Source organism: Haliotis rubra, unplaced genomic scaffold (genome assembly GCF_003918875.1).
Source record: "Haliotis rubra isolate DU_JTF1 unplaced genomic scaffold, ASM391887v1 Scf23, whole genome shotgun sequence".
NCBI lineage: Eukaryota > Metazoa > Mollusca > Gastropoda > Lepetellida > Haliotidae > Haliotis > Haliotis rubra.
Genome location: NW_025766336.1, coordinates 15,050 through 136,945, shown reverse-complemented (window position 1 = coordinate 136,945; position 121,896 = coordinate 15,050). Strand labels below are relative to the sequence as shown.

The 121,896-nt window shown below is 40.8% G+C and overlaps 3 protein-coding genes and 1 long non-coding RNA gene across 4 annotated transcripts; 1 reads left to right on the top strand and 3 right to left on the bottom strand.

Annotated features, from left to right (window-relative positions):
- Nucleotides 1–721: 721 nt before the first annotated feature.
- LOC124277942 (UBA-like domain-containing protein 1) lies at nt 722–13,152 on the bottom strand. Its single transcript, XM_046713658.1, has 3 exons — nt 12,936–13,152; nt 12,695–12,778; nt 722–2,166 (listed from the first exon to the last, which is right to left on the bottom strand). The coding sequence occupies exons 1-3, from the start codon at nt 13,041–13,043 to the stop codon at nt 1,999–2,001; spliced, it is 360 nt and encodes a 119-aa protein (XP_046569614.1). The 5' UTR covers nt 13,044–13,152; the 3' UTR covers nt 722–1,998.
- Nucleotides 13,153–14,052: 900 nt separating this feature from the next.
- On the top strand, nt 14,053–81,348 carry LOC124277897 (E3 ubiquitin-protein ligase MGRN1-like). Its single transcript, XM_046713622.1, has 15 exons — nt 14,053–14,228; nt 23,017–23,135; nt 23,635–23,723; nt 34,577–34,720; nt 35,008–35,125; nt 35,937–36,000; nt 36,688–36,848; nt 38,051–38,275; nt 38,395–38,503; nt 39,275–39,356; nt 49,037–49,252; nt 52,048–52,202; nt 52,697–52,764; nt 57,027–57,270; nt 78,523–81,348. The coding sequence occupies exons 1-15, from the start codon at nt 14,138–14,140 to the stop codon at nt 78,747–78,749; spliced, it is 2,112 nt and encodes a 703-aa protein (XP_046569578.1). The 5' UTR covers nt 14,053–14,137; the 3' UTR covers nt 78,750–81,348.
- Nucleotides 81,349–91,990: 10,642 nt separating this feature from the next.
- On the bottom strand, nt 91,991–95,802 carry LOC124277896 (flocculation protein FLO11-like). The gene is made up of 2 exons (XM_046713621.1): nt 93,186–95,802; nt 91,991–92,164 (listed from the first exon to the last, which is right to left on the bottom strand). Exons 1-2 carry the CDS (start codon nt 95,800–95,802, stop codon nt 92,049–92,051), a joined length of 2,733 nt encoding a protein of 910 aa, XP_046569577.1. The 3' UTR covers nt 91,991–92,048.
- An 879-nt stretch (nt 95,803–96,681) lies between these two features.
- On the bottom strand, nt 96,682–100,997 carry LOC124277922. The gene is made up of 3 exons (XR_006898936.1): nt 100,894–100,997; nt 96,982–97,098; nt 96,682–96,772 (listed from the first exon to the last, which is right to left on the bottom strand). It is a non-coding gene; the product is annotated as an uncharacterized LOC124277922 (long non-coding RNA).
- Between the last annotated feature and the right edge of the window lie 20,899 nt (nt 100,998–121,896).

The window sequence follows — 121,896 nt, the reverse complement described above, 5'->3', positions numbered from 1 at the left end:
TAATGTCAATTCAACAAGCATGTGATCCTATGTTAACATAAAAAATGCTATTACAGTGGCGCATATGTCTGCAGTATGACAAAGGTTGGTTCTTACAGATGTACCTATACCACCACATTCATGACTGAGCCGGTCATGTTCGGCTATGATGGAATCCTTAAATGCTTTGCCTTGTCTCCACCATACTTATGCATGGCCACCTGTTAAGTCTAGACAGTGTCTCGATTCATCAGTGAAAAAGTACTGGAGCCCAATCTTGTTCTGTTCAATTGATGTGACCTTCATCACAATGCAAACTTGCCTGACTGCGATGCCAAGTAAGTGGGCTGCGTGACCGCAGAGCAGCCTCATGGAGACGACTACACACTCTCCGAGTAGAAATGTTAAAGCCACTTGTATTCCACAGAGAGCTTCTAAGTGTGGTGGCAGTCTTGCTACAATGAGAAGAAATTTGCCTTCCCACTGTAAGGTGGAACACTGATGACCACCTGCAAGCTGATCAAAATGTCTGGTGTCAAGTACATGCCCTTATGATCACTTTGGCTGACACCGAAACATTTGCAACTTAACGATGTAATAACGACCTAGTTTTAAGACTAAGTGACTGTACAACACTGTGTCAATATGGAAGTTTATCAATGAATCCACCGCTCCACTGTGGCTGTATAGACAATTCTGCCAAATCCTAATTAAGTGGAAATAAGAAAAAAGTTGAGCACAGTTAACATTTGGGATAGGTCATTTAATGGATAATGACAATATACAATGTAAATGAGTGAAGCTTCCACACAAAAAGTGAGACAATAGTGATATTCTGAGCTATGAAGACCAAATTGATGGAAACTGTAGTAGGAAGTAAACACAATATTAATGTCCATACATAATGTAAATTGTTCAAGTCAAATAAACCACAAACACTATGGGAACTATACAAAGTGTCACTGACAAAAAAGCATCTTTCAAAATGTCTTTACTGATGAAGTCACAATTACGCTGGCTACCATGATGGCTGGTGGGCATGCCAGTGCATCAGCATCACCTTGACTGCCCTGCAGACGGCACGTCATCTGACTTCTCTTCATGCTTATCCTGAAGACAACCTGTCATCTGGCTCGCATGCATGCCTGTCCTGAAGACATCATGTATTCTGGCTTGTCGGCGTGCTTGTCCACAGAACAGTCGAGTCCTCACTGTTTAGGACATCATCTGGCTTGTCCCGAAGATAGCTTTGTCCTCATACTTGTCCAAAGAAACTGTTAAGCATCATGTGCCATGTTGGTGCGGTGTGGAAAGAGTGAGGACAGTCCGAGAGCTTCGCCCCCCAACCAGTTTGGGGGCCAAGGCAGACGAAGCTCTACATGCTGACAGCTTTCGCACATAAACACACACACATTCTTGACTGCCCAGCTAGCCACACTCTATTGGGCAGCACTGTTCCAGGTAGGGCAGTATTCTGCTCGGGTTCAACTACTCTCAGTTGTACTGTTCCATCACACACTCATTACAAGTACTCAAACAAAACAATAACTCTTTCCATCATCAGTGTAGACAATAGTGCATGCATCCACTCATATGTGCACAGGGGAAACACAATGGAGCCAAATAACTCTTGTTCAGTCTGGTCTGACAAAGGTGATGTCATGAATTTTCATGATATGATACGTAAAAACAAGAACAAAGTGAGAAAAAGCAGAAAATTCAGACGCAAAAGTAATTGTCACTAGCACTATAAATGTCAGCATATAGAAACAAAGTTAAACAAATTTTCCACATGATCTTCGCCAAGAGTTTTTTTTCACATCCAAAAGTACAAAACAGAAACGGCAGTATTTATATCCCCAGTGTTCCTCTTGTCCTATCGCCACCTTGTAGGTGAGCGCACTACACAGCATGCATGTATGCAGCATCAACATGGGTGTATGTGTGGCATGTCAACCAAGCCCTCCATCAACACGTCATCCACAGCTGACTCTGCTGGCCAGCCCATTGACCAGAACCTTATCGCTGTGCTTCTACTTCCATGCTCTTGGGTGAGTGAGACAGCTGCTGAGGTGATGAGGCATATGGTGAGGACCCAAACTTGTCTGATGTGGATAGCTTGGACAGTGCATTGAGTGCATCTGGGAAGTTGGGCGGTGTGGCAGGAGTGTTGGCTGGAGTACACAACTGAAACAGAGGCAATATTTTAATACTGGCCATTATAAACAATGCACCATGACACAATTCCTGAAGATATAAAGGAAAAATATGGCAGCAACTAACACAAAAATTAGTCTGTAGATTCACAGTTTCTCTTGACTGTGAATGAGAAATGTGACTAATGTTGCACCTCTATCAAAGGAGGACTAGCATCATCAAATGAAATACATAACAAAACCGCTGACACCGATATATTTGATGCTATAGTTTGTTTCAAGTCTTTGTGGTGACACAAGAAAGAAAACACTAGTACATTAACTAACATGCATCTCACCTAATTTATCTTCGCGGAATGAAATCTTTCTATTTATACAACAGAAGAAGACACCTTTTGGAGATAACATAACTGTTAAAGAATGTCTTGATTACTAATACTATGTAAAGTAATGTCTTTAAAGCATAAACAATTAGAAAGTGTTAATCTGTATCTTGAATGGACAAGATGCCTTATACACATGAATGAGTCATGTAAGTAATCAGAAAGAATCTGATAAACTATGCATCGTTATTTGTTTGTATGCATTCCATTGCAGCAAAGAGGACTGATTAGCCAGAAATATTGTCTTCATGGTGCATGCTTTGGAATATTTGAAAGAACGAATCATCTGGCAGTTACAGAAAACCCAGGGGTGGAAATAACTTTAAAATTGATAGTGTACTCCGGTACAGTGGCACATGTAAAGTCACTTGCCCTGATAATTTTTCCACTATACCAACCGTTTTCTTGCTGATGTTTTAATAAACAACATAATTAACATTGGAAAGGCAACTGGACACCGGTAAAGTGTGATATACAAATTTGCTTGCCCGACAGAAAAAAACACTGGACTCGGACGTCAGGCAGTGGGTTATTTCCACCCCTGAAACCCAACAAGAGTGATCAGTCAGTGACCAGTGATGAGTCACATACAAGAGTATTTAATGAACTATCAAAACAATACCATTGAATTAAGATTTAGAACTTTGTCTCTGTGTGTCACTAGGTCCTTTTACCCAAATATCTTTAAGGTGGCATAGGGCGGTGGGGTAACCTCAGGGCTCAATTTAGTGCTTTGTTACTTGCACTGGTGCAACCCAAAATTACAAAGTGCAACCTAGTTATTAGTCTAGTAATTTTTTGAGAAATAAATCAACAATAAATCTAACATTATAAGCATAAGTATGTAAGCTCATTTTTCTTCTCAACTTTGAATAATTCAATAGCACATTTCTTTCATAACATATTGCAATAAAATGAGTACAACTGGAACTTGGCTGGAGCAACTAGGTTTTTATCTTTGGTTGCACCTGGTACAAGTTGGTTGCCATCTCTTAAATCGAGCCCTGAACCTTGTGGTTCAAGTGGTCTGCTCATCATGCTGAAGACCCGGGTTCAATTTCCCATATGGGTACAATGTGTGAAGCCCATTTCTGGTGTCCTCTGCTGTGATATTGCTGGAATATTGCTACAAGCGGCGTTAAACTATCCTCACTCACTCACTTAAGGTGGCAAAGGAAGGGGCATATCTCCCTAATGTTGTAAAAGTTACTAACAGATTGAAGTTGGTCAGCTTTTGGAACTAGGCACTTAATACAATGTATGTAGCATATATACTACTCACACTTTGATAAGGATCACAAAAATTCAAAACTTTACTTAAACGTAGATTTATAATTTGAAATCGTATTCATTTAAAACTGGATAAATAATAATATGGTAACACCTCTGTAGGCAAAGAGCCACTTTAATCTAACCTTATGGACTTGATACATGAGTAACCACAAAAATGGTTTTCATGGCACCAATCAACCATTTTGCAAATCACGGAATGAGTCATTGACAAGAACACAACACCTGTCAGTAGCAGGTATGGGATCCACAAGATGAAATGACATACTGAAACCTAGGATCCATGCTTACAATAAGCTTAGATATTTAAACCAAATTTGACCCCACATCATAGTTTTCTGTTGAATCCATGATTTGATCCTTAGCAAAGTGTAAATAGTATAGAATACCTTTCAAAAGGGTTCTTAATTTCCCTTTCAATCCTATACATGCACCACTGCTGCTAAAATGCTTTATCAATAACACCAGCTAAACCAATGACACCACAACAATCACTTAATATTATTCTCCGGCTGTAACAACATCCTTGTTATGACTCAAAAAGAACTGAGGGCCATATCTAGCATGTGACTGGCCCAGCCACATAACACTTGTCCACAGTACCATGTCCACCAACTCCACCTTCTGTTCACATTCTTCAGTACCACACAGCCCATAACAGCCTCCACAATACTCAAGTTTGCTCCATACATCTTCCCCAAACACCTAGACCAACACATAGTATCTGAATATACATAATTTTGATAGAAATAAATATTCATTAAAAATTGCAAAAGAGCCCCAGTGAGATTCAGAGGCAATCTAGATTTGCTTCATTTGGGTCTTTAGCATTGCAGAAAGGGCAGGGCAAAAGGGAAAATAATGCGGTTCAGGGACTGTGAGACCGATTACCGAACACCAGACTCTGAACCTAAACAACAAGCCAAACATTAACAAGCTGGCAACATGTCCTGTGGACTTGTGGCCTAAATATCCCGATGAACTGGTTCACTGAGGCGAGACCAGTAAACACCACACCTAGACAAACACTTTATCAACAAAGGCTGCTGACATGAGCTGCAGGTTACACACAAACACAGCAGGCCACACTGGATGACACACCCAGGCTGACACACATTCACACATCAAAGTACACACACCATGTATTCATGTATGCAACCAAATTGAGTGTTTGTGGAGATTATCGGAACAGATGTCAGCATCTCTTATGATACACTGACACAACAATGTATCAACAGAAGTCAGACATTTCATAACTATTATGATGATCAGGGTTTTATTTTGGTTCAATTTTGAATTCATACAGTTAAACATAACAACACATCTGTAATGTCAGATGACCATCAACACCTTCCCACAATGCATGGCTGTTCCCCAATGCGACCTCCACGCTACAACAATCCTATTTAAAATATGGAAGTTATGATTGCCTCAGCACGAAGTTGATTGTGTGGAACAGGGACCAGATGTCCTGGTTTTATTTGCTACAATGATTACAATGTCAAGATGAAACATCTAAATGTTTTGTAGGTGCCTTACTGGGTTGGTAGGGAATTTTCAGTTTTCATTTGTAAGTTATACCTGAAATGACAGGTGCATGATTCAACAGAATCCACATATTCAATGACAGGGCTTGGCATTCTGTAAACTGGCTGACAGTTGCCCAAGACCCATTATGACTCAGCCAGATATGTCCAATCTAGTCAAATTCCACAATATTTGTATCAAACATTACAATACATTTGTAATCACAATCCACAAATATCTGTTGAAGTTGTCGTCATCCTGGCAGCAATCACTCAGTCATGAAATATGCCACAATATACGCTCAAGTCAACAATCCAGAAACCAAAACTATTTCATTCATATAACAAAGTTTACTATTTTGCTTTCAGGAAAATCTTTCAATACACCATCTTGAACAAGGAAGTTGAAAATTAAACTGCGTACTGCCCACGGTATTTCACTCCAGACTTATTTGATAAACAAATAAACAAGTACTCTTAAAGACCAAGTGAACTGAACATCACAACATGTTTCATGAAAACTTCAAACATGGATAAAGCTTAAAAATGTTAGTAATTGATCCTGCATAGAATGTCCTTAGTCCACAACACAAGTACAGGATGAAACAATCACAAAATCCAGGCTTTAAGAAATAGAGTCCAACACAATGACAGTGATTAGAAATTGCCAATCTGCATGCTCTGTTTCGAGACGCTGTACCACTGTAAAACAATAGCCACATTCTACACAGACTAAAACGCTAATAATGTTTCGAGGGAAGAAACAGGGAGAATCCTAGATGGGCAGGTGTTTTTAGATGAGTCCAGATCCTCTCTGGGCTAACTGGACGTGCATGGATGATGTCCAGATCCACTCTGGGCTAACTGGACATGCATGGATATGTCCAGATACTCTCTGGGCTAATTGGACATGCATGCATGCATGGATGTCCAGATACACTCTGGGCTAACTGGACGTGCATGGATGATGTCCAGATACGCTCTGGGTTAACTGGACGTGCATGGATGATGTCCAGATACGCTCAGGGCTAACTGGACGTGCATGGATATGCTAAACATACTAAACAACACTGACATCTCCTGTCTGCATGTTGACCTGACCTGTACTAAATAACACTGACATCTCCTGTCTGCATGTTCACCTGACCTGTACTAAACAACACTGACATCTCCTGTCTGCATGTTGACCTGACCTGTACTAAATAACACTGACATCTCCTGTCTGCATGTTCACCTGACCTGTACTAAACAACACTGACATCTCCTGTCTGCATGTTCACCTGACCTGTACCAAACAACACTGTCATCTCCTGTCTGCATGTTCACCTGACCTGTACCAAACAACACTGTCATCTCCTGTCTGCATGTTCACCTGACCTGTACCAAACAACACTGACATCTCCTGTCTGCATGTTGACCTGACCTGTACTAAACAACACTGGCATGTAATGTCTGCTCTGGCTAACTCCTTTATGTACCATGCTGTATTCTAGGCAGCCTGTTTCATTTCCTGCCAAACTTCCTGAAGCAACTTCTCGTTGAGTGAGAGGGCTATGTGTGGCTCAAAATTTAAGTAGTGAACAAATAACCTTTAGTATGAAGGGTACGATTTGATCCTATTGTCAAAGCATCTTTCATGGACCATGGCATGATGCAACATCATCAATAGTACCTTGTAAACGACAAAATGCTCCTCCCAACATAGTGTCAACAGGTAATTAAAATGATAACCAGCTTTGAACCAAACTGTCCTGGAAAATGAAATGTTTTCAATTCTTGTGATGACCTATAGTGATGTTGATCCCACTGTTCATAATTCTGTTATGGTGATTGCTCATTCTTTAGTTATGAAAAACTGTGTGCATTGACCTCACTCACTCACCAAACGCCCCTATATCACACACACATACATACAGAGACAAAAGAATACATATATACACAGAATGGTTGGCATGACACTGATACACTACATCAGATGTGAACAATGAGACCACTGACTGTGGGACTGACTTGGCACACTTGGATATTGTTACCATAGCTACTCAATAATGCCGTAACCACATGAGAAGCAGGTGTGGCGGATATGTCACATGCCTCCTTGATTCACTACACATTTCTTTCAGTGGCTTACTTCAGGTTCTACAGAAAATCATGTATTACTTCCACTTGCTTACATTTGCCATGCTAATGTTCTGAATGGGAAAAACTTATCTGCAAATAGCTTTTGTTTTGCTAAATTTATTAAAGGTTTAACGATGGCTTCTCACAAGTGATTGGCTTATAAAGAGCCTGTTTGCTTTTTGCTGCCTGAGAATTATACTATGCTATACTGTTCTTTGAAGGTAATTGGTAACACTGAGTGATTGGTTGGAAAGGTCGGTTCACTGTAATCTTTTAGACAAACCCACCATTAGATGTAAATTCAATGTCTTCCTGTCTGAAAAATGTCCCTTATTCTATTTATAAAAGTGTAACAGGCTGATTGTCCAATCAAACCTATCTAATGTGCCAAAGACATTAACATTTGACCATTTACATTCAGGATAATCAGGTATTTTTTGTTTCAAGTTAGAGAACAAATGTTAGCATATGCCATCTTTGTGAGTAAGTGAGTTGGGTTTCATGCTGCTTTTAGCAATATTCCAGCAATATCATGTCAGGGGTCACCAGATGTGGGCTTCACACATTGTTCTCTCAGGCAACCTTCAGTATAGTTACATTATTCCAGCCTTAGAATTTTCATAAATACACACAATGCCATTTAGAAGGGTCAAAATGTAACACAACTTAGAATTTAATATTTTCAGAAAAGAACAGATCCTAGTACATGTACTTTTTTTAGGTGTGTGTGCATGAGTGCGTGCTTGCATGCATGTTTTCAGTTAGACTGGGATTCAATGATTGATTGGTTTATCTCCATGTTAAAAGCTTTCTTCAGTGAGGGGTTTGGTAGCAGTCTTTGGTCTATCTCAGCAATAATTATGTGTATCGTCAAGATAGCATCTTTCAGCGGTCAGTGGTTAGTTTATCTCTAAGTAAATAGGTTCTATCAATGTAGAAATTAATAGCTTACAACAGAGCATGGTTGGTTTATTATCAAATTAACAGGCTTCATAGATGCATAGTTATTCTGTTGCCAAGGTAATAGGCTCAATGATTGGTTGTTCATAGCCATGTTACAAGGTTTCGTCAGTCAGTGGGAACAAACAGCACCAAAATATATTAAACCATGATATTTCACTTCTGCTAATGATCTTGGGAAATGAACTTAATTTCAAACAGGAGATATTGCCATGGTTTCTTTGCTTATTGTATTGCATTGCTGAAATCCTTTCCAAGTGCCATGTCTGAAGATTTATTTTGAGAAGTAATGAACAAGTACATAGTACTTCTAGAGGACTAAATTACCAAGGAAAATGAACCATAATCATGATAATATTTCTTCTATGTGAATTGTAAGATACTTTTATTCTCATGTTGGTCATATTGACCTATAAAATGAATGATCAGCCTCTATTATCCAATTCCTGACACTAATATCACTATTACCAAAGCCACACAAAGCATAATGATGATGAAAACATGGCTGTTTACCAAACCGCTTTCGAAAAAATTCACAACCATCTCATAACTCAGATCTTGTCCAGTGTCAACATGTTGCAACTGGATTTCTTACATTGCCCTAACATTCTTACAAAGTCGGTTACATTTTGAAATTTGAAAGGTACATTACTCTTAGTTGACAGCTTCTCCTTAGGGTGCTGCATTCTTCAAGCAAAATTTGAAATGACCTAATGCTTGAAGAAGACAGAAGTTTGGTCATTACATATGTTTTCCTTGAATATTTTGGCAAATGTTCAATAAATTTGTTTTATAATGCTTAATCTATTTCAAAACTATACCTGAAAAAAACACCCAAAAAATTGTTCATTTAGGAATACTAACTTCAGTAATTTGTTTATGATTATTGGTTGAACAAAATTGATGTCAGACTTTTTGTAGAGTTAATAAGATGTAATTTGTGATGAATTTTTATGAATTAAAAACATCAAAATATAACTTGAACTGCATCTCTCCTATAGATATGGATGGTGATCTCAAAATTTGAAAACAATCCATTCAAAGATATTCAAGTTATTGGTTGAACAAAACAAATACCCTAGGGTTTCTTAAAGATCACATATACTCTAGGGGGGTACAAATGCATAAATCATTTAATGGCATTGTTAAAGGTCACATGCAACCAAACAATTGAACATAATTAAAACACAATTATCACTTATTCATGACATATAATCTACATTGCTGGTTATGAAAAAACATATAAACAAAATCATAAGCGTACAATCGCAAATTAAAAGTGCAATATTGTGTACTTGGGTTTACTTCCCAAGAAACGAAGCAGCCGGGATACCGAACCCAGTCAGAGCGGGTGGGTGTGCACTCAAGTGTAACGGCTGTTTCATTTGCAGATGCCGCCTTCACGGCTCATTGTGTGTGTATATATAGAGATGTTGGGTTTTGTAAATACATGCTCATTTTTTGTGTATAACATTTTGCAATCAACAGACATCATAACATGTCATGTGTTCAAGTATCATACCTGCCTGTCTGTGTAATTACATAATGTGACAGAGACCGAACTCGGGCCATAAATCGGGTTTTGTTTATGGTGTATAGCCTGATTGGTGTTAAGTTCAAATTGCATGTGGTCAGTGATCGCAGTTGTGTACTGAATATTGTCATAAGCAGACAGGCAGGCAGACACACAGGTGTCAATAAAACAAGACATTGAGTTTTGTCTGTGACAACGACATATCTATATCACAGTTAGAAATTCTGTCAACGCTAAATAATGACATTGCTTTTAAGTATCGAACTGAGAAAGTGACTCGGTAAGAAGAATGTGTGGTGAAATAGACAAATGAAATTATATAAACAGTTTATTTACTGTCATAACATATAAAAAAGCTCGCGCCTGTGAGATATCAACAAAACATTAGGAAAATAGCTCACACCAAAGCCTTCACCGAGTATTCACCGGACAGCCCGCTTCCAAGTTACGCGAACCTATTTCACTGCGCACGTGCTATGAGTGCAGCCCAGCTGTTGAAACCAGTTTTCCCCCGAAAAGTCGGGGGAAAATTAGTGAATCGTTTGAACTCCGATTTCGCGCGGTTTTTTTCATCGCATTATTTTTCAACTTTATAAGTTGGATTTGCATTTTAGATGATTTGTTTCGGTAAGTCCATACCGAAAGGTATCAGAATCTGCAAAGTTGTGTTTTACGTTGCATGTGACCTTTAAAGATAAAAACCCTGTCATTAAAACTACTCATTTCGACCCTTAATTAACTTAAATTGACCTTTTTGACAACACTGCACAATTTTTCTCCCGCGAACGAAATTTCAACGAATCAGAGGGGCGTGTATCCATGAAGCGAGGTGGCTGTCAATATAATATTACTTACAATATTATTGTCACTTCGACCACAACCTCGCTTCCCGAGGAAGAAATCGTTATATTACAAGTTGTGTCATAGAAAATCTTTTTGGTCATCAATCATATACATATTTTACTACAACTGGTAAGTAGTTTTGATTTTTTTACTCGATGAAAACGTCTAGAAATCCGCAAAATGACGAGCTTATTACACACTTTATATACCACTGACTGAAAATCCTTCCTCACATAACTTCACTTCTGGTTCGATGTAGTGCCCTGGCGACAGAGTTACATAATCTCTCTGTGGTTTCGTTGGCAGGTGAGAGTGAAGCAGACGGCTTTTTGGCAACTTTTAATCGCTCGGTATTAATTAACCATAAGTTTTTAAAGAATGAATTTGCTGTTCCGCTTAAGACTAACCACAAGTCTCATATGTAATGGTTAAAAGTGTACAAAAAAAACAAAGTTTATACGTTCTTTAAGTTCAAAATAAATTGTAAACATAACTCTTTAAAAATTAGAAAATCAGAACCAAACTTTGCATTGCACCTCTCCTTTATACAAAGAAAGTGGTTCCCAAATTTGAAAACAATCCAGCCAACAGTTTTCAAGTTATTGGTCGAATGAAAAAGTCTTCGGGTGGATATACGGATGGACATAATTCACTGGTATAACTTTTCAGGTTCTTCAGCAACCTTTACTTGTTATAAGAGGCAACTAATGGGTTCTAGTTGGCAATCTTTCTGGCTTGGATATCATCAATAACAAACAACAAAGTTGACATAGTCGCATGCAATTACTTGAATGTATTTGGAAATTATTAAGCAGAGTTAAAGTAAACACTGAGTGCATGAACTGGATAAAGTAAATAGTAATGAAATGTTGTGTTGTCCATAAATATAGGCTGAGCTGTTCATATTTATGTCTGAAATTGCATTCTGTATGACATATCATGCAAAATTAATATCTCTGTACTTGTTAGTGTTAACATCTACAAATTATGGCATACTGAAAATATGTAATATTCTGGTTGCTTTGTAAGTGATGCAAGACATTTCAGCCAGCCTTAGTCTTAGGAAGAAAACCAACATTAATCCAAATTTTCTTTGACAAGTACTTACACACATTTACCTAATCATGCCAATGGTGAAAACAATACTAAGTTAACATTTGGTGAATGCTCATTTTATCTATCAGAAACAACAGGTAAAAGACATCCCTTCACAAACCTATAAGTTATCACAATGCCTTCTGTGGGTCTTGAAACACTGTTTTGAAATCAATGTTCACTAAAATACGGCAAATGCATTTAATAATATCAAGTTAATGTTTTTTAACAATTATATACTGAACTGAGTGCATTGTTTATCAAAGAGTGACTGATTAATAGAAAATAGACAATGAAGACTGACTCATCATCAGATGTCATAATACCTTTTACACATTATTTGCAATGAACCATTATGTACATTCCCCAAATTACCAGAATGTGGCACTGAATAAATTATAATATTCATTCACCAGGAAAGTCAGCCAATGACCCAAATACATATATTTTGGCTACAAAAATGAAACTGAAACTAAAGATTTAAACAGAAACATCCATTATTCAAATGGCATCACCTTTATTTGAGTGAGATCCTTTGTTAAACAAAGCAAACCGAACTAGGTGCGGCATGCGCAATACATGTAAACACAACACGGCTGACGGCGAACTCAAATGAGAGAGGGGAACGAGTGATTTAAACCCTCGAATACCATAACTTCTATTTAATAGCGAACCTTACAAACGAAATGCACACTATTACACTTTTGAAATGAGATGTCACTGGAAGGATATATAACGCATGTCACATTTTCAACATTTGCCGGAATGATGTCATCAAATATGGACGTCTCTGGCCCAAATACTCACAGGGTAATTTCCGTTGGCGTGGTTTCCGTTACATGTCCGACAAATTGGCGATGAAGCATCTTGAAAAAACATACTAAGAGCCGCCTGCAAAGGAAAACGATAAAGAAATGAATAATCTTTCGATGTATCGATGGATTATAGCAAATGATTTAGTACCGATACCAGGAATCGGCACCGAATGTGACCTATTCCAATGATAAACATTCGCCATGTTTACATCCTAACTCGCCAGACTACCTACCTCAAACTGCCATTTCGCTGCTTGCAATAACTGTTTCGCCTGTTCTGCGTGACAACCAGCCGCCATGACAAACTGGTTTATCATAACCTGTTGTTTGAGGTTATCCATGGTTATATGTGTTGTGAAATGGCAAAAATTCCAAGTGTCGGATAGCACCAAAAAGTGTAAACACAAGTCGCAGTGCAAGTTGTTGTTGATCGAAGAATGAGTAGAAATAGCATATGGTGTACGACAAGTAACAATCAGTTTCATGTGGGCGGTTTTCTGTCGGAAACATCGGACAACTATCACACAGTTTTTTTATGCAGCTACATATTATCTTACCTATTGTGTTATACACTTCCATTTCCTTGACACAGTTTACTACCAGGGCGTGGGAGATCTTTGAATATCAATACTGGAGTCTAATTAATAACATAAACAGCAAGACATCTTTGCACGGACAATATAATACATAACCTGTGGAACAGCAAATGTCTTCATCTATGCAAGGATGGTTGAGGATGTTGATTGTTTCAACGATCTAATGGTCTTATCGAAAGTGGCCAGTATCGATTATGTATGCGACGGACCAATGCCACAGACATTCAACCACCGAAGTTCAGTTTATACATATATCTAGTATATTATTTGACACTGCGAACCATTACAAAAACATGTATTCTGTTGCTTAGTCTTTGGATCATTTATCAATTCAACTATGGTGCATTTGTTAGTATTGTTAAACAAAACATTCCGATCCACAAATAAAGTTTCAGAGAGTTTGGCAGTCATTATCAAATAAACACACAGACACAGACAGACACAGACGCACACACAAACATGGAGTATAAACACCCCAACGATTGTAATCAAATCACTATCCACTATATATATATATATATATATGATATAGCTGAAGAAACAATTTAGTGAATCAAATAATTTTAGATGTGTATTTTGACGTGAAAAGAAAATGTGCCCCGTGCTATAACCTGTATATTAACTTCGATCCCAATGCGACATCATCAAAATTAATCGACATTTCTACGTTATCTCAGCACAAGCGTGCAATGGAATTGCCCCACAAAAGTTAGTTGTATGGTTAATATTCGTGTTAAATTATAGACCAGCCAGTGCCCGTGACGTCATCAGTGGCCATGTTTTGAGACAGGGAAGAAGTAGTTCTCGTGATAATAATAATGACAGTCTAGATCGGGGAAATGGGAGCAACTTTATCTTCCAGAAGGAATACAGGGGTGGAATCTGTGGACATAGCGGCTAGCAATGCCTACAGATATCCACCTAAAACTGGTAAGAACGCGATTTTCTTTCAGAGAACATTTCACTTGGCTAAGGTTTAAAAGATTTCCTGTTGGATGTCAGTCACAGAAAATGAGAATTAAAACGAACAACCATATATTTCATCTTAATGATTCTGTGTCGATGACAATATGAATAAGAGCTAACTTAACCGCTAATACATGTCGTCATCCGAAACAGGCAACATTTTAAAACCCCGCAAAGGAAGGTTTAGGACTTGGATTCGTTGCATTTGACTGCCTCAACTTAAATTCGCTTCGGTATATCTATGATGATTTGTGGCGAGCACTGATCTTATGTATGCTTCTGCAGTAGTTTTTTTTAAACAGTGGTTTGCGTCAGAAGTCAGGAAGCTAAGATAATGGATCCAACAGGCTGTTGAATGGATGCTGTAATGGAAACAAAACTCTGAAACTGTCTATCATAACAAAATCGTTTACAATATTGAGGTACAGCCAAACTGACATATGTTTTTGTTCTTGATTAATGCAAACAAGACTTAAACTGCGAAACTTCTGGTGAATATCAGTTTGATGCATTATATAAAAAGGCTACAATGCACTTTACCGGGCGCAGCCCTCGCTGCTCCCTTTACGATCCTTAGGGTTCGGGTATGGCACCCTTTACGATCCTTAGGGTTAGGGTTTACAGGCCTACCAAAGAAAACATTCCCACTGTGCTGAAAAACGCAGAAAAGCCCACATTAATCGTGGAAATAGCAACATAAACACATTACCTCGCTACTGAAACAGTAAAAACGGCAACGAAAAACCATGAAACTGCAACATTATTATATCAGTGAACTTTGACCTCTACTGGGCATGCGCATTATGATCCGGGCGTCTTTCCAAATTCTGAGCAACCGTGAATCGCCTAGCGTAGAAAAAGTATTAAATATGTCGAAATAATTGCTGTCAATCGTTTCATACGAATGAAACGTAAACTAAACAAGTGTGCACACAAGTATCATGATGATAAATGCCAAATAACACAACAGAAATACTTAAAAAGGAATGTAACATTTGTCCAAGCTGGAAAATGTCAACATGCGGTCGAGACTTCCTCTTCCATGTGCGCATGCGCAAAATCGAAGTTGCGGGCTCCTCGTTTTATGATGCAGTGTTAGCGATTTAAAGTTGCCGTTTCTACTGTTTCAGAAGCGAGGTAACGTGTTTATTTTGCTATTTCCACGATTAATGTGGGCTTTTCTGAGTTTTTCTGCACAGTGGGAAAGTTTTCTTTGGTAGGCCTGGTTTAGGCACCCTTTACGATCCTTAGGGTTAGGAACCCTTTAAGATCCTTAGGGTTAGGGTTAGGGAACCCCAGCACCGCTAATTAATCGGGAAAAAGTGTGCCCGGTAAAGTGCAGTACTCCCTATAAAAATGTACATAGTATCCCTTCAGAGACGTCAGGTAAACAAATGGCTGAAAACAAGCCTGGTCAGTAAAATGTGAAATCTGAGATAGATTGTCTCAAGACATGATGATTTAGCATTTGAATTATATTTTTTTGTTCTGTTAGGCACAGTTATATATGCAGATATAAAGTTTACAGTGTGTATTTTCTTGTAAAGTAAGCCGGGGCGGTGGGGTAGCCTAGTGGTTAAAGCGTTGGCTCGTCATGCCTAAGACCCGAGTTCGATTAAGCCCATTTGTGGTGTACCCCGCCGTGATATTGCTGGAATATTGCTAAAAGCGGCGTAAAACTAAACTCACTCACACTCACTCACAAATCTATCTGGGATTCAGTTTTAAAAAACCCCAAAATTCTACTTGCTAGCGAACAGTTATTGCCACGTAACAGTTATTGCCAGTACATCAGTATAACACATGCACGGTTCTGGTCAATTACAATTCCGGTATTTTTTTCCCCACGGTATTTGACAACAATAAAGGACAGCAAAAGAACATTCTTCACGGTAAGTAACATTAAGAGAAAAATTAAAGATAAAGTAATGAACCCTATAACAAAATTTTAACTTAGTCGGGGTATGTCCCAAGACTTTTATAATAGCAAATTCAAGTTCACAAGTCATTAATTGTTTTATTCCCTATCAATCTACTGTAAAAGATACACAATAGTCACACAATCAGTTATTTGAGGTTAATGAATGATATAAATACCATGCTGTCATATGATTCCATGGTACTTACGTTTCCGGGGTATTTTCTAATGACATAATTTCTCACGAGCCAGTCGCCAAATCGCGCCACCTATTGATTGTTTACGTTCATCAGTTGATCGGCACGGGTCTGAACAAAAAATGTTCAGACTTTCATCAATTTGCGTACGAACAGTCATATACTATTAAAAACTAATTCAACTTTATGTCTAGCACATAATGCATTTTTTGTGCGATCTTTGCAAACATTTTCTATAAACTTACTCAGCTTCAAAGTTTTCCAAACATCGCTCGTCTGCTAGCTGATGTCGTCAATAAAAACAATCACGTGACCTAAGGGGGGAATCCCAGCTCAATTTTTTAAACTATAGAAGCCCGATAGGGTCATCTCTTAAGTTGTTTTTTCACTTTTCATTTCACGTAGCCCGTATCAACTCTACATATTTTATGAACTGGAAATTTATGCTGAAGAAATGTGACTATTGTGTTAATTCTACAAAATCGTTTACTGTATTACAATTTATCAACTTCGATATTACTGTAAACCTAAATTGACACTCCCTGATTGGCTGTTGACAACGTGTGAGATTGTGACATGTGCTGTGCGCCCGTAATTTGATCTGAAGGAAATACCACAGAAACATATGACGTCACCAGAGTTTGTGCACAATGGCCGCCTGTCATCCGATACGGACAACAATTAACTTCAGAATGACAAAAGTGTTTTATTGACATTAAATGATACAAAGGTATGTCGTCTAACACTATGTTATGTTTATATGACTTGGCAATATGAGCGATCATATTCATAGTCGTAAATTTCTTAATACCACGCAAACCCATGACGCGAGGGTATATATATTATTTCACGAATGGCATGAGAATTTCTAAATGGCAATAACTGTTACAGTTGTGAGAAAACATCTGTTTATACTGACATGATTCCCTTCCGCCGTGTTATTTAAAAATCATGATCGACGGCAGTGATTGGGCTGGACACATCGGTGAATAGCTAATTAAGTATCATGATTAATTTTGTTTCAATAATTTAACGAACAGCGGAGTAATTTTGTAAATACCGCTAAAATATGGCCATAACTGTTGCCTAGCCAGTAAAGATTTTTGTGGCAATGATGGCGTTAATTTATTAGAAATTATGTATTCCAATATCAAGTTATTTTAGTTGCAGCTTTTACTCAATATATTTAAAAACTTAATCATGTTAATAGCACTTTTAAAGAACCACTAAACTTTGTTTTTTGTTACTCTTTTAACCATTACATATGAAAGATTTGTGGTTAGTCTTATGCGGAACACCAAATTTATTCTTTAAAAACTTGTAGGTTAATTAATACCGAGCGATTAAAAGTGGCCAAAAAGTCGCCTGCTTCCCTCTCGCCCGCCAACGAAACCACAGACAGGTTACGTAACTCTGTCGCCAGAGCACTGCAGTGACGTCATATGAGGAACGATTTTCAGTTAGTTGTATAGAAAGTGTGTAGCACGCTCATCATTTTGATGATTTCTCGACCTGAGCGACGACATGCGAATCGTTGCTTTGTCGTCAATTGCTCCTAGGGGTCGGGTGATGGTGTCACCATGCACAGATTTCCACAGGACCCGCGCAGTTCGTGCTAAATGGGTTATGTTTGTGAGTCGCGGCTTGGCGTTGTGGAAGCCTGAAGCGATATCTTACTTGTGTTCAGATCGCTTCACGGAAGTTAAAGAATCAAAACTACTTACTAGGTATAGTAAAATATGTATATGATTGATGACCATAAAGATTTTCCATAACACAACTTGTAACATAGCGATTTCTTCCTCGGAAGTGAGGTTGTGGTCGAAGTAACAATAATATTGTAAGTAGTATTATATTGACACCCACCTGCGCTGCCAGGAGAGACATTGTTATGTTATCACGCTATGTCATGCAAAATCCTATTGGCCATCAATAAAATACATATTTTACTACCAAGTCGAAAGTAGTTTTGATTTTGTAAGTCGGTGAAAACAAACCTAAATAGCATTTATCCACAGACTGGCGGATGTTCCCGACGGTAAGCATCATTTTGAAAATCGTAAAGTCTGTTAGAATTAATGAGATTATAGTTTGTTTTCATCAAGGTTAGAAAATCAAAACTACTTTCTACTCAAAGTTAAATATGTATTGGAATCATAACCAAAAGGATTTTGCATGACACAACTTATAACATAACTATTTCTTCCGCGAGGCGAGGTGGGGGTCGAAGTCACAATACTAGCGATAAATTTCTTGCTACATTCACATGGTTAATGTCCACTCACCAGTATGTAGATACTAGTCAATGTATGCGTCTTTATATTTGGTCTTATAATCCTAATTAGTTTATTATCATACTTTTATGCATTTTGAAACTAAATAAAAGCTGACGATCTGCTGATACTTATAGTGAATTTATAACAGAACTGTAATATCTAGACATTTTATAGTTTGCCAATGTGAATCATAATTCGCACACACACCCTAGTGTATGTTGTCTGTCTCATTACACTTCACGCTAGCGAAAACAATGATTCTGTTGAATGCTCACGACAAATGAATAAAAAACAATGCAAATATTAAAATTAAAACAGATTAAAGTTATAGGAACAATATCAGGCCATTACCTTGTTTGAGGAATGTATCCATCAATATCCACAAAACTGTTCCAAATGATGTGTCTTTTAACAGTTTAATATCTGAAAAAGTGATAAATCTTTTCAGGTATTGGTGTATAGTCTCATTGGTCACCCAAGATAGCACACCTGGCAACTAATTGCATAATGTCCGCCTTTCATTAAAACAGTAATTTAGTTAGCCAATAATGGGCAATCAATCAATGTATTGCCGGTTAATCCTTTGAAAGAAGGGCGTTGTTTTACGCGAGACACCGACACGGCAGAGTGTATTCAGTATAGATTAGTAAATCTACATACATAAACACTACCTTTTGACAATTCCGCTGTGTAAGATAAAAGTAATTAATCAATCAGCGTGTTATCGGTTAATCCTTTGATCAATGTTTATAATGTTGAATATTTACTCCAGACACAAGAAATGCCAAATGGGAACCTTTGTCGGGTAATCTAAGTGTGTTACCACTAATTATACCTGTTATAAATTCATTAACTGACCATCAAGTGAATGATGACAAATAACATGTGTCGGTTTATACCACCTAACACGGGTTACAACAAGGGAGTATTAATTGCTGTATTGCATGTGAAAACTTATGGGCCGACACTGTTTTGAGAATACAAACAGATTTTTACATGACATGATTAAATATCGAGGTAAAAAAACACAGAAATGGGATCAATTTGGATCAGTCATTATACAAATAGGGCCTAACGACACCAATCAATTGTGACAGAAGCGTCTATGAACAAGTTGTAACTCGGAAACTAGGCAAAGCAGGAGACAAAATTAAATGACAGTAGATTGTGAGAACATATAGCTTTCATTTTCCACAACAATTGTCACGATTTCAGGTTTAGACAAGCCTGTAAACAAGATAATTTACCCCCTAAAATGTAGATGAATTCTGCATCGGCCCTCAAAGCTATTCCTCATATGACGTCACAGAGTCGCGCCGCTCTGATTGGTTGAAATTTCGTTCGCGGGTGAGAATTGTGCACTGTTGTCAAAAAGGTCGATTTAAGTCAATTAAAGGTCGAAATGAGTAGTTTTAATGACAGGGTTTCATTTATAACGATGCCAGTTAGTGATTTATGTATTTTTACCCCCTAGGGTTTATGTGACCTTTAACAATTTTTATGTATGGAATTGTTTGATCAGTAACCAATGAGGCATCACACCAAATGCGACAGCAAATGAATGAGAACAAAATGCAAATATCATATAAACAACCAAACGATTACAACTTTACTATAATATCAGGCTGTTAACTTGTTTGGGGAATATATCCGTCAATATCCACACATAGGAACAATATTCTATACATCTAAAGATGTACAAAGTATCTTGTTCGATGTACAACCAAACGATTACAACTTTACTATAATATCAGGCTGTTAACTTGTTTGGGGAATATATCCGTCAATATCCACACATAGGAACAATATTCTATACATCTAAAGATGTACAAAGTATCTTGTTCGATGTACGTGTCTTTGTACTAATATGATATTTCAGAAATATTCTGAAGCTCTTCGGGGTATTTTAACCCAGGTTCATCATTCAACTGAGTTTTTGGTTTCAGCTGTTTCACATCGATGCCATGTTTCCTTGGTCAGCTGAGATAGTTCATGATATCCATGGTTCTTTAAAAGAATCGGTTTAGTATTGACAGCAATGAACAATCAACGATAATGAGTGCTTTGTGATGAAACCCTCATTGTCATGGTCAATCAACCTTTTTTTCTTTGTAGTGGAGGCCAGTGGCCCATTCTATATTTGCAAATGACTATGAGAGAAGTGAATGTATGAGATTACAGATTAAATTTATGTCAAGTAGGATTGAAATAGAACTTTTAGTCAGGTACAAAGATCTTAAATTTTGGTATAACTTTCACACTAATAAAAACTGGTAAACATCTTCAAGATATCTTTGTTTGCTTACAATATATAATGTGACAGCCAATTTGAGAAACATCACAGCCCTGAATTTTGGAAACTTGATTTCTTTGATACACAGCTCAGAGCCAAAGGAAAATGTGAAAGAAACATAAAGATGAATATTTGGAGTTACTATTGAGGGTTGCCTGCCAATCTTGTTCAGAACATTCCTGAAGTCTGTATACAAACACCAACATACACTTGCTGACACTAGCTACACATTGCTCTTTCCAGAGATAGCTAAATCCATGCAGGTAGAGAATGTTTAATTTTAGTGCCCCAGATAGTTTATCATTTAATATCAATTCACACAATCTAGACCTAATAACTTGCATCATTTATTTTTAGAAACCCAGTATCAGACATCATGAATTTACCGTGAGTTCTGTTTTTGAGGGTCCCTGGGACACGTACTCTTAATTTTCAGGGGTACTGGACTACAAAATGAGGGTCCCAGACACTTAAATATTATTATTTATACTATGTTGTAATATTAGTGTAATTCAGTTACTGCTATTGTATTGTATCTCATGATCATCACATTGATACAGTAATTAAATTGCAAATGATACCATAACCCGCCTAGTAGCAGACTCAGTGATAACTTATTGTTACTTGAGGCCTAAAAAACAAAATGTTGTGGCTCGGATTACCCAACCGACCCTTGAATTCTGGTGTCGACCCTATTTTTTTTAAGCGGACTGAATAAAATAAGCTTTCAGATACCATTGTTTTTTCCCGGCACTGACAGATATTGGTCATTCTGATAGAGAAAGTCAACATGATGGCCGCAAGCTTGATTGAATAAACAATTACACATTGATACATGTGTTATTAGTTTGTACTTTCCTTCTAAAAAACTATGTAAAAAAAAAATTCCTACCTACCAACCCAAAAATTGAAGAGGTGTAATCGGAACCACAACATTTTTTTTATCAATTTAATCAATTTTGTCAATTGTCAATTTTTATGCATATAGGACGCATGTTGGACATTTTACACAACTTTTATAAGGAAAACTATACATTGGATAACATCCATATTCTTCCCTGATTACATGTTTTGGCTTGGAGGATTTAACACCAAGAAAACGTTTACTCCCAAACATTTGTGTAGTTTCAACTTCTTTATGTTTAGTTTACACCCCATATTTCTGAACCATAAGCATGATACGGGTGAGGGGTAGCCTAATGGTTAAAGCGTCCGCTCGTCATTCTGAAGACCCGGGTTTAACTCCCCACATTGGTACAATGTGTGAAGCCCATTTCTGGTGTTCCCAGCCGTGATATTGCTCGAATATTGCTAAAAGTGGTGCAAAACCATACTCACTCACTCACTCACTCACTCACTCACTCACTCTGAACCGTAGAGATAAATAGGTCTAATTTTAGTGTAAATTTTTTTTTAAAAAATCCTATGGCAGAGGATTAAGCATATGTAAAGATTTGAGTACACTATACAAAATGTTTTTCACTTGACAATCTGCACTGTTTGCATATTTGGCCTATGGCAGGGATTAAAAAAACCCAATCTAAATATTTGTAAGATGGTACAATTTCTAGATGATTCCCATTGAAAAACTTTTCTTTCTTTTTTTTTGATAACCTTCCACCATTTTAAATAACAACAGTTTTAGTTGTTGTTTTTATTAAATTTACAAATAACTGATGACTTTCACAAAAGCTTTCTGAAACATTATTACTTTTTAGTAGACCATGTACAGTATCACTCAGCAAATAACACTGTCAAATAGCACATAATTGATATTCTTAATAGGCATGACAGTGGTAACTATGAAATGAAAAAAGAAGCTGAATTATTTCCACTTAGTCAGACTTTATGATATGTTAATGGAATGTCTGTTAGTTCTGTATGAACACAATTAGGCTTGATGAACCTGCATTGTGCCACTTACTTGGGCAATTATCAGCTTCATGCACACCTGTTGTCATCATCCAAGCTTGTAATGGGAAAACCTCTTCCACTCGTTCTGGACCAGGCAATTTGTATGCATGTGATATTGTTTACTGATGTATTGATGCTACCTTTCTTCTGACAGGTCAGTATTTTGGGAGTCATTTTATTATGGGAGGAGAGCGGTTTGACTCACCCCAGCCTGGTGAATACCTCTTCGGTGAAAATGAAGATCTCAACTTCCTTGGCAACAAGCCTGTGCCAGTAAGTGTTCCTGATGTTCTTTTCTTCGGAATCACAGCTTGTAGTTGCTTTGTTCTGGTTGAACATGGTCATCAGATAATGACTGATGTTAGCAATGAGACTTTCAGTATTCCAACTTTATAATGGCAAATCTATCAAGCAAACCAATAAGTGATACTGTGAGCAAAGGTGGTAAACCAACAAGTCATGTTCTCGTCTAATTTAGCTGCCTCCAACAACATGGGATAAAATGGGACTTGTTCTGACCTTGGTCCCCATTACTGCTCTGGCTTGTGGTTTGCTTGATCCAGATAACCATATTTACAGGCCTCTTTGATGAAGGCATTGCATCGAAAAGTAGAAGTAAAAAAAGTTTCCATGAAAATTAATATCACCTTATAACCTATTTGATGTGATGGACACAGATGTCTGTATCATTTGATACTTGCAACAAGATTGTTGACCATTTGGAGGGGTCCTCTTTGTATTCATTATATTCATGATTGAATGACTGTTTCAGTTTCCCTACCCTGTACCCAGTGGAAATGAACCCACTAAAACCCTGAAGAGCCTGGTCTACATCCGGAAAGACACTCTTCGACTGATTAGGTTGGTTGTTCTTATGACAGAGGTGTTGAAGAAAGACTGGTGGAGCTAACTGTAGGGAGTCATAGGCTCATGCTTCACATCACACAACTTGATAGTTATAATTCCCATACTTTGTTTCTCAAATTCAATGGCAACAGTTGTAACAATGGCAGGCTGCCTTGTGGAGTAGAGCACACATGAACTGTTGCAGTATGCTTGGCGACAGTGGTTTGTGCACTAGTTCTTATACCAGTCTTGATGAAGCTACAACTGTATGGTACTTACCCGCATTCAGGCATTGTTCTGAATCATGTATATGAAGTGCAAGGATGTTATCACAAATGTAATAAAGGAATACCAGTTGTTAGGGAAACACTTATTAGCAGCAAATAACAGCACTCAAAATTCTTTGCCTCATTCTGCTTGCATATCTGGGAACAATATACTTTCAGTCTTGATATGAGTAGCAGTTTCTTTTGCAATGGCACAGTCTAATTGTATCGTAAATAGGGCTGTAACAATGCATCAACTTAGATGGTTTGCAATTGTTGAGTCTCCGATAGCAATTAGTTGATGGTAGAAATGAAAATCTATCGATGCATCTGTAGTATGTGTAACTATTGATAGTTTAGTAATTGACATCCGTTGATAAATGCGCAGCACAAAATACAGGAAGTACCAGATTCTCTCACTTTGATTTAGAGTTATCCGCCCCTTTTACCTCTTAAAACAAACTTGATCTGGGTTTCAAGTTTCTTGTTAGTTATTAAAAGAGACTGAAACCACTTCAACTTGTTTTTATTCCTTATAAACTATACATTTGGGAAATGAGACAACTCAAGGAGAGAAAAACTATTGCAATAGTTGGTTGCAATAGACTATCACTATCGCAATAGTATCCCAGGTAGCATGCCATCATCGGCCCGACATCGGCCCGACGTCGTGTGCAATATCGGCCCGACGTCGGCAAACTTCATCGGGCCGATGAAGTTTTGCTCATCGTATAGACGTAGGCCCAACGTTGGCAAACTTCAATGGCCCTGTATCGGCCCTGCATCGGCCCTACGTCGGCTCAACGTCAGCATACGTTATTGGCACTGCATCGACGCAACGTCGTCACTTTATAGGCACTGCAATATTAAACTAACGGGCAAAAGAAACGATACCAAGTCGAAAAAACTGACATTACAAAACGACAAACCACCATTGTGTAAAAGGAAAGTGAATTTTAATATCAGGTGTATGGGCAACATGCATGTGCATACACATGCCCATACATACACATGCCCATACACATGCCCATACACATGTACATACACATGTACATACACATGCCCATACATACACATGCCCATACATACACATGCCCATACATACACATGTACATACACACACATGCCCATACATACACATGCCCATACACCTGATATTAAAATTCACTTTCCTTTTACACAATGGTGGTTTGTCGTTTTGTAATATCAGTGATTTCGACTTATCATCGTTTTCTTTTTACCCGTTAGTTTAGTTGCTCACTTCACTTCTCAACCGTGAATACATATTTGATAGCACGTACCACAATTCATAAATGAATACTATCTTAAATGTGTATCAAAACATATATATAAATGTGAAGAAACATCCCCTAAACATATCATGTTTTTAAAACAATTTATTCATATGAATTTGTATGGTTCCAGAAACAGTGTGTTCTATGAGCGTTTGGTTATAAAATTCAGTAACCACCAAAAGGCTTCTGAAAACCTTTATCCATGAGAATGTTTATGGTTCAGGAAGCGTTGTAATAACATTTTCTGTCAAGATATGGATTTAACTTTTCAGTAAAACACTAACCGTTAACAATAAGGTTACATGTCTATAGAAAATAGACATTGTTACTCTTAACAAGGAACATAAAAACAGAATGGCAGACATGTAATCAACACTCTTTATTAATTTCTTTCAAACACGCATTACACTTTTCGAGATTATTTCAGAATCTTCTTCTTTGGTTTTCGACTTTATCCATTTTTTTCTGAAATATAGAAAACAAATGTATAGTATGTGTATTAAGTCAAATCAAGAGACAATAATCAGTTAATGAAGTCTTCCAGCACCTATGTATATGCAAGTGTTTGATGGACACCAGCACACAATGGAAAATAATGGAAATCCTTGAATATATATATATAATATTATCAAATCACACTGCATAGCAACCACTACCCCACCACTCTTGTTGGTCAGAGGCTGAGGGCAGGTACAAATCCATTTTTGCAATAAAAGCCAAAAGCGTCACCAACAAGTATATAGACAATGACATTTAACAGATGCACTTACGTTTACTGATTCACAGCTCCTGGATTATTTGATGTAATCCTCAATAAATCCATCACTTCTGTTTGCATCTGCGAATTCTTGTGTCTCATATTAGCCCTTGCTGCAACAAAAATAACAATGTTCCACATTATAACAAGTTACAACTTGAACTAGATTCCCCAAGCATATATAAATCTAGTTAGTCCGATGCTGAAATATATTGTGTAATAATTATAGCCTAAAGTTTTTGGGGGTCAACGTGTGTAGATTTAACACCAACGTGTATAAAGTTGGGTTGGAAATAACTCTGCCCCTTTACAACAGACATGGATTACTGGACAGCGCTTCTATACATTCTAACCTTGAATACAAACTTGAATTGATAACTTAAATAGCTATTGTAACTAGCTACATGATTCACGTCTTACATGTGGGACAGTTACTGCTGCAGTATGATTTCGTTGCGAGCATTGTAACCAGATTCGTTCAGTTTTCGATCACTATATTTTTTTTCTCATTGGCAAAATGTTTCGGTGAACCAAGTAAACCATAATAAATTTATTTGGTCTACATATCCTGAACAAAGACTAAGTAAATTTGAATAATTAATACTGTATCATGAAAAACCATGGTGATCGAAAACCGAATGAACATTGCCGAGGACGGTCATGCCATAGCGCCCGTTATAGCGGGAAACATATTTATTTCTGGCTCTCGTTTAGAAGAGAAATATAAAGTCCGAAAATGATAAACTGATTCGTTTGGGGAAAATTGAAGAATACACAATGTAAACACCTTACTTTGATAATGTAGACCTAGCATTTTACTGAAAATAACGTGGGAATGTTAGACAAGCAAAACCACAACAACCATGGGGATGATCAACATTTAGTTTAGTCAGTGTTACAGTAACTTACCAAGTATGCTTCGGTCATTTCTGACTGAACATTCATTTTAAATAACGGGATACTTAGACTATGACAGTAACTAATAGCCTACAGTCAGGTGGACCAGGAAGTATTTGATTCCCCATTTTCGTGTTATAAGTTTGATGCAACTTTTCCCACCGACTGAAGTGAGCAAACTGTTCATAGCTTAGAAATTTGATAGTAAGGTGTAATGTTAAATTAAAAAATATTTATTTCAGAAATAACATGGAACAAAATTAATGCCGATAATAAGTGTCACTGGCTTGTGAGCTGTGCATACGCTTACTAGATCGAAAACCGAACATAATTAATAGCAACAAATGTCCACCTGACATGAACTCTGGTTAAGAACATACTGCTTGCCATTGATAGCTGAATAAAATTTTGTATCCAACATAAAATTAATATGGTGCAAACTCTCTTAGGTCCCCTTCACAACAACATACATAATACTTTCTGTTGAAAGCCTAACAACACCGAATCTAACAGATCGTGTAATGCGGCTGCTCAAAACATCGCGATTTCTGAGTAGCACGATCAGTGAATATCAAAATGTACATAAACATAACAACAACCGTGTAGTGACTGTAAAGTTAACTTACATAAGCGAGGTCAGATCGATGATACTGTTCCATTTGTTGCTGCACAATGACATTGTTGTACCGTCCTCAACAAACTTCAACTAAGATGGCGGGTGCGAAAATATGGCGTGGCGGTGTGGCGTCATTCCGGCGTCCTTTCCCGCGGTAACATTTCTTTCTTCATGAACAACTTTTAATAATTAAATGAATAATTAATGCTTTTAAATAGTTGAGAGAATTGTTTTAAGATTGTGACTGTGTTTTGACGAAAATATTTTTGTTAAATCAGTTTGAAACTTTATGAACATATTTGGAAAATGTTATGTGTTATCTGGGTTACATTGGCCCGCTGTCGGCCCAGCGCTGTTCAACGATGCCGATTTTAGCCGACGGTGCCGACTATCAGCCGACGTCGGGCCGATGATGGCATGCTACCTGGGATTTTGCAACAGACTATCACTATCACGATAGTTGTTTCCCCCTCAATAGTCACCCCGAATCGTAAATGTCGTCGATTATGGCAGTCATGATGCCAATCATATATTTGTCTGAAGGAACAAAGTAAAAACATCACGTAAGTTAAATCTGAGGAATCGTGGCTTACTGATCACATTATTTTCAAATGTTTGCATATGGTCAAAACTTCCTACTAACGATGAATTAGGCTTTTTATTTAGAAAAACCATGAAGATTGTGACCACAGCAGGTTTGCATTGAATATCCCTTTGTGTAATAGTACAAAAGATTTTGTAAAAGGTGAATGATTAGACATGAAAATATATATGTGATCACAAAAGTTCTAATAAAAAGAAATGTTTTCCTTATCCTGACTCATGCTAAATGCTTGTTGCCTTCTTCTTGCGAATGATAGTGGAACACTTGAAATCCCTTGAAGTTCCCTTCTAAGAAGCGGACGTAAAATCATCACTCACCCATGAGTAGTCTCCCTTGCCTCCTTTGGCGCCCTTTTGGGTCACATGACCAGCTGTGTTTGTCACTCTCTTCTTCTTCTCCCTTGAGGACGGTTGTGAGAGCACCTGGGTCCCTATACGGCACATATCCTTTTCTATTTTGGACCTTTTACATCTAAATGGTAGCTGTATACGGTTTTTGGATTGTATATTATCAAATGTTTTGATATTATGTGTAAATTCTACGTTGTTTGCCATGTTTTTCATCTGGTTTACAATTGATGAAAACTTGTATTCATTGTAGGTACCGGCTGTCTGTGGCTGACCCGCATATATTATGTCCTGATTGCACTACTACATGTTCTTCCAGCTCTCGCTGTAAACATTGTCAGAAACTAACTACTTTTAAATTTAATAACTACCTTCTTTTTCTTCATAGATGTCCAAAGGACTGGGTAAGAAGGGATTCACAAGTCATGTCTGGTAAATCAAGTGATTGCGCTGATAACCGTTTGTTAACTACTGCTGCCGATGTTCATAATTCCAGTGAATTGCCGAGCGTTTTACGAGAGCAGGTCGCTGTTCCAGTGATGAACTCCGTCTCGATTAAGTAGAGATCGTTGTCAACGGAGCTGTCCTCATCGCAGACGAAGAAGACAAGATCTTCTTCAGCGCAGAAGAAGAAGTCTGCAGCTCCTAAGACTTCGTCGAAGGCTCTTCACAGCTCTACGCAGAAGAAGAGATCCTTCACTGCCGATATTGTACCTCCTGAAGAAGCAGACGTGTATGATGATTCCCCCATCCTCATACCTGAAGACACAGTCGTCAGCAAGAAGATGAAGCCTGCTTCAACAGCTACATCGGCAACTATATCAGCGCAGACATTGACAGAAGACCTTCTATCAACGCAGACATCGGGTACCAGAGATAGCAGCAGCGTCAACTCTTCAAGTGCAGCGTACCTTAGAAGAGGCCTCAACGTTCTCAGAAGCATCATCAATCCTGCAGCAGTCTCAACTTACGTCGCAGAACTTCAACCCAGGACTGTTTATGCAACAGTTTACAGATCAGATGATGTCGATGATGGAACTTCGCTTCACGCAGGAGGAAGCTGCTACGAAGACCACTACGACAACTACAAGCCTGCACAAAGGTTCAGCAGCCTCTCCAACGCACCTGGATAAAGAGGTAAGCCTGCGCAAAGGCCCACGCACCTAACGATCTTCAACGTCTGAAGCTAGAAGTCTGGACAACGCTACCAACGTCAGCTCAGCCTTAGACGTCCCCGAAGGAGCCTCTAAGATTCTCCACACAGAAACAGATTGAAACGTTCTCCAGAACCCTACAGACGCTGCAGATATGGATCGTCATCACCGTCGGACTAAGACTTACATCGGGAACCTGCACGCAGGCATTCCACATCTCACAGAGGGGAGATTACGTCAATCTGCCCCTTCGTGAAGGCCTAGAGAGATATCTCAAGGCTCCAGGAGGAATACATGGTCATACCGTGACCGTTCACCTGCACGCAGCTCTACATACAGATCTACATACAGAGACTCACGTCATTATGGATCTTCAGATAGGGAAATGTCCAACTTCACCATCTGAAGTTAGAAGTCTGGAGAACTCTGTTAACGTCAGCTCAGCATAGCAGACCCCTCTGATGACAGTCGCCCTGCGCGAAGGAATATTAGCTATGCAAGCTCTCTCAGATGAAGGCTTGCACGAACAGTTACATTCGCGAAGATCTTTACCGTCAGAAGTATCAGCAGTTAGAAGCCTGGAGGATTCAACGAATGCCAGCTTAGCGTTAGCAGTCCAAGATGGAGCCTCCACGCAGTTTCAGTGTCTCAGCATCAAGGATTCTAACACAGAAGTAGATCCAGTCGTTCTCCAGGATTCTACAGACTGCGCAGATACGGATCTTTGAACTTGGACCTTCATCAACCTGCACGCAGGCACTCACAGGGTGGATTATAATCAGAGTCAGCATGGCCCACCGTTCAATGATAGCAGATTTCCCCTTCATCATACGGAGCCCTTTATGATACATCAAGGTTTGAGATTACAAGATCATCAGTGAATCCCGTAATAGATCTTGAAGATGGAAGATAAGAAGATAACGCAACTGGACACTACAACTAGATGTTGGCTATGTTGGATCAACGCGTGGCTGAAGGAAGAGACGCACACCTGAACTAACACAGTCGCAGTTCCTCAGCGAGACATCGGTTACGATCAACTTTTTAGAACATCTGTATAAGATGACGACTGCAGTAAAGATTATATAGTTGAAGAATACAGTCACAACAGACAGGGAACAGTCTGCTTACATCGGTACTACGCAGCGAAGTTTTCGCGCTTCCACTCAGCCATCTAGACACGTGTTCACTCGTGTAACTCCGGCACAAGCCGAACAGAGAGGTTACGGACAGGGCCGAGTGTTGACTAAGAAATCAACGACTGCACAAGATTCTACGAGGATCATTTACCTGCAACACCGGTGACGTCACATCTGAAATCTGATTGGTCCATGAGAGACAGCGCCCTGCGCAGAACTCGGTCATAGTCACGTGCCAGGAAGTCGTCTACAGTTGTAAACAACTCTTTCAACGTGGGAAAGGCTCCATTTACAGTCCAGTTAGCAGGGTACAGCGTGGTTCAACTATCTTCACGGGTCATAGAGGACTTCCCCTGTCAGTAGATTTAATATTGGTTATCTGGGGACTTGCAGCGACAAGCGTTAGACGGTTTCTGCTCGCGGCAGACAGTCGACAATAAATAGACTTCACATCGATGGCACTTCCAGTACATCATAGATTTTGCTGATCTAGAGACGACGTATTATGCATCATCGCTGCTTATTGTTGGGATTCTGGTGACAACATCTTCATTACATATTACCAGAAAATGGATGAGACAAGCTTCAAGCCATGATTCCAGAATCGATCATCTCTCCACTTCCATGACGGACATGGCAAGGGTTCCTAGATCCATATGGCTCATCACACCACAGAATCACACGGTCGTCCCAGAGGATCGTTGGGTCAAGATACAACATATGATATCTAAAGCAATGCTCTCTCCGTTGACACTAAGTGCTTGGCAAAGCATGCTCGGTCTACTGACCTCAGTTCAAGAGATGACTCGCAGAGGGAGATTACAGCTGCGCCCACTACAAATATTTGTGAACGCCCATCTCAACAGTCTGGATCCGCTGATACTACCGGACAGCCTGAGACCATACCTCCTATGGTGGACTCAGAAGTCGAATGTTTGCGGAGGAACATTTTTGTCAGAGCCAGTTTGCAACACTCATCTCCACGTGGATGCATCACTACAAGGATGGGGTGCTCACCTCGACAACGAAGTGGCAGCAGGGAAGTGGTTGAGTCAGGATCAGAGTCTGCACATCAACCTGTTGGAGATGAAAGCAGTGATCAACGCTTTACAACACTGGTCCAGCATACTAAGGAACGCAAGGCTCACGGTCCACACGGATAACTTCACAGTAGCGTTCTACATCAACAAACAAGGATCAACAAGTCTGCTAAAACTCAGCTTTCTCCTGTTCAGCATCAGCGACGACCTGAACATCTACAGGAAGGCATGCCACATTCCAGGAGCAAAGACTGTCATAGCAGACGCAATATCTCGTCCACTACAACCGTCCCCGACGGAATGGAAGTTACATCCAGAAGTGTTCCGGTCATACAGACAATACGATCTCCACTGATAGACCTGTTTGCAACAAAGTTCAACAACAACTACCAACATTCGTCTCACCGTTTCCGGATCCTCAGGCATGGGCAACAGATGCTTTAAGCATCTCATGGGAAGGACTAAACGCTTACGCGTTCCCACCTCCAGCACTATTACCACAAGTAATACAAAAACTCAAGCAGACGACAACGTTGCAACTGATTTTGGTCGCGCCGTATTGGCCAGCGAGGGTATGGTTTCCCTGAAACTACCAGAGTGGTTGAACCTGCTCGTCCATCCACACACCAAGCAAGCTCAAGGGAATCCGGCATTGTTCCAGCTACACGCATGAAGCGTATCAAAGCTTGCCTGAAGACAAGAGGGTACTCCGCCAGAGCAGCGAAAGCAGTAACACTAGCTCTACGCAGATCAACTCGTACGGCGACAAGTGGCAGAGATTTGAACAGTATGCAACGAGGAAAGGCTTTACGGCGGTGAAAGCAACCCCTCCTCAACTGGCGGGATACTTTTGCGACAGACGAGACACCTGGCTGCTCTCAGCACAGTTATCACCATGAAGACGGGTGTCAACTTGACCAAAGTACAAGAGATACTGGCACTACTACGCTCGTTCAAGTTGGAAGACCAACAAAAGAAATTCAAGGCTCCTGCCTGGGATCTCAACGTAGTTCTACAACATCTCACCGTGATGCCTACGAGCCTCTGGAACGGACATCCTTTGAACTACTGACACAGAAAACGCTGTTTCTGATCACCCTAGCAACAGCAGCACGGATGTCAGAAATACATGCTCTGGACTTTGAACGAACACGATTTGAAGCAAGACATCATGACATAGTACATCTTGGACTGAGATGGGACTTTATTGCCAAAAATAATTGCCCGGCCAGCCTGACAGACAGTTCCACATCCCAGCACTTTCTACAGTCCTTGGGCCACAGGATACACAGGATTTATCCTTATGCCCTGTCAGAGCATTGAAAGTCTACCTACAAAGGACAAAAATAAGGAGACGAAAATTCAAGCGTCTATTCATCCCCTTATCCACTGAGACACCAACGGAAGTCTCACGGACAACTATATCAGTTTGGATGAGAGACGTCATATTAAGGGCCTACAAAGAAGCAGGACTTGAGCCTCCACGAGCCTTCAATCCCCACGAAGTCAGAGCCTTAGCGTCTACACTTGCTCTGCATGGAAACTGCTTGATTACAACAATAATGGAGGGCTGCTTTCGGAAATCGGACACAGTGTTTGCCAACCACTACCTCAGAGACATTGCCACCGAAGACGTCTCAGGCATTCGCCACTTGTTGTAGCACAACTAACGGTTCCACAAAGGTGCTGAGAAAAATCTCACGTGACTTGTGAAAACCAACGCTCTGGAGAGCAAATGGTTAAAGTCCATGCACACGTCTAGGACAGACTAGCATGTGTGATAGACACCCTGTACTTGTATAGGACTTACTCGTACATGAAGAAGGGTCGCATCTCCACTTGATGTATGCATCAAGATATGGAGTTGCAATAGATAACTCATGGAACATTAGTATATCTAAAATCCACACGAAAATGTCAGGAGAAGTTTCAGAAGAAATCTGACAAGTTGTGGGTCCCGTCCACCGTCACCCCCCGACTCATCAGATGGAAGTTGGAAGAACAGAATCGTCAGCAGTGCCGTCATAAGTTCCCATGGGGGGTTAATACAGGACGTAAAACAGCAGCCAGTGAATCCAGGAAGTGGACCCACCACCGATTTCGACGGATTCTGCAAGCATCTAGCACAAGTCATGATGAGGAAGAATATGTAATTTTCTGACTAAAATTGATATTTTATACTTATCCTGACTCATGTGGTCAGCCCTCCCTACCTCCCCTCTCAGAGCACTCTGAATTTCCCTGTAAATCCGGGTGTTGGGCGTACAAACGGAGAGAGTGACAAACACAGCTGGTCATGTGACCAAAAAGGGGCGCCAAAGGAGCTAAGGGAGACTACTCGTGGGTGAGTGATGATTTTACGTCCGCTTTTTAGAAGGGAACTTCAAGGGATTTCAAGTGTTCCACTATCATTCGCAAGAAGAAGGCGACAAGCATTTAGCATGAGTCAGGATAAGTATAAAATATCAATTTTAGTTAGAAAATTACATTTCTGTAATTGAAGGATGCAGTTTATCAAAATGTTACTGCTCTTATTTGTGCAATTGCTGTTTTCATTAATGCCTTTATATTTACACAAAATATTGTGATTATTTAAATTGTTGCTAGGTATTGTATTGAACATGCTGTAAGGAGGGAACCTCACTGCTCATGTTATGTATTTGTAGATATTGGCTAGGAGCTGTACCTCTTGTAGATAAGTGTCTTACCCCCTACTGGAGAACCTTGAGGACATACAGAATATGTACTTGCAGATCTCCTGTGTTTGAGAAGGTTCCCTTGGAGCAGGAGAAGGCCTCTACTCAGTATACCCTGGAATTCACGTTCGACTCCGACTGCCGGTGTGCCATCACCGTCTTCTACCTAGCAACAGAGGAGATCAGTGGGGGACACATTTCGTATGTGATACTTTGCATTCTTTTACAGTTCCAGACCAGTCCTATATTGATGTTTTTACCAAATGGACCATTCATGGCTCCATGTGAATGTTAGTTTTGGTAACTTCCTTAAAGCACAAGTCACCCCTGTCTGGACCTTGCATGTGTGATAAGTTCTGTCATGACATAGCGTATGAAAGGTACTCAGATATTAATATGATAGCAGAACCTCAAGGAGCCAGTTTCTTCTGTGTTGTATTAGGTTTTCTTTGTTACAACTGATGTTGATGTTAGCTGTTCTCTCACAGGTACCACCCCAAGGATCCAGCACTCAGCTCACAGACATACCACTACAAGAAGGGGGCAGGACAAATCTTCAGTCAGGCTGATCACATCATTGACCCCAGCAAGTTCAGTGATGAGGAGGTAAGGACCATATGCTAATGACAATACATATGTACTGTACAAAGCATCGTGTAATGGGATCTGTAATGTCCTCAGATCTATTTCTAGCAGTAGTGAGCACAATGATCTGAAGGTAATAAGATATTGACTAGAACCTGATGCAATATTATTTCCAGAACAGTGGAAGCTGTCCAAACTGGCACTCATTAGGACTGAAGAAATAATCCGGTTTAGACAGTGTGCCAGATTGTAGAGCTGACACGGTTACGTACGACTAGACCTGAGCTCATATTCACATTTATTCACTTAATAACATAAATATGATAAATCAACACATTTGAATAAAAATCAGACATTTTGGTTTGTTTCTTCTCAATTGACGATTCAAGAGTGATTTTCTCGGCGACACTTTTTTCTAAGTTCTCAATGTGGATCAGCAAGCGTGTCTCGCTAGACTAAGCGAAGTGCTTCATTTCCGTGCACATTTTGAGGAAGTCTCTCATTGTCATGGAGGGCTACTTCTCTGGAACTGAACTAAGATTAAACAGCTCATTTCATGCTGAGATCTGGAATTGACAGCTGCCGGATTGAAGAGCTTTCGAATGATGATAAATGTACTAGCCACGGACGGGACAGAGATTTTATGCCGGTGTTGACAACTTATCGGATTGGACAACTCCCCGTTTGACAGCTTCCACGGTTATTGTGTCTTGGACATGTGACATCTTTGCACAATGTGAATGTTTTCAATTAGCAGCAGTGCCATGGTTTTATTATAGTGTCCTGTTGTGTCAGTGTATCATTGTGATACCTGAGCTTTATGCTGTTTCAGTGGGTGTTTGGTGTGGACAAAGATGCCATCCCAGTTGTTATTCAGTGTACAGTAGAGGAGGAAGGTGAGTCTTGTGCAGTATTGGTGACAGGGGTAACAACCCACGGGCCAGATGTGCTGTGAGGAGGTGCATCACTTAGTTATTGACATTGTCTGGTATTGAGCCACAAATCTGATATATTAACTTTTGGGTCTTAAGACATTTTCAACTTTAGAGTGACACACTGAAGCAGAAATCGGATGCTGTTCACTGATACACTATGTTCTCTTGTTGACAAGCAATGACTACGCATCCAGCAGAACATGCTGTTTGTTGTTACATGTGTGTCCCTGTGTAATGGGACATGCTGTTTGTTGTTACATGTGTGTCCCTGTGTAATGGGACATGCTGTTTGTTGTTACATGTGTGTCCCTGTGTAATGGGACATGCTGTTTGTTGTTACATGTGTGTCCCTGTGTAATGGGACATGCTGTTTGTTGTTACATGTGTGTCCCTGTGTAATGGGACATGCTGTTTGTTGTTACATGTGTGTCCCTGTGTAATGGGACATGCTGTTTGTTGTTACATGTGTGTCCCTGTGTAATGGGACATGCTGTTTGTTGTTACATGTGTGTCCCTGTGTAATGGGACATGCTGTTTGTTGTTACATGTGTGTCCCTGTGTAATGGGACATGCTGTTTGTTGTTACATGTGCCGCCCCAATGTTACAAGGCATGCAGTTTGTTGAATGTGTGTACTTCTATGTTACAGAAAACATGGGACACTCCCACATTACTTACGCCATGCTGGAGAAGGGAGTAGAGGGCGGATACAACATCAAGCCTCTCAAACAGAAACAGTTTGTTGATGGACTTGCCTACTTACTTCAGGAAATTTACGGCATTGAGAACAAGAATATGGAGAGGTCAAAAGTAAGCGATTCTGTCAATTCTGGGTATTGGTCATTGTAAAATGGATATTTGTTTCTGGCGACACACAGAGATGTGCAATTCCAAATTTGTTTCCATCTGTGTCTATTAGTGCAATGCTAATGGAGGGATCTTTTGCAGATAGCATGTAGTCCAGTGCAGTTTGTTTGGTCTGTTGGTTGTTTAGTGATTCATGAAGGGAAATGGATCAATTCATTGTGTACTGCAAATTGTCGCGTATAAGGCGAGTTTTCTGTACCTAGAATTAGAGGGCTTTCAAGGCATGTGTGCATGTGCGTGCACAGCAACAAGTTTGATTTGGACTGAAATTGGCCTTGGTGCTCTTTTCCAGAACAGAACATTAAAACCGTTTATTTTATTAACTTAGCACAATAGGTCTGGTGGTGAACTGGTTTTTTGATAGTTTTGGATTTCTGGATAAAATATCTTTTTGCATTTCTGTGGCAACAAGTTTGACTTTGACTGAATTTGGTGGTAGTGACTGAATTCTGGGGAGATCCGCTCTGGGGGAGAACGTGAAACCTTTCAATACTCTCTTTCCACTTTATGGGTGTCCAAGAACCTAATAACATAAATCAACAGTACCACTCTATTTAGGGTATCAGCATTACTAAGGTACATCAAACCGTACATTTGTCATAGTCATAACTAGTTGACATATTCATGACGAGTATTTTACCATTGTGGGAGATATTGATGACTTTGTCTTCTTCTTGTATAAAAGCTTCCAACGTATCCGGATTACTTGTTCATACTATACATATTCCGCAAATAATGTTGAAATAAGCCTCACCTCAATTATGATTGCCCAGCTAGCCGACATGGTGAAAGAACTTAGTTTATGTCTCTGGAGAGCTCATCTCGTATTTTCTCATTCAATTTGGCATAAAAGTTAATTTTACATGTATATTTCATTTAAAACACCACTGCATTTCTATAAATATGTATCTAATTATACTGCTGTATTGACACTAACTACAAAGTAGCATTTTTGTAACTTGATATGTCCCCAATCAGTTGCCCATATGACCTTACTTGTGATATCTAACCAGTGAACCTGAAATCAATTCCCTTTGTGTTTTTCTCTATTAGCCAGTGGTGTGTGTCTTGGCTATCGAGTAAACACACCCATAGTACAAGGCTATATCTGTCTCTGAGTCTGTTTCACAAGGACATGGTTTCAGCTGGATCCTGAAGATGACTTGGAAGACAGCGGGGCGGAATGTGTCATCTGTATGTCTGACATGCGAGACACACTAATCCTGCCGTGTCGACATTTGTGTCTGTGCAGCGCCTGTGCCGACTCCCTGCGCTATCAGGCCAGTATGTGCCCCATCTGTCGAGTGAAGTTCCGGGCACTGCTGCAGGTACGGGCCATGAGGAAGAAGGCGCCAGTACTTCATCACCAGGTAAGGGCGTTATAGTACTCAACTCACCACATCAGTTATTTGGAATCAAAACGTGTCAGAGAAAACGTAAATGAAAGTCGACACCTCACAACACAGGTGAATTGTTGTTGATATTGCAGGGAGAGCCTGAAGAGAACCCAGTGAGTCAGGAAGGTGTTCCCCCAGGTTACGAGGCAGTCACCTTGATAGAAGCACTAAATGGCCAATGTGCTCCTTTACCAGGAGAAGGTGAGGTGGCTCTCAACATGCATCTCTATTTACTGCTGCTGCAGATTCTGCACATAGGCAAATTCTGTGAGGTCTTTTCAGAATGTTGAGAATAGACTTAATGATTTTGTTTTGCTGTTGTAACTTTAGCACTTTTCAAACTACTAAAGGAGAAAAACATTCTTTAATACTTTGTGAACAGGAATGGTGATCATTTGGTTTTACTAGTTGGATATAGCACTTGTTTACATGATGTGTTTAGGATTAGTCAGGCTGGCATGCATGCTAGTATTATGTTCAAAGAACACAGACTTCAAATTGAAAACAGAATGATTAGGAACCCTCTAGGAGTAGTGACTCTGATGACAACAACGACAGTGACTGATTGTAATAATGATGTCCTGAGTGACATGCAGCCTGTTTTTGTCTGGTGCAACAAGGTTATTACCTTAGTTTACACTGGGTACAAGTAGGTTTCATTTCCTTAAACCAAACTATGGTTCACCTTCATTTGCATCAAATCAAAAATATGATAGAATCCAGTTTAGTTTGCTCAGCACTTCAGTTCCGATGTGTAAAGATCTATTGAAAATTGAATCGGGCATAAAATCACAAAGTTTTTTCAGCATGATGTAAAAACAGACAGAACTTACGACATACTGGCCCTATAATAGGTACTCATAAGATGACAAGATGATATAAGAGGTATTTCTTTTGAAGGTTTCAGCATTCAAGAATGCAAGAATTCACTTTGTATCGTTTGTGAATAATGCTGTTGTTTCTGTTTGTCAGGAGGTCCTCCTCTCCACATGGTGCCACCTGTGAACACAGTTTATACCATGGACAGCTCCAAGAAGATACAGAAGGGGTCACAGTAAGTACATGGTGCTCCTCTACTCACCACTATATTGTTAGACCCCATGAAGATCCGGGTTAGATTTGGTCTTCAGTAAGTTCTTGTAAGAGGCAACTAACGGGATCAAGTGGTCAGGCTCACCGACTTGGTTGACACATGTCATTGTATCCCAATTGCATAGATCAATGCTGATGATATGTTAATCACTGGATTGTCTGGTCCAGACTGCTGCCATACAGGTGGAATATTGCTGAGTAACCAACCCTATTGTTAAAGCCATCCTTTGCATTGCAACAGATGCCCAGGTTTCTCAATTGTTTATGATGATATCTTGGTCACTAGGGTGGACTATGTTTCACTGATGTGTGCAAAAAAACTAGTTGTGCTATGACCAGTTCCTGGAAGCTGTCAGCAAAGTGTTTTAAGGAACACTTGTTGGTAAGATTCAGGTTTTTATTTTTGCAAAGCTCAAGCATATTTATCATAGAATAAAATGAGAGACTGACGAGTCACCAGCTTGGTCACATGCTTCCGGTGCGCATTCAAGGCTGGGGGTGTGTTCGGATGAGATGTCAAAAGTAGCCCTGGGCCATGGCTAACACAACACAAGGACTATGTTATAGTTATAGTAACACATGATGCTGGGATGTTGGTTGAAAATGTAAAACTTTAAATACAGTATTCTGTCAGTGATGTAATAGAGTTTCTTTTTTTTTAGAATTATTTACATTATTGGCCATTGTTGGATCATTTTTTCTATACTTTGAATTTTATGTTCAGTAACTGTTATTCTGGTTAGCAAATGTAATTGCAAATAATAATGACCAACTGTAACTTTTTCATTCTAGTTTAGTTTGTCTTTAGGCTGGATTGATGTTGTCAATAGGTTGCAGTTGTGTTTGCCAAGCTAGAATATTGTCTGCTAAAGCATGTGTTGCTTTTTATTACCCACCGCACGTTGAGCGCGATGCGGGGGATACAGTATTAGGCTCTGTCCATATCTACGAATTGGAATATCTTAAGAATTGGTGACTATATTCTTTTCATATTTGGTACCAAGTTTCTTCACAGTATGCATAAGGTCCAGTCAGGTTTGGTGACCTTGACCTTCATTTCAAGGTCACAAGGGGACTTCAATGTTTTACCCTTGTCAGCGAGATATCTCAAGAACTATTCACTTGATTTTCTTCATATTCGACACCGTGCTTCAACTAGGGGAAGGTGCAGGGCCCAGTCGATTTTGTTACCTTCACCTAATTTTCAAGGTTACATCGACACTTTGAAGATTTCAGCATTTTAACCCAGCATGTTAAGCTTGTCAGCAAGATACCTCAAGACCCATTCACTGGATTTTCTTCAGATGTAACACCAAGCTTCATTTAGGGAAGATGTAGGGCCCAGTCAATTTTCTTCATAGACTTTGAAGACTTCTCTTGAATGTTTTTTATAAGCAATTTCTTTATTACTATTTTTGCATATTTGCGCTTTGAGCATAATATCCAAGTATGGATAAAGCGCAATACAAATCCATTATTATTATTAATATTTTATTTCATACACCATGACATTCATGTCAAGGTCAAAGTGAGTCTTGAAAATATGTGTGTGTTTGAACAACAGAGCAAGATATCAAGAGGTTGACTGGTCATGTTTTTGTTGACATTTAACTTCATCTTAAACTACGACCTTCAGTTTCATTACTTTTTAAGTTTGATTTGATAATTTGCGGCAGGGAATTATGTAACCTTAGTGACAAGGCTTGTTCATCTTTAAAATAAGACTGGATTATGGATTGTCAAATGTTAGAGTATTATGTATCATTAATATGTCCGGATAACTGTTATTAAACATCTCAGTCATTGTCATACAGCTCTATCATTGCCATGGTCATGCAGCTGGTTCATTGTTGGTCATTCAACTGGATCATTGTTGGTCATAAAACTGGATCATTGTTGGTCATACAACTAGATCATTGTTGGTCATAAAATTGGATCATTGTTGGTCATACAACTAGATCATTGTTGGTCATACAACTGGGTCATTGTCATACAACTAGATCATTGTTGGTCATACAACTGGTTCATTGTTGGTCATACAACTGGATCATTGTTGGTCATACAACTGGATCATTGTTGGTCATACAACTGGATCATTCTTGGTCACACAACTGGATCATTCTTGGTCACACAACTGGATCATTCTTGGTCATACCACTGGATCATTCTTGGTCTTACAACTGGATCATTCTTGGTCATACAACTAGATCGTTGTTGGTCATAAAACTGAATCGTTCTTGGCCATACAACTGGATCATTCTTGGTCATACTTGATCATTGTTGGTCATACAACTGGATCATTGTTGGTCATACAACTGAATCGTTCTTGGCCATACAACTGGATCATTCTTGGTCACACAACTGGATCATTCTTGGTCACACAACTGGATCATTCTTGGTCACACAACTGGATAATTCTTGGTCACACAACTGGATCATTGTTGGTCATACAACTTGATCGTTCTTGATCATACAACTGGATCATTCTTGGTTATACAACTGGATCAATGTTGGTCATACAACTGGATCATTGTTGGTCATACAACTCGATCATTGTTGGTCACACAACTGGGTCATTGCTATACAACTTGATCATTGTTGGTGATACAACTGGGTCATTGTCATACAACTGGATCATTGTTGGTCATACAACTGAATCGTTCTTGGCCATACAACTGGATCATTGTTGGTCATACAACTTGATCATTGTTGGTCAAACAACTGGATCATTGTTGGTCATACAACTGAATCGTTCTTGGCCATACAACTTGATCATTGTTGGTGATACAACTTGGTCATTCTCATACAACTGGATCATTGTTGGTCTTACAACTGGATCATTGTTGGCAATACAACTGGATCATTCTTGGTCACGCAACTGGATCATTGTTGGCCATACAACTTGATCATTGTTGGTCACACAACTGGATCATTCTTGGTCATACAACTGGATCGTTCTTGGTCAGACAACTGGATCGTTCTTGGTCATACAACTGGATCATTGTTGGTCATACAACTGGATCATTGTTGGTCATACAACTCGATCATTGTTGGTCACACAACTGGGTCATTGCTATACAACTAGATCATTGTTGGTCACAACTGGGTCATTGCTATACAACTAGATCATTGTTGGTCATACAACTGGATCATTGTTGGTCATTCAACTGGATCATTGTTGGTCATACAACTGGATCATTGTTGGTCATTGTTTGTCATGCAACTGGATCATTGTTGGTCATGCAACTAGATCATTGTAATGCAACTGGATCATTGTTGGTCATACATCTGGTTCATTGTCATACAACTGAGTAATTGTTGGTCATACAACTAGATCATTGCTGGTCATTCAACCGGATCGTTGCTGGTCATTCAACTGTATGATTGTCATACAACTGGATCATTGTTGGTCATACAACTGGATCATTGTTTGTCATACAACTGGAGCATTGTTGGTCATACAACTGGTTCATTGTCATACAACTGGATCTTTGTTGGTGATACAACTGGATGATTGTTGGTCATACAACTGGATGATTGTAGGTCATTCAACTGGATCATTGTCATACAACTGGATCATTGTTGGTCATACAACTGGATCATTGTTGGCCATACAACTGGATCATTGTTGGTGATACATCTGGTTCATTGTCATACAACTGCATCATTGTTGGTGATGCAACTTGGTCATTGTCCTACAACTGGATCATTGTTGGTCCTTCAACTGGATCATTTTTGGTCACACAACTGGATCATTGTTGGTCATACAACTGGATCATTGTTGGTCATTCAACTGGAATATTGTTGCTCATACAACTGGAATATTGTTGGTCATACAACTGGGTCATTTTCATACAACTGGATCATTGTTGGTCATACAACTGGGTCTCTGTCATACAACTGGATCATTGTTGGTGATACAACTGGGTCATTGTAATACAACTGGATCATTGTTGGTCATACAACTGGATCATTGTTGGTCATACATCTGTTCATTGTCAAACAACTGGATCATTGTTGGTCATACAACTGGGTCATTGTCATACAACTGGATCATTGTTGGCCATACAACTAGATCATTGTTGGTCATACAACTGAGTCATTTTTATACTACTGGATCATTGTTGGTCATACAACTGGATCATTGTTGGTCATACAACTGGATCATTGTTATTCATTCAACTGTATCATTGTTTGTCATACAAGTGGATCATTGTTGGTGATACAACTGGGTCATTGTCATACAACTGGATCATTGTTGGTCATACAACTGGTTTATTGTCATACAACTGGATCATTGTTGGTGATACAACTGGGTCATTGTCATACAACTTGATCATTGTTGGTGATACAACTGGATCATTGTTGGTCATACAACTGGTTTATTGTCATACAACTGGATCATTGTTGGTGATACAACTGGGTCATTGTCATACAACTGGATCATTGTTGGTCTTACAACTGGATCATTGTTGGTGATACAACTGGATCATTGTTGGTCTTACAACTGGATCATTGTTGGTCTTACAAATTGGATCATTGTTGGTCATACAACTGGTTCATTGTCTTACATCTGTATCATTGTTGGTCTTACAACTGGATCATTGTTGGTGATACAACTGGATCATTGTTGGTGATACAACTGGATCATTGTTGGTGATACAACTGGATCATTGTTGGTGATACTACTGGATCATTGTTGGTCTTACAAATTGGATCATTGTTGGTCATACAACTGGATCATTGTTGGTGATACAACTGGATCATTGTTGGTCTTACAAATTGGATCATTGTTGGTCTTACAAATTGGATCATTGTTAGTCATACAACTGGATCATTGTTGGTCATACAACTGGATCATTGTTGGTCTTACAAATTGGATCATTGTTGGTCATACAACTGGTTCATTGTCTTACATCTGTATCATTGTTGGTCTTACAACTGGATCATTGTTGGTCTTACAAATTGGATCATTGTTGGTCATACAACTGGATCATTGTTGGTCATACAACTGGATCATTGTTGGTCTTACAAATTGGATCATTGTTGGTCATACAACTGGATCATTGTTGGTCATACAACTGGATCATTGTTGGTCTTACAAATTGGATCATTGTTGGTCATACAACTGGATCATTGTTGGTCTTACAAATTGGATCATTGTTGGTCATACAACTGGATCATTGTTGGTCATACAACTGGATCATTGCCATACAACTGGATTATTATTTGTCATAAAGCTATGACATTGTCATGCAACTGAATCATTGTCATATATCTCAATCATTTTTTGTCATGCAACTGGTATGGGGTTATACTGTATGCTCTAACCATGGTACGGTACATATTGCAGTACAAGGCCTTCGGCTCGGTCCATTTCGGTTACGTATATATATGAGATATAATCATAATGCAGAAAATTGACAAGAGCCAAACATTACATTGTTTAGTAACATGGAAAGAAATAACCATAATCTTTGTCATTTTGAATGAAGAAAACTATCATTTTATGACTAGAGAGAAGAACTAAAGTATCACTGGAACCTAGGAGCTCACAGCTCACAGTAGCCAAGTATGATGAAAAGTCACTTACATCACATCAACAGTTACTGTAGTGAAATCACCACTATGTTCCAGAAATGTTAACAAAACAATACACAAATCAGATCTTGTCGAATGTGACTCTGTTGATGACATATGACAGATAAATAAATTAAACAAATAAACACAACACAGTAGTCATGAGGCAGTTACAGTCTGTTTGATTGATCATTGTCATTGTTCTAAATCATTGTCTATCTCTCGTTTCAGTTGGTTGAACATTTAGAGACTTTCCACAGTCCTTGGGAAGTACTGATACACAATCTTGGCACTTTCAGGATTTTCTTTTATTAAGTTTTCAGATTCATTCAAAAGCTTTTCACATTCATTCAAGAGCTTTCAAAGTTCACTCTGAAATGTAATTCTCCTGTGTGAAACAAATACAATGTATGTTTTAGCTTGAGAAGGCCACTTTCTCTTTTTGGGGGTCGTTAAATGTTTATTGCTCTGATATAGCTTGTAATGAGATGAGCTCAAATCTTTGTGAAGTGGTAGGTACTTGTTATTCAACTAAGCCGGAAATAGCAATGAGCTGTGTACACATGTTTTGCTCAATTCTACTAGTGATTCAGTTGAAAACAATCCAATATTATAATACAAAAGAATTGTATTCCATAACCAGAATAATTTATTTCTCAAGCAGTTAAATTTAACAGAGATAGTATATATTGCTATTGTAGTAGTATTATGCATGTTTTCTACAAACATTTTTAACATGATAATTAACATAGGCTTAGCACTTTGGGTTACGTGCCTGGATATGAGACTGGCTGAGTCACCTTTAACTTCCTGCAGCACGTGCCACTTTGATTGAGTCAGTGAGTCAATAACGTGGGTCTAAGGGTCCATGGATGATGAGGCTTTAATCAGTTCATGGTTGCTGAGAATAATGTGAAATTGGTGCTATTGCGGTAGGCGTGAAAAGCTGACCCTCATGAACATAGTAAGCAGAAGTGGTACCCGTATGAATGAGGTGATGCCATTTCACACACATTTTCTCCATTGTTGCTGTAAACAGTTTTAATGAATGAAAGCTGGTCATTGCTTGTCATATAGCTGGGTCATTGCTTTTCATACAGCTGGGTCATTGCTTGTCTTACAGCTGGGTCATTGCTTGTCTTACAGCTGGTCATTGCTTGTCATATAGCTGGGTCATTGCTTTTCATACAGCTGGGTCATTGCTTGTCTTACAGCTGGGTCATTGCTTGTCTTACAGCTGGTCATTGCTTGTCTTACAGCTGGTCATTGCTTGTCTTACAGCTGGTCATTGCTTGTCATACAGCTGGTCATTGCTTGTCTTACAGCTGGTCATTGCTTTTCATACAGCTGGTCATTGCTTGTCTTACAGCTGGTCATTGCTTGTCATACAGCTGGTCATTGCTTGTCTTACAGCTGGTCATTGCTTGTCATACAGCTGGTCATTTCATTGCTTGTTACAGCTGGTCATTCTTTTCATACAGCTGGTCATTGCTTGTCTTACAGCTGGTCATTGCTTTTTCATACAGCTGGTCATTGCTTGTCATACAGCTGGTCATTGCTTGTCATACAGCTGGTCATTGCTTCATACAGCTGGTCTTGTCTTACAGCTGGTCATTGCTTTTCATACAGCTGGTCATTGCTTGTCTTACAGCTGGTCATTGCTTTTCATACAGCTGGTCATTGCTTGTCTTACAGCTGGTCATTGCTTGTCTTACAGCTGGGTCATTGCTTGTCTTACAGCTGGTCATTGCTTGTCATACAGCTGGTCATTGCTTGTCTTACAGCTGGTCATTGCTTTTCATACAGCTGGTCATTGCTTGTCTTACAGCTGGTCATTGCTTGTCTTACAGCTGGTCATTGCTTGTCATACAGCTGGTCATTGCTTTTCATACAGCTGGTCATTGCTTGTCTTACAGCTGGTCATTCAGGGTTTCAGATTGTCATCGGCCTTCGGTCATAGTCCGATAACATTTTCAAATGACCGACTACTTTCTTACTAATTAGGACACTCGGGCCAATCGATAATTTCGATGTTATTTTCACATATTGGACCTTATAAATTACGAACATTATCATTTACAAATTCATCAAAAACTAACCACGAAATCTTGATCATGTTTCCGCGGCGTGTATGTATTTACGCATCCATTTTTATCACACTAAGCTACCAAATGGATTGAGCGATTGGCTGCTATTTTAAGCATTGGACAATCAGAAACGGGGTTTCCCGACCCCACCCGCATGTAACAATGTTTCAAGGAAATCATTAAATAAATTGAATAAACTAATGAATAAAATCAACAATAGCATTCATAAGACGTACATATAAAATTACTATTTCCATCTTTTTGTGCGATCATGTAATGCAAGTCTCGGCTTTCGCCGCCTCAATCTTCACGCTTCGACACGATGTTTAATGCAAAAATATATGCATGAAGCATTTTTGTCACAGGTCATAACCTAGCACGATACGTCCAATAAGTTTCATAATTTACGTAGAGATAGCGATTTCGTGCTTAATATGTTCTGAATAGCATTATTTTACTAAAAACTTTTGTCTAAATATAAAAAATTTCGTTTACGAGGACGGTATCCATTGCCGTAATATGATTGGTTGCCTCATGTCACGTGTCTGATTTTGACCAATCACGACCCTTATAGCAGACTGTGGCGAAAAAGCGTCATTAGAAACCAATCTTTATCCAATAAAATCGCTTCTTACAACTGTGAAAATACTCTCAGCAAGGGTATAGTGATATTGTTGATGTTCAGAGCTTTCGAACGATACCCGCCATCAAACGATTCGCCTCGCATGTTATTCATGCAAAGCTTCGAAAACGGAGGTATTTTCCGTTGTTGTGTCATGTTACCGAGCGGAAAGCCACTGATATCGGGAAATAGGCGACCATACATATTATTTAAGAAATCTTTATATAATAATTTTCTGATTACGTAAAAATGAAAATATAAAAGAAAAAGGCACGGGGATGTTATGACATGTCACAAATGGAAAAAAATTGCCATAGTTTTTGCTTCTTTTGTGATATTTCTGGACATTATAAACGCTTGCATTTTCATTAAAAAATCAATTTATTTAAGTTGTAGTTGTATTATTTTAAAAATATTAGAAAAATAAATTTCATATTTATCAACAGTGGTATTAGATCTTTTAATTTTGCTGTATATCTAGAATCCAAGTTGCAACATTAAATGTCATTAACAATTTAGTTATATGATGGCATTGGGATTTAAAAAATGTCAAAAAGAGCTTTAGGTCAATGGCCTATCGCCAGACACCCACTCAGGACATTTGTCCTACTGATTTTTATAGGCTTCAAAATCACTGTCATTGCTTGTCATACAGCTGGTCATTGCTTGTCATACAGCTGGGTCATTGCTTGTCATACTTGTCATACAGCTGGTCATTCCTTGTCATACAGCTGGGTCATTCCTTGTCATACAGCTTGTCATTCCTTGTCATACAGCTTGTCATACTTGTCTTACAGCTGGTCATACTTGTCATACAGCTGGTCATTCCTTGTCATACAGCTGGGTCATTCCTTGTCATACAGCTGGTCATTGCTTGAACTACTTGTCATACAGCTTGTCATTGCTTGTCATACTTGTCTTACAGCTGGTCATTGCTTGTCATACTTGTCTTACAGCTGGTCATTGCTTGTCATACTTGTCTTACAGCTGGTCATACTTGCCATACAGCTGGTCATTGCTTGTCATACAGCTGGTCATTGCTTGTCATACAGCTGGTCATTGCTTGTCATACTTGTCATACAGCTTGTCATTGCTTGTCATAGCTTGTCATACTTGTCTTATAGCTGGTCATTGCTTGTCGTACAGCTGGTCATTGCTTGTCATACAGCTGGTCATTGCTTGTCATACAGCTGGGTCAATGTTTGTCATGAGACAGCAGCAGCATTGTTTGCCATAATGTTGCAGAAGACATTGTTGTATGGCTGTATCATTATGTGTTGTTAAGATCACTGCTTGTCATGAAGCTACAGCATTGTTCAGTACAAGATTGTGTTATTGTGTCATGTTCTACAGGATCACCGAAATGACCCCTATTGAATATCAGAAAGAGATGGATCCTGACAAGGAGGTAGGGGACATCAATGAGAAGCAGCCGCCAGCTAAAAAAGAGGAGGAGGAGGAAGATGGACAGAAGGGAAGGGTCACTCCAGAGGTTGTCATGTCAGACAACAAGCTCGAAACAGACAAGAAGAGAGGATCTCCCAAGAAACCCCCGCTACCTGATGTTAGGTATGCTCCATTGGATGTTTATCTGTTATAGTAATTAAAGTGTGTTTTCCTGAATCTTGTAATGTCATTCAGACATTTATGTGGGAGTCAGATACTGTATTTTCTTGAGTATAGTGTGCACTCAAGCACAATGTACAATCCCCATTGTTTGGGGGGAAAACATTTGACAAAAGCTGCATCATATGAAATTTCTGACAAAAGATAACAAGACATAATGGTTTACCATTTAAATCATAATTCCTCTTCTTCAAGGCATACTTTTGTATGCAGAAGGTACGATTGCCATGTGTATTGTATCGTAAACTAAGCTGGAATTTCAATCAGCTGTGCATGTTTCCTCTTAATCAACCTGTGATTCAGTTAAAACAAAGCAAATAAAATATACCAAACATTTGTGATGCAATCATCAGAAGAATCATATCTCAAACCAGTGAGGTAATGCACTGCTGATATTTTCATTCACTATTTTGCTGAATTTACTGTTAACAGTATTGAATGAAAGTTTGAATAAAATGAATGCATTTGATTAAAGGCCAGGGTTCAAACCTATACACACATGGGGGTTTGGCCACATTGCTTGGCCAAAGCTGTCTTTAGATGCTAAGCAAAGCAGTATTCAAGTACATTCCATGAAATATCACAATATTGACTTATCGGTTCATAATGATATTAAGTCATATATAATAGTATTAAAAAGTATGTTATGAAGGCTCACTGCGAAAAGTATGAATATAGACAGTCTACAAAATATACATTTTGATTTTTTAAATCCAGATTTGAATATCCCACTGTATTAGTCAGGTGGCCAGAGGAGGTGCTTTTCCACAGAAACAAGCCTGTCAGTGGGGGGAAAGTTTCATTCAGGGTTTCATATTTCAGGCAGGCTGTGAAAATGACCCCCTCCCCACTCCCCTGACCCCATGCTGAGTAGGGTTTGGGTTGTAGACTTATTTCATGCTGATTTCACCATGCTGAAGATTTTTTTGAGACAATGCATAAAATGTGAAATTTATTATGATTTGCTAATCAAATGAGTCTCTTTAGTTATCAAAACATGTAGTTAAAGGGTTTGTGGACATTTACTATAAGGCACATGTTTATTCTACTAGTAAATTCCAAGGTTAATCTTTGACATCGCCAGGCTCTTGCCAGACACCCATAGCCGTTACAGTCCTGTCACTTTTGGGTAAATACGATCTTCACTTCTGAGGAGTAGCCAATGGGAGACTAATTGGAAACCCATGGGAAGTTCTTAAATTTGTGCTGCGGCCTTTAAATACACCAGTCCAAATATACAGTAAACCCTTTCTATTATCAAACAGTGTAATTGAAGTATGACTGAAGTATGTATTGAATGTCGGACTCACTGACATGGTATTTCTGATGTGCATTGGAAGAAATAACAAATTTCATCATGGCATGTATAATGTTGTGTCTTTTGAAAAAAGAAATGTGCACTACACTAAAGAAACTACCACTTGTGCCGTCACACAAGGGTGGTCATGTTTCAGTAATAACATATTTTTAACTAATCCTGCACTATTTACTTCCTGCACTTATTGCTTACGACTCCAAACGTGGCTGTGCCAGACGATTGATGTCGAAAAGTGTAGACTGCGATCACTTCCTGGTCTTGGGTAAACATCCGTCTGCGTAACGCATCACCGGAAGGTGACGTCAGCCACCTCTGATTATTGCTTTTCGCACGCCTCGCAAGACGTGTGGTTTGCCAGCTCAACTGTTTTGTATCCTATGATCCTATGATAAACTGTCTTTTGGGTACTTTCCTTTGTTCTTCAGAGTGTGTAGGTATTACCTTTCTGTTTCGTTTTTCGTAGTGATGGTGTTTGTGATAAACACGGTAGTTTCATCACTATTATTGGTCTCTTCGACTTTCAGAACACATGGCTTCAATGTATTCGTAGTGGCTTGTTCTTGGCTCATGCTTATATGTTATACTATCATCGTATATTATTATTAAGCCTTAATTCTGGTCTCCAGTTTATGTCAGTATTTTGTGAGACGTTTTTCTCATTTATGCTGTTCTACCCCGTTACTGTAATATTATTTCACCGTGTGTTCCCCATTACTATTGTAATGTTTTTCACCGCATGTTTGCTGGGGTTTTCTGCTATGTTGCAGTTTCTATACGGCACACGCTGTATAGTTTGTAAGGCGGGGTTTCACACTGTGTGAATTGCACTTTTCCCCGTTTTTGTAATGTGCTAGTTGCGCTAACTTAATTAATATAACACCTTTTTTTGAAGCGCCAGGTCCAACACCGACGCCGCCTGTGACAAGCATCCAGATACTTGCCACAACACTGATGTCCTCCTAGTCTAGCTCTAGGGCGTCTGGCGCTCCGTCTCCTTTCTCCAGGTTGCTGTTTCCAGCGTGTCTTTGGCAGACGTCTTACTCCTAACGCCTCAGATGCATGCACCGCACGCTCAGCAGTCACTGGATGTTTCGACTCCCATTTGACTTGACCTAGTTAGCAGGGCAGTCTGGTACAACAGCGCCTTTGCTGTTCATCACTGCAGCGCCTATACGGTGCTTCTACCACATCGACTACGACCTCGGCGTTCTGCAGTCGGTGTTGGCGCCTCCGTCGCAACACCAAAACCTATTCCAACGTCGTTCCTGTGTACAGGGAATGTATGGTGCATCTACCTGATCCAGCGCCTGTACGGAGCTTGTAAAGCCATACTTACTCCCTCCAGCGCCTGTCCGGCGTTTCTACCAGATCCAGCGCTTGTATGACGCCTATAAACCATACCCCCTCCAGTGCCTCTCAGGTGTTTCTACCAGATCCAGCGCTTGTATGACGCCTATAAACCATACTCTCTCCAGCGCCTGTCCGGGCGTTTCTACCAGATCCAGCGCTTGTATGAGGCCTATAAACCATACTCCCTCCAGCGCCTGTCCGGCGTTTCTACCAGATCCAGCGCTTGTATGGCTCCTACAACTCCATACTCACTCACTCACTCCAGCGCCTGTCCGGCGTTTCTACCAGATCCAGCGCTTGTATGGCTCCTACAACTCCATACTCACTCACTCACTCCAGCGTCTGTCCGGCATTTCTACCAGATCCAGCACCTGTACGGCGCCTATAAAACCATCCTCACTCACTCCAACGGCTGTCCGGCGTTTCTACCAGATCCAGTGCTTGTATGGCACCTACAACTCCATACTCACTCACTCACTCCAGCGTCTGTCCGGTGTTTCTACCAGATCCAGCGCCTGTACGGCGCCTATCAAACCATCCTCACTCACTCCAACGGCTGTCCGGCGTTTCTACCAGATCCAGTGCTTGTATGGCACCTACAACTCCATACTCACTCACTCACTCCAGCGTCTGTCCGGTGTTTCTACCAGATCCAGCGCCTGTACGGCGCCTATCAAACCATCCTCACTCACTCAAACGCCTGTTCGTTTTTCTACCAGGTACAGCGTTCTACCAGATCCAGCGCCTGTACGGCGGCTCTACTGGATCTAGCGCCTATAACATCATAGTGAGTGGCCTATAAAATCATACTCACTCACTCCCTTACTCCAGCGCCTATACCAGATTGAGCATCTATATGAAGTAACATACTGCATCATCGCCTCCACATCTTCAAGAGTTCGGCAGTTGTTGGTTGCACCACTGTCTCCGCTGACCTCTACGTCGGCAGACAGACACATCGTGCCCTCGAACTAATATGGTACCTATACCCGGCGTGGCATTTACACACTCCCTTGTCTTGAATTCATCAATAGGGCAGGCCAGGTGGATGAGGAAATTAAGTGCGTGACAGTGTTTCTTCTTAAAAGGCACGAAACTCAAGGGATGACGGCCCTTGATTTGGAATCCACACGGATGCTCCTTCCTATCTCAACTTAGCTTCGGCTATTAACACTGTCTCTCAAGACCTGACAGAAATGAATCCGTACAGGATCGTCACCTCTCTTCTATATGCATGATGGCTTGGTAGTGGATGGTCCTCACTGTCCTTGACGAACACTTACAGGCAGTTCTCGCCAACGCAGGTGTTATTTGAGGTCAAGGATTTTCCGGTTAGGATTCAAAGCTTCAGAGGAATCTATTTCACCAATCCTAGTCCTCGACTGCCATCTTTAATAACGAGTTCAAAGACGTCTATCGAACAGTGTGTGACTTTACTCACAGGGAGATAGCGTTGACGGCCTTCCTGCAAGTCAAACATCCCTCATCACATGAATCCAGTACCTACTATAGCCTCTACGCCACACTGTTAGGTAGGCTTGGAATCAGGCGCCGGTGCGTGGTAGGAGACGTGGAGACAAGTCTCACATCAACAAGAGAGGATATGAACGTAGCTGCGACCCTTCAAGGATGACGGAAGCAGGGGCAAAAAAATTAAAAAGTTCAAGATCCACATGACTGGGCACTCCCTCATCCACTAGGCCCTTGTATTATCCAAACACCCGTACATTGGTGACGAGTGCGTTCTGACGTAATTGGTTATTTCTTGGGTGTCCATACGTCACAACATATGGACACATGGGTTCCGACTCTTCGTAGTTCTGCCTCTACGATGTGCCAGGTTCCAAGGTTTACCTTCGACCCGGAGTACCTGCTTAGTGCAGCAACAGTGATAATTTGGTGATTTCACGTGGGCTCTCCGCCGTATTGCGTAATTTGCATGTGTCCACCCAGGAATGACAGGTGGACGTTCGTCAACATGTCGGCCTCCTGCCTCACTTATCTCAGTTGTTTTTTTTCCTTTTAGTGGACTCGACCTTAGATCTCATAGGTGGAGTCACCTTCACTGAGCGAGTTCCAAACTACATACGTTTTAGTCGGCGCCTCCATGCATTGGCGCCTCCATGCAGAATTGAGGCTCCCATGCACTTACAAGATCTGATAACCTCAGGTCTTCGGCCGTGAGATCAATAAGCAGTTTGAAGCTCAAGGCAGTGTTCCTCACATCCGTCACTGGGCGCAATAGCTAACGGGCAACACGATTGTTGTGGGGTTTAACGAGAGTTTGACCGGGTTACTGTTTCCAGACGTTCCGTCTGTTTCCAGTAATAGCTGACACCATATCCATCTGAGCACCCAGCATATTCCTGGGTGCGGGTACATCTTAGCGGACGCTATATTGGGATCTGACAGAGTCGCTTTCACAGAATTAATGCTACACAAAGAGATACCGGTTTATGTGTCTCCGTCTCCGAATGGTCAGCCTGGGCAGTAGATGGCTTAAGTCTTTCCTGGGGGCGCTACACGCAAAAATACCTTTCCTCCGGACTTGCTTCCAAATGTTTTAGTCACAATCAAGAATTAACAACTTGACTTCGACTAAATTTAGTTGGTCACAGATGACCAACCAGAGGTTGGTTTCAAGCGTCAAGAGCTCCTCTTCAACTAGCCAGATGTGGAAACATCCTAGTGCATCCTCATCCCACTCCAGAATCCAGATTCCACGAAGGTGCCTTCCTTCATGATATTTCTTCCCACGAAAGCACGATGACGCCGTGTGGGAAAGAGTTGTTCCGAGGGAATCAATTGGGTATGTCAGTAAAGGAGTAACACTTGGAAAAACTCAAGTTAATACTTTTTACTGCATTTCCCTAAAGCTAATCTCGCTTTAAAAATCGCGTGGTCTTTCCATTTAAGCCTGCCTGTCTTATATGCGAATTACCACTGAGAGATAGTCACTGCTTGTTGACTATTCTTCCAGGTGCAACGAAGATACCTTCCACCATGCTTTTTCTTACCGTGAAGCACGCCGACACCGTGTGGGAAGAGAGTTGTTCTGGAACAACTGGGTCTGTCAGTTAAGGAGTAACACTTGGGTTAACTCGAGTCACTGCTTTTTACTGCATTTCCCTAAAGCTTATAACGCTTTAAAAATAGTGTGGTATATACCATTTAAGACTACGTGTCTTATATATTCGTATTACCACTGCCTGATCGTCACTCACTGTCCGCTTTAGGTGCCACACCGGTTTTTCCACCACCGCGGCGCACTTGATGACATTGACCGAGCTGTCTTTGTTTACCTTGCGAGGCGATCCCCGCAGATGACACACCCTCCATCCTGCCTGTGTGATAAATGTGCAGGAAGTAAGTAGTGCAGGATTAGTTAGAAATTTAGTAAAATCTAAATATTTTTTATATTTGTTTACTTATCCTGCACTACTTATGATAAGGGCCCACCCTGCGCTTTCAGCTACCTCCCCGCTCCGTATTCATCTGTGGGATTTATGGCAATAATCAGAGGTGGCTGACGTCACCTTCCGGTGATGCGTGCGCAAACGGATGTTTACCCGAGACCAGGAAGTGATCGCAGTCTACGCTTTTCAACATCAATCGTCGGGCACAGCCACCTTTCGAGTCGTAAGCAATAAGTGCAGGAAGTAAGTAGTGCAGGATAAGTATACAAATATAAAAAATATTTAGATTTTACTAAATTTGTCTTACTGTCAAACATGTACAAACATGTCTTGAAGTATACTGATTTCACATCCTTTCACAGCTCATTTAAAGTAGGGTTGCTGCATTGACCTGTACATCACTTAGGCTAGCAGCCTCATGTATCTCTTCAAAGGTAAAATCTCCCATAGTAGTAACTAGTTGTGATGCTTCAGATACTACCCATCCAACAAGAGACTGGACAACCAGGTGAAGGACCCAGCCTATCCGCGGGGAGATGGCCACAGGTGACAAGCAGGCCAGAAAGGTAGCCATCTAATCAACATTGAGATGCGTTTGTGTTTACATGTTAATCTATCCTAAAAAAATAAAGCCATTTTAACCAAAGTGTGAGATGCTGGAACTTACAGCAAGAAAAGTGTGCAGAATTGTTTTCCTAGTTCTCCAGTGGCTACACATAAAATTAATGATTGAGTTTATGTGAGGTGCAAGAGGTGGCTGAAACATTCTGAGCCTAAATATGGTATGGGCCTGTATGGTATATCCATAACAGTTTGCATGTGTTGAGTACAATACTCTCCATGCTTATGACAGCATTTAAACGAAATACACTGCCAGTAGGCATATTTCTGCTCGCATCCTTCCTTGTTAAGAGGTTGGCAACAGTGTTCAAAAAGATGGAAACCTTGAAGAGGATCCAACTTCAGGAAGGCTTTCAACTGCCACAACCATGGAAATGTTGATAAAATACATGGGATGATATGGATGATAAACAAGTCATAAGTATGGTAACCATCTCTCATGAACGAGTTTAGATATCTTGTAAGGAATGAACTGGGCATGACAAAGGTTTCTGTATGCTGGGTTCCAAGGCTGCTGACCCCTGACCTGAATTGAAACACTCCAGGTTCATCATCATATCATGACAAATTAGATTGTTTTTGAAGAGATACAACTGATTTTGTGGAGCGATTTGTAACTGCAGGGTCTTGGGGTGTGCCACTATCTACCAAATACTGAATAACAATCAAAGCAGCAAAAACGTCTCAAATCTCCTAATAAAGAAAGCAAAATCTGTCCCATAAATTGCAGGGTGATGGCTTCACTTTAGTAGAATTCCAAAGGAATCATACAGTTGGACTACCTATGAAAATACCTTTAAAATATCTAAGAGGAACTTGGTATGCTTTTTTCAACCCCTCTATACTTTCTCTGTACCTGTATCATGCATAGGTTTTGGCTCCTGAGATACATTATTGCACAGGATCATGTTTGAGTCAGTTGTGCTATTATATTTACATCATTAAAGGAAACAGGTTGTAATGCATGTACAGTTATGTGACAATTGATTCCTGTATATGTCCTGCCCCCTAGTCGCCACCGTCATATGAAGAGTGCAGGCTGGAGAGTGAGAAGAAGGTGCAGACAGCAGCACTGTACAAGCTGTCCGCCTTGGAGTGTGAGGGTGGAAAGCTGGCCAGTGGAATCTCCACAGGCCATATAGCTGATGATGAACAGGAGGACACATCTGAGGGTGAGCCCGAGCCAGACTATGAGGAGGAACTCGAAGAGGAGGATGAAGAGGAGGATGAAGAGGAGGAGGATACCACGACAGGCGGTAGGTGATGCCAGGTGATACCACAATGAAGGAGTAGGTGATACTAAGCAGGGATCATTTTGAAATTTAAGTGATTAGGGTCCTAGGCCTATTCAGTTAGAAATGAGCGGGCCCTTTGTCCCGGCACCAGTGCCCCAACGGAGTCCCAGCCAAACACATAGCTGTCAGGGAGGTTATAAGAGGGTGCAACCCTCCATTGGTGTAGATTTGGACGTGGGGGACCTCCAGAAATTTGGTAATTTGTTGAATGACATGGTGACATCTGAGGCTATGAATTTTATCCACCTTTTCACGTTTTTTTATTCTTATGTCTGGTCAAGATGATTCGCTGTTGACCTTATTACTTATTCCTCTATGGAGAGTCGGAAATCACATGCAATGTAATCAGAGAACCTTTACTGTTAATTGGAATTTCCTTTTATGTAAATACGAAATACCCGAATGGAACTTAATATAGCACCTCCTGATATATTTCATCATAGTGATGTAACTATCGATGATGATGATGATGATGATGATGATGAGTGGAGCCATTGTTTAGTAGCACATTTCAGGTAAAGAAAACAAGGTTTCAGTTTGAGAGGGTTTGCCAATCATGCGATCATGAAAAGCAGTATCTCTGTTAGTTCAAGAGTAGAAAACTTGTGAATATGCCATCTGTTTCATTCATACACGCTGACATGATGAGAAGACTTTCATTGAGACCGACATAGCAGATAGTGTGTTTCATGCAGCTGGCATGTCATTCAAGGCCATCGGGTGTCGGAAACACCCGTCAACAAAGACATAACCGTCTCAGATTCATTCAATGTAGTTTAAGATAAATTCAACGAAATCATGTTCAAATATTTTGGCTGTGGACCAACTCACTGTTAATTACAGCAACCCTTGACACCTTGAAAGTAACTTTAGCTGACAGAGAACGGATACATTTATAATAAATGCTTCACTTTGGTTCATTGCAAGTCATATTTCTTGGAATTTGACTATAATATGTCAACATAATGGTTTTGCGAGCGCTTGAGCCCTGTCCGGGACTTATCAAATAATTCCATCTGTATAATAATTTTTCCTTATCCTGACTCATGCTCTTTTGCTTGTCTTCTTCTTCTTGCGAACATAGTGGAACACTTGTATCTCCCTAATTGAAGCTCCCTTCAATGCAAAATCACTAATTAGTACTCACCACGAGTTGCCTCCCTTTGCCTTTGCGCGGGAAAGGCGGCGCCACCTTCTGGCCTCGTGCTTCACTCTCTCCTTCTTCGCCCAGTGAGCAGGATGTGAGAGCGCCTGTGTCTCCCTACACACTATATCCTTTGGTTATTCTTAGTTAGTTACCTCTTATAGTTTACTATAGAGGTGTAGCTAGTATCCTTCATCAATATGTATTGATAATTATTCGTATTTCTACTGTTTATTCACGGGATTCCGTGATTGTTCAGCTAGTTGACGTTGATGAAAATCTGTACTATTTGTAGATTACGTTTTTCTGCTGCTGACCCGCATTTAATATGCCCTAGCTGTACTACGCCTTGTGCGTTTTCTTCACGTTGCAGTTACTGTATTAATCTATCTAATTCTGCATTTAATAAATATCATCTTTGCGTCTTGAGACGTGCAGCAGATAGGTCACGCAAACAAGGTTTAGCCATGGCCGATACATCGGACCCCCTAGCCAGTCAGCTGCTGTCGGACGACCCCCTCCCGTCTGGTGTTCCGCTAGAGTTTCCCTCGGAGGAGGGGCGTGGGATTCAGTCCGCCGTCTCCAAGAAGCGTCCTGCTTCCCCAGACATCCCGTCATCGCAGCCAAAGTCTAAGAGGGCCTCGACATCTACTCAACGCAGACTCCGTACCCCCAGGGCAGCGTCTACCTCCAAGGGGAAATCTACGAAGTCTTCAAGAACGTTCTCAGCCGAGATTGTTCCCGCTGCTGAACTGGGCCTGTATGATGATCAGCTGATCATCATACCCGATCTACTACGCCACAAGAGACGACCGGTGTCGGCAACAGTGACGTCAGCACAGATCGCCATGCAGCCTGATGTGTCTACACTGATGTCGGACGATCTTCCTGAGGGCCCCGTCGCTAACATCGCCGAGAGGGCACCGACTACATCTTCACAGACCGTCCCAGACGACCTGATGCGGCAAATCATGAAGATGATGGAGGACTGTTACAGACTGGAGAGACAACCAGCCCAGAGCCTGAGCCTTCGCGAAGGCTCCAACGTAGACGACATTCCAGTGGGACCCCCCCGTCAATGTAGCGGCCACGACTAAGCCACCTCCGCGAAGGAAGTCACAGACCACCTCGACGAAGGACCCAGATGTACAGCCTTCGTGAAGGGCTTCTAGATCATCACCTACCTCGGACTCTGATGATCAACACTCACATAAAGGCTCGAGAAGGAAGATCACCTCATCCCTGGACTCTGACTCGGACCCCCAGACTTCACGAAAGCCTTCGTGAAGGTCAAGTCGTCGCTCCCCAGGACCGGACGCAGATGAAGCTTCGCGAAGGTCTTCACGAAGGGCACCAGTAACAGGCTCCAAGTCATCTTCGTCCAGAAGGTCATCCAGGGATTCCACAAGGGCTTCGTGAAGCTATCAACGTTCACCACATACATCTCCGCGAAGGTCAACCTTTAGACGCAGCTCGTCAGGCCGTTCACCAAGACGATCTCCTCGCCATTCTCCATGCCGATCACCTCGCCGTTCACCTCGCCGATCTCCTCGTAGATCACTAGTCGATCTCCTCGTAGGTCACCACACAAGTCTTCACGGAAGTCCCAAGTCAGGTCTCCTTTAACATCACCCTGTACAGCGGTAGAAGCATATAGCTCACCATCAGAAGAGCATCAACCTCTTATCAGCGATCCCGTTGTAGAAGATGATGGAGGCATCATTTTCTCAGACGCTGAGATACACTATTGGATGGTTAACAACCTAGACCTATCTTCATCTTCCAAGAGTGGTAATTCGGCGCATACTTACCTGATGAAGGAGGACGATGCAGACACCATCACCCTACCTCCGATCGACCCGATTGCTACGGTGCCACAGAATCTGGACACAGCCTTCCATAAAGCCACTAAAGTCCAAGCGCCACACCTACCACAGTTTAACGCTAAGAAGTTCTCAACCCATAATATGGACCCTTCCTCAAGGCACAAGACATCGATGATAATTACAAAGTGATCAGCGATGTCAAGAATAAGAACTATAAGATTGGCGATCGCAAGCTGGTTCAGATAGAAACCATGACAAAGGCGAATGTTCTTTGGCCTTAATAGATCTAGAGCGATCAATGAGACTCTTATCACCAGATTCGAGACACGACATCTGAGGATGATAGAATGATCTACTCGGCCCTACTTATGCAGAAGAAGGACCAGCAGTTCCTAACGGATCATCTCACATCAGTCTCAGCAAGCTAACTTTAGCTTCGTCGTCAAGGCCTCCTCGCTTCCTGCAGCTGGGGTGAGCAGTTTACAGCTCCACTCTATACAGCCCGTGGTCTTCACCATCCATCTTTGACGAAGGAATAGAGAAAGTCTCCAAGGAAGTCACTAAGGATTCTAGAGAAGTCCTTATGATAAAGTCGATGGACACGCTAGCCAGCGTCTTCAGGCAGACTTCACAAAGATATTCAGGGAAATCTAAATTCACTGGATTACAGAGAGCACGGGATAGGAAGATGGCCAGCTCCAGGGGAAAAGATTCTTTTCGTCGCCCATATGGCAACTACAGAGGAGGATCAGGAAGAGGCAGGGCACCCAGAGGTTCCTGCAACTATAAACGATGAAAGACAGGTTCGGAACGACTGGAGTCTTCCACCCCCAGCCGTTCCAGTACAACCGTCACAAGTGGGTGGACGCCTTCAACTGCACTGGGAGAACTGGGGAATGTTACAAGACCCATATGTCTCCAACATTCTTCAGCACGGATATCGAATCCAACTACAGGCCACGCCTCCATTGACAGTCAACCCTCACAAGTTCGACTTCCAGGCACAACAACTACCAAAGTTAAGAGAGGCTGTTACATCTCTCCTAACCAAGCAGGCCATAGAAGTACTAGATCAAGTAAACATCGAACCAGGCTTCTACTCCCCAGTTTTCCTAGTGCCCAAGAAAAACTCCAAGGAGAAATACAGACTCATTTACAACATGAGCACATTCAACAGAGATTATCTCGCCAAACCGTAGCGTTTGCATGATACATCTACCTCAATTACGGCACTTAATTCGTCCCATGGACTACATGGCCAGTATAGATCTGCAAGATGCGTATCTACACGTCCCGATACATCCCGAATCCAGGAAATACCTACGGTTTACACTAGACGGGCTGCATTACCAATGGAAAGTACTCCCATTGAATATCGCCGGCCCCTGGTTATTCACAAGAGTAACGAAACCTATCGTCACCTACCTACATCGTCTAGGGCTACGCAGTGCGTTCTACCTCGACGACGGGATACAAGTAGATTAAGATCCACAGCATCTCAAACTACAGTTAAACTACATCATCAAGCTACTAACACAGCTAGGATGGTTAGTAAATTTACTCAAGTCGGACCTAGTACCCACGCAAGATCTGCAATTTCTAGGCATTCGATTTATCGACTCTCAACCGTATCATCGTACCAGAAGACCGATGGCTCAAGATCCAACAGACCATTCCACTAGCCCTACTCTCTCCGCTACCAAAACGACATTGGCAGAGTCTGTTGGGTCTCCTCACGTCAGCCCAAGACATGACAGTCAGAGGCAGACTACAGTTACGTCCGTTACAGGTCTTCATCAATGCTCATCTCGACGACCTACAACCATTCAGTCTACCGAAACACCTCAGACCTCATCTACTATGGTGGAATGTCTGCGAAGGCATTTATTTAACAGAGCCGGAATTCAAAACCCATCTCTATGTAGGCGCAGCGTTAAGCTCCAAGGTTGGGGAGCTCATCTCAGCCAACGGACAGCTTCAGGGTTATGGAATCAGCAAGAAAGCAAGCTCCATATAAACATGTTAGAGATGAAAGCGGTAATCAGCGCCATACTTCATTGGAGCACCATTCTGCAAAAGCATCTGATGATTCATACCGACAACTCAACAGTGGCGTTTTATGTGAACAAACAAGGCTCAGCGAGATCACTGAACCTATTGACTTTATGCTTTCAACTGTTCGATCTAATCGGCGATCTCAACTTACATGTCAGAGCATGTCACATTCCGGAGCCAAGAATGTACTAGCAGACGCACTCTCTCGGCCACATCTACCGTCACCGACAGAATGGATGCTCCATACAGAAATTTTTGCACAGATTATCAAGCAAATAGGAGCTCCGCTAGTAGCTCTATTCGCCACTCGCTTCAACAATCAGCTAACGACATTCGTATCACCAGTCCCGGATCCACGAGCGTGGGCAACGGACGCTCTAAGCATATCCTGGGAAGGCGTTTCCGCCGCCAGCGCTAATCCCTCAAGTGTTACAGAAAATCAGACAAACACAGAGCCTCCAACTGATTTTGGTCGTGCCCTACTGGCCAGCGAGAACGTGGTTTCCCATTCTAATTCAAGAAATCGGACAACCAACACTAGAGCTACCAAAGCTCGAATCTACTAGTACATCCTCACACCAAACAGCGTACGAAACCCAGAAGCATTCCAACTTCGCATTATGGACTGTATTAAAGTGTGTTTAAACAAGAGAGGTTATTCAGCCATAGCGGCGAAAGCAGTCGCGCTTGCTTTTACGCTATTCTACCGCGTAACAATGCGGCGACAAGTGGCACAGTTTGAAAAATTACGCAGCAAAAAGGGATTTACAGCGAGAAATGCTACACATCCACAAGTGGCTGATTATCTGTGTTACCTCGCCAAAATAAACATTTAAAGAGGCTCGACATTGTCAACATATCTTGCAGCTTAGTTCTGTGATAACTATGAGAGCGGGTGTCAAGCTAACCAAGGCGCCAGAGTTACTGGCCTTACTACGTGCATTCCGATTGGACGATCAGAAATGGAAGTTCCGAGCTCCAGCTTGGGATCTAAATATAGTGCTCCAACACCTCACAAGTGAGGCTTATGAACCGTTGGAATCAACAACCTTTGAATTTCTCTCACAGAAAACCTTGTTCCTGTTATCTCTAGCGACGGCAGCCAGGATGTCAGAAATTCACGCACTAGATTATGAGAGGATACAGTTTGACGACAATCAAAACACAGTGCACTTGGGACTACGATGGGATTTCATCGCCAAAAATCAATTGCCAGGGCAACCAGACAGATTATTCCATGTTCCTGCACTCTCCTCGATTCTCAGATCTCAAGATACGCGGGACCTATCTCTATGCCCAGTCAGAGCTCTCAAAATCTATCTACGACGTTCCAAAACGAGGCGATGACATCTCAAACGATTATTCATCCCTCTATCGGCAACGACTCAGACCGAAGTCTCTCGTACCACCATATCTATATGGATAAGAACTGTCATACTTCGCGCCTACAAGGCTGCAGGACTCGACCCTCCAAGAGCATCTAATCTGCATGAGATCAGAGCATTGGCTTCCACACTCGCTCTACATGGTAACTGCTCATTAAATACCATCATGGAGGGCTGCTTTTGGAAATCCGACATGGTGTTTGCTAATCACTATCTGAGAGATATCACCACCGAGGACGTCTCAGGTATTCACCATTTCGGTCCCGGTCCTCGCACAGCAGTTGACAGTCCCTCGTAGACGATAAGACATAGTCTTACGAGATTATTATGTATATTTCATACCAGTATTATCTAGCTTATAACTCTACGGAGTTTTAGAGCTATTTATATACTTAGCTTAAGTCTACTTAGCCTTAAGCCCAGTACTGATGTTTATGTACAGTTGGGTAGCTTCTCCATGTTGGAGTCGCTTTTTATACCTTTATTGCTATTATCATAGTATATTATTATTGTAATACCCCATCTATGGCAGCGGATAAACTTATGGTTTATAGTAGCGGGAATTATCCTAATTCAGTGCCATTATGAAGTTCCCGTAAAGGGGGTTATTACATATATATATATAAATCACTAATTAATTTTATAAAATCCAAAGTATTCTGGTCTTTCCCACCTCCGTTTCCGTAGGATTCTACAAGCAAAAGAGCATGAGTCAGGATAAGGAAAAATATGTAATTTTCTGAGTAAAATTGATATTTTATACTTATCCTGACTCATGAGGTAAGCCCTCCCATCCTCCCCACATAACACTTTGGATTTCCCTGTAAATTCAAGTGTTGGGCTCGCTATATCAGGAGAGAGTGAAGCATGAGGCCAGAAGGTGGCGCCGCCTTTCCCGCGCAAAGGCAAAGGGAGGCAACTCGTGGTGAGTACTAATTAGTGATTTTGCATTGAAGGGAGCTTCAATTAGGGAGATACAAGTGTTCCACTATGTTCGCAAGAAAAGAAGACAAGCAAAAGAGCATGAGTCAGGATAAGTATAAAATATCAAATTTTTAAACTTATCCTATCTCACGACTTGCACCTCTCTCTCTTCATTCGACCATGAGTGGAAACGAATTAAAACTTTGCTCAAGACCTACCTTGCCCCTCTCCCCCGTGCTGTGCATGCCTTCCTGTCTCAGTCGTGCTCACTAGTCCATGACAGCACGAGGCATGCGCAGTCCTCACCCACGTGATCACCTCACATACTCATTCTCTTTCTTGTCGCTCCACTGAGTGGACGTGGAAAATTTTTCGTCTGAGAATTGCTCAAAATGGTTAAGCCTGTTAAGGCCAGTAAACGGAAGTTTTGCGTCCGTTGTAATAAAGTATTTTCAGCATGGGACCCTCACACATCGTGTGTTGATTGTGTGGGTGCTTGTGACTGGGACACACGCTGTCCTAAGTGTTCAGGTCTGTCTAATGAGGCGTTTAAATCTTACAAACGTGCTTGTGCCAGACGTTTGGCAGATAGGGCTCGGACTATTTCTGCGGGGTCTGGTCCATCTCCCGCTAAGAAACAATGCTTAGATCGCCCCACCCTCACTGCTCACCGTTCTCAATCGCCCGTCCTCGCCTGGACGAAGATTTTATGGACGCCGCCAGATTCCTATTTATCTGAGAACGTGAGACGGCTTTTAGGGGAGGTTCCTCACCCAGTTTACGTTCTCAGGAGCGTACCAGGGTGGTAATGACCGATATTTCTTCTACGCCAGACCTGCGATCTACATTATCTCGTAGGTCTGTTTCTTCGGAACGATCACAGACTTCGAGAACTTCTAAGCATTCATCGTCAAAGCGGGGATCGGCGCGGTTGGAACGTACCCGTTCTCCTAATTCCACGGTTTCATCTAACCGGAACAATTCACCCACACGAGTTGAATCACCATCTGGTGCGAAGGTTCGAATGCGTTCTTCCACGGCTGGCAAGAGTCGTTCTAGGTCTGGTTCACTTTCGAGAGCCGACTCACATAGCCGAACCGGCTCACCTTACCGAACCGGCTCACCTTGCCGAACCGACTCACATCGCCGAGCCGCTCACACAGCCGAGCCGACTCACTTAGCCGAACCGGCTCACCTTACCGAACCGGCTCACCCTGCCGAACCGACTCACATCGCCGAGCCGGCTCACACAGCCGAGCCGGCTCACCATGCCGAACCGACTCACCCTGCCGAACCGGCTCACACGGCCGAGGCGGCTCACCAGAACATCCTCGAATGAGTTCAGTTGATCGAACTGATTCACGTAGTCGAATGGGTTCCTCTGGCCGTACTGTTTCACGTACTCAAATAGGTTCACCAGGACGAACCGCTTCACATTCCCGACTCAATTCACCTCAACAGGTGTTTCCGTTCGACTCACCACAGCGTTTTGATTCCCGTAGTCGTTCAGTCTCACCTAGTCGAAGTGGTTCGCCATTTCCATCCGGTTCACCTAACCGCTTGGTGTCTTTGCGTCAGAGGGATAATAGAAATCGGTCTCATTCACCTCAGGGGAATCAGAATATCCCCTCTAGCCAGCCTAGTGCTAGTAACGTCTTACGGTCAGTGCCTTCCCATGATAGTACACATCAGCAACGCCGTTCTGTACGGGTGGTTTCACCTGCTAGGCAGCGTTACGCTTCAGTGGATCAGCGTTCACCTTCACGCCTTTCCACTTCTATTTTGCCCCGGTCACAGATTATTGCTGAGTCTTGGAATCCTGCTATTGATTCCGCTCCAGCGCCGGATTTAGATACCATGCTTCGCGTGCCGCTACGCCTGCTTGGAATCAGTGTCACTCGCCCTCACATGTTCAACAATCGCTCATGCATTTAGCAATAATCGTTCGGGGATTTGAGGGATCGGACTCGATCTCAGACTACTTTCCCTTCACCTGGGCAGTCAGACATCTCCACTCCTGATGGCAGTTTTGATGTTGTTGAACCGCTCACGTGTTAGCCTGGATAGTTGAAAAACTTCAGCTACCTCTTAGTAAATCTCCAGATGATTTGGCCACGCCTTATGCCATGACTAATAGAGATGTTGCCAGTATCACACTTCCTTTGCCCATGTCTTCAACAATTGCCTTCTTCTCTTGACGCGGCTTTCAACAAGCTTAGAAGGACGAAGGATGGTTTGTCTGCTCCAAGGTTCAGACCATCCACGGCACATACTCATGGTGTGCAACTTTGGTCAGCGGCACCTTCAGTCGATGATGACATTTCCATGGTCTGTGGCAAGCGCTCCATTTCAGCCAGATTTGGTGGAAGACAGGGAATTGGCTCACTTAGATACTACGGTTCGCCATGCTATCCCTGCCATTAGCTGCATTATTTCAGCTGTTGACGCTGCTATGCGCGGAGGCGGTCAACCATGCATATACGGACCAGGACGCATACATCAGGGGTAGTATGACTCTGATTTTAGACCAATTCCAGGTGGTCTTCGAGCAATTGTCTCATTTTTTGGCTATTTACTTGCAATACGGGCGACGGGTCCGCTGAATTTCTCCTCATGGGAAGATAGATTCAAGGCTGAATTATTTCGTCAACCATGGTCGGGGATACGGTGTTCAGTGGGGCTATTGCTGAAATCGCATCCAAGGTGGACCGCCTTAACCAATTTCAAGTATCTGTTGATCTCTTGGAATTGCAAAAATTCAGCTCCAAGATTCTATTCGCATCGCCAAACCGCACAATTTACCCCTTCCAACCCAGACCTCCGGGACTGTATGAAAGGCACGGCGCCTTCTCAAGCACGTGGCAGAGGCAGGAGGCCATTTCGTGGTTCCGCGATCACGCCGCCTCTATCGATTCGACACGGAACTGGACATAGACAGTCCAAACAGTGACTCACGGAAGTCAGAGCTCGATTGGTTCTGCCGGATCCGTGGTTCCAGTGTTCGATTCCCCTGTAGGAGGGAGGTTAGGTCTGTTTGCTCCCAACTGGGAGGTTCTGGGAGATCCTTTTGTCACAATGACTCTCATTCACGGCTATCGACTGCCTGTGGTCGGGATCCACCCTCACCACTCAACCCTTGCAGCAAATATATCCTCTGGATCGGGCTGCAGTCCTTTCGACTACAATCCAAACTCTACTGGAGAAACATGCAATAGAACACCTAGATCAGGTGTGCATAACTCCAGGATTTTACTCCCCGATTTTTCTGGTGCCAAAGAAAAACTCCAGCAAGTTGCGCCTCATCTTCAATATGAAGACATTCAACGCCGATTCCTGCAACAACCACCTCATTTTCGCATGGTATCGGTCAGTCTTCTCCGCTCAATTCTGAAGAAAGGGATTTCCTCATATCCCTAGATCTTCAAGACGATACCTGCACATTCCGATTCACCCAGATCATCGGAAATATCTCAGGTTCACCTTCGGGGCCATCACTACCAATGGAACGCCCTTCCATTTGGAATCTCTATGGCCCCGTGGCTTTTACTCGGGTGACCAAACCCATCAGCAGTTTCCTACATTCTCGGGAGTGACTTTTCAAAGCTATATCGACGATTGTATTCAGGCACAACAGGATCCAAACGTTCTTCAAATCCATCAGGAGTTCACCATCAGGCTGCTCAAACAGTTAGGGTGGCTCCTCAATTCACGAGAAGTCGGAGTTAACACCGACTTCGCAGACTTCAGTTCATAGGAGCAATCTTCGACACAGAACAAGCCAAGTTGTTTGTTCCCCAGGACAGGTGGACCAAAATTCAGCGCCTGGTTCCGCTTAGCCTTGGATCACCCCAGAACTCTACCAGTGGCAGGAGTTGCTGGCGCCTTAACGCCAGCTCAGGCTCTGACTTACAGAGGTCAACTGCAGCTTCGCCCACTTCAGTTATTTCTCGCGCCTCATCTTCAAACCAACAACCCTCAGGTGTTGATTCGGTTACCCAGGGAACTACGTCCAATTCTACGTTGGTGGCTCAACGTACAGAATGTTTTGGCGCCGGGCGTCTCTTTGGTGCCATTCAGTCCAACCCATCAGTTGTTTGTGGACGCCTCTCTAGAAGGTTAGCCCACTTCCTTCAGCATCAAGTGGCAGGGCAGTGGTCGTCCGAAGACAAGTCACTCCACATAAACATTCTGGAGTTCAAGGCAGTATTACTGGCGATTCAGCACTGGGCTGCTCTACTCAAGATGTCTCACCTGCTGATACAGTCCGACAACTCGACGGTAGTGTGGTACATCAATCACCTAGGGTCGACGGGCTCAGCAGCACTCCTACAGTGGACGTTTTCGTTTCTATCTTCTGATAGATTCTCTCAACATCGCCGCAAGAGCCAGGCACATTCCCCGAACAAAGAACGTGATTGCCGACGCTCTGTCTCGCTCCAGTCGCCTCGTCGCCCACAGAGTGGCAACTCCTGCCCAAGATTTTTCGGACGATAATTTACCCGATCTCTCGACCGAAAGTGTCGATCTGTTTGCCACTCGGTTCAACTCCCAACTGCCGAGGTTCAGATCTCCAATTCCAGATCCACTAGCTTGGGATCACGACGCCTGGCCATTCCTTGGGAAGGCCTCAACGGCTTATGCGTTTCCACCTCCGCTCTACTTCACAAGGTCATTCAGAAAATTCTGTTAACCAACAAAGTACAACTACTTTTGGTAGCCATTTTGGCCAGCGAGAAGTTGGTTCGTCGGCCTAAAAGTCTAGTCAGTCGAATCAGCATTCCTCTCTTCCCGCGGGACGACCTACTAGTTCATCCGCGACTCGGCGTGTATCACGAGTCACCACAGACGTTCAATCTTCACGTATGGCACATTTGCAGAAATCACTAATAGCCAAAGGTTATTCTCACAGAGTGGCCTCAGCTATCACTGCAGCTCATCGTGACGTCTACCCGTTCTTTGTATGACGATAAGTGGAAGAAATTTGAATGTTATTGTCGGGTCAGAGGGATCGCTTCCCCCTACTACTGCTTAAGCCCCAGGTTGTTGCGGAATATTTACAACATTTGCGGGCTACAAGGAAACTCAAGGGTTCCACTTTAGCCACCTACTTGGCGGCTCTTAATTCGGTCCTAGCCCGACTTCTGGTACGAAGGTTTCGACGGTACCGGAACTGCAGTACTTACTTCGCTCTTTTAAGCTAGCCGACCAATCCAGGAAATTTCGGCCCACCAGCTTGGGACTTATCCGTGGTCCTACACCACTTAGTGTCCGAAAGCATTATGAACCCTTACAGGACAAGGAGTTTGAACAAGTTTCATTCAAGACCTTTTTTCTTATTGCCTTGGCCACAGCGGCACGTATATCTGAACTGCATGCTCTAGATATCAACCGTGTCCGTTTTGAACAGAGTAGACATGGCAAGGTATTGTTGGGATTGCGCTGGGATTTTATTGCAAAACCAGTTGCCGGGTCAACCTGATCGCCTTTTACAATCCCGCCTTTGTCTACCATATTGGGTCCAGCAGATGTTGAAGATCTGTCTCTTTGTCCAGTCAGAGCACTTCGTGATTTACCTTAAAGCATCGCAAGAGCGCGCCGCCTCTGCGTAAGAGGCTATTTATACCCTTGTCTCACGGCTTCCAAGGCGGAAGTTTCTCGCACAACACTCTCATATTGGCTACGAGCTACAATACTCACGAGCCTACACTTTTGCCGGTTTGCCACCACCTACGGCAGTCAACCCTCATGAAACCAGGGCTTTGGCTTCTACTATGGCGTTGCATAGCAACTGCTCGTTAACTGCCATAATGGAGGGGTGTTTTTGGCGATCTGACACGGTATTTTCGTCTCATTACCTCAGAGATGTGTCGGTGACGGATATTCAAGGCCTTCATCAGTTTGGACCACTCGTCCTTGCCCAGCAGTTATCAGCGGCACAACATCGCAGATAATGAACTTTCTTGTGCTCCGATGCTATATGGATCCCACTGTGCAGTTGATCCCAAGTCGCGATCGTTTCTGCTTGTGTACAATCTGAATAAATCTGAAAAACTTTTTTCTGATTTACGTCTTTATTTCTTCCGGGATTTAGATTTTCTCCTCTCATTTGTTTGAGACTACAGAGAGTCGCCACCTCACTTACTGTCCTCTGCTCCACGGAGTAATTAAGTCAGTGAAGTGAGTCCTTCGAAGTGTTACACTCTCGTGGCGTTCATGCTCCTAAGTGCCTATACACATCTATGTGATCTTATTGTGGTAAGTAATGGAAGTCATAAGATGATGTTGTGGTACTGAACGCTTAAAATTGTGAGTTTTACCGATTCAATTTCTCTTTCACCCTCCTCGGGACGGTGTCTGTGGGGTTGTTTCAAGCAGGGCTGGCCCGATACTAGTCGTTTGACTTTTATTACGGGGTACCTTTGGAAATCGTGGCGATGCGACTGATTACACTCGTTAAGCTACGTCCTTTCACTTTGTGAAGGTAGTGACTGAACACCACATTGCTCGGGAATCCCGGTCCCTGGGAGCAATTGTGCTTAATAAGTCAATGGGTTCGACCTAACCCTCATGACGTAGTAACTTGGTAGTTATTGCCCTACCTTGCAGTTGCTTCCTCACGGTTGTTTGGGCGTAACACTAGCTGTTATCGCTTGAATTCGGGTAATCTATGACCCACCTTCCTACCGTGGGATAAGTGCAAGTCGTGAGATAGGATAAGTTTAAAATTTGAAAATTTTAACTATAAATTGTATATTTATATACTTATCCTATCTCACGCTGCGATAAAGTCCCTCCCTACCTCCCCACTACATAGATTACCACCGTTCCGGTTTTGTCCTTTTATGGCTCCAAGATCGAGAATGAGTATGTGAGGTGATCACGTGGGTGAGGACTGCGCATGCCTCGTGCTGTCATGGACTAGTGAGCACGACTGAGACAGGAAGGCATGCACAGCACGGGGAGAGGGGCAAGGTAGGTCTTGAGCAAAGTTTTAATTCGTTTCCACTCATGGTCGAATGAAGAGAGAGAGGTGCAAGTCGTGAGATAGGATAAGTATATAAATATACAATTTATAGTTAAAATTTTCAATTTTACTCAGAAAATTACATTATCCGACCACAAGTGTCAGCTGTATCAAAGTGCTAGATTATTTTTAATATATTCATTAAACTTTGCAACTAAACTAACACAATACTGAAATATACTATCCTGATAAATGATAGTTTCATATATATAATCCTTTTGAAGTTATTTATTAGGTATGTTTTAACCGAAATCACCAAGCTCCAGGTGTTGAATTGTATTGCACCATGTGGGATTAATATGCACCATAAGGGCCCCTGATGTTGTTTTCAATGCACATATGGTGCAAGGGCATGGTCCAAAATGATCCTTGTTGAGAGGTTATTACATTGCAGTTTTCATTTCAAACCCCCAAACAACACAAGACCACTGTTTAAGCCTGAATGTTGTTATGAGGTATGATATGACAAATGCTATATAATAACCATATTTTTCCTTATCCTGACTCATGCTTATTGCTTGTCTTCTTCTTCTTGCGAACCTAGTGGAACACTTGTATCTCCCAATTGAAGTTCCCTTCAATAAAAAATCACTCATTAGTACCCACCACGAGTTACCTCCCTTCCACAAGCGCGTGAACGAGGGCGCCACCCGAACCCATGTGCCTCACTCTCTCCTTCTTCGCCCAGTGAGCAAGACGTGAGAGCACCTGTGTCTCCCTACACACTATATCCATTATTTATATTTAGTTTGTTACCTCCTATATTCATCTATAGAGGTGTAACTAGTATCATTATTCAACATGCATTGATAATTATTCGTGTTTCTGCTGCTTGATTCACGGTTCACGGTGTTTACTCAGCAGTTTGCGTTAATAAAAATCTGCACTGTTTGTAAATTACGTTACTCTGCTACCGATCCACATTTAAAATGCCCTAGTTGCATTACTCCATGTTCTATTGTTTCTCGTTGTAAATTATGTATTAATTTACCAATTTCTGCCTTTGATAAATATTTATGTTGCGTTTTGAGACGGAAGGCAGATAAATCTTGGAAACAATCTTCAGTCATGGCTAATAGATCGGAGTCAGATATATCCTGAGTTACCTTCGGGGGATAAGCGTGGGACGCAGTCCGCTATATCCTAGAAGCGACCTGCTTCCCAGGACGTTCCTTCATCACAGTCTAAAACTAGAAGAGCTTCCACGTCGTCTCAACGTACGCTCCGAACCCCTACAGTCTACAGCCTCGTCAAAGGGAAATCCACGAAGGCTACAAAAAACAAAAACAACTTTGCTTCTGATATTCAGAATGATGTTTATATGATGATGACATTTCGATTATCATTCCAGATGTATGTCATAAGAAGTGACCAGTATCGGCTACCGTCACTTCAGCGCAGATCAACATGCAATCAGAGATGCCTACGCTGACGCCGGAGATTATAACTGAGGGTCTCGTCACTATCACAGAGAGGACACCCTCAATGCCAGCGCAGACCATCCCAGACGACCTGGTCAACCAAATCATGAGGCTGATGGAAGACCGTTGCGGCTTACAGAGGCCTCAAAGCCACGGGCCTCAGAGCCCACCCCATACTAAGTCATACAGGGCCTTAGAGCCCGCCTTGGCTTCGCGTAGGGCCTTTGAGCCCACAGACGCGCCTCCGCGAAGGGCAACCCAGCCCGTAGCGAACACTTCGCTAAGGAAGTCCCAGGCCGCCTCCGCGAAGGAGCTAGAGCCTCACTAGTTGCGAGGGACATCGCGGAGAAGGAGCGCTTCGCCGAGCCTACACCCTGTAGAACACAGAGGTCGTTCGCGAAGCAAGAGCTCTGGAGCGCTTCGCCGAGCCCACACCCTGTAGAACACAGAGGTCGTTCGCGGGCAAGCTCATATATAGAGTTGCGGGGCTCCGCCGAGCCCACACCCTGTAGAACACAGAGGTCGTTCGCGAAGCAAGCGCTCATATATAGAGTTGAGGGAGCGCTTCGCCGAGCCCACACCCTGTACAACACAGAGGTCGTTCGCGAAGCAAGCGCTCATATATTGATTGGACTCTGACTCGATACTTTCGCGAAGGTCACGAAGGCTAAGTGGCTGCAAGTCTACTTCACCCAGAAGATCTAGAAGCGTTACTTCGAGATCTTCGCGAAGTTCCCGGCGTTCGCCGAGGAAGTCTCCTCCAAGGTCTCCATATACTAGCCACTCGTCAGTCCGTTCAAGACATCGCATGAGTTGTCTATCAACTGTAAGCCATATGCCGTCTACAAGCCTACGCGAAGACAATTGCACAGGCTATTTACAACACAGAACGTCGCTGTATTAATTTATCAACAGATGAAGAGCCTAATTAAGGATCTTCAAGCTGACTACCTACTACGATACGATTATCTACATGCGTGACCATTACGCAGATCTGCAGACAATTCAATAACGAAATTGAACAGCAGCCTTGTTACAACGAGTAAACTCATAATCGTCTATGATTTCCTGAGAAGAAATATGTACAACAAGTTCAGCTTTAACAGTCTACAAGCTGACAACTTGCAAGGTTTATTGAACCTTATATAAGGAAGTCGGAATTATCTTCAAGACTGAAGTTACTTTCACGACAGCCTGGAAAATAACCTACCCAGCATTAATATTACAGAGCGAGGTATTTCGCGCCGGAGGTTTCGCGCGTTTACCATCAACCCTCGAAACACGTGGTCACTCGGGTAACTTCGGGGAAGCTACGGTGAAGACCGACGATTGTTCTAATATCAACGACGGCACTATATTATACAAGGTGCCTTTTCCTGCTACACCGGTGACATCACAGCGCGGGTACTCTACAGAATCAAAATGCCTTGTTCTGATTGGACCGAGATGGACAACGCCCTACGCAGAGGTCGATCATAGTTCACAGTTCAACACATAGGTTGCAAGTGACAACAATATATCAGTGAACGAGCAAGCCTCCTTACAGTCCAGCTAATCTGAACCTTCATGATTGGGCTGCCTTCTTGAGGTTAGAGACCTCCCCTGTCAAGTAAGGACGAGGGCACGACAGTCAGGCGATTTTTTACATAAAAATTCAACGATGGCAGTCACCCCTGGTTGTGCACCTACATCGTCAAGCACTTCGCAGCGAATTTACCTCGACGACGGGATACAAATGGATCCAAATCCATAGCGTCTCAGACTACAGTTGAATTCATCATCAAGCTACTAACACAACTAGATGGTTAGTAAACCTACTAAGTTGGACCTAGAACCTTCGCAAGATCTGCTAATTCTAGGTTTTTGATTTGTAACGGCGCAGAATCGTATAATTGTACCGGAGAACCATGGATCAAGATCCAACAGTCATTTCCACAAGCCTTACTATCTCCGCTACCACTACGACAGTGACAGAGTCTGTTGGGGTTACGCACTTCAGCTCAGCTCAAGACATGACAGGCAGAGGCAGACTACAATTACATCCGTTACAAGTCATCATCAATTCGCATCTAGACGAATCCCTACCGTTCAATTCACCGGTTCAGGTCAAACCTCATCTACTATGGTGGACCAAGAGATCAATGTTTGAATAGGCGTCTCGTTAATAGAGCTGGAATCGATAACACTTCTCTACGTAGATGTGTCACTATAAGGTTGGGGAGCCCATCTTGCCAACAGGACGGCATCAGGGCTATGAGCAATCAAGAGAACAAATTACACATAAATCTGCTAGAGATGCAAGCAGTAATAAACACCTTAATGCACTGGAGCAACTTACTACAGTATACCCAGTGGATGATTCACACAGTCAATTCGACAGTGGCGTTTTATGTGAACAAACTAAGCTCAACCAGGTCCCCGAACATATCGACTCTGTTTTCAATTGTTCGATTTAATCGACAATCTCAACATACATGTCAGAGCATTTCACATTCCAGGAGCAAAGAATGTGATAGCAGACGCTCTCTCTCGGCCACACATACCATCGCCGACAGAATGAATGCTCCATACAGAGATATTCACTCAAATTATCAAGGAAATAGGAACTACTCTAATAGACCTATTTACCACTCGATTCAACAAACAACTGACAACATTCGTATCGCCAGTTCCAGACCCACTAGCATTGGCAACAGACGCACTAAGCATATCGTGGGAAGGACTCAACGCGTACGCTTTTCCGCCACCAGCGTTAATCTCACAAGTTTACTCAAAATCAGTCAAAAGCAGAGCCTCCATCTGAATTTGGTCACGGCCTACTGACCAGCAGAGGCGTGGTTTCCAACTCTTATTCAAGAAATCAGACAACCAATACTACATCTTACAGAGTGCTCGAGATCTGTTAATACATCCGCGACACCAAACAAGCGCACGGAAAGCCAGATATATTCCAACTTCACGTTTGGATTGTATCAAGGCGTGTCTGAGTAACAAGTTATTCAGCCAGGCGGCAAAGCAGTCTAGCTTGCCCTGCGTAACTCAACTGGCAACTTATAACGATGACAAATGGCACAGTTTGTCAATTATGCTGCAAAGGAAGGATTTACAGCTAGATATGCTACTCATCCTCAAGTGGCGGACTACTTATGTTATCTACGTCAGACTAAGATTTTATAAGGCTCAACTTGTCCACCTATCTTGCAGCAATAGCTCTATCATAACTGAGATCGGGCAAGTTAAGTTAACTAACCCAGTTACTCGCCTTGCTACGAGCTTTCCGATTGGAGGATTAAAACGGAAGTTTCACGCTCCAACTTGGGATCTGAATATAGTGCTCCAACACCTCACAAGTGAGGTTTATGAACACGCTTTTGATGATACTTGGACCCCATGATAACGATGTATCTATCACGATGGCCAGTAAGAGCACTGAAAATATATCTCCACCGATCCAAACAGAGGGAAAAATGCAAGAGATTTATTTCCTCTATCAAGCTCACGAGACGGAAGTCTCACGCACTACTATCTCCTTTTGGATCAGAACTGTCATACTACGTGCCTACAAGACTGCAGGATCGACCCTCCATGAGCTTCTAATCCTCATGATATTAGAGCGCTAACATCTACATTGCTCTACACAAATGCTATTGAAATAATGGAGGGTTATTTCTGGAGATCCGATATGGTGTTTGCCAACCACTATCTGAGAGATATCACCACCGAGGACGTCTCAGGTATCCACCAATTCGGTCCCATGGTCCTCGCACAACAGTTGACAGTTCCTCGGAGAAGATAAGTCAATCTTACAGATTTTTACCTATCTTATAACAGTACTAAATAGCTACATGCTATATATATTTTGCTTAAGTTCTTTTATTATCTTAAGCTCAGTACTATGGTTATTATATCATACAATATATAAGCTAACAACTCTACGGAGTTTGCTATTATATATTTAGCTTAAGTTAATCATATCTTAAACTCAGTACTATGTTTATATCATTTAAGTATATTAGCTAACAATCTCCAAAGAGTTTTTTTGCTATTATATAGTTACCTTAAGTTTCATCATATCTTAATCATTATGGTTACATTGTAAAATATATTAGCTTACAAACTCTACGAAGTTTTGCTATTATATATATAGCTTCAGTTTATTCATATCTTAAGCTTAGTACTATGTTTACTTCATAAAAAAGTATATTAGCTGATAAACTCTAAGGAGTTTTGCTATTATATATTTAACTTAAGTTTAATCATATCTTAAGCTCAGTACTATGTTTATATCATAAAAGTATTTTAGCTAACAAACTCTAAGGAGTTTATGCTATCATATTAACAAGCTTAAGTCTATTAGTCTTAAGCATTGTATTAATATTATATATACTTTTATCATAATAAGTAAATTGTAATAACCTTTATATTGCAGCTGATAAGTTACAGCAGGAATTCTTCAGTTCAGTGCCTTTATGAAGTTCCCATAGAGTTATTACAATCATCTCAGTTCAAATCACTAATTAGTAAAATCCAAAGTATATATAATCCCACCTCCTATCCGTAGGATTCTACAAGCAATAAGCATGAGTCAGGATAAGGAAAAAATATGAAATTTTTAGAGTAAAATTAATATTTTTATACTTATCCTGACTCATGAGGTAAGCCCTCCCGTCCTCCCCATTTAACACTTTGGATTTCCCTGAAAATTCAAATGTTGGGCTCAGTATATGAGGAGAGAGTGAGGCACATGGGTTCGGGTGGCGCCCTCGTTCCCGCGCTTGTGGGAGGGAGGTAACTCGTGGTGGGTACTAATGAGTGATTTTTTATTGAAGGGAACTTCAATTGGGAGATACAAGTGTTCCACTAGGTTCGCCAGAAGAAGAAGACAAGCAATAAGCATGAGTCAGGATAAGTATACAAATATTAATTTTACTCTAAAAATTTCATTTTTATCATATACAATATCATGAAATTGAAAAATGGTTTTATTTGTGAATGTAATACAATTTCACCTTGTTAAACACGTTGTTACGGAAAAAGTAGATGAGCAGACAACTCGCAAAGGGACATAACTCTAATTTCTTACCAATCAGGCTCACATTGATCTCCCATTCTAAATACATTCACAAGCTCTATCAACCAAGCAGGGTGTATAATACTGGCCTAGTTATTACACCACCTGTGATATGACGGTCTCACATGACGATAATGATGTGATATCTTAATCCCCTTTCTGGGTAAATGATTACACTTGAGTAGCTAGCAGGGTCGACAATGATGTTAAGTCAAATGTTTTCCATGGATCTAGATGTTCTCCCAAGTATGCAACATGATGTTCTATTATGTTCATGTATTTATACATTATTAGTTGACATCAGGTTATAGTAATACTCAAAACCGTTATAATTTCGAGTTGTGTTTCCTCTGTTTGGTACAGAGTGTATGACGGAGAGTGAGGAGAGTGAGATCAGGGGAGTGAGCTTATACCACCCAGCAGGGTCTCTGGAGGAATCGGACTACCAAGCCATGCAGCCTGTCGATCAGCTCACCACACACGGGGGAGGTAGTAGTGGTACTGAAGGCTCCAGCTATGGTAGCAACAGCAGCTCCCAGGCCCTGCTGACCAATGTTGGTGCAACTGAGGAGGACAAATCCTCTGTGTAGAGGACTCACTGGTGGGAGCAGGGCCAAGGCACACCTGTTCTATTGTACTCATTATGTTTACTCAGCATTTTGTTAAAAGTTTGAATAGCATGAACAGGATATCAGTTCTGATTAAAGTCTGTATAAAACTACATACATAAGTTGACACAACAATAACTTCACTTTTTTACAAATTGAAATGCCTGTCAAAGACTACATATGGTATATCTAAGTGAACATTGAATTATGTTATTATATTATTCAGTGTATTAAGTTATTTTGTGTACAATATTTCCCTTCCCCAGAAATATCTTTCCTGCCAAAATGTTTATGAAATAACCAAGGATGGTAAATATTACTCTTATTGTATATAGTCATGCACACAAATTATAATTCATTTCTGTCTTTTTACTGAAATTTCTGAAATTTTACAAGGTTCTTCCTGTATGTCAGAATCCTGCCATTTAGTGTTACATAACCAGAGACTTGAGAGCAGTAGATTGACATCATCTCTACATGCCAGGGCAGTGCCATCAAGAAAGTATTCAAATATGCCTAAGCATCAAAATGAGTAAGAACTGATTCATAGACAAATATTTACAAATTGGATGAGGGCAGCTCATAAGTAAGTGAGGTTTGAATTTCATTTTGAATCTAAAAGAGGATGGTACACTTTCAACACATATTTTTCATTTTGCCCAGGACCTAAGAAGTGTATTTTTGTTGTTTCTTTACCAATCTCTTGTGTCTTCAATCACCAAGAAAATGCTTCAGTCTGCAAGTATCTCACTGTAGTGACTGTTGTTCATTCCCCATTATTTTGTATGCCAGAGCATTGGGGTTGCAAGGCTGTTTTGTATATCCAAGCAGAATCTGTAAATACTTGTAGTAGCCGTACCAAACTGTACAGTAATGTTACTGTACTTGTGCTGTAGTTGATATGAACATCACAAAGATAAAGTGCACTACAATTCCAGCTGTCTGTGGCTGAAATATTGCTGAGGTTGCTCTAATTTACTCACTCATAAGTTTGTTGGGGAGAATGTGTGATATAGGAATGACTTTGAGTTGAGTTGTGACCGACAGACAGTTTTCTTTGTGTTCATGAAAACCCGTGAAAGGTGTTCCTCTAAATGTCCTGCATAGAATCTCTGCTCAGTTCTCTGATGATTAAATATGTTCTGCACTGTTCTTCAAAGTGTGTCTTATTATCATCAAACATTACTGAAAGCCATATTTAAATGAACGCCCCAAATTTGCCATGATCTGAGGGTTGAATGATAGGTTTTAGAGACTCGCATAGAAGGACTTCATCTAAAACCCCGTGAAGATCCAGGTTAGAATTGGTCTTCAGTAACCCATGCTGGTCGTAAGAGGTGACCAACGGGATTGGGTGGTCAGGCTCGCTGACTTGGTTGACATGTGTCATCGTATCCCAATTGCGTATAGTGATGTTCATGATGTTGATCACTGGATTGTCTGGTCCAGACTAGACTATTTACAGGCCGCTGGAATATTGCTGAGTGCGGAGTTAAACAACAACCAGACCAAACTTCACCTAAAGATGATAAAATGATATAAATTTTCATGTCATCATTTCACATCACCATCACTAAAGTTCGCAAAAACTGTCACAGGTCAATGCAGGAAGAAAGCTCTTGCTGGAACCCGTTTCAACTTAAACCATGACAGTCATTTTGGACATCTAAAATATGGACTTAACGAAAAACTTAATGAAAGAGTTGAACCCAAGTTTCATCCACAGTTGCATACCACTGCAAGAACTCTTCTGGGTCAGTTTGGAAAATACCTAGATTATCAAACGTTGTGCCTGGTGCATGTTTTGTCAGAAGCCAGAAGTTTTGGACAACTGAGCTGGTATTTCCTTCTTTGTGTAAGTTTCTGTGATAATGGAATGTACTCTCTCTCATGAGAAGTGCCTGTCTATTGTCATCCATTGGTCTTTCATCAGCATTTAGTAGATTCTCTAGATCATGTCTGGTGTTGATGTCACAAGAATTCCAAGATGTGGGGCTTCTTCACGGTTCTTCCTACCGTGCTTAAAGTCTGTTGTCCACCTCTTTACAGAGGATTAGGAAGGGTATCCATCCCAAGTGTTATACTCACATATGTGGAGATGTAACATTTCCTTCTATGTGAGGCTCAGAACCTATCAATGAACCCATGTAACACAAGGAAAATTGTGCTAGCTCACACTATGTTGGTTCAGTTGGGCTGGTTGAATTACTGATGAATAAACTCAACTTTTCCAGTATGGGGGATAGCTCTATAACAACATGTCACTTTCATCTTTAAGTTTGCTAAAATTTATGAACCAATGTTGTATTGTCACATCCAAAATTTCGTACATTAGTCTCATATGGTTGCCTTTTCTGTTGTAGTGACATTAATCAGAATCTCCTATGTCTGTCAATCAGCTTGTAAATGTGTATATAAATGCATGTGACTTGGTGGTCACTGAATGTGTAATTATGAAAATTGCAATATGACATGGCAAGATGAATGTTAAAAGATGTGCATTAGTGCATGTATGTAATATTGTGAAATAGTGATTTGTTCCATTCAAAGGTAACAAGCACAAATAAATGATTAAAGAGGACATGTCTTTGTGTACTTCTAACATGATAAGATCAGATGGTTCTTGCCAGACAGTAGTGCTGCAACAAGCTGGAGAACACTTACCAGTATAGGTGAAGCAATCATAAAAGGTTGAGCAAAGTGTGCAGAGTTGTGCCCCTTTACATTGGCAGCTGATGGAGATAATGATGTCCCGGGTCTGTTATATTTTAGTGAGTGAGTGAGTATGGTTTTACGCAGCTTTTAGCAATAATCCAGCAATATCATGGCAAGGAACACCAGAAATGGGCATCACACATTGTACCAATGTGGGGAATGTAACCCAGGTCTTCGGCGTGATGAACGAACACTTTAACCACTAGGCTACCCCACCGCCCCTTGTTACATTTGGATGGATATTTACTGTAAATCATGAAATGAACAAAAGTTCTGACACCTGACAGAAAGTGTTGACCTAGAACTAAAAGTTGGCGTATTAGCAGTTTGATGAATGGTAGTGTTAAATTTTCTCACAAACTCAACATCCGCTTGACATGATCTATCATCAGCAACATCAACATCCCAGTCAAAGATCAACTCAAGTGCCAAAGGTAACAAATGTGCAGTGTGTTAAAATCTTTTGAACAATAATGAGCACTGTTATGTATTACACATGTCTCCTGTTACTGAAGTTACTGAACTTGGATGTGACAAAACCCTACAATTTATGTGCCTCAAATTAGATGCATTAAATCAGTTGTATACAACTGTCATTAAACTAACCTTACTTGGAGGTAACATCATTTTTTTTAATGGACTCCTACAATTCAACAATTTATTTGCCAACATTTGTAAATTTTGTTTACTTGGTGTTTTTTTTGTCATTATATGCAGCCGACATAAAAAACAAAGGAAGTGAAACAGGAAGACAAAGTCATCAATATCCCCCGCAACGGCAAAATACTCTTCATGAATATGTCTACAGTTTATGATTATCATGTACATAGCTAAGTGTAAGGAGAGTACTGAAAGGTTTCAAAGTTCTGCTCCAGAAAGTAGCACTACCACCAAATTCAGTTGAAGCCAAAATTGTTGCTATGCAAACGCAAAAAAACCATTTTATTCAGAAATCCAAAACTAGCAAAAGGCACCAGTTCACCATTAGACCTACCTATGTATAAATTTTGTGATGGAACAGTGAACAGTTTTTAAGCTCTGCTCCGGAAAAGAGTACTACCACCAATTTCAGTCAAAGTGAAACTTGTTGACATGGAATAGCCAGAAACACTTTATTCAGAAATCCAAAACTACCAAAAGGCACCAGTTCACCACCAGATCTATATCTGTGCCAAGTTTGGTGAAGACACATTGAACGGTTTTAGAATACTACCACCAATTTCAGTCTAAGTCAAACTTGTTGCCATGGAAACGCAAAAAATATTTTATTCAGAAATTGGTGAAGAAATAATGAACGGTTTTAGAGTTATGGTCTGGAAAAGAAAAATGTGCATGCACGGACGGAGTCCATTTCAATACCCCTTGCAAAACATGTTGCGGTGGATAAAACATTTACCAAATTATACCTTTCAAAAATTCCCTGAATCAGTACTTGTAAGTGGATGTAAGATCTGCTGGACCACACCCTACCAACTTACATATTTTATTCTAATAATAATCCGTAAACCAAGTAATTGAAAAAAAGGCCTTACTGGTTAATGCCGCTAATACCTTGCTAATATGAGCATGGTATCAGTCAAACTTTGATACAACCAAGTTTGATGCACATAAGAATGAAAGTTCCGTAACATGTCAAAGAGGCACTACAGATGGACACAACCAGTCAGATTGAAATTATAACCACCTTCACATCTGTACATTTAACTGGGAATTAGCAAAATGAGCATAACTGATCCAATGGTTTTCCATTTAGTTACTGTATATGAGTGAGGTCTTCTCATACTATCTTAATTCTAACGTTTCTGTTCTTTATGTGCAATATCGACAAAGTGATAATCAGAAATAGTTTTTGTGCTGCTCCCTAAAAATGATTTTGATTTTGAATTTCCACTACATTCTGCTAAGGATTGTGCCATTGTGTTTTCAAAATAGATTCCACATTTGAAACATCCCCAACTATCAATACTGCCACGATATACATGAATCCCATGAAAACTGCAACATGACTGCCTTCAAAAGACACTTGTCTTAGGAAGTGAATCTTATTACATTTATTCTTAGATCAAAACACATGCGCTTTCTTGAAGCATATTAAGTCCAAAGCAAATAAGGATCTGGTATCTATTTCGAAAACACATTGGACAGCTGATATATCATTGGTTAGTGTAACACCAGTTTCTAGTGTCCCCTGCCGTGATATTGCTGAAATATTGCTATTAAAAGCAACATAAAACCATACCCACTCACTCATTCATATGGTGAGTAAATTAAATTTGCCAGAGATAATGTATTTTTGATTACATTTTCCTGTAAAGTAATAGATGTTGGCAGCTGATCTGTTCAATCAGTTTCATTGAGCTGGAGAAACATATACAAATTCACCTGTGTTGGTCACACCTTGGCTGATTGTCGTCATACTATTGGGATGTGGACCCAGACTTTCATTCATTCATGTCTCGTACATTTACATGCTACTGTAATATTGCTGATTGCAGCAGAATACTACTTTCAGTTGCTTATTTGTGCAAGAACAACAGAAATTAAGATAAATGTAAGTGATTAGTGTGTTGATACCTGTTGAGAACTAAGAATTCTTTCACACTCAACAAAAAAGAGAAAGTCTTTTGTAACTATTTATTTATGGAATACATTTCAATAAGAATACATTTCAATAAGAAATGTATGTGGAATTTAATATCAATGTATATCTGTGCAGTGGTTGGTGAAGAGACACCCCCCAAAATGGATTAAGAAAATATATTTGTAACAAACATTTCAAACAGCAAACAGCAAAGTGATAGATAGCACTTTCTACATTAGCAGGGGTGGAAATAACCCATTGCCCGACTCCAGTGGTTTTTTCTGTCGGGCAAGCAAATTTGTATATCACACTGTACCGGTGTCCAGTTGACTTTCCAATATTAATTATGTTGTTTATCTTAAAATTCAACAAGAAAATGGTCGGTATAGTGGAAAAATTATCAGGGCAAGTGATTTTACATGTGCCACTGTACCGGAGTACACTAGCAATTTTAAAGTTATTTCCACCCCTGATTAGAGATGCAGATTTTGGTATGAAGAATTAAAAATTGAGGAATAATAGAAATATACAGAATTAAAAGACACAAGCAATATATAAAATTGTAAATACTCATCATGTGTGAAGAGGTAAGAAAGATACTACAGGTGTGTCAACTAAATAAAAAAATATCATCTGACCACAGGACTATATGGTCAATGCATAATGGAGGGTGCAGACAAACAGGCTGGTATGTTTGACCTCTATTTCAAAAACCCAGGAGGTCAAGTTGGATGTAGACTGCTAGATCTTCACAGAGACAGTATTTCAGACCTTTATATTGCCTCAGTGAAACCATAGATATCAGATCAGGTGTAGGCCGCTAGAACTTCACAGAGACAGTATTTCAGACCTGTATACTTCCTCAGTGAAACCATAGATATCAGATCAGGTGTAGACCGCTAGAACTTAACAGAGACAGTATTTCAGACCTTTATATTGCCTCAGTGAAACCATAGATATCAGATCTGGGCCCTGTTCATCTAAGCGATCGTAGCGCTACGATAGTCGTAAGTCTATGTTAAAGTATGGGAGTTACGATCATCTTATCACTACGATCGCTTTGAGGAACGGGGCCCAGGTGTACAGCATTTCAAGCCTGTATATTGCCCAAATGAAACCAGATTTCTGGCTAGATGTAGACTGTTTGTCCTTAAATGAGCAATTATTTCATGCCTGTATATTGCTTCAGTGAGCATTGTATCCAATATTTAATTGCAATAACATAAACAAAGTGCCAGTACCAACTTTCATAAAAGAGCAAATGAAACATTTTTGTAAACAGAAGTGAACAACTGACACTTTTAGTATGAAACACCAAGTTTCCTACACCTCAACCCTCCTATCACACACTTATATCATATACCTCAACCCTCCCATCATGCTCTTGTCATACACCTCAAACCTTCCATAACACACTTGTCATATGCCCAAACCTACTCATAACCCACTTGTCATATGCCCAAACCTACTCATAACACTCTTGTCATACACCTCAAAACTTCCATAACACACTTGTCATTCAGCCTAACCCACTCATCACACACTTGTCATATGCCCCAACGAACTCATCCCGTTTTTGTCATATACCTCAAACCTTCCATAACACACTTGCCATTCAGCCTAACCCACTCATCACACACTTGTCACACGCCCCAACCAACTCATCACGCTCTTGTCATACACCTCAAACCTCCCAAAACCCACTTGTCATTCACTCTAATCCTCTCATCACAGAGCATCAAGTAGCCCTTGACAGAGCAGTCACATGGTGACTATTGGCTTAATGAAATCCAAAGGACCTATAACATAAAAATGGTTAAAAACTAGACTAAAATTAGTGAGTGAGTTTAGTTTTACGCCACACTCAGCAATATTACAACTATGTGGCGGCAGTCTGTAAATAATCAAGTCTGGACCAGACAATCCAGTGATCAACATCATGAGCATCAAATACGCAATTGGGATACGATGACATGTGTCAACCAAGTCAGCGAGCCTGACAACCCGATCTCATTAGTCGACTCTTACGAGGGAGTGAGTTTAGTCTGGACCAGACAATCCAGTGATCAACATCATGAGCATCAAATACGCAATTGGGATACGATGACATGTGTCAACCAAGTCAGCGAGCCTGACAACCCGATCTCATTAGTCGCCTCTTACGAGGGAGTGAGTTTAGTTTTGCGCCACACTCAGCAATATTCCAGCTATATGGCAGCAGTCTGTAAAAAATCGAGTCAAATATACAACAAAATGAAGAACAATATAATTACACCACATAAAGTATTGCACTGGAACATTATATATAGTTTCAGGGTTTATCAGTGTATTTTCTCTCTTCCAAATTCATTTGGAAATATTTTATAATGTGAGCTGTATACAGACACCATCATTAGACCATGGTGTATTTAAAATAGGAACTCTTCTTTCATTACTTATGAATCAAAGTAAACCCATTTAGAAAAATGAACACTCTGACAGTAACAAGCACATGCATTACTTACTAGATACAGCACACACTTCTATGTAGAGGGACATGTGTTTACTGTTTTCATTATTTAAAAAGGACATAATTTATTCTCTTCATAATATTTCATGTCTTTTCTATTTCATATTACAAATTATAATTACATCAGGAAATCATTCTCAAAGGTTTTCTCAGGTTTATATTTTATGCAGCATTAAATGCATTTAGTTTACGTTGTATTATCCATTTCAACAGACTGTAAATTTAATATCCATCAGCAATTCATGAGATAGACATGCTGGATTTGATGCTTGCAGTTAGCCAGCTCACAATCATTTTAAGACAAAATGAGTGGTAGCTAGCCTTTTTCAATGCTTTCACTTCATTAGATATAGTTTCTTTCTTGATATATTCCCCTCCTCGGGGGGTAGAATGAATATATTTTATAGACATTTTTCAACTTTGTATAAACTGTGCTAAATACAGCACTAAATGTAGCTTCTTTTCAAATATACAACAAAATGAAGTACAATATAATGACACCACATAAAATATTGCACTGGAACATTATATATAGTTTCAGGGTTTATCAGTGTATTTTCTCTCTTCCAAATTCATTTGGAAATATTTTATAATGTGAGCTGTATACAGACACCATCATTAGACCATTGGGTATATATATAAAATAGGAAGCTCATTTTTCATTGCTTATGAATTACATGCATTACTTCCTAGATACAGCCCAAGCTTCTATGTAGAGGACATGGGTTACTGTTTTCATTATTTAAAAAAGGACATAATTTATTCTCTTCATAATATTTTTTTCTTTATAATGTCTTTTCTATTTCATATTACATTAATGATAATTACATCAGGAAATCATTCTCAAAGGTTTTCTCAGGTTTATATTTTATGCAGCATTAAATGCATTTAGTTTCTTTATGTTGTATTATCTATTTCAACAGACTGTGAATTTAATATCCATCAGCAATTCATGAGATAGACATGCTGGATTTGATGCTTGCAGTTAGCCAGCTCACAATCATTTTAAGACAAAATGAGTGGTAGCTAGCCTTTTTCAATGCTTTCATTTCATTAGATATATTTTCTTTCTTGATATATTCCCCGCATCAGGGGGTAGAATGAATATACTTTATAGACATTTTTCAACTTTGTATAAACTGTGCTAAATACAGCACGTAAATGTAGCTTCTTTTCAAATATACAACAAAACGAAGTACAAAATAATGACACCACATAAAGTATTGCACTGGAATATTATATATAGTTTCAGGGTTTATCAGTGTATTTTCTCTCTTCCAAATTCATTTGGAAATATTTTATAATGTGAGCTGTATACAGACACCATCATTAGACCATGGTGTATTTAAAATAGGAACTCTTCTTTCATTACTTATGAATCAAAGTAAACCCATTTAGAAAAATGAACACTCTGACAGTAACAAGCACATGCATTACTTACTAGATACAGCACACACTTCTATGTAGAGGGACATGTGTTTACTGTTTTCATTATTTAAAAAGGACATAATTTATTCTCTTCATAATATTTCATGTCTTTTCTATTTCATATTACAAATTATAATAACATCAGGAAATCATTCTCAAAGGTTTTCTCAGGTTTATATTTTATGCAGCATTAAATGCATTTAGTTTACGTTGTATTATCCATTTCAACAGACTGTGAATTTAATATCCATCAGCAATTCATGAGATAGACATGCTGGATTTGATGCTTGCAGTGGGCCAGCTCACAATCATTTGAAGACAAAATAGGTGGTGGGTTAGCCTTTTTCAATGCTTTCACTTCATTAGATATAGTTTCTTTCTTGATATATTCCCCTCCTCGGGGGGTAGAATGAATATATTTTATAGACATTTTTCAACTTTGTATAAACTGTGCTAAATACAGCACGTAAATGTAGCTTCTTTTCAAATATACAACAAAACGAAGTACAAAATAATGACACCACATAAAGTATTGCACTGGAATATTATATATAGTTTCAGGGTTTATCAGTGTATTTTCTCTCTTCCAAATTCATTTGGAAATATTTTATAATGTGAGCTGTATACAGACACCATCATTAGACCATTGGGTATATATATAAAATAGGAAGCTCATCTTTCATTGCTTATGAATTACATGCATTACTTCCTAGATACAGCCCAAGCTTCTATGTAGAGGACATGGGTTACTGTTTTCATTATTTAAAAAAGGACATAATTTATTCTCTTCATAATATTTTTTTCTTTATAATGTCTTTTCTATTTCATATTACATTAATGATAATTACATCAGGAAATCATTCTCAAAGGTTTTCTCAGGTTTATATTTTATGCAGCATTAAATGCATTTAGTTTCTTTATGTTGTATTATCTATTTCAACAGACTGTGAATTTAATATCCATCAGCAATTCATGAGATAGACATGCTGGATTTGATGCTTGCAGTTAGCCAGCTCACAATCATTTTAAGACAAAATGAGTGGTAGCTAGCCTTTTTCAATGCTTTCATTTCATTAGATATATTTTCTTTCTTGATATATTCCCCGCATCAGGGGGTAGAATGAATATACTTTATAGACATTTTTCAACTTTGTATAAACTGTGCTAAATACAGCACGTAAATGTAGCTTCTTTTCAAATATACAACAAAACGAAGTACAAAATAATGACACCACATAAAGTATTGCACTGGAATATTATATATAGTTTCAGGGTTTATCAGTGTATTTTCTCTCTTCCAAATTCATTTGGAAATATTTTATAATGTGAGCATCATTAGACCATTGGGTATATATATAAAATAGGAAGCTCATCTTTCATTGCTTATGAATTACATGCATTACTTCCTAGATACAGCCCAAGCTTCTATGTAGAGGACATGGGTTACTGTTTTCATTATTTAAAAAAGGACATAATTTATTCTCTTCATAATATTTTATTCTTTATCATGTCTTTTCTATTTCATATTACAAATTATAATTACATCAGGAAATCATTCTCAAAGGTTTTCTCAGGTTTATATTTTATGCAGCATTAAATGCATTTAGTTTTGTATATGTTTTATAACTCATATCTATTTCAAAAGACTGTGATTCAAATAATAATCAGCAATTCCTGAGACAGACAGATCACGATCATTTGAGGACCAAACAGGTGGTGGCTTAGCTTTTTTCAAAGCCTTCATTTCATCAGACATAGTTTCTTTCTTGATATATCCCCTCCTCGGAGGGTAGGGGTAGAATGAATATATTTTATAGATATTTTTCAACTTTGTATAAACTGTGCTAAATACATCCCGTAATTGTAGCTTCTTTTCAAGTATACAACAAAATGAAGAATAATATAATGACACCACATAAAGTATTGCACTGGAACAATATATCTTTAGGGTTTATCAGTGGTTTTTTCTCTCTTCCAAATTTATTTAGAAATATTTTATCATGCAAGCGACATGCAAACACCATCATTAGACTATGGTGTATGTTTGCAATATAGGAAATCTTATTCCATCATCTAGAAATACAAGAACACCCTGATGTTAACTAGTGTATATGTATGTACATAAAGTGTTCAAATGTTAGCTTGTAAATGTATCTCCTTGGAAGTGTATGTGATATATAATAAAAGACACATAACTGTTCATTTCACACAATCCCACAGATCAAGCGCTTGTCAAACACCTCAGTCTGTATCACATACCTGCCCTGCACATCAACCCTCTTGTCACACATTTGTGTAACGCCTCAACCCCCTTATTCCACAAATGGCACACAACTCAACCCTTTCATTACACACTTATCAAACACCTCAACCTTCTCATCACACATGTCATTCACTTCAAGACTCCCATCAAACATGTTCTACACCACAACCTTCACATCAAACGCTCATCATACATATCAGCCTTCCCTACAAACAGTTGTCATACACCTCAACCTTTGAATCATGCACCTCAACCCTACCAGAGTAAACACTGTTGAGTAGTCCTTGAAAGATGAGGTTTTTGCGGCCTCTTGTAATGCCTAAATGAAACCCGTAACACAAATACTTTGTAAAGAATCTATTGTATCATTGATACAGTTCCATATCAGACTGGTATGATGTAATTAGACTATACAGTACGAATTGGAGATAGGAACAGCAATTTAGTAATTTAGTTTATTCCAAAGTAAACCCATTTAGAAACATGAACACCGAGAGCAAGAAGCACTTGCTTTACATACTAGATACAACACATTCTGTCCATACAGAGACATGGTTTTAATGTTTTCATTTTTTTAAAAAGAACTCAATTTATTCCTTCAAAATTCCCCCTCTCCCCCACCCCTAGTTCATGGTCCTGCACCTCTCATCACCCTCCTGTCCTGAATCTCAACCCTCCCATCAAGCACAAGGTCTACACCTCAACCATCCCATCAAACAATAGGTCTACACCTCAACCCTCCCATCAAGCAATAGGTCTACACCTCAACCCTCCCACCAAGCAATAGGTCTACACCTCAACCATCCCATCAAGCAATAGGTCTACACCTCAACCCTCCCATCAAGCAATAGGTCTACACCTCAACCCTCCCATCAAGCAATAGGTCTACACCTCGACCCTCCCATCAAGCACTAGTTCTACACCTCAACCCTCCCATCAAGCACTAGTTCTACACCTCAACCTTCCCATCAAGCACTAGTTCTACACCTCAACCCTCCCATCAAGCACTAGTTCTACACCTCAACCTTCCCATCAAACACAAGGTCTACACCTCAACCCTCCCATCAAGCAATAGGTCTGCACCGCAAACTTTCAACCAAGCACTTGTTCTTCACCGTAACCATCTCATCCAGCAAAATTTCTACACCTCAACCTTTCCTCCATCAGAATTAAACTAAAATTACATGAAAATATATCCTGAACACACCTGTATACTCTTCACTTACCTAACACACATGATTTGTCTTGCCAACGGTTGTAGGAGAACGGTGACAATACGTTTAACTTTGAATTTAGTGGCGTCCAAAGCAGGATCTAAACGGACGTAAGAGTCTTGAAAAGGCCTGAAAAAACGAAATGTCTAAAACTCAGCTTGTTATATAATGTATCATCATTTTGGAGTTTGCACTTCATCATATCATAAACATGCACTTTTTGTTCTTAAATACTGCAGTCAAACATATTGAATCTGTATGATGGCAGCCTGTAAATAATTACCAAGTCTGGGCAATCCAGTTATTGATATAATGAGGAATGTCCCTCACTGTCAGAATAAGATGACAGGCAATTAACCAACTCACTGAGTCTGACGACTCGATTACTTTAATTGCTTGGTGTGACAAGCAGAGGATGAGGGGGACCTATTCCAACCTGTAACCACCATAGAGCAAAACTTACAGTTATAGTAAAAAACAAGTGACACCTTATTCAGACCAAAACAGTTTACTTGTTGGTGACCTTATTTCATGGCTTACCTCCTTTCCTGAAATAAATGTGATGCATAGTTCATAGATACAGAATGTCAAAATCATTATCATGGTTAAAAAAACAGTTACATAAAAATGGGGTACATACCCAGCGAATCCGATTGGGGATGCTTGTCTTTTTCCTAGCAGCAACCCCTGAAAGAATTATTTGGACATGAATAAAGTATTTTTCTCACTGAATTTGTGTGAAAAGTGTTCTGTTTATTGGTTTGTTTGTTTGCAGCTCCACACTCAGCAATATATCAGCTATTTGGAAGTAGTCAGACTCAGTAAAGAATATTATCAGGAACAAACAATACAGTGATTGATATTATGAACAACGATCCATACCTTGGGGGTACGATGATACAATATCAGCCAGGTACTGAGCCTGATCACCTGATCCAGTAAGTTGCTATTATCCGGGGCTTAATTCTAACCAGGTATCCCCAGTGTTTTGTGAAACGTGACTGAGATGTTGAAATGGTTATGAACTTGAAGTGTACTCTGTAACAAAGCCACACACTGCCTACTTCTCAAGTTTTGTGTGAACAATTACAGGAGCATTTGATAGAGAAACACAAAGTAACAATATTTGGTTTTGGACGGTTTTCAGTTTTGGTCATAATTACAAAAGCTTTAAACTAAAAATATGTTTCCCTCATATTTTCTAAAGTTTTCTTAGTCAAGTAATAAAAGGTCAAAGACCTAAAATATCACTTTCTAATACATTAAGATATTTGAGGATCTCATCTACACATGTATTTACTTTCACATCATAATGAAAAGACACTTATGTACTGAAGTTTATCCCCACCCTTCCGGTTCTGACAATAGATTCTGGCATACACATGCTCCATAGTTCACAAAGCATGTTTCTCTCTTTCCTCAATACCAATCTTTAAACACAATATATGTTCTTTTCTCACAAATCATGATCCCCTTTCAATATCACCAATATGAAACAAACACTTCCTCCTTTGAACCATATCTCTGCTCTTCCTTAACCGAGACAATTACAAATAACCCTCAGTCCTAACCCTCACTCAGCCAAAGTTACCTCACCATCTTCAGATGCTACCACAACCCCCAAACTGGTTGAACTACTTCCTTTGTTTCTACTGCTACATATTTTTATCAGTCTGTCATTTCAGTACATAAATATAGCAATCATTACCCCTGCACAATTCCTCCTGTGCAATGCTGTCACTTGCTGTATTTTCAGAACTACTGCTGCTGGTGTCTGCTTTTGGTGAGGCAGCATGGGTGATGGGGACTTCTTCAAATATATCTTTTGGTATGGTGGAACATGAAGTGCCAACAGCTGTTTCTTGAAAGGCATCACATTTGTGCGAGGAACCACATCCCCTGCTGACTGCTGATTTGTGTGAGGTGGTACTTGTGGTCCTAACTTCTGCTTTTAGTGAGGTGGTATTTGTGGTCCTAACTTCTGCTTTTAGTGAGGTGGTACTTGTGGTCCTAACTTCTGCTTTTTGTGAGGTGGTACTCGTGGTGCGAACTTCTGCTTTTTGTGAGTTGGTACTCGTGGTGCGAACTTCTGCTTTTTGTGAGTTGGTACCAGTAGTGCTGACAGTTGCTTTGTGTGAGGTGGTCCTTGTGCTGATAGCTGCTTTTTGTGAGGTGGTACCCGTAGTGCTGATAGCTGCTTTTTGTGAGGCAATAATGGTGGTAGTGACAGCTGCTTTTTGTGAGGTGGTACTTGTGGTGCTGACAGCTGCTTTTTGTAAGGCAATACACCTGTAGTTGACAGCTGATGTTGGTAAAGAAACGTTTCTGTAAGAGAAAAGCCCTCTGTGTGAGTTGGTAAGTGTAGTAAGAATAGCTGTTTGTAATTTTGGGGCACTGTCTTGAGTGGTGTTGTCACTTTCAAAGACACTGCCTTCACTTGATGATGGTGCATTGGCATACTTGTTGCCCTCAGTTGCTGATGATGTTGGGGCAAAGTTTTTGTCTCCATAAGCTGATGATGTTGGTGCAAAATTGCCCTCACTTGCTGATGATTTTGAGTTAAAGTTGTTGCTCTCACTTCCTGATGGAGCAGGGGCAAAGTTGTGGCCCCCACTTGATGATGGTGTTGAAGCCAAGTTGTTGCTCTCACTTGCTGATGGAGTTGGGGCAGAATTGTTGCTCTCACTTGCTGATGGTGTAGAGGCAAAGTTGTTGCTCTCACTTGCTGATGGTGTTGGGGCAGAGTTGTTGCTCTCACTTGCTGATGGTGTTGGGGCAAAGTTGTGGCCCTCACTTGATGATGGTGTTGAAGCAAAGTTGTTGCTCTCACTTGCTGATGGAGTTGGGGCAGAATTGTTGCTCTCACTTGCTGATGGAGTTGGGGCAAAGTTGTTGCTCTCACTTGCTGATGATGTAGGATTAAGGTTGTCACCCTCAATTCCTGATGATGTTTTGGCAAATTTGTGCTCATTTGACGATGATGTTGGAGCAGAGTTGTTGCCCTCACTTGCTGATGATGTTGGGGCAAAGTTGTGGCTCTCACTTGCTGATGGAGTTGGGACAGAGTTGTGGCCCTCACTTGCTGATGGTGTTGGGGCAAAGTTGTTGCTCTCACTTGCTGATGATGTTGGGGCAAAGTTGTTTCCCTCACTTCCTGATGGTGTAGAGGCAAAGTTGTTGCTCTCACTTGCTGATGGTGCTGGGTCAAAGTTGTGGCTCTTACTTGCTGACGGTGTTGGAGCAAAGTTGTTGCCCTCACATGCTGATGGTGAAGAGGCAAAGATGTTGCTCTCACTTACTGATGGTGTTGGGGGTGAGTTATTGCCCTCACTTCCGGATGGTGTAGAGGGAAAGGTATTGCTCACACTTGCTGATGGTGCAGAGGCAAAGTTGTTGCTATCACTTGCTGATGGAGTTGGGGGTGAGTTATTGCCCTCACTTCCGGATGGTGTAGTGGGAAAGGTATTGCTCACACTTGTTGAAGGTTCTGCAACACAATCCCTGTCATCAAGTGATGATAACCCTCGATTATATGCCAAGTTCCTGTTTCCTGTTTGTGTTGGAGCATCATATGTGATGCTATCACAGCTGTCACTTTCGGTTGGAAACTTGGCACCCCAACTTTCCATAACTGCTTTTCTTTTGACAGAAATACTTTTGATGACTGCTGGTTTGGGTGAAGCTTTATCTGTATTATTCTCACTTGATTTTGTTGAAATGACATTTGTGGTGTGGCCAGATGCTTTTCGTTTCGCAACAAGTATCGTTCTGAAAGCTGCCTTTGGTGCAGTGTCTTGTGTGTTGTTCTCACTTCCTTTTGTTGCAGCAACACATAGTATACTCTTGGTTGCTAATGGTGTAGGGATGAAGTGATCACCCTCACTTTCTGATGATGTTGGAGCAAAGTTGTTGCTATCACTTCCTGATGGAGTAGGGGGAAAGTTGTTGCTCTCACTTCCTGATGGAGTAGGGGGAAAGTTGTTGCTCTTACTTGCTGAAGGGGTTGGAGCATAAGTGATGCTCTCACTTGCTGATGGTGTTGGGGTAAAATTGTTGCTTGCACTTGCTGATGGTGTTGGAGCAAAGTTGTCGCCCTCATTTGCTGATGGAGTAGGGGGAAAGTTGCTGCTTTCACTTGTAGAAGAGGTTAGGGCATGAGTGATGCTCTCACTTACTGAAGGTTTTGCAACACAATCCTTGTCATCAAGTGATGATAACCCTCGATCATATGCCAAGATCCTGTTTCCTGTTTGTGTTTGGGCATCATATGTGATGCTATCACAGCTGTCACTTTCGGATGGAAACTTAGCACACCAACTTTCCATAACTGCCTTTCTTTTGATGGCAATACTTTTGATGACTGCTGGTTTGGGTGAAGCTTTATCTGTATTATTCTCACATGATTTTGCTGAAATGAAATGTCTCTTGCACCCAGAAGCTTTCCGTTTGGCAACAAGTACAATTCTGAAAGCTGCCTTTGGTGCAGTGTCTTGTGTGTTGTTCTCACTTCCTTTTGTTGCAGCAACACATAGTATGCTCTTGGTTGCTAATGGTGTAGGGATGAAGTGATCACCCTCACTTTCTGATGATGTTGGAGCAAAGTTGTTGCTATCACTTCCTGATGGAGTAGGGGGAAAGTTGTTGCTCTCACTTCCTGATGATGTTGGAGCAAAGTTGTTGCTATCACTTCCTGATGGAGTAGGGGTAAAGTTGTTGCTCTCACTTGCTGATGGTCTTGGGGTAAAGTTGTTGCTCTCACTTGCTGATGGTCTTGGGGCAAAGTTGTTGCTCTCACTTGCTGATGGTGTTGGAGCAAAGGTGTTGCCCTCACTTCCTGATGGTCTTGGGGCAAAGTTGTTGCTATCACTTCCTGATGGAGTAGGGGGAAAGTTGTTGCTCTCACTTGCTGATGATGTTGGAGCAAAGTTGTTGCTATCACTTCCTGATGGAGTAGGGGGAAAGTTGTTGCTCTCACTTGCTGATGGTCTTGGGGTAAAGTTGTTGCTCTCACTTGCTGATGGTGTTGGAACAAAGTTGCTGCCCTCACTTGCGGATGTCGCTGGGGCACAGTTGTTGCCCTCACTTGCTGATGGTGCTTGGGCACAGTTGTTGCTCTTACTTGCTGATGGTGCTAGGGGTGAGTTATTGCCCTCACTTCCGGATGGTGTAGTGGGAGAGATATTCTTCACACTTGCTGATGGTGTAGAGGCAAAGTTGTTGCTCTCACTTGCGGATGGAATTGAGAGTGGTGTTTCAACACTTCGATAGTCAGCACCCATAGAGTGAGGTGGTAGTCTGACAAGAAAAATATTTAAATGAATTGAAGGATACCTCATCAAAATGTCAATGTACATGAAAGTTGTTTTGCAAATATAAAAGAATGAGTGTGCCTGAATCTTATATACAGCACTCAGTGCAATTTTGTGTGACTTTAACTACTCATACTGGAAGATCAAAATCCTTAGAAAGGTTATTAACTGACTAATTACAGACTATAACTGTACCTGTCTGCTGATGGGACAAAATCTGATAATTCAGCTGTCTTTTCATGTCCAGGGCTAGCTTCTGCCGCTGTTCCAAGGACTATGTCCTCCATTGAAGTCTGGCTACTACAGCTTAATCTGTTAGAGAACATGAGGCCTTAGATAGTAATTACAGGAGATCATGAAATAAAGATGTTAATAACAAATGCTAAAAAACAAAGATAGCATCCAACAAACAAACACTCTATGCAAGAATTATTATTTCTGTAAAATCTCAAACCAAAACACATCCTATTGTTCACATCTGCCACATACCATTGCAAAAAAACGTGTGTTGGGTGTTATTCCTGATTTTGACATTTTAAGGCCATTATCATTCAGATCTGATTCTCTTGATTTCATGCATCACTTGCACACTGGAACAAGTCAGTGTGCAGAAGCCAGTACATTTAATGTTTCACAGAGTGTTATAATCAGACTTTAAGAGGGACATCACTTTTACTGACTGAACTCCACTCCATCTTCTGCGTACTATCAGGACAACATGCAGTATCCAAGTGTCTAAATTCTTTCTTTCAAGACCACAGCACCTGAGCTAGTCTCTCGTACAGACCCTGAAGCAAATATATCCAAGAAAGCCCATGCAAGTCTAGAAAATGTGGCAAGTCTAGATTTCCTCAGCTCCTGAAAATGAAGAAAGTCTGAGGGCTCCTTTTTATTATATATATATTTTTTTACTATGAACGTTTTTTTCAGTAAAATATGTTCATTTCAGAGACTAGTTGTTAGTCTACACCTGAGCTTAACATGCATAAATCATTAATGCGTCCAGCAGCACAACATCCATAGAATGCCATGAACAGCAGTAAGCCCAGATAATTGCCCCACTGAATACATAACAGGAAGATGTGTGTGTCATTGGCTGACAACTACACTGGCCAGGCACTTCAAGAGGAGTAGAACAAACTCTCTCAAATCAAAATTTCAAGATACCCAGTATGCCTTGTAGAATGAATGAGTGTTTGACAAATCATGACTGTATTACCATGGACACATAATGATATTTTCAGGGTTCATGGTACTACATACTACTAATCCCATCTACTACATATTCCATCATACCTCTTGTCTCATAAGATCAGTCCAACTGTCATACTGTTTGTCATTTGTTCTCAATATGTACCGCTTATCAGCATGAGCTATTACTAGAAATCAGTATTCATTTTATTTTATTTATTTTATCCAAGTATCTTCTACTAATTTTTGATAGTATATAAGTCAACCTCATGCTGAATGAAAGTACACACAGTCCGGATTTGACAGATTCCACTGTACCATAATTGCTGTATAATAATCCGGTTTAGACAGCGTACGGGATTGTAGAGATGACACCGTTACCTACAACTAGAACTGAACCAAGTTTTATCACTCTCATATACATTGTTGTATAACCTGGTTCTCTCAATTTCTCTCTCAACTCACTAATTACATGTACAAGTATACCAATATTGAACTAAGATTAAACAAGAAGACAAAGTCATCAATATCCCCCGCAATGGGAAAATACTCTTCATGATAATGTCTACGAGTCATGATTATGTCAAATATTTAGGTGTGTATATAGAAAAGTGGAAGGAGAGCATTGAACGGTTTTTAAAGTTCTGCTCCAGAAAGGAGCACTATCACCAATTTCAGTCTAAGTCAAACTTGTTGCCATGGAAACGCCAAAAATATTTTATTCAGAATTCCAAAGCTACCAAAACGCACCAGTACACCACCAGATCTATGTATGCGCCAAGTTTGGTCAAGAAATAGTAAACGTTTTTAGAGTTCTGCTCCGGAAAAGAGCACTACCACCAATTTCAGTCTAAGTCAATCTTGTTGCCATGGAAATGCCAAAAATATTTTATTAAAAAATCCAAAACTACCAAAAGGCACCAGTACACCACCAGACCAATCTATGTTCCAAGTTTGGTGAAGAAATAGTTAACGGTTTGAGAGTTCTGCTCCGGAAAAGAGCACTACCACCAATTTCAGTCTAAGTCAAACTTGTTGCCATGGAAACGCCAAACATATTTTATTCAGAATTCCAAAACTGCCAAAAGGCACCAGTACACCACCTGATTTATGTATGTGCCAAGTTTGGTGAAGAAATAGTGAACGGTTTGAGAGTTCTGCTCCGGAAAAGAGCACTACCACCAATTTCAGTCTAAGTCAAACTTGTTGCCATGGAAACGCCAAAAATATTTTATTCAGAATTCCAAAACTACCAAAACGCACCAGTACACCACCAGACCAATCTATGTGCCAAGTTTGGTGAAGAAATAGTTAACGGTTTGAGAGTTCTGCTCCGGAAAAGAGCACTCCACCAATTTCAGTCTAAGTCAAACTTGTTGCCATAGAAACGCCAAAAATATTTTATTCAGAATTCCAAAACTGCCAAAAGGCACCAGTACACCACCAGATCTATGTATGTGCCAAGTTTGGTGAAGAAATAGTGAACGGTTTGAGAGTTCTGCTAGGGAAAAGAGCACTACCACCAATTTCAGTCTAAGTCGAACTTGTTGCCATGGAAACGCCAAAAATATTTTATTCAGAATTCCAAAACTGCCAAAAGGCACCAGTGCACCACCAGATCAATGTATGTGCCAAGTTTGGTGAAGAAATAGCGAATGGTTTTAGAGTTCTGCTCCGGAAAAGACAAATGTGCACGGACGCACGCACGCACACGCACGGACGGAGTCCATTTTAATACCCCCCGCAAAACGCGTTGCGGGGGATAATTAATTTTGTCCGCAAGCATGTAGTTTCAAGGCAGGATTAATTGGTGACAATACATATCCAACTAACTCCTCACCACACACCGGATTAGACAGCGCTGATTACTGTATAAACCTATATTCGGGCGGCTCATTTCATGCCGAGATCTGGAATTGACAGCTTTTAAATGATGATAAATGTACTAGCCACGGATGGGACTGAGATTTTATGCCAGTGTTGACAACTTGCCCAGCTACAGTTTCCACTGTATTGTCCTAGCATGTTCATGATACTACACAATGATGCATGCATAACTAGTTACTAACACAGGCCTGCTGGTTTGAGTTACCTTTGATAAATGGTGATCCCCTGGCCTGGTGAAATTTTGGGGATGAACAAAGTGATTTGAGTTCTTGTGTAAATAAAATCAGAAACCAATTCAATTGTGCTCTGGAGAAGGCTAAAATTATCTGTTCATCAAGACTAGCGGCCATAGCAGTCAAGTTGTAGTTGTAAAATATGTAGTCAAAATACATTATGTTATTGGGCATACAAGATACTTACTGCATATTATATTCCTTAATGGTGCATGCAGTAGGGCTGAGAAACAGGAAAAACAAATTGAGTATTGCTGTCATGTATATTTACTAACATAATGGAGGCCAAACAAAACGACTGCTGTAGATCGTCCTCTGCCATGAGACAATTCCATACCACAATCATCCATCAATTAGGAATGGTTTCAGTATCATGGTGGATACAAACAAGTCCATACTACGGCTTATCATTACAAACACGTCAACTCCATGCAGCCAGCGACAGAAATATGTCTAGAACTACGTGTATAAATTCAGTCACACAATGCATCGCTCTAAAGTCCTTTTCAATAAAACATAAAATGCAATTCTTAAATTCTACATCTCAGAAAAGTAATCAATGTCGGCCCTAAGAGCGAGAGCGGGAGATTTCTAAGGCTGTTCCTTGTCCATCATTGAGCACGTGTAACATGGCAGTGGTGTACGGCAGAGAACATTGTACAGCAGTGGTTGATAGCCTGAACGTTCCACGTCGTCGTGGTGTATGTCACATAAAAGCCTGAACACATATTTTATTCGGGTCCAACGACAAACTGCGAGAGACACTGGGAATCACATGATTGACAAACACTCTTACCTGACGTCCATGGTCAGGCTCTGGTAAGCTCGTTCATCTTTATATGCTGTACACCAATATTGATGAACTATCTTGACGAGGAACGCTCGACTCGGTGTATACGTGGTTGCCGGGCGCAGTCTTTCTGTGACGTCAGAAGTCATGTGTATCGCGTCACGTTTCTTATACTATATAAGGACTTATATGTGAGAAACGTCACATTCTCTGCATCTAAATGAAATTAGGTTCCAATATAATTGTATAAGTTCAGAGCCTCCCTGCACACAGTTTGAGAATGTATTAACGTCGTCTTAGCCTCCCGAAACATATTTTTTTTATTACGAACAGGAAATCAAGATGGAGCCATTAGAGTAATTCCCCTTGGTTGACCGTAAAAGACGAAATGGCACACGTCATGTTTATTGACATTAACTGCATGGCTATTAGGGCCAGTAAACAATCAAGCAAAAAGAAAAAAAAGCCTCATTATATTTTGGCCCTACTTGAAGCTACAACCAGTATATTAACAGAATATTTGAGACCATTGTGCTAAAATAACACTGCAGAGGTTCATGTGTGTGTGACGGGATCAAATGTTTGTAAATATTTTGGGAGTTTTTAATCTTCAACTGAATTAAATATCTTTAATTAATTAAGTATCTTTTAAACATCATATTCTTCACAATTCAGCTTTCCTAAATCTCTATTTCAGCTTACTGGACAAGTTTTTGCCACAATAACCTAATGCACCAATACACAATAGCCAGCCCAAGCGAGCCACTTAAAATTGTTTACTGTCCCTTTAAATTGTCATTAACTTTGTTAACTTACTGTTTCCAGTTTAAAGGTTTAGTTTAACTGCCAATCCTTACCAAATTGTTGCCTGATACATGCAACAAAAACAAGAGCCGAGTCTATTTGCACGCGTGTACACCCATTTCATTCAGTTCTCTCACGAAAGAGGAACACCGACAGTGACGTCTTACTTCATGACATCTTAATTGTCACACCAATCTCCATTATATCGTGGTATTGAACAGAGTAATGTAACAATTACGCAGCTCGTTTGTATTTGGCTGCGCATGTCATAGAATTAGCCCAATTACAAATATTTCCCACTTGATATCTAGAAATCCAACCTGTCCAGCTAATTCTATTTTAAGATTACCATGGATGAATGTGTCTGAATTATTTCCAGCCATTGTAAACACGTTCAGATCAACAGCGTTAAAACCTGTAAAATCCACCCCTTTGTTAAAACGTACCAATGAGATAGCGAGACAGGTAAGAAGTTAACACTTAAGCTGCACCTCTAATGCTCCAAGACCAGCTTTATTCAATTTACCCAGTTACCTGACATGTACTGGGTTTATATATATTGTACACGTATGCGTGCGTGCTTGTCTGTGTCTGCATAATCACCACGTTAAGCAATTCTCATTGTTGTGCACTTTAAGTTAGAAATCTGTTGATTAATCTAAAATCTGGCAATATGCCACTTGATTCCGGGGAAATCAGGCAAATGTTACGCCTTTACCACACGTGGTGTAGGTAATGACATGAAACTTGGCACGAATTAGAACATTCTGTGTAAGATCAGTAAATTTTGGCACAAGGCGACAAGCCACAAACAAAATTCATATTGGGAAATGATCCGAGAATTATTAATTAGAAAGCACAGAGTTCAAAAGGTAATTATTCATGGAGCTATGGTGTGAGACCAGAAATGGCACCTAAACCTTCATTATTCAATAAATTATTTTCTGAAATGTATTGACAAATATGTCAGGCATTTCTTCTATGATAGGTCAATATATGTAATTGTTGAAGACGTTAAAAGTAACATCCGACCTTTTTCAGACTATGTGTGGAAGATCTGCCCCACTGCTGGAAACCAAATGTTGATTTTAGAGCATTATATGTTACTTAAATTACCCATGTTATACATGATGTGTTTACTCTCATTGCAGATCTTCATCATTTATGATCGATCGTGAATAAACAGACACCTGTAAAACGTATTGCCTACTTATTTATATTTGAATGGAATATTTTTCTGGACGGAACTGAATTGAATTCATCCAGTTCCCCATACCCAGAACCCAAGTCCACAACACTTGCAAGGAACGACTAGAATCTAGAAAGTGAATTTTCGAATACTCAGGCATTATTTCTGACGAGCAAGCATATCAGTGAATTAGTTAGTTTATCAAAGGAATAATAATATTGTCTCAGAGGGTTTAAATATTGTTTATTGTTGAAGTAGGAACATGAGAAACTTTAGGCACGTCGTTTATTGTGCCACGTTTCACGTCTTGTGCCGCCATATCTGGGGGAACTGTTCAGAGCATCAATCACGGATACTTCAAAAACTAAACGTATATTTACATAGTTCTAACTGTGACTTGGTTGGCACATGTCATCATCGTATGTCAATCGAGCAAATCGATGCTCATGCTGTTGATTACGGTGTTGTCTGGTCAAGACTCCATTATCTTCAGACCGCCGCGATATTGATGAAATATTGCTGAGTGCGGCGTTAAACAACAACCAAACCAAACCCGAATCTAACTGCCCGGTGGCTCATGGCACGAATGACTGCAACCTATACATAGAAACAGCTTAAAGCTTCTGTACTTGTTTACCAATCGAGAATCATCTCGAGATGGCCGACAGTCAATGTACAATACAGTGGTGATGAACAATTGGATAAGAGTCCTACGTGTTGCAGGGGGGAGTCATAAGCTTCGTCGTGTGTGTTTGGAGCTGACATTAATCCATAGTATAATCAATCGATCAATCACTCAGTCAATCACCCTGAAATTAAAAATACAAAGACGTATAATATATATACTAGCCACATAAAGAAACTGTGCATTGTCAAAATATTATCCCAGTTGATAAGTACGATAACAATGTCAAAGGTACATATAAACTTTAATGGAGGGATCATGAGACCATAACAAGTCGGGAGAATTTCAATTGAAAAGTCAATCACAATGACGTCACGAGTCCACAAGCGGGACAGGGGTCAAACGACCATGTCACAAGCTCAATAACGGGTATGTCCACCATCGGCATTGAGAACAGCAGTGCATCGACGACGCATAGAGCCTATCAAACGTGCAAGGAAGGCTTGTGGGATGTCACGCCAGATTCTCTCAAGTTCTGTTGCAAGGTCAAGGACATTATCTGGCGGATGAGGAAGACGGCGTAGACGTCGATCCATCTCGTCCCAAACATTCTCTATCGGGGAGAGATCCGGTGAATTTGCAGGCCAAGGCAGTAAGTCAACGTTGTGGTGTTGCAAGAAATCCATAGCAACCCTTGCCGTATGAGGGCGGGCATTGTCCTGTTGGAATGTTAACCCAGGGCTATGACGTTGCAGAAAAGGAATTGCCACAGGTTGAAGAATCTGATCCCTGTAGCCCACACCAGTTAAGTTGCCCTGAACAATCACCAAAGGAGTTCTTTGGCGTGCTGTTATTCCACCCCAAATCATCACGGAACCACCACCAAAGCGATTCCTCTCCAAGACACACGCCTGTGCATAACGTTCTCCCACGCGTCTACAAGCACGTTGACGTCCATCACTATGGGAAATGTTAGACCTGGACTCATATGTAAAAACAACATTTCTCCACCAAAACAAGGGTCTGCGGACATGATTTCGGCACCACATTCGGCGAGCTTGTCGATGACGTTGTGTCAGGATAGGCCGTATGGCGGGACGTCGTAGTCTGATCCCGTGATGACGTAAACGTTGTCGAACTGTGTTGGGGTGGATACGGCGAAGTCCTGGGATGGTTCGGGCAGTCATCACTGCAGTCTGAAACCTGTGGCGAAGATGGGTCACCCTTATGCATGTGTCCTGTCTTGGCGTTGTTACACGTGGACGTCCAGAACGTGGCCGATCGATGACGTCATTTGTGTTTTGGTAGCGTCTCACCAGTGCAGAAATGGTGTTCCGATGGCAGTGGAAATGTGCAGCCACTTGTGGTTGAGACATTCCCCCACGGACTATCCCAATGGCCTCATGACGTTGTGCAGACGTGAGCCTTGACATGCTATGCGTTTCAATAGCTGTGTAGTTTTTTTTAACGATCGCAAGGGCAGGGGTTGAGCTTTCCAAAGTGACAGTATTGTGTGGCATTCATTTGCTCTGTTTCTCTTTCCCGGAATGCACGTGCAACAACGTATTGCACGTCTCAAGGACGAACCCACTGACGTCACGGAACGTGGCACGTGCATGCATGTTGGTTACATGTCACTTATCTCTGAGTTTAAATCCTTATGTGTCTACACGGGTTTAATAAATTTAGATTTTAAATTTTTGTATGCACAGTTTCTTTATGTGCCTCGTATATATTAATCTGTTCAGTTAGACATAACTATATAGCTCCTTATAAGTGACTTATTATTACTACTACTTATTATTATTACTAATACATAAAAGCAACATAGTTGTTACAATTTAAGATATAAATGATAAATGATCAACCTGAATGACCATAGGTGTGATACCTAAATCACACATAGCTAATTACCTTATAGAAGTGATAGAAAAATAATGTGAACATACCCTGAAGGAGACACCCTCGATGTATATACACACCCCCACCCACCCACCCACACATACATACATACACAGACAGACAGACATACAGACACACAAACATACTTACACAGACAGACAGACACACAGACATACAGACACACAAACATACATACAGCTCTTTTTCTTGTATGGAAGGTTCTTTTCTAGTAGTGGAGTGAGTGAGTTTAGTTTTACGCCGCACTCCGCAATATTCCAGCTATATGGTGGCGGTCTGGAAATAATCAAGTCTGGACCAGACACTCCAGTGATCAACAGCATGAGCATCGATCTGCGCAATTGGGAACGGATGACATGTGTCAACCAAGTTAGCGAGCCTGACCACCCGATCAGGTTAGTCGCCTCTTACGACGAGCATGGGTTACCAAACGCTCATTCTAACCCGAACCTTCACGGGTCCTTTTCTGGTGGACTGGAGTTACAATTTTTTTGCAATCTAGTAGAACCATGCCAAACTTCTTCTTTGTCTGTTGTTTGTATGTTGTCGTATGTTGCCGTATGTTCCCGTATGTTACATGTTGTCGTATGTTGTATGTTGTCGTATGTTGTATGCTACCGTATGTTCCCGTATGTTGTATGTTATCGTATGTTGCCGTATGTTGTTGTATGTTGTATGTTGCCTTATGTTGCTGTATGTTGCCGTATGTTCCCGTATGTTGTATGTTGTATGTTGTCGTATGTTGCATGTTCCTGTATGTTGTTGTATGTTGTCGTATGTTGCCGTATGTTGTCGTATGTTGCCGTATGTTCCCGTATGTTACATGTTGTCGTATGTTGTAGGTTGTCGTATGTTGTATGATACCGTATGTTCCCGTATGTTGTATGTTATCGTATGTTGTATCTTGCCGTATGTTGTTGCATGTTGTGTGTTGCCTTATGTTGCTGTATGTTTCGGTATGTTCCCGTATGTTGTATGTTGTCGTATGTTGCATGTTCCCGTATGTTGTATGTTGTCGTATGTTGTATGTTGTTGTATGTTCCCGTATGTTGTATGTTGTTGTATGTTCCCGTATGTTGTATGTTGCCGTATGTTGTTGTATGTTGCGTGTTCCCGTATGTTGTCGTATGTTGCCGTATGTTCCCGTATGTGGTATGTTCTCGTATGTTGTATGTTCCCATATGTTGTTGTACGTTGTATGTTGCCGTATGTTGTTGTATGTTGTCATATGTTGTATGTTGCCGTATGTTTTCGTATGTTGTATGTTGCCGTATGTTGTATGTTGTCGTATGTTGTATGTTGCCGTATGTTGTTGTATGTTGCATGTTCCCGTATGTTGTTGTATGTTGTATGTTGCCGTATGTTGTTATATGTGGCGTATGTTCCCGTATGTTGTCATATATTGTATGTGGCGTATGTTCCCGTATGTTGTCGTATGTTGTATGTTGCCATATCTTCCCGTATGTTGTCATATATTGTATGTTGCCGTATGTTCCCGTATGTTGTTATATGTTGTATGTTGCCGTATGTTGTCGTATGTTGTATGTTGCCGTATGTTGTTGTATGTTAACGTATGTTCCCGTATGTTGTATGTTCCCGTATGTTGTATGTTCTCGTATGCTGTATGTTCCCGTATGTTGTTGTATGTTGCATGTTCTCGTATGTTGTTGTATGTTGTCGTATGTTGTATGTTGCCGTATGTTGTTGTATGTTGCCGTATGTTCCCGTATGTTCCCGTATGCTGGCATATATTGTATGTTGCCGTATGTTCCCGTATGTTGTCGTGTGTTGTCGTATGTTGTATGTTGCCGTATGTTGTTGTATGTTGCCGTATGTTCCCGTATGTTGTCATATATTGTATGTTGCCGTATGTTCCCGTATGTTGTATGTTGTATGTTGCTGTATGTTCCCGTATGTTGTATGTTCCCGTATGTTGTATGTACTCGTATGCTGTATGTTCTCGTATGTTGTTGTATGTTGTATGTTGTCGTATGTTCCCGTATGTTGTATGTTGTCGTATATTGCATGTTTCCGTATGTTGTTGTATGTTGCCGTATGTTGTTGTATGTTGCCGTATGTTGTTGTATGTTGTATGTTGCAGTATGTTGGATATTCCCGTATGTTGTTGTATGTTGTATATTGCCGTATGATGCATGTTCTCGTATGTTGCATGTTGCCGTTTATGTCGTGGTATGTTGTTGTATGTTACCGTATGTTGCATGGTGTCGTGTGTTGCATGATTGTGTGTGTTAGAAGTCTGAAGTCAGTAAAATTCGTGGTATTTTGACAATAGTGTGCGTATTTTCGGCTTAGTCAGTGAAAACATTGTGTGAACAGTCTTTCTGTATCATATTTGCTCGGTAAAACGTCCAAAATCGAAATCTAGAAAGCGAAAGTGCCTCTATGTTAATGCAGATCGTCAGTCTGTCAGGGGAACACGGAGACAGCAGATTCTACTTTCGTTTGATAACTGTACTTCGTGGTTTGCGAATTCTCAACACTCGTAGAACAGTTTTGTGGGCCGGTATTATTCGTCTATAACGATATTTTAGCTCGATTACAACAAACAGTAAACGTTTAATTTACGCTAAACACATTTTATGAAACTTTAACGTTGATTGTATACGATAAACATTTGACTTATCTTACAGTTACAACTGTCTTAGCTGTTTTATCCTAAACAGTATACGTCAGTAGAACCACATTTCAGCTGATATCATCACTGACTATAAGACCAGACAGACAGCGAGAGCGAGGTTGGCTGCGTCAGACACATTAAGCGTGATTTCAATTGGGCTTAATAGGACGAATAAAGCGACCATAGATTTGCATTTGAACATCTGATAAACAGTTTATGAAACAGCTTGGGCAGTTTATGATTGTGTTGCCTAGTTTCACGCTTGAAACACTGTTTTTCATCAACCTTCACGTTTTCAGCATATGCACTCGACAATACGTGGGGATAGTTAATGATTTCCCAATAATCGAGCGTAGAATAATTAACAAACACTGACCGATATATCACTGAACTAAGCTTTTATTAACAAATTTAGAATTCTCAACTGATTTAATTCAGTTCCCGGACGAGCCACCATATTATTGACGAATTGATACTCAAGTTGAATCTCCAATTTTAGTCCAGAAATAGGTACGCCGCAAAATTAGAAAAATATATCACGCACCAGACTAAACTGCGAAATGAGTAAATAACCTCACAAGAACAATGCAACACACATCCATAATTTGTCAGAGGCAATTCAGTAGGTCAACTATTTGGCAGCAGCAATAAGCAAGAGACCCTACAACAAGTCGCTGAACTTCAGGAGCGTCCCGTTATTTTTGTCACAGTTTGATGACTTCTACGGGCAAGCGGACTCAAGCGCTTGGACGGGGCGTGGATTACTAACAACCAACCACTGAGGAAAGTAACTCCAAACAATTTGCTGTCAAAGTCACCCCTATGCTCAATATTGTTCAAGCACCTCAACAAACTTGCTGCCTCATAATCAAAGCCAAACTGGAACTGTCTGTCTTAGTACTACGTATGCATAGTTGTCTATTGTTACCAGTTCATCTCGTGAAAATCGCAAGAGTTCACATGCTATTAAATTAATTTCATCTAGATACAAAATAAATCGGGATAATATGTTACAGCGTGAGGTGACCATTGACTTCCGGTGTGGTTGACGTAGTAACCATGATCTCTCTCCCAGTTGCTACGCTAGGCCTAATGAAACTGTTTCGGTTCCTTCTGTGTGAGCGTTAGATTTCGTGCAAACAGAAAAAAATATTTAATTCGGAAAATAAACTTGATTTTAAATCGATTTTGATGTTTTTTAAACAATGTCAGTAATGGCATGATTACAACCCACCCGGTATATGTGATGACGTGCCGCGACTGGGTAGTTTGTACCACCCCAGATCTGGCGTAGATACGCTCATACCACATGCTACCTGATAATTAACGGTTAAATGATGGTTTGGGACAAGTGTACCATTACCGGTTATAAATGACAGTTTGCTGAGCCGATAATGGTCTAATGTCGGGTCTCTGAAAGTGGATAAATCCTCTAATCCAATAAGAGAGACAACCCAGAATACGATCCAACAAAATATCCAAAGATAAATTCCTTTAGGAACACAATCAACTGGACATGTTTTCTTTTTAGTGAACGAATCTGGAGTGACCACAGGTCTTCCCGCGAGTCCAGTGTCCAAGGTGGGCTTGAGTGGGGAAAGTGCTTGGCTATTTCGTTAGACGTGCACATGCTGCAAGCTCGTAGAGAGCATGCTTAATGAATTACATGTGAGTAATAGTGCAATGTTTTAGTCAGGCCGAACTATATGATAAAATATAGTGACTACAACTGTGCAGCACATGAATTTTACTAAATATGTAACACAGAAGAAAGGCACAAATTCTTTTGCTGCCACATTCTTTCCTCCTCTGAAAATTACGTCCACGTCCTTCTGGTGGATCATCAACGAGTCATAAATGCTCTGGAAATACCGCCGCTGATGTGACCCATGACACCGGTAGCGACTAGCTCCTCTATGCGTCAACCCTTTTGATGCCAGTCTGGATCAGAGGTCTGGCACAACACGTACTTCCAGGACGCAAGTTTGCGTCCAGAGAGTCATTGAAGAGGCATCGGTCTTTGGACAACTACAGGGGGTACAACCTCTGTCTTCTTGCCTTGATTCTACTTCTGGTTTTGCTTCTGTGAAGTCTTCATGTATGTCTGTATGTGGTCGTCACCACCAGAAGCATTAGTATCTGCATCAGCAGATACCTGATGTCCCCACTTGTCTGTGAGGTAGATATATCTCATTCCCCCAATACTGCTGATGATGAAAGTTTCGGGAACTGCTAGAATTATCAACAGAGACTTCTTTTCTGTATTGAGTGTTGTCTGATTCTAACTAGATTGATGACCAACTGACTGGTCTGATTGGAAACGGTTTCCTATGTTTCGGAGCAGGTGTTGGTTCTATATTGTAGTTGATGCCTCGGAAATAAGGACTGATCCTATAGGCAATGGGCGATTTATGCGCAACCAATGTCCTTTTCTTCCCCTCTCCAGATTCTCTTTGCACAACAAGCACAGGAATATCCAACAGACAGACCTTTTCCCCCAGCGATCTGCCAGCTTATGTTACCCATGAAAGACAAGCGCCTTTACCAGAACTGTCACCAGCATTTGCCGTTGTACCCCTCACTTTCAGGCCACAGTCAGTCTTCTGTCAATCTTTGACTGTCTGTGTTGCTCAGGAGGCTAGGTCCTAAACCTCTTGAAGGTGTTTTCAGTAGAAATCCGAGTACCGTAAACGTACTTATTTTCGCGTGGTGCAATTTTCGCGGAATTGACAGTTTAGACTACATCGCGCGGTCAATTATTCGCGCAATCAGTAATTGCCGGAAATGCCAGCTGTCTCTTTGGCCGCCACTAATAGCAGTGAAAACAAACAGAGTGGCTTAACCTGTCAGGCGGCGTTTATTGTTTACTCACAGGAAATCCCTATCTGTGGGATATACTAGTACACAGTAATCCGTTTACTCACGGATGATGGAACGGACTGGAGTTCCTGGCTGGTTTCAATCCCAAACGCCATTTCAATTGACAGACAGGGCTCTCGACCAACATCAAGTAAATAGGATTCGTGTCTGGAACTGTTATAAGTATGGGCGAGGGGGCAACAGAAACCTTCTTGTCTTGTGTCTTGTCTAGCTGGAGAGTTTCTCGCATGCTGAACAATGTCCTGTTAACGCATTTCATACGAAACACCTGACTCTTGAAACACCTGTTCTACACGCTGTGAATAATGATCGACCCAGGAAATGTGGACTTGAAATAGCGAGGTTGAAAATATGTCTTTCCATATACTAGGCTAGAGGGCACTTGGCTTATGAAGATGAAATTATATATTTATTTATTGTTCATGTGATGAAAGGTATATACTCAGCAGCACAAACAAACGTCAGTACGAATTCAAAATGAGATAGGCACTGTAATCAAATCATTACAGAAAAGGACATAATAAGCGGATCAAAAACATTTTTGTGTGCAATATCTTGACACATCAATGAATAACTCAGCACAATTTCAAGACATTACGTGAACGTTTGCTGTCCATTCAGACTCTTGACTTCAGTATCCAGTGTGACCACCACGAGCGGCAATAACTGCAGCACAGCGTCTTTGCATGGAGTGCACCAATCGATTGATGAAGGCCATTGGCACCTGGAACCACACTCTGAGAAAGGCAATAAATCGGCTGTGTTCAGCCTTGGTATGACATTATTCAGTCTCCTCTGAATTTCATCCCAAAGATGTTCAATTGGGTTTAAATCGGGACTAAGGGCTGGCCACCATTCTGGTTGACATTATTCTGCTGTAGGAAGTCCCGTGAAGCTCTGGCAGTATGGGCTCGGGCGTTATCATGCTTGAAAATGTTGTTCCGGTGACATGCGAAATGTGGTATGACGTGGGGTCTGAGAGCTTGGTCGATGTAGCGCACCGATGTGATGCTGCCTCCTCTCCTTTGACCAAGGTTCTGGAACACCACAGGACCCACTCTCTAATTCAGGCCTATTCTACCCCATACAATGATGCTTGCATCTCCGCATGAGTCTCTGTCCATAACACATTGGTCTGAGTAATGCTGGCCACGTCGTCGCCATATTCTTGTTCTGCCATCTGAAGTTGATACGCAGTACCGACTCCATTGCCTGTATCGCCAGTTTTGGTGTTGTAGGGCAAACTATAGACGTTCACGCCGATGACGTGGGGTGAGGATAGGTCCTCAGTATAAGGTCTACGGCAATGGAGGTTCCTGCTGTTAAGATGTCGGCGTACGGTATCAGTACTAATTGGTCTTCCGTGTGTTCCCACTGTCTGGCGTGCTGTTTCGGATGCCTGCATGAAGGGATTCTGTACATGCTGTCGCACAACATGGCGGTCTTGTCGTCTTGTGGCCACCCCTGGTCTGCCAGTACGGGGACCATCAGCTGTGGTGTTGGTGGCCCGGAAACGTTGCTGCAGCCTGTAGATGGTCCGGACGTTGACCTGGAAGTGATTTGCAACGGCTTGTGCAGTGTGGCCAGCTTCAAGTCTTCCTAGCGCTTAGTTCCTCTGAGCTGTCGTGAGTCGCGGCATCCTGCTGATGTTGTAATGTGAATGTTTCAACCAGGTTTGGGGTGCATTTTATAGGGCAGGTCCTTGTGAACAGCACGTGCAGCATGAGTTGCATGAAAAACATGGAGAACACCGTACCATCTCCGAGATTAGGTTGCGTTTTTGAGACCATTTCCTGGGTTCCATTCTGAGTTTGGGAAGGAATGTCTTTGCTCAGGTAAAGTTTGCGATGTTTTCAAAAATATACAATCAAAACATTAAATGGGTTTTTAGTTATCCGTTGCTGCGAAGGAAAACTCCACGCTGAGGTTTCATTTGCTGCTTAGTATATTTATCTCCAGACCGTTGTTCACGACATTCGCGATTTATTTCTTTATTTATGAATAGTCATATAGACAATTATTTATCTCCAGACCGTTGTTCACGACATTCGCGATTTTTTCTTTATTTATGAATAGTCATATAGACATTTAAACCTCTTTTATTTCACTAGGTGGTACATTCATTGCCAAATTCAAGACATTACGAACGGTGTTGAATGACCACATCGATGGTGTTGAATGACCACATTGATGGTGTTGAATGACTACATTGATGGTGTTGCATGACCACATTGATGGTGTCGAATGACTTTATTGGTGGTGTTGAATGACTACACTGTTGGTGTTGAATGACCACATCAATGCTGTTGCATTACCACATTGATGGTGTTGAATGACCAAACTGATGGTGTTGAATGACTACACTGTTGGGGTTAAATGACTACATTGATGGTGTTGAATGACTACATTGATGGTGTTGAATGACCACATTGATGGTGTTGAATGGCTACATTGATGGTGTTGAATGGCTACACTGATGGTGTTGAATGGTTACATTTATGGTGTTGAATGACCACATTCATGGTGTTGAATGGTTACATTGATGGTGTTCAATGGCTACATCGATGGTGTTGAATGGTTACATTGATGGTGTTGAATGACCACATTCATGGTGTTGAATGGCTACATTGATGGCGTTGAATGGCTACATCGATGGTGTTGAATGGTTACATTGATGGTGTTGAATGACCACATTCATGGTGTTGAATGGCTACATTGATGGCGTTGAATGACTACATTGATGGTGTCGAATGACCACATTTATGGTGTTGAGTGACCACATTGATGGTGTTGAATGGCTACATTGATGGTGCTGAATGACTACATTGATGGTGTCGAATGACCACATTCATTGTGTTGAATGACTACATTGATGGTGTCAAATTAGGAGAAATACGTACTGTGTTTGGAAATTAAACCTCACGCTACGCGTTCGGCTTCAAATTAAATTTAGAGACTATCAATTCGGTCTAACATTCATCTAATTTCCAAACACAGTATGTTTATCTCCATTCTACCATAACCGAAATATAACATCGAACTTCCTCGTCCCGAGGAAGACACTGCGTAATCCGGCATGGGACGAGAGGCGAATTGAACTCGTCTGTGAAGGGACTGGTAGGTTCCGTTCGTATTGTTTTTAACATTGCAACATAAAAAGAATTCTGTCCAAAGAAAACAAACTACTGTTTATTCTACCATGGCTACGTGAAATGCTCTAATTTGATTGGTCAATCCATAAAATCAGACGGTATCAATTTGGATTGAAAATGCGTCTGATTTCACGGCGCTTCACTGCCGCACTACTTCAGCTTGGCCACCAACATGACTAATATCAACACAACAGACGTGATGGAAATTCTGATGAAACATTTATTAATACTCGAAAAATAGAGTTATACGATTTCTCCTCAACAATTATTAGGGACCCTCACTATCATAATTATAACCTTCTATTATAAAAATATTCAAACTCAATTACAATACACAGCCCCAAACCTAAACAAACAATATCTAACATATAAATCAGTAAACCTTGTAAAAATACATCCTTATCTATCCCTATTTTTTATGCGGCAAAACGTTCGTAAACATTTACCTACCTGGTAAATGGTATTATTGTTTCCGTTTAGAATGGGACATTCGCAAGATAACGGTCAGGCGAAACACAAAATTTGCCACTCATACTCCATCATGTCCCGTTGCATCGTTCAAAATGTCAAAATTTGAACAATGAGAATTCCGCTCTCTGCCACATTCCCCGCAAGGCTGTCACTGCTATGTTCGTACACTTTGAAAAGCTTGGCCAGAATCCAGTCCTAAATGATGAGAACAATGTTCCAAGGAATCCCAAGTTAGTCGTGTAACGGGGATGGAATCTGACTCAACACCACAACTCCGTTGAGGCTATAGTCCGGATTTATTACTGTACTTTGTATAAATGATACAAGTCTGAAACAATGTATATGAATATATATTACTCCATCAAAATATCTATTCCATCACATTCATTTTATTGCACATTGTTCAGATAATTAACATTTGCAGTACTACCACTAAACATATAAAAAGAACTCTAAACAAATTGACATCACAAAATCAATGGTTCAGTTACATATTGAGATTCCTAGAAGTGCAATTATGGAAAACATATGGCATCTTCAAAACAACAATGAAACATCAACGTGTCTTACCATCTATGGGACAACTTGTTTCAAACTGGCCACATGTTGTGAGGCACCAACAAAACACCAACCAAGGACCTAAAATATGTATGCCTTAATTAGCATGGAAATGCTAATTCTCACCAGTAAAGTAAACGTACAATCTGTTTGGACTCAAACATTAATCTGAATCAATTGTAAGCGAAATTATTGACACCAACAATTTCTAACCATAGGTCAAAATATACCTCCACCAAAAGCATAAATTCAGCTACAATAAATACTGAATTAACCTTTCAACAATTTAACATATTTTTGTAGTTTATTCCTTTTATATAAAACCAAGTGTAACTAACCTGTAATTCACCAATGTCAAAATCCTCCATCCATGACTTTCAAACCACCTTGCCAGGTTGGGAAAAAGACAGCAAGTGAACAAACTTAACACTTTCCAAATGCAACGCAATTCAACATCCAATCAAGATGCTGCACATCTTCAGCCAATGAAAACCAAGGACAAGACAGCAGACCTGACCTCCTTAAGACTTGGCTACTTTGCATAGGAACTACTTTCAACCCATGACCCAGTGGTGACTATGAATAAATCATGGACTTGTGAAAATGTAAACCTTTTCACTGACAATTGTATTATTGTTTAAGGTGTTATGAACTGATTCCAAACAGGAACATAAGACAAGACATATTAAAAGAAATTGCTTTTCCAGAACATTTTACAATTTGTATATTTTGAACTTGTGTTACACACTTGTATTTGTTACACATTTGTTTTGTACTTGTTACACACTTCCTCCCCAAGGGAAAATGATGTCCTCGTCATTTCCATCAATCTCTTATTACAGACAAGATTGCTTGTTTGACCTCAGAAGGAACAGTTTGAAAGAAATCAGATTGTGCGAAATCACACACAGAATAATTGCTTTTCAAGCCACTGTGGCGTTGAAGCACTTTGACAAATAAATTTACCTGATCTTAACCAATCTGGTTGACGTCGTATTCTACCTGAATGACGAGGTAACTGCTGTCTGAACCTCTTGAGCAGAGGAATCTTGTCACTGTGGATTCGGTTGTTGTCGTAGGTGGTACAACACACGGAGGATCCATTGTTACCACAACCTCATCATCAGAACCAACTTCATCTACATCATCGATAACGCCATCAATTACATCCTCAACAGAAAAATGATCCTCATGAACCTCTTCAGGAGCATGCTGTGGCAACGAAGTTCGTGTTCTTGTCTTTGGAACTGGTGCAACCTTTTCCTCTGAACACGGAAGAAACCCTATGGGTAGCAGGTGATTCCTGTGAAGACATCTTTGCCTACCAACTCCATCCTCCCGTTGCACCCGAAATACTGGAATTCCAACATTAGGTTGTTCAAGCACAACATGCACCTGTTGTTCCCACTTATCAGAGATCTTATGTTTACCCCCAAAGGCAAGAGTACGGACCAAAACCCTGTCTCCAACATGAAGAGTGGCTGAACGAGCTTTTTCGTCATAATTCCGCTTTTGACGCTCCTGAGCTTTCTTTGTTGAACTAGACGCTAACTAATAAGATTCCTTCAAATGACATCCCTTACCATGCCAGGCCAGTAAAGCCTGTCCTGTAAAAGGGATAAAGTGCGATTTCTACCAAGATGCCCCATGTCATTATGCAAATACTCCAAAGACTTCTCACGATACAAAGCTGGAAGAACAATTCCATCTTTCTCACATTTCCTATACAACACTCTGTCAATCAAATGAAGGTGATCAAAAGCAATCTCCTCAAAAGAACCAACAAACTTCTGCACCTTTGGTTTTAGAACCAGAACGAACCTGTTTGAAAACCCATTGCAGAACCCCATCCTGAGACTGTGTTTTCCGCCAGTCCCGCTTGATCATATCACTTAAACTGGAACCAGAAACATCACACAATGTGTCAATGACAACATTTGAAGAGCTTAAACACTCAACATAAGGCCGAGCATCTACAATCCCACAAATTGCCTGTTCAGATTCTGTCGAAATCCGTTCTGTGTGAACTTGTCCGAACTCTTCCACCTGTCCTGGAACCCTTGATAACGCATCAACATCCACATTGGCCTTGCCAGGGCGATACCTAATACTGAAATCATAAACTGCAAGTGTTGCAAGCCACCTATGACTAGTCGCATCAAGTTTAGCACTTGTCAAAACATAGGATAACGTGTTGTTATCTGTGAAAACCACAAGGTTGTGCCCATAAAGGTAATCATGAAACTTTTCACTTATTTACAATTTGAGACACAAAAACTCCAACTTATGAGCAGAATACTGTTGTTCTGATTTCTTGAGACCATGACTAGCATAACTAATGACCCGTTTCTCTCCATCCTGAACCTGATAAAGAACAGCCCCGAGACCTTTTGTGCTAGCATCAATATGAAGTTCAAACGGCAAAGAAAAATCACAGAAACCAAATACTGGATGTGATGTTAATCTGTGCTTCAGTTTTTGAAATGCCTGCTCTTGTGCCGTGTCCCATTTCCATACGGTATTAGCAGAGTTCTTTCGTCTCTTCTTCGGAATGGGATTTGGAAGAAGATCACACAACGGTCTAGAAATCTGAGAGAAATTGCAAACAAACCGACGGTAGTAGCCTGCGAAACCAAGGAAACGTCTTACCTCCTCAGGCGATGATGGTGTCGGCCAATTCCGAATAGCCTCAACTTTCCCAGGATCAGGTTCTACTCCTCTCTCAGACACAATGTGACCAACATAAGAGACTTTCTGTTTGAAAAAATGGCATTTCTTGGGAGCTAATTTCAAGTTGCTATCCCTGATTCTATGAAAAACTTTACCAAGCCTGTCAAGATGCTCATCTAATGTCTTGGAAAACACAACAATGTCATCAATATACACTACGCAAATACTGAGATGCAAATCCCCTAAACACTACTCCATAAGACGTTGGTACGTCGCAGGACTATTACACAAACCAAATGGGAAACGGTTATATTCGAAAAACCCTACCGGTCCAACCGTAAATGCAGTTCGTTCTTTGTGCTCTTCTGTGATTTTAACTTGGTAATATCCAGATGTCATGTCAAGTTTGTTAAAAAAATATTTCCACCCAAATTATCCAGAATTTCCTCAATTCTCGGCAGAGCGTAAGAATCTTTCAATGTCCGCAGGTTCAACTGTCTGTAGTCGGTACACATCCTAAGTCTACCATCTTTACGCCTACACAAGACAACATTGGAAGACCATGGACTATGAGAAAGGCGGATAACGTTACAAGCTAACAACTGATTCAAATATGACTTAACCTCATCAAACATGGAAGGCGGAATGCGTCTACACCTCTGCTTAAAAGGGACATCATCAGTCAACTCTATCCTATGCTTCACTGCAGATGAATGACCTTAGTCTAAATCATCTTTTGAGAAAATGTCACAATAACTTGAGATGAGATTTTGACCTAACCGTAACTCCTCAAGTGATAGTGTCTCTGTCTCAATCTCAATACTCCCAGGAAGTGGAACAGACAAACCATCTACATCATTAAGTCCATCACTTCCTTCAGAATGACTGAACAGGGTGTAGCCTGCAATAGTGCACATGTCTGTGCACATGTCTGAGCACAACTAATGCGCTTATCAACAAAACCTTCAATGATCACACTACTGTAAGCAGGTATAACAATAGACTTTGACTCAGCACTTTTCACCAGAGCTAATCTGTAGTTCCGTTTCTGCAGTTCCTTATTCCGAATTGCAATAGTACGGAAAGTGATGTACCAAGAAGCATGAATATTGGCATCCTGCAAAAACCTCGGACTCCTATCATTTCTACACTTGTCTATAATAGTCTGTAGCATGTTGGTACCCAACAGAATAGGAACAGCATGGTTATATCTGCTATCGGGTACTACTAAGAACACACAAGGTAATGGAGTCATATTGTCTACACCATGAGCCACTATATCTGTGATGACATATCCCAAATAAGGTAAACTTTGACCATCTGCACATTCTATCTCAAGAATTGTCTTAAGTTGATGAAGAGGAATATGATGGAAGTGTGAATTGTAATGATTTTCACTCATAGTGGAAACTGTAGGGCCTGTGTCTAACAAAGCCTTACCATAAACTCCCTCAACAGAAATTCTCCCTTCAGTTGGCTCTCCACAAAGACCTGTTGGCAAACCAAGACCTGGTGGCGACAGTGATTTACTATGTGGGTTTACGGACGTCCCCTTCTCATAAACCCTCTCCTGTTTAAACATATTCCCCTGAAATGATCCAACTTCACTCTGCACCCATACTGAACGTGACCATATTGTCCAGAACGATAACACTTAATACCCTGATCATCATTCTCAACAACATCACACTGAACAGTAACAGTGCCTGTATTTTGTTGTGATGAATAACTTCCACCCTGAGACCAACGACCTCGTGACCTAGAACTGGGTTTACCTGAAGTGGAAACATAATCACGCAGTGATTTAACCTCAGCAGCAAGTTGTTTCACAACACCAACAAGTTCGGCAGTGTCTGAAGATGTAGCAGCTTTAGCAGTTTGCTTTACTTTAGGCATGTCAGTGCTAACCATCGTGGAGGAGCGTGCTTCGTCGATACATCGCATCTCGGCTCTCAAATCATCAAAAGATTGAACTGAATCAAACTTATGACCAGAAGCATCTTTAAGAGGTTGCAACATACCTTCCCAAAATACAGAGCATAGTGCTTCTTGACTCTTATGCAATGCACCAGCCACGATGGCTCGAACATACAGCTCTTCCACACGACAACCCCATTCCTGAACAGACTCTCCCTCCCTCTGTTTTGCGCTATAAAAGGCACCAACCAAAGAGGTTTTCTCTTGTACAGTCCCATATATACTGTGAACCTTTGACAACAGCTCATCCACACTGGAATCAGTACTCATACAAAGCATGATGTTACTCGCTTTCCCTTTTAGCGACCGAATGATAGCATTCTTAAGTACAGAAGGAGAATACTCCTTGTCATGTAATAACCGATCAACTTCATACGGCCAAACAGCATATGACACCTCACCCTTGCCTGGCTCACCCAAAAAAGTCGAGATCTTAGGAGGCTGGTTAACAGTGAGAGAAGGGACTACTGATGCTGATGGAGCAGGAGACTCTCCCTCAATTCGGTCTAGCATTCATTTATGGCTGGGGGTGTGGGGGTGATGATGATTTTAGGGGGGTCACCCACTTTGTTCTGGGGAGGTAGAAGGGACATCAATTTTGTACACAAATATTAGGAGGTGTGTGTGTGTGTGTGTGTGTGTGTGTGTGAGAGAGAGAGAGAGAGAGAGAGAGAGAGAGAGAGAGTGAGTGAGTGAGTGTGAGAGTGTGAGAGTGTGAGAGTGTGAGAGTGTGAGAGTGTGAGAGAGTGAGAGTGAAAGAATAGTGGGGGAGGGGGCGGGCGGGGTTGGAGGTCATTGATTTTGTACTTTACATGCTGCATGGGGGATGTCACTGACTTTGTAAATAAATTGTAAGGGGTGTGGGTCATTCCCGTTGCACATGCTTCTCCATAAAGATCAGCATCACACCCCATCAATTATGAACTATCCCTTAGATTAAAGCGTTGAAAACAAAATATTGTAATTATCATTCAAGCTGAAAGGCAAGGGTGGGATGTGTCGGATATATAACTTCCTTCACAGAAAATGAAAGGAGGGAAGGGCGTATATCGGATATATTAATAGAAGAGGCCAAACCTTTTCCACGTCGATAAGTAATCTCTACTAAAAGCAGAGTCGAATGTACAATTCTGACTATATCATGAGCATGTATTTGTTTCAGCAGTATTACAGGTGTGCGATGTTGTTGGTAAACAGTCATTGATTGTCATCATACGACATCTCACGGAATGAAAGTCGGGAAGGGTATATATCGGATATATAACTTACACATCACAGAATGAAAGTCGGGAAGGGTATATATCGGATATATAATTTACACCATACAGAATGAAAAGCAGGAAGGGTATATATCGGATATATAACTTACACCATACAGAATGAAAAGCGGGAAGGGTATATCGGATATATAACTTACACCTCACAGAATAAAAGGCGGGAAGGGTATATCGGATATATAACTTACACCTCACAGAATGAAAGACGGTAAGGGTCTATCAGATATATAACTTACACCTCACAGAATAAAAGGCGGGAAGGGTATATCAGATATAAAACTAACCCCAACAGAATGAAAGACGGGAACGGTATATCGGATAAAAAAACTAAGCCACACAGAATGAAAGACGGCAAGGGTATATCGGATATATAACTTACACCATACAGAATAAAAGGCGGGAAGGGTATATCGGATATAAAACTAACCCCAACAGAATGAAAGACGGGAAGGGTCTATCGGATAAAAAAACTAAGCCACACAGAATGAAAGGCGGGAAGGGTATATCGGATATATAACTTACACCACACAGATTGAAAGACGGGAAGGGTCTATCGGATATAAAACTAACCCCCACAGAATGAAAGACGGGAAGGGTATATCGGATAAAAAAACTAAGCCACACAGAATGAAAGACGGAAGGGGTACATCGGATATATAACTTACACCATACAGAATGAAAGACGGGAAGGGTATATCAGATATAAAACTAACCCCCACAGAATGAAAGACGGGAACGGTATATCAGATATAAAACTAACCCCAACAGAATGAAAGACGGGAACGGTCTATCGGATAAGAAAACTAAGCCACACAGAATGAAAGACGGGAAGGGTCTATCGGATATAT

Coding starts and splice junctions, on each gene's coding strand:
- LOC124277942 (XM_046713658.1), bottom strand. CDS start 13,043: ATGGATAACCTCAAACAACAGGTTATGATAAACCAGTTTGTCATGGCG. Junction 12,779..12,935: donor CAGCGAAATGGCAGTTTGAG/GTAGGTAGTCTG, acceptor TTTCCTTTGCAG/GCGGCTCTTAGTATGTTTTT. Junction 2,167..12,694: donor ACGCCAACGGAAATTACCCT/GTGAGTATTTGG, acceptor CCTCTGTTTCAG/TTGTGTACTCCAGCCAACAC.
- LOC124277897 (XM_046713622.1), top strand. CDS start 14,138: ATGGGAGCAACTTTATCTTCCAGAAGGAATACAGGGGTGGAATCTGTG. Junction 23,136..23,634: donor TTGGCAACAAGCCTGTGCCA/GTAAGTGTTCCT, acceptor TGACTGTTTCAG/TTTCCCTACCCTGTACCCAG. Junction 49,253..52,047: donor CCCCCGCTACCTGATGTTAG/GTATGCTCCATT, acceptor AGTGCCTCTCAG/GTGTTTCTACCAGATCCAGC.
- LOC124277896 (XM_046713621.1), bottom strand. CDS start 95,802: ATGGAAAGTTGGTGTGCTAAGTTTCCATCCGAAAGTGACAGCTGTGAT. Junction 92,165..93,185: donor ACAGGAGGAATTGTGCAGGG/GTAATGATTGCT, acceptor TAATTCTTTCAG/GGGTTGCTGCTAGGAAAAAG.